Source organism: Pipistrellus kuhlii, unplaced genomic scaffold, assembly GCF_014108245.1.
Source record: "Pipistrellus kuhlii isolate mPipKuh1 unplaced genomic scaffold, mPipKuh1.p scaffold_m20_p_12, whole genome shotgun sequence".
In the NCBI taxonomy this organism is placed as follows: domain Eukaryota; kingdom Metazoa; phylum Chordata; class Mammalia; order Chiroptera; family Vespertilionidae; genus Pipistrellus; species Pipistrellus kuhlii.
In genome coordinates, this window is record NW_023425427.1 from 22,665,588 (window position 1) to 22,809,766 (window position 144,179).

Genomic DNA, 144,179 nt, shown 5'->3' on the forward strand with positions numbered 1-144,179 from the left:
CTGCCCCCATGCCCATCCTGTGCTTTTCTTTGGTAAAGAGGTGGGAAGGGAAGGCTATAAAGCAATTCTAGGGGAAAAAACATTTCTGTACCCTACATTCTTAGGTTTAAGAAACTACCAGCTTAAAAAAAAAAAAGTCAAATGAAGAAATGTATACACAATAACTCACAGTTAAAAGATGGAGAATAGAGAAAATGTCAAAACATCCTTTAAAATTTGATAATTATTCTTTATTTCAAAAAAAACATAATAAATTTAAAAGAAGATGCATCATTTCTATAACCAGCAGCCATAATTTTTTCCTATTGCTACTATGTGTAGCATCTAGTTTTTGTAATTACACCATTGCTGAGTCAAGCATTTGATAATCAGCAACAAATGAATGTAAATATATACATATATGGGGATAAAATAAACAATCTGATGATCTTGTTTCTTTTTCAGGAACAAAAAAAAGACAACTTTTTTCAGAGACATTTTTTTTTTCCTATGGAATCGGAATGTTTAATATTATTTCATGTAAAACCATCATCAACCCATGAATATGTTAAAGGTAAAGAAGATTATGTTTAACAGACTTTAAATAGAAGATCAAAATTATAGATTTCATGAGTGGGACCATTTTGTTTTAAACAGGCTGTAGGCAATCTGCACATATATTATTTATTTAAATCGTAAGATTAAAGCTACTTGATTATTTAAACACCATCACTTGTAATGCAGTTTGGTGAGAGTTTTACAGTGTAATCATTACATCATAACAATCACAAAGAAAAATATGACCTTGAAAAGAGACCCTTCTCTCAAGGAGAATACGCTGCCCTAAAAGAATCCATCAAAAACACACCATCTTTATGCACACAATTAATGGCCTTCCAATTTAAAAATCATTACTCTTTCTTTTTTCCAATTATTACAGAATAAGGGAATCAGACGGCCCGGTGTTTCATGCTCTACTGGTAACGAAGCATTGGTTAAAAGAGACTTTCAAATTGTGACCCATGGCAAACTGGGAAATACAGTGAGTAGACATGCTTGCTTTGATTAGCTATATTGGAGAACATTTAAAGGCACCGTGTTAGAAATGATTGTGAAGGGGATGGAAAGGTGAGAGTAGAAGAGATGTAGCAACATTTTCATTCCTGTTAAACTTAATCATCAGCCTGTGCCAGGAAATCAAAGTAAAACTTGGGTAAGCCAGGGAGACGTCTCAGTGGCCCCAGTTGTTCCAGCCAAAAACACACAGGCATATTTGTGATAGGTAAGGACTTTCTACAATATCCTGGAGCTGATCATACGTGGCATCTGTGTCCCAATCATTAGATGAAGATTTCAAGGCAGAGAGCTTGCCAAAGGGCAAACTTAATTGCTTATGGATCGTACAACTTTAAGAAGTCCTGTGTGTGGAGCAAGCCTGTTCTGGTCATCACTAAATTTAACCAAGAAAAGAGGGGCAGTGTTCCCTTCCTTCCCATTCTCTATTTTAGCAAAATGAATGATATGACCCCCTTTCTAAACCTCCTTAATAAGAACACTGAAAGCCACAAAGCCAAACTTGTTTAAGAACTTACCATGGTCTTGTAAAGGCTGGGTAAAAATCATTCCTTTAATTTTTTTTTTTACTTATAATTGATATGTGGGATTGATGCAATTATAGACAAATCAATAGCATACATATTTAAAAACAACTCCAACAGTGAAATGTATTATCTACAAGGATGCTTTTAATTCTTTCAAGAAAAAGATCTCTGCAAATTGTACTTGTTTCAATAAATGTCTTTCCATAAGTCTCTTGAAAATAAAATAATAGGACCACGGTGCTGGCTATTAGCACTAAAAAACTTGGTAAGTACAATCCAACATAAGATGAATGCTTGTCAAAGATGTGTCTTTCTAAAGGAAGAATTCACCACCATTAGGCTAAAGCAGCATTATTCACTCACTAATCATGTGGAAATAGCTCCACTGAACTGTTCTTCAAACAAAAGAATAAATGCAGCCACACTCAAGGTTTTCGGCTGTGTGGGATATTTGGGGAAACAGACAAAACTGGAAACTTACACAGTATGTACTTTTATTGAAAATCTCAAAATCCCTTTTAAGTCAATTTCCACTTCATAGTAATTTTAGTCAAGGCATTTACACCAACGCTTCCCATCGAGCTCCTTTAGGACTCAGCCTTGGGGTACCACCCAAAGTAAGGGTGGGAGGTGGGCAGGGCTGGTTTTTCAGGTCTCAATGCACGCTTACCCTATTGTCTCCCTTTGTTTACAGGAATCGCAGACAGACTCAGGATCGGGTTGCTGAGGCCCCTAAAACTCTCAGCAGCCGCTTATCCCCCAACACTGTGAAGTCGGGACTTTTAAGACAAGGACCCTAAATTTCCAGCCGCAGGGCAAAGCATTGCATTTGCGACTGGGACTCCCGTGCCTTACCCTGGCAGCACCTTGGGTATACTTGCTGCCAAACGAAGGCAGACTGACTATATTGCAAAATGGTTTGAAATCGCCAGATAAAAACCAAATCCTGTGATGCTGGGTGCAAAAGGGAGTGTGGGCATGAAAAGCCTAGTCTTAAGCGACAACCAATGCTTTGCCCATTTATGCATTTTCCACGAAGTGCACAGGCCACTCCTTGTGCAATAGCGAAAAGGCAACTCAAGGAAAAACAAACCTCAAATAAATTTTAAAATGTGACCTCACGCCCTAGCAGGTTTGACTCAGTGGATAGAGTGTGAGCCCCTGGACTGTCAAGGGCACATGCCCGGGTTGCAGGCTGTATCTCCATTAGGGGGCGTGCAGGAGGCAGCTAATCAATGATTCTCTGTCATCATTGATGTTTCTCTCTCTCTCGCTCTCGCTCTCCCTCTCTCATTCTCTCTGAAATCAATAAATATATATTCTTTAAAATGTGACATCACTCTCAAAAGAGTAGTGTCAAACAAGAGGCCAGCACCCCAAAAGATGCATTTGGCTTCAACTACAAAAAAGCCTACCTTCCTCTTCCCCTAATCCCCCTCCAATAAACTACGCGGATAGCCTCTGAGTTCCTTTCATCAAACCTCAGGATTTTCATTCCGGGAGTGGGAAAAGTGAACAAGTGGCAGGATTTTTGCAAGCTCGGGCCCCCAGCTTCCGCGGAGACACGCTCGCATGTCCCCCCTGCCCGCGCGCGCCCAGCGCGCTCCCTCGCCGGCCCCACGTTACTTTGATTGACAGCCCGGCTCCGCGGCTCTCCTTCCCACCGACCTTCCCATCCGCGACGCCAATCTCCGCGTCCCGCCGCTTCCCATTGGCTGGCCCCGCGTCCCGCGGTTCCTCCAGGAACAGCTCCTCACCCGGCTCCGCGGGACGCGGCTGGCTGAGGCGGGGTGGGCGGGAGACGGGGGAGACGGCGGAGATGGAAGCCAGTGGGATGGAAGAGGAGGGGGAGTGGGAGCGGGGCGGCCAGTCCAGGGCTGCGCCTCCATTGGCTCCTGGAAGGAATGACGTCTGCACCCCACGTTGGGCACGACGCACGCGATTGGCTGACGCTGGCTGAGCCCGCCCCCTCCCAACCGCCCCGGCCTCTGTCGCCAGCCCGCTCGCCGCTCGCGTCCCCCGCCTGCGCGGAGCTGGGCGGGGCCCGCGTGGGGCTGGGCGGGGTTCGCGCTGGTTAGCTCCGGAGTGTGAAACCGCGTGTTAATGTAACCGGCGCGAGATAGGCGGGAGGCGGCGGCGGCGGCGGCGGCTGGAGCGGCGGCTGCAGGAGCAGCGGCAGCAGCGGCGGTGTCGGCGGGTTCCTTGTGCCCCGCGTCCCCGAGGCAGCCGGCTGCACCCCCTCTTCGTCCCCCCCCCCCAACCCCTAACCCCCACACACTGACTCCAGGCCGGGCGGGCCCCGCGCCGCCAGTCCGGACCACACCGGCCCGCGGGACTTAACCCCCGCGCGCTGCCCCGGTCGCCACTACTCCGGAGTTTGCCGGCCGGGAGGGAGGCCGAGCCGCAGCGCTCACTCCCGCCCTCCTCCTCGCCACCGTCTCCTCGTAGATGGCGTACCCCGGGTCCTAAGAGAACTTTGCCGCGGGCTGGAGCGCCTTGTACGCGGAGGCAGACGAAGGGAAGGAGAGAAGACCGAGGAAGGGGCTCGGAGGAGGAAAGGTCCGGAGCCGGCCGTGCGGGGAGAGCGCTCATCGGGTGCCGCGTCCGGATGCACCCCGGCCCCCAGGAGCGGCGGGCGGCCGGGGGACTGCCTTCCGCGGAGTAGCCCCCATCGGGCCCGGAGCGTGTGTTCGTGCCGCCGGAGGGAACACCCGGTGCCGGGCGCACGGGGTGTGCCGAGCAGCCTCCCGGCGCGTCCCCCGCACTTTCCCCGCCTCGGTGCTCCTCTGCCGGGACTGAGGCTCCGCCTCGGCCCCTGCCTCGCTCCCCTCGGTCTCCCGGGGGCCTGCGATCGCTCGCCCGCCCGCCCGAAGGCGCCGCCTTGGACCCGCGGGGGGAGTCGGCTCCGAACGTCACCTGGTTGGTTTGTTTGTGTGGGTTGAGCCGGGGGCACCGAACCACCTGCACCTCGCCCGCCCGTCGGCGCCACGGGGAGACCCCGGAGAGGAGACGAGCCGGGAGCCCAGCGGAGGGAAGCCACCCGCCTGGATCTGTGTGTCCGGGACGTTCGCCGCGCACGCGGATAGCCTGCGGGAGCGGGCCGAAACCGCCGCGCCCCCACCTCCCCGCCCGGGCGATCGAGGCCCACGGGGTTGGAAAACAGTGAGTCGCCGCGGAGGTTCTGGGTGCAGCCGGGCCCGGGGTGCCCCCCGCGATGATGTGGCCCTGAACGCGGGAGCCCGCGCCGGCGGCGGGAGCAGGAGTCGCGGGGCGCCGAGTGGCCGGTGCGCCCCGGGCGCGGGGTCCCGCTCCTGCCTGAAGCTTCCTCGGCGGCCGGATTAAAGTTGGAAATTGAGCGGAGGATTGAGTTGCCCGGGAACAGAGCCGCGGCCACCGCCAGAGCGATGTTCCCGCAGAGCCGGCACCCGGTGAGGCGCGGCGGGATAGGGATGGGGGGTGGGGGGTGGGGAACAGGGCTGTGGTGGGAGGTGGGGGGTTGCTCTTCCGAGCCGCCTTGGGGAGGTGGGTGACTGCTGCTACATGTTGGCGGAACCTCCGGGCTCTGGAAGTTGCAAGGCTGGGAGGTCCCGGCTTCTGGCCTCTCCTGGAGTGCGTTATGGGCTGAAACTCCCTCCAATTTCCCTCAATTCCTTCGGGCCCACTCCTACTTGACGTCTAGACAGGGAGGGCGGGGGCGCCCGGAGAGGCTGGCTGGGGTTTGGCTCCCGCAGCCACATCCTCTCTCCCCACCCCCCTCCCCCGGGGCGGTAGGGCGCCCCCCTTTGTTTCTGGTCTCGCCTATTTGCATATCAATGAGGCCCCCGTTCTGGCGCGCCCGGAGGTGGCCCCGGCGACTCTGGGAACCGGGAGCGATCGGGAGTTGTTTTTCTCCTTCAGTCCCCCTGGGCCATTTTTCCGCCCCCGTCGGGGACGGGGCGGCGGTCTCCACACTCAGGCCCGGTTCTCAGAGGCGGCTGGGGAACCCCTTTCCGTCCAGCCGGGCGACCCGCCCCGCCCTGGAGGTTGAAAGAGGCTCCGAGCCTTTCCAGAAGCTCTGGGTTGGAGGAGGGTTCGTTTTCTTCCTCCCCAAAGGAAAGCGCAAACTCGAATTCAAGACTCCCGTCTTCTACCACTTCTAACTTAATTTTTGTTTGTTTGTTTGTATCCCACCCACTTTCCTATCCTCTGACTGACTGCTTTATCCATCCGCCCACATCCCCGACCTGGGTCGCCCCAGACGCCGCACCAGGCTGCAGGCCAGCCCTTCAAGTTCACTATTCCAGAGTCCCTGGACCGCATTAAGGAGGAATTCCAGTTCCTGCAGGCGCAGTATCACAGGTGCGTGTCCGGCCGGGCCGGGCCAATAGTCTCCAGGACAGCCCGGCGCTCCTGGTCGCCCGACCGGGTGGAGGGGGTGGCGACGGCTGTACTTAATCCAGGCGTCCAGGCGGTGGCGTGTGGAGTCGCAGTTAAGATCTGTCACTCACGTTACCCTCTTTCCTGGCTCTTCCTGGGCAGCCCCTTCTCTTGTCTCCTCCTACTCCCATTGTTTCCCTTCTACCGGTGTGCTGCTGTTCCAGGGAGTCTATTTTCGCGTATTTAGGAGTTGCATGAGAACCATCAATATTTGCACTACATTTATTTGTTTTGCAACAGACTGAGCTAAAACCTTGGTTCAGCCGATGGCCCAGCCCTGGAGTGCGGGTTGAGGGAGGCAAAGCCAGTGTTGAAATCACTTGTTTGCCATGCTAGAGGATTGGGTGGTCTGAGGCAAAGTCCATTATGGAGAGTTAGATGCTCTTAGCCTGGTCTAGTATTGGTGGTGACGAGGGGTTGATGTGTGTAAGGGAAATTCACCAGCTTTGGTGTCATTCTGGGTTGGTTTGGGAAGGTCAGGGGATTGGAGTTACATTTATATCCATCTCAGCTTTAGTCTCATTTAGTGAGATCTACTTAAAAAGATTTATAAGTGAAAACTGTAAAGCAACCAATTCATAATGGACTTTCAAAAAATGTTAAATTTTTTTTCTCGTTTCTATGAAGTTTTAACTGATCAGAGCTAAGAAATAACGGCAATTGACAATTTTATTTTTAAAAATATTTTTATTGATTTCAGAAAGGAAGAGTGAGGGGGAGAGAGAGAGAAACTTCAATGATGACAGAATCATTGATGCACTGCCTCCTGCGCACCCCTTGCTGGCTGATTGAGTCTACAACCCGGGTGTGTGCCCTTGACCGGAATCAAACCCGGGACTCTTCACTTTGCAGGTTGACATTCTAATCACTGAGTCAAACCAGCTAGCGCTGTAATTGATTTAATTTTTGTCATGGTTGAGAAAAAGCATACATAGGCTTTAGTGTGAATTTTCTTTTTTTTGTTGTTAATCCTCACCTGAGGATGTTTTTTACCATTGATTTTTAGACAGAGAGGAAGGGAAGGGGAGAGAGAGATACATTCTTGTGAGAGAAACCTGTTGATTGGCTGCCTCCTCATGCGCCCTATACCTGGGTGGGGATTGAGCCCGCAATAGAGGTATGTTCCCTTGACCCTGAATCAAGCCCCAGAGTCTGCGGGTCAGGGCTTTAACCACTTAGCAAACCAACTAGGGCTGAATTTTCTTATTTTGTAAGAGGCTTTCTGATTATTGACCTTTTGTCTACTTGAAGATAGTAATCTCTAGAGCTTGAGGCATACCTGCCCACACCGTGTTTACCAATCAGGAAGGACTTCAACCCACTATCACAATAGCTGCTTGACATATTTTGGCAGGGATTTAAAAACCAAAGTTTTTAAAAGGGTCCAACAGTTGTAGAAGTAACTTGACAACCTAGAGACTGAGTTGGCAAAGATAGTACAACCTATGCCTGAGATTGAAGATTAAGCCAAGGTCTGATTTTGGTGGAGTCCCTCTAGAGAAGCAAACCTTGATGCAGGGAAGTAGGAACGAACAGATGACAACCAGGAGACAACAGTTTTAAGGGTAGCTCAGAGGTTTTGACAGATTTTTTTCTTCTTGGTGCATCTGACCAGCTGTTGAGTGGGTACACTGTAATGCTCACTTAATTTCTTTTCTTTGTTAAATGAAGGGACAAAGTTTTTGGGTGTTTACCTAGATAGTTTATGGCTTTTCCCAATTGGTCTGTGTTTTTACTTGAAGTGCAAATATGTGAGGCAGATGTTAAAACAAGTGACATAATGTTTACATTAAGTTGCCTGTTTTGTTTTCGTAGCCTTAAATTGGAATGTGAGAAACTGGCAAGTGAAAAGACAGAAATGCAGAGGCACTATGTGATGGTAGGTATCCAAGATTAGATTTTTTTTCCTTTTCACTTAATATGAGCAAATATGTGTTTTTAGCGTTATAAAAATGTGAGTTAATGAAATGCTTGATTCCTTTTTTTTTTTACAGTATTATGAAATGTCATATGGATTAAACATAGAAATGCATAAACAGGTAAGCTTTAGTTCAATCTCAAGCTAAAACAACAAATGAGTCATGGTTTTTTAATAATAGCTTTATCCTGTAGTAGGGGGGTTGTATGCCGTTTTTCTGCCTTGGTTTCCCTGCTAACTGGTGGTAGTATTCTGCAGCAAGGGTTGCTTCTTGACAGTTACACAAGTTTTAAATGACTGAGTGAGAGGTTCTTGGAAATGTAAACCAGCTTGTTCATATAAGCAGATGGGAATTGAGATTCCGAGTTTCCTTTTCTACCTGGATAGATATATTCTCCCTGAAAGATTTTGGCATTCTGTAGAGTTGCCAAAGTTGCTGATGTTTTTGTTCTGGTTTGGAAAGAAGTGTGGACCTGTGAGACACTCCCATCTTTAAGATTAAACAAGATATAAGACTAACTATGGAATTTTCTTTATGCTTTGGGACTGCATAAAATGATACTCAGAATTAGTGGCTTATTTGCATACATCTTTTTGGAAAATATTTCTCAGTTGGGGCAGGTTTGGAGGTGAAAAAAAAGAAAAGAAAAAAAGCATTCCTTTATGGCCACAGCATATGTTGGGAGTTGCTTCAGTCCTAGTGGTTTTAAAAGCATGAAAAGATTAGTGACTGGAAAGCTCTAGCTATGACTATGAGTTTGCAAGTTCCCATAAAATTCACACTTATGGCTACTATAATGGTGTATAAAAAGAGTATTGAGCTGGAACAAGGCACTAAGGACCTCATAAGAGAAGAAAAGCTAAATGATTGCTCAGCCCAAAGGACCCTCGATTGAGTAGTCATTGTCTGCCAAAGAAAGCATTAATGGCAAGGCGTAAGTATTCTGGAGATATGCTGACATTCACTTTTTCATCAAGATGCTGGTACAATAAGTCTTTTAGAAATCGATTGCCTCTTAAAAAATTATCATCAGATGAAGTTGCACAGTTGGACACATTTCAAAGTGCAACAATACAATTCTTACTTGATGTATATGTGCTATTTCATCTCAAACCCTTGTTTCATTAAATTAAAGAGCATGGCTGACCGGCTGGGGCACAGTGGAGAAATTGATTAGTTCAGGCTTCAGATCTTCCTTATATTCAAAGACTTTCATTAAGCAAGTGTGTTTCGGAGTTGAATTCTGCTTTTGTAACTCTGCACTCTTTTGATTTTTAATTCATCATAGGTTTCATAATGTTAAGTTATCATCCTGTACATTAGATCTGTTCTCAGATATGTGTTTGGAAAGAGATAGTGACATTCAGGGCCTTTCATTAATAATACCATTGGGACTTTCACAGTGCTGATTTTATTCTGATTTACAGAGATGGTAGCTTCGTTTATGTTGGGTTTGTGCCTTTGTTTTTGTGTGTTTAAATGGCTAGTGCCTGATTGGAACACTTGTAACTTGTTGATCATAATTGGACTAAAAGATCTATGGTCATTTAAGTAAGTTTTGCAAATAAACTTGGTCAAGAAGTTCTATCCTGTCATTGTTTAGAATAAGTTAACCCTAAAGCTTCCTATTCCCATCTTCTGAACCCCCCCCCCCCCAACAAATATTCTGGAAGATTAAGAGAAGATCAAATTTTTTTTCTTAAACTCATAAATTCAAAGAATTTAATAACCTCCCTGACTCTTTTACAAGGAAATGCCATTTTTGTGTGATGTATGCTGGTGCTGGATTTATTGGGGGGGAGTTAAGGAGGTGTGTAATTCTTCTGGGTTCCTACAGGTTATGTGGCAGAGTGACCTCTTCTTTATCACATAGGAAAAAGGAAGAAGGGGAGAAGAGGGTCAGGAACCTCCATGGTGTGAAAATAGTTTTCTAATAACCTGTGCTCCATGAGGCATTTGTCCACCTAGGAGCCACTATGCCTTAATAATATGCTGCATGTAATTGGCTCAGTAATTTGAAAAATATGAAAAGCTCAGAGATGCCATATTCTTGATAGTAGGGAATCCAGCTTTCTGAAATTTAGTTTATATTGTAAATGCTGACAGACCTTACCCAGAGTGGTATGCAAAGCAGTGCTATAATTCAGTTTAAAGTGGCCTTACATTTGAAAAACATCCTCCTGAATGTCACACATTAATAATAAGTTCTGAGGAGACATTCGATGCAGCTAGTAATCATAATTCTTATTAAAACTGGTGACGTCTGGCCCCCAGGGTGTAGCCAGGCTCAAATTGATGCTTTTTGCCGCCTGATCACCAGCATGGCCTAAGTGCTCATTATATTGTAGAGAGGGCCTTTGGAGCTCTCATTAGATTTGACAGGAATTCTCTCTAGGGGGAAACTGGGCATTAGCGAGACTCCTGACAGGCTGAAATTAGTCCTGCTTTATGGCTTATAACCAAATGCTAGCAAGGCATCATCTGGGGACACAAAAAAATTGTCATTTCTGACAACATCTTTGTTACTGAAAAAAAAAAAAAAAATGCAGTAATGGGGAAACTTTCCATGGAGAGAGCTTTAATGTTAAGATTTATCTCCAGTGTGACTGCGGCTCTCCCTGCCCACCTTTCAGCGGGTTTGTTGAAGGAGTGAGCTTTAGAGATTTCACTGTCAAGTCACACCAGACTTTTCCGTCTGGGGAAAAAAAAAAAAAAAAAAAGTGGAAGTGCGTCCAAATCAAGAGTGGTATAATTGTGGTTTCCTTACTTGGTTTGCTGCCCACAGTCCATGTTTATGTTGTGTCAACACTTCCTGATAAGCCTTCCCCTTACTTTCTCTGCTCCCATTTGTGGCTGGTTACTGAGAAGTCAACGGCTTAGTGGTGGTAATGGATACTTAAATCTTTTATCACAGCATTAGACAAATGTTTTTTCTTTTGAGTCTTTTCCTGGTATTATAGATCTCTGCCTCTCCATTTCTCTCTAGGTAGATTTTAAACTCTAGCTATCTCTTTACAAGAAAGGTGGAGACTTCTCATTAAAAATTAAAGCAATTCTGTTACCACCAAAGTGTTAGGGTACAATAAAAACCAGCAGGTTACTGTGAGTCTAGTTACTTTGAGGTTTCTGCCCAGTGTGTTGAGCTGTGTAAATTTAAAAAATACATATATATATAATTTTTTATTGATTTCAGAGAGGCTAGGAGAGGGAGAGGGAGATAGAAACATCAGTGATGAGAGAATTACTGATTGCCTGCTCCTGCACACTTCCCCACTGGGGATCCAGCCCACAACCCAGGCATGTGCTCCTGATGGGGAATCAAACTGTGAGGTCAGTGCTCAACCATTGAGCCACACTGGCCCAGCTAGCCATGTGAAATTTAAAGGCTTTTTTTTCCTTTGTCATGTGGTATGGTATTACCTCATTTGATATTTTTTGGGAACAATGTGTTCTGTAAATTGATAGGTAAGCCTTATTTGTTCCACTTGTGTATCTTTTCAGCAGGCTGGTAAAGCCATGCCATGAGTTGTCATTAGTGGCTGGAATTTATACAGCACTTCCCAGTTGTCAAAAGTGATTTGCTGCCTCGTGCTGTGAAGTAGATTGGGGGTAGGTGCTTTGCTCTGGCAGCTGTGAGCCAAGTGTTCAGAGTCTGGGCCTTGTCAAGGTCGAGCACCTGTTGATGCTTGAGTTTGTGTCACCTGGTCCTCAATTCGGTGTTTCTTCCCTGAGGATGAGGCCAGTGGGGGAAACACCCTTGGGCCTCTGTGTAGTGACTCAGGTCTTCCTAGCTGCCTGTTTCTCTCCTCTTCTCACTCTTGGTCTGTGCTGACCAACTTCACAATTTACAAGATACTTTGGGGCTTGGCTTGTGTCCTAAAAGTTACGAAAATTAGCAATGCTGATTGCACTTGAAACCAACCAAGCAACACTGTGTGCAGGTTAAAATAACTTGTAAGAATCAAAGGAAATTTGAAACATGGCCAGGACTCCTGGTTGAGGCCTAGTGGTTCTGTGAGCTTGGTCAGTCACTTTGTCTCACTGCTTAGGGGCTGGGGAACGAGAGGAGCAAAAGGAAAAACCAGATGAGAGCTTAACATTTCCAAGCTCCACGCAATATTCCAGCAAGCACGGTCTCTCAGACCATGCCAATATTGGATTAGACCTGCTTTCACAGTTTTGATGTGTGCTTTTAAAGACTCTCTTAAAAAATAAGTTGTTCTTAAGTAGTTTTAAAAAAGTGTTTAAGTGGAACGGTTAGGGATTTACCTGTTGGTTGATTCCATTGATGTGACTGTCTTGCTATTTGTCTGCAAGTTTTACCTTCCTCCCTATTTTTAACCAATTTCGTTCTCTGTCTACACTTTTTCACTTAGATTTTTTTTAATTCTTAGTCAGTGTCTCCGAATGGGAAATGACTAGCTGGAGTGCAGCCCCACCAGGTGTTAATCTTGTAATACAAAGAGGGTAGCTGTCATCAGGACTGGAGTGGCCCCCAACTTTATTTTCATTAGTCAGGCCTGTCCATTACAAGCATAAGTTAAAAGAGATAAAGCTCCCTGTGTTTTGAGAGCCAGATTCTGAGGTGCAAGATTAGCTTTGTGGGTTTTGTTTTTGTTTTTTTGTTTGTTTGTTTGTTTTTTATCAGCCTGCAGGGCTGAGTCCTTACTATGAAACCTGCACCTACCCAACCCCTTCCTGGGCTTGTTGCTGGTTTCTGTCCGGGCTGACTGACTAAGGTGAGGGGATTGAGGCACTTGTCTTGGGAGAAGTTAAGGGAGGTGTCAAAAAACTTGGTACTCAGGATAAACGAGGTTGCTTTTAAAATTCAAAATTGATATAAAAAAACTCCAATAGGAACAAAATATATAAAGGCAGCACCAGCCAGGGTTGGAGTTAAGTCAAAGACAGCAGAGAAAAGGTGGCATGGATGGCCCATTGGGAGCTGTTGTGATCTGCCTTGGTGTAAATATCAATACTTCAGTGAGGTCTCTCATTTTGGGACTTTTAAGTTGTTAACAAGTTGTCTGGGCCTCAGTTTTCCTCTCTGAAAAATAAAGGTTTAGATTAGGCAGGTTCTAAGATTTGGTTCATCTCTCTGTGGGGGAGTCATATTGCATCCCTACTGGAACCTGCCACCTCACCTCCCGTGTGTCAGTTGAGTGTTTTTGGTCAGAGGGTTTAAGATGTTCCTCCAAACAGTGTTTATTAAGAAACACAGAGGCGGGGGAAATAAGTTCCCTTAGCAAATATTTAAATAAATCATCTTGTGTGGTGGTTAAGCTAAAGATATATTTAGTTACTATTAGGTCTAGTAATAATTAATGTCGTTTTCTAATACCTTTTTAAAATGGAATTTATTTAAACAATACAACAAAATTTAATCAACAATATAGTTGCCGTTGTTTTCTACTACTTGTGCCCAATGCTCAGGAAGCATTTTAATCCCTCTGTTGTAAAATTCTTGTGATTTTGATGCAAAAAATTTGGTCAATGCATTTTTGAGGCATTCTTCATTATTAAATTTTTTTCCAAGAAGAAAGTTTTGCAAAGAACGAAACAAATGGTAATCGGAAGGGGCAATATCAGGAGAATATGCAGGTTGAGGGAGAACTTCCCATTCCAACTGGCGCAGTTTTTCAGCAGTGATTCTTGCAGTATGCGGTCGTGCGTTATCGTGGTGAAGAATTACGCCCTTCCAATTAATCAGCGCAGGTTCTTGGGCTAACCTTTCCAATTGGGCACTATACTTTGCAGTTGTAATGGTTTGGTTAGATGGTCAAAGTTCATAATGAAGAATTCCTTTAAAATTCCACCAAACACACAACATCACTTTTTTCGCATGCAAGTCAGGTTTTGGCGTGGGCTGCGGAGCCTCATTTTTGTCCAACCATTGAGGCCGCCTTTTCAAATTAACATACAGCACCCATTTGTCATCTCCGGTATCAATTTGCTCTAAAAACAGCAAACGGTTTTGACGAGAGAGGAGCGAACTGCAAATTGTGACTCTTTGATTACGGTTGTTGTCGGTCAACTCATGAGGAACCCATTTTCCAAACTTTTGGACTTTCCCAAGTGCACGCAATTGATTGGAAATTGTTTTTTGTGAACAATTTAAAGTTGTCGCAAGCTCTTGTTGGGTAATTTGAGGATTTTGCACCAAAAGAGCTTGAAGAGCTTCTTGATCAAAATTGGACACACGGCCTCGACCACTCTTGTCATCTAACGAAAAATTTCCCTTGCGAAATTTCTCAAACCAACGCTGGCATTTTCTGGCGCTAACTGCATCTTGACCAAGAGCACTACAGATGTTTTTTGCAGCCTCACTTGCTTTTCTTCCTAATTGGAACTCGTAAAGCATGCAGTGCCGAATATGCTCTTTATCCGCCATCTTCTTAGCCCTAGTTTTGCAACAAAAACCAAACCAAACACAAACTTTTTCAAGCAAAACTTGTTAATTGCACTTCACACGTTCTGTAGATACCACGTGTTTGAGGGTTATGACAATACAAGTCAACGCCAAGCAAGATTTTAAACGAATGTTTAAAAACGACATTAATTATTACTAGACCCGATAGCTTATGGAACCACTTTAAGTTTCCATAGATCTGAGTCTTTGCTCTTCAGTTATTAAACTTTTGATTGACTCAGTCATCTCATCCCCTCCATCCCTGTTGCTTACTGTTGGCTTCAGATTATCTTAAAATTGAAATGCTCAGAACTATAAGATGTCATGAGGGTCAAACCCCCTTTAATGTGGAATGTTAGATATATGGTTTTTAATTAAATTGTAGATAGCTATTTTGGTCTGTCAGTTTATATGACAAGATTGGACATTTATACCTTCAAAATAGTCCTCACTAAGGGTGGGTGAGTTCCACAGTAAAAATGTGCCCTAAGATTGTTCCATGTGGTGTATGTGGTGTTTTACATGAGTAGAGAGAGAGTAGGTGTAGGCACTTATGTGTGGGAGAGATTTTCTAATTTTCCAAGGATGGTTTGATCTAAAAAAGTGAAGAAGATTTATATTGAAATTTTAAAATAAATTAAGATATTCATGTATTGCTGTTCACTTTTTTAAAGAAAAATTAGTTCCTAAAATTGTTTGCAAAACTGATGATTATAGAATTGCTCAATTGATAGACTATCCAATCACCATAACACTTTTTATGACACTCCAAGAAATATTGACACAAATAACTAGTTTATCACATAACTTGTGATTTTGCACAAAATCTTTATGTCATTATTTTACAATTCAGATTTTTAAAAATATATTTTATTGATTTTTTACAGAGAGGAAAGGAGAGAGATAGCTAGAAACGTCGATGAGAGAGAAACATCGACCAGCTGCCTCCTGCACACCCCCAACTGGGGATGTGCCCGCAACCAAAGTACATGCCCTTGACCAGAATCGAACCTGGGACCTTTCAGTCCGCAGACTGACACTCTACCACTGAGCCAAACCGATTTCGGCCAATTCAGATTTTTAATTATTTTTAAGTTTGATTAATTTGCCTGCCTTAAAACAACGTCAAGTCATAATTGTGAACACATAGTTCACACCCTTTTCCCACATGTTCTTATACTAGGTATAAAAAGCATTTTTTTTTTTTTTTTAGTTGTTGTAGTAGTATTTCCTTCTTGACAACAAAATATGTTAGCTGAAAAGGATAAAATAAGGTTCATTTTGAATAGAAGGAAAAAAACAATGAAAATTCTATCCATCAGATATATATATTTTTAAATCTGCCATATAGAGAAAAACTATTAAAGGTGGTGAGTTATATCACTGTGCCTACTGGAGGGAGTAGAGTTGTGTACATAACAATTTTCAGTGTGTTAGTAGATATTCTTTATTCACTTGATAAAGTGGAATCGGTTGTTTCTGGCAATGTAGTAGGTGTATTTTAACTTGTGTGTCCAAATCATGCGATTTGTTAAACTACTGAAATATGTGGAACTAGGTTGGGTTTGTTACTAGTACCATACTTATCTAACCAGATTATTTGTCTGGTGTTTTGTGCAACCTGTCAGTAAAAAGTTTGAAAACATATCTTCAGACGGTTTACTTATAAATTTATAAGCTATGTAAATACATTCTCATGTTAATATATTGTATATTTTTATTATACATAAATGAAAAATTTCAAAGGAGGGGTTGAAATAAAAGTCCCCCTATTCTCAGTACACCACAATGGTGTGTTCTGTGTGGCCCAAGGGCTTGCTGTCTCTACAGACCACTGGCCCTACATTTCAAACACTCTTGGAACTCTAGCCCTGGAAAGGTGGTCATTACTGCAAAACACCTTTAGGAACTTGCTTGTGTTTTTTTTTTTTTTTACTTACTCGGTTATGTCCGTTCTTTCTAATTTTGACTTCCTACATGAATAATTGCCTTTGCCCATCACTCACAATCTTTGTGTCTGCTCGTTAGTGTCCTGGCCATCTTAACTTGGCCACCTCCTTTCCTTCCTCCAGGTCCTTCAATCCAGCCCAATGGGCCTCTTCTTCATGCCTAAAATGTGTTTTGTGTTTTTCTTTTCTCTGTATAAAAAGTCCAAGCCTTTTTGTCAAACTTCAAATGGCCTTCCTTGATATCCTTCAAGGTCCAGTTCCAGAAACAACACTGCCTGTTTGTCAAGGCTTTCATGAACGACTGCTCCAACAGGAGCTATCATACCACTGCTTCTGCTCTGATTTCTGTAATTATGTTTTCTCATGTGCCTCTTGTTACTCCAGCTAGCTTGCAGGCTGCTTGAAGCTTGAGTTTGAGACTTACATCTATCTACCCTTGTCAACGAGTCCGGCAGAGTAGGCACTTGTTTAGTAGCATCTAAAATGCTATGTAGAGTTGTAGTTGGATCCTTGAATCTATACGAGAATGAGTTGAAAGCTGTCTGTACAAAAAAATTGTAAACAATAGCTTTGCCTAGCAATTTTGGCTCTTTGTGGACATGTCAGGATTCTTCAGCAAGTCTATGGAACCCAGATTAAAAACTTGAATTGAGAGTATGGGTCCTTATGCTAAAATTCAGAATGAACTGTTTTATAGGACTTTAATTCTAGTAACCTTATCTAACCATGGTTGCTCAAGTTGTATTTTTCTTTTGGAAAAGTGATTTATAGTCAATATCCACTGAGGCTTCTTAATGGGGAGTTTAGTTATAGTAATAGATTTGGGTTTGTAAAAAAAAAAAAAAAAAAAAAAAAAAAAAGAAAGAAAGAAAACAGAAGTAGCATGCTGCTAGGGTCTGGGCTTCCATGTAAATTGAGTGTGGGTATCAGTTACTATCCCTGGAACCACTGTTTATCTCCTAAGGTTGACAACAGGCCTGATAGAATTGTAGTTTAGATAAATTGAATGATAAGTTTTGTCCAAGGCATTAAACTTGATTTAGTTGCCAGGTTTCTTAATAGTAATGATTATACCCATTAGTTATTTACTTTCAGTCTTTACATAGTCCCTTCGCCCTCCAAACATTTTCTTAAGAATTTAAAATCTATAGAAAAGAAGAAAGACATACTATACCGTGAACATTCATATGTACCCATCTATATGATACCAAGTCAATAAGTAAACATTTTGTACTATCTGTTTGTCAGATATCTTACATAGAGCTTTTGCACCCCCACTCCAGCCCTCCCCTATATGGATGAGTAATTTTAGAAAACTTTAACTGTGGAAAACTTTAAAATGGTTTGTTAGAGGGCTGAGCATTCCTCTAGTTATCAACTCTGTTTTAAACTGATAACATGGAGGAGGAATTTTCTCCCAAGTACATTTTAAGAATTCCATTTTAATAGTTGTTTATAATATTTTATAACATTTTCCTCCTAGACTTGCCCTTTGTGCGTTTGGCATGGTTGTATTAGGTGTTCCACAATTTTGTATGGTGTTACAGTACTTCCTTTTTCAGCTGCTGCCTGAAAGTGAGATTTGTACTTAAGACAGGAAAGGCAATTTCCCTCCCCAAGCCTTCCTGCCTTTTGGCCCTGTGTAATGCACCTTTGAGATGCAATCATTATATTTGTTGGGGGAAATAGCTTTAGTGTTAATAGAAAACTGGGAAATAATTGTGCAAAAGGACTCTGACCTTGGACTGTGTGGCTGGAAACTGTCCTAATAAAGAAGTTAAGTTGGCCTCAGAAGCCGTGGGTGGTAGAGGAGTGTGAAATACCAGAAAACAAAACCTCTTTGAGTACCCCTCTCTGTGGAGGAGCCTCTCCAAGGCAGGGGGCCTCCTGGAGTGCAGCCTCAGTCCCCTCTTGATGTCTTGAGCAAACAGCCTGTCAGAGCCTCTTACAAGTAAGGTGACCAGCCAGTGTATTGACACGCACGGACACAATAGAAAACTGCATTAGGAGGCGAGCCTTTGGGATTTGCAGTAAATATATTACAGAACACAAGTGACTTGCCAATACTGCTTGTTTAGCAGTTTGCAAGGGCAATGACAGTATGGATTTTTGAATTAGAAGGGAAGGGCTGTTCTTTCTCTGTGCGGGAACATCTACTTGATGGCTGGGGAGAAAATTGATTTTAGAGAACAAAATGCAGCCGCCTCTATATGTGTCATTTGAAAGGCTTCTATGGTTTAGTGAGTGAAAATAAAAAAGGTTGCTTTAGGCTTAGGAAACGGGGTCTTAATGGTGATCTGCATCTAGGTCTAGTATGCAGAGAATAAAGAATGGATGGGCCACCAGGATGGAGAAAGGGCAGCTGGTCCTGTGCAGCCTGCAGCTACAGGTATCCATTTGGGTCTCTAGCATTGTCTTTTTCAGCTTTGGCTTTCAAAAGTCAGCTTTGGGGGTTTATGATTGACGAGTAAGCTTATTTGGTGCATTAGAGTGAGTATTCATAGTCCTCATCCATTGAGTTCCCACATGCCCTAGGAATTGTGCTGGAGGAGTACTCTGTAAAATCCTTCTAGCCCCCTGTTCCCTCCTGTGTAGATATTAAGTATTCCTCCTTACAAAAGAGTTAATAGGCTATTAGGTTAGGAATGAAGACAGCATCTACCCTACAGGATTGAATGTGTTTCTTTACGCAGACACCAGGGTGCCTGGCACTTGAGCATTCTGAGGATAGCACTTCTGGAAATCTGTTATTGATCCATTTAAAACTCTATCCTGCTGTTGAATTCCAGGCCACACCCCCATCCTGCCTTTTCTTTCCTCCCTCCATCTAAATTATTCACTGTTTATTATTTTCCCTCAATGACTAAATGTTTTATTTGTTTCCTTCTAGGATCAGAAGTATTTATCTTAAGGCTCAAAAGGAACCTTTTTTTTTTTTTTTTAATGCAGATCCCATTGACAACCTGTTGTCTAAGGAATCTAGAGGAATAAAATGCCCTACTTAGGCCAAACAGTAAAATAAGCCCTTGGAAGGCAGCAGCCTTAAGCAGTTAATTCAGCTACCAGTGAAAATAGAGTTGTGTTGAGTTTTTTCATTTACAGGAATAGACGAACAACAAAGAGGATTTGGTTCATTTTACTGAAGTGAATTTTGGCAGAATAAAGGATGGGAAGTGCATTTCTGATTTTTTTTTTCTTTTTAATGTAATGTAGAAAATCCAACTCTTAATTTGTCACCCTGAAAAAAAAAAGGGGGGGGTGGGGAAGGGTATGTGTGTAGGAGGATGCGAATGAATTACAAGGCCAAGTTGTTGCTTGGTTAGAGTAAGATGTTTTTCAGCCTTGATGATGTCTACCTTTTGCTGAGGTGTATCTTTTGCTATGAAAACTTGTAAGGTGCTTTGCAAAAATTTGAGCGGTTATGTTCTTCATGTATATCATGGGCTTGAGATTTTTGTGTCCTGTCACATTCACAGCTTCTGCTCTGTGCTAATTATTTGGGAAAGCGGGTGTGTGTGGGGGGGTGGAGGTGGGGGATATGCACAGGGGAGGAAAGCAGGGCCATTGGAATTGGACATACTGGAATTTTGTGCCAGTACCTATTCTCACACTGCCTGACACCTGTGTGCTGAGAAGCTCCAGGTTTCTGCCTCTCTGTGTTTAGCCTGAGGAGGTCCTGAAGTCCCCAGTGTCTGTAGGGAAAGCTCGAGGTTCTTGACAACCCCTTCAGCCTGGGTTCCGGAGCCTTTTTTGCTTGTAAGCTGACTGGCTCTTTTAGTGTTTGGACTGTCTCCTTGCACAGCTTCCAAGAGATTGGACTTGGACCACTGAAGTGTATGCAACATCTGTACTTTTTAAAGACCAAAATCATACCAGCAACTCGGGAGGGGATCTGCTGCTGACTTTTGAATTTTATAGGAAATCTGTAATTGACTATCCTGAATGCTGTGATGTTTGTGAGTTAAATTAAGTATAAAGAGGTGTCATATTTTGGCTACTTGGATTCCTCTAAGGGTATAGAGATTTTTTGAACTGATTGCTAAATCTGTATTTTTATTTCTTGACTAATGGATCCAATATGACTTATCTCTCTAACGAACCTTAGAAACATCAATGTCAGCATACACTATAATCTTCTGCAGCCATTGTTTTGGTCATTATTTTATCACAAGGTCAAATTTCCCTGCAAAACTGTGATTTCTTTTTTATTTTATTTTTTTCTGATTAGCTACTGGAATTACTCTGGTCAGTTTCCCTCAAAATACTGAAAATGCTCAAGGTTTATATGGAATGAGTAACAATTGTTGCTTCTCAAAACAATACAAAAGGGAAGAGGCTTTTGAGTAGACTTTGCACTGTGAGAATATTGGTATTGACACCATTTATAATTTGGAGTATAGTTTGAAGACCAGATTCTACTGTTTGTCGAATACTGGTTAATATGGCTGTAAAGAGGAGATGAATGTGGCTACTTTTCCAAGTCTATTACTCAGGAGGACTGTAAATTTGATTGGCTGTTACAATTCTAGCAGAATCATTCGATTTGAGAGCAATAGAAAGATAAGATATCCAATTACCCAAATGATTTGCAGGGTTAGCCAACGTTGTCATGGAGACACGAGTTGGAACAAATTAAATTTTAAGCAATAAAATAATCTTAAAGCCCGTCTGGGAACAAGAAAATTTGGCAGTGGCACTTACCTGAATTGAATCGTAGCTTGACACGATGTTGTTTGACATTGATATACTGTGGGGGCCTAAACTTATATATGGCACAACATTCCCTTAAAAAAGTAACTCGGCCAGACCAGTAAAGGGGAGTGGGGAGTATTAGTATAAAATTGGGATATTAACATTGATTCCATGGCTTAAATGATAATTAGGCTCTGGGTTCCCATTTTGTATTTAAGGATTGAAGTGCCTTAATAATGATTAAATAGCATTAATTGGGCACTTGAAAAAGATTGATTTCTCAGCAGCATGCAGTGTTTGGAACTACTGCTCCCTTTGTGAGTGTGTTAGCAGACATAATAGAATGTGGAGGTGTAAGTATACATGCATTTGCATGTACGAATAAGGAGATTTTGACATGTTCCTGCTCTGCAGATGATTCTCTGTATTCGTTACAATTTTGAGCAAGCTGCAGGACTGCTTGCAGATTAGAGAAATTGCCTTCCAAACTTTAGCCAATGACCCCAAACCTGAGTAAGCGCCACTCTGGACTTAGAAGGTTATTTCCCCCTATTAATGCATTGTTTAACTGGCTCCTGGCTTGTGCCGCAGATCTGAAAACAGCCCAGCAGCCCAGAAGGAGGGAGGGCTCTTTATCCACATGTCTATTAGACAGATGGAGACGAAAATTGGTCTGAGGTCAAGCCATTTGCAGTGTTCTCACAGCCTTCGATTTTCCTCTCATCCTCACCACAGATCATCTCAAATGATTCAGTAATGACCAAAAGTGCAACCTTGACCTTTATTCCCTGGTGAATTACTGTGTTTCACAGTCCAAATGGCAGGAAGTCTATGCTGTTCTTCCAGAAGGAGCTCCGCATTATTGAACCAAGCCAGCCCTGTGGGAACCCTGTGAGGGCAGACCAGCGTAACACAATCTGTGGGTTAAATTTGATTTCTGGTGCTCTGGGAAACGAGAATTGACATGTCCTGAACCCACATAATTAATGGAAGGATATCTAGGATGCTTTCTAAAAACACGAGCACAGAAATTGATTTGTCTACTTGTAAAATAACTGGTGCATTACAGGAATGGTAACTTTGGGTGGCCCCTCCTTTATAAATCATTCTCACTTTCATGATTTAGTTGTTCTCCCTTCTCACTTAATATCTCCCCAGTATATCTTAGACTCACACTACAATAATTTAAAATTGTAAATTGTCATGACCGGGCATACGACGACACAGGGCTTTTCTTTGGCATTCTTTTAATTATATATATTTTTGGACAATCCATGCAACCCTGAATAAATTCTTATTCATACAATACACATCCCCCTGAAAAGTAGCGTGGCTGTTATCTTGGAGAAATGATAAATATTTTTCTCTTGCTTAGATTCCTCTATGGATTGTATTATGATGTGTTGATTAGTTTTTTAAAAATAATAATTTAACTTGTATTTAAAATGATATTCCTATTTGCCTCCACCTGCATAGTTGAGTTAGTATTCTGTGAATCTTTAATATACTAGTGAAGTTTGTCATGTAGGATCCTTGTACTTAGCATCTCCTTAAATACTTAAAAGCTTTTCCAAAAGGTTATGCTTTGAAAATTTTCACCAGCATTTCAGATTTCATTTTAATCATGAGCTAAGATGCTTTGAGAAAACAGTTTTTTCTTTGCTACTGACTTCATTGTGCACAAGTTTTTTTCTACCTCAGTGGCTCCCAACCTGTGATGCCCATGCTTTCTGGGCCCAGCTGTGCACACTTTTCCTAAAGCCGAGGCAGGCTCCCAACTTGTAATGGAGTCCCCTCCCTTAAACAGTCTTCTGGCCACTCGGAAAGTAAATTGCATTCTGGAGCTTTTCAGGTGTCTTGGTGCATGATGTTGATTGAAAAGTAAATTACAGGTTCCAATTGTTAAGGCCCAAGAACCTTGTCTTCCTTCTCAAGATGCCACCTCTCCAGTGACTCAGATTGTGGGGGAGTGATGGTTGGGGTGGGGCTTCCAGACTGAGACTGAGTTGGGGGCTCAATGGCTTTGCCCAGGAGCCTCATCATTACTAATGTCTCTAACCTGTGGCCATTCTGCTCTTTGCTACATGGCATGGATGGCTCAGTGGCTTTGCCCTGGGGCTTCACCATCGCTGATGTCTCTGACTTGTGGCCATTCTGCTTTGTGCCACATGGTGTCCTGGTGGAATAGTTGCTTTTCCTAAGAAGTCGCTCTGGGAGTAGAGTGGCCGTGTCATTCATGTGTAGCAAAAAAATTACGGAGCACTGTCCACGGTCACCTCAGGCAGGAAATTTCTTTCCCAATATCTGGATTGGCTAGAGATTCCAACCTACCAACCTGCTAGGGAACTATTCATGCCAAACCTCTGAGCCAGTTTTCTCCAAAGAAGATGTGGGGAGCCGGGAAATGGAAATGCTCAAGCCAGTGATCAATAGTGCGCTAGTGGCCTGCTTTGTCTTGCTGGAAGGTATGGAGATAGTGATCGCAGAACGTTGGAAGTCAGTACCAACTAAAGACAGGCCTACGAGGTAGTTACAGCGAAGAAGCATTTTTAATTTTATTGCAAAGAAAATAGTATCACAAAATTTGAGGAAAGAACCTTCTCAGAAACCCAGTTTTCAGAGGTAACTTGATTTTTGTGCACTCCTGGGCAGCCTTTGTCTCTACATATTTTATTTTCGTAATTGTAATTTTAGCCTTCCTGCAATGATGATGAGGTAGTCAGCTTTTTCCTCCCACTGATTCTGCTATTGTATGATATTATCTAATTTCTTAAGAACTCCCTCCTGACTAAGACCTGTGAAGAGGGTGAAAGGTGTGTGTTTGAGGGGAGGCTTGTTCCGCTTTCCCTTCTGAGAACAATAGGTGATGACTTCACAGAGCTGCTCTGTGATTCACCCTAAGGAGTTTGTCTTAAAAACCTTCTGAGGCGTTACAGAGTGCATTTTCCTTTGAGGCTGCCAAATGCTGTCTTTTTCTATCATGGGACAAGTCAATATGATTTCATGTGAACAACACTGTCTGAACCCCGTAACAAGGGCTTCTGAATAATGGAAATGTGCTGTTTAGGCACCAAAACAGCTGCCATGCTTTTGTCAAGGATGCATCTTTACCAAAGTGACAAATTAAACCCCAAATGCTCTGCTTGGCAACAGTTGGGTCAAAACATTTAAGTCATTAATTAGAAGGAACTGAAGGGGGGAGGTGGAATTTACACAAATACACAGTGTTGCCGACTCAACTTCATCTTGGAAATGCAACTGAATTCTTTAAAAAAAAAAAAAAAAAAAAAAAGCGCAGCCCTCAAGTGGGGCCAGCCAAGCTTGTCATTTGCAAATAAATCAAAAGACCATCATTGCTGGAAGGGAGAACCAATGAATAGAGTTGCTTTATCATTCTTTGATAGTCCCCATATTCAAGCCTGCTATTAAAAATGAATGCATTCAAGAGACTCTGCATTAAGAACATAAACAATTAAGGGCACTTGAGTTGCTCTGCTGAGAGCTGCCACGAAGGAGATACAAGAGCAAGAGCTTTCTCTGGAGATGCAGGCCCTGCAATCTGTCTCAGGAGGAGCCAGAGAATGGGAGCAATTAGTGTTGCTATCTGCGCCCCGGCAGCCTTCAGCAGGTTTCCCCCCTTTCTCTCAACCCCCTCCTTGTTTCCAAAGAAGCCACGGTGAAGGATGAGCAGTGAAAGGATAGAGCTCGCGCCCAGTTGGAAAAAGCTCAGATTTAGAGTGCAGTAGGAGCTGCCAAGTGAGGGGGAGATGGAACACAAAAGTTATTATCTGCCAGTAATTGGTGACTTATGTTCTGATTAATTGAGCCACTAAAGGGTTTCTGTCATCTGGTACCCTTTGTTTTGTTTTAATCATAGGGTTTAAGGAGGGGGCGAGATTACATTGCCATGGGTGGAATCATTTAAATGAATATTGTTTGAGGTTGTTTCCCACAGTAGGCAAATGTGTTCCGACACCCACGGTTTGTGTTCTTGCCTTGGCCTTGTTTTGTAAAAAATGCGAAGGCTGCCATGGCATTGTGGCAGGGCTCTGGGGAGAGGCAGGCCTGGCTTCCCGGCCCACTTGTTTAAACCCCAGTTTCAGGGCACCTGCACAGATGGAGGATTTGAGAGTAGGTGTAAGAGGACCTGCAGTGTGCAAAGCAATAGGCTCGGCCGCTGTGGTGATGAAGGGATGACAGCGGTTCTCGGGCTGTGTGGTCTTAGTCCAATAATCACACATCACCTGGAAACTTGAGAGCAGTGCTGATGCTGGGGCCCCAGACCTTCTGACTCAGAATCTGGGAGTGTGACCCAGCTGCTCATGTTTTAGCAAGTCTCTCGGGTGATTCCAAAGCATTCTTAAGTTTGAGAATGCCTCATAACCTCATTACAACCTCAACTTGATGACACCACAGTTCTTTTCATTTGGATTTCCCCAAAATGTGATTAGTCGGTTTACTGACACAATTGTATTTTAAAAGAAAGCTACTCTGATGCATTAAATTTAAGGTAAAATTAGCCCTTTCATGAGGGATTTAAAAGGGTATGGTGGGAGATAGTAGTAAATCCGGTGAATATTGGGTACTCTAAAGCAGGTCTCTAGGCAAAGGTTCCCCTATCCCACCCCATCTAAAGTAGACCGGGGTGTTTTAGGAGATTATTTGCAGTGTTTTGCATCTGTCATTTTGGGTATGTGGTTTTTATTCAAACATCTTGACTTTTCTCCAGGTATATAAATGTCATCTGCAGGAAATAGAGATGTATTTGTAGATGTGATTTTGTGGATTTTGCTCTATTGGTGGGCCAGATTGCTGTTAGTGCTGACACACTAACACTCTCTGCCTGAGGAGAGAACTGAAGTGCAGTTTGGCCGTGACTTGCTTATCTAAGGTTCACAATTGATAGCTGAGGTCCCTTGTAAAATGCCTACTTAGCTTTGCAGGGTACTTATATCAGGGCAGTAAGGAAGCAGTGCCCCTATTGTTGACAGATAGGGACTGCTTCTTGTGATACCATTGTTGGTTGGCTGAGAGAGGGCATGGCCTTGGCCTTGTGCTGTTGCAGTCCAGTCTGGGTAGTATTGCTTTGCAAAACAAAGTTGAATTTATCAGCTATATCTCTGATCTTGAGTTTGTCCCAATTTTCTATTTCCGCTTCCTGGAGTAAGGACTAGGCAAAGAATGTGGCCTCTGATGTTGCTTTATGATCCTGTGCAAGTCATTTCCTTTAGACGTTGGTTTCTCCATCTGTGACGTGAGGATTGTCAGAGGGCCTAGCACCCACATGGTGTCATGGTTTGCCAGCATTGTTGTGACTCTGTGCTACTGTCAATCACAGAGGTGGTGGGCCCGACCATCCTTTTCTCTCTCTCCAGTTTAATAATAGAGTTGGACAGTAAATCAAAGGTGGTGTTCACAAGGTCACTGGAAGAAAATAAAAAGTCACCTGTAACCCTACCCCACAGCATAATCACCGTTTTTATTTTGGATATCAACAGTCCTTGGCCACATGCATATGTTGTAAAAAACACAGAGGCACACTAACATCACGTCTTTGTTCTCGTCCTGCTTCATCTGGTAATGTGTTGGCTATTTAAACATCATTATCATACATGTGACGTTAATGGTTAGTTGCCTTGCCTTTGGGTCTAATACTGTTCTCCTAGTATTAGACAACTGATTTCTCAGGAGGGCAAATGTTAAGATTTTCAGAAATTCTGCAAATGTTTGTGATGTGTTGAACTGCTGTTACATCTTTACCTGTTTTTTCTCTTTTGCTTTGAAACCAGTGCTGCAGTGAACAGCTTCATGCATGGCATGCTTTTCATTTGAACTGTTTCCTTAAGATAAATGCTTAGCAGTGGGAAGTCTTACCAAAGAGTTTGAATAATTTCATGCTGTTAGAACACATTGCCCAGTTGCTTTCTAAGACGACTACCAATTTACTCTGTCATCAGTAATGTCATGATGGTTTTTGTTTCCCAGAGGACTCATCAATGTTGGATTTCATTAATTTTTTTTGATAAACTAACTTAACTGGTGCAGAATGACCCACCTTCCAACAAAGTTTACATTTTGTTTGGTTGCTGGTGAGGTGGAACATTTTTCTGTATTTAACATTGTCCTTTCACAGATTCAGAAACTTCTAGTCAGAAGGTATTTAGACGTTATCTATTTTCCTTTGTGTGCGTTATTTTCATATTCTTTTTAAAAAATTCATTTCAGGGAGAAAGAGATAGAAACATCAACGATGAGAGAGAATCATCTATCAGCTGCCTTCTGCATGCCCCCTACTGGATTGAGGTCAAACTCCAAACCTGAAACCCAGGCATATTCCCTGACTGGGAATTGAACCTGTGAGTTGATACTCAACCATTGACCCACACTGGCTGGGCTTGTTTTCATATTCTAGTTCGTCTATCTGTTGCCAGACACAGGAGGAGGAGACAGGTAGGATAAAGGTCCTCCTCTGTTCTTGTTTCCATTTCTTCTACAGGTCATTTATTTAGAATTCCCAGGAAAGATGGTATGGCTTTTGATGTTTCTTTGGGCTTCCTGCTTGATTCAAACCAAAAAATCAGTTTGCCAGCCCTCAGCATAAACAGCCTTTTTAATGATCCATCAATTTGCAATTTAATGGTGATGGAGTTTCTCCTCCCATAGCTGACTTTGGGAAAGGTGCCATTGGATTGCTTTGAAACCATGGACAATTACTCTTAAGCAGTCCTCACCTTGTTTTGAGCTTCAAATAACATTCATTATACATGACTCTGTAGTGGAGAAGTGAGCAGACATTGGGGAGCGGCCTCTTCTGTTTGTAATTAGAGTATAAGGAGGCGGAGAGTCTAGCTTTTAGGAATCATAAAATCCTAAAATGCACATAACATGTCTTCAGTTTAAGAGTCCTGCAAAATACACCGGGTTTGGTTCAAAAGCTAGCCTTCGAGGTATTTGATCATATTTAGTTTAGTTAAAATATGTTAATCTAAGTGTTAATAAGAAACAACAGGCTCAAAATGGAGTCACTTGTGTTAAGGCTCACATTGGCAAACCAAGACTTAATAGGTTTTATCCTCTCCCAGGATCATAGCCATTAACCAGTCAATAGCAAAAATGAGGTAATCCAACTGATAGGCCCCCTCCATTCCCCTTGGGTGGGCGACCTTGCCTGAGAACAGTACATTCTTCCCTAATAATTTTCTTTTTCCACCCCCTTTCTCTGCCTTTAAAAACCTTTCCTTTTGGTTAGCTCTTTGGAGCTTCCTTCTGTTTGCTAGATCAGATGCTGTCTGCTTTATGACTCATTGAGTAAAGCCAATTAGATCTTCAAATTTATTCAGTTGAATTTTGCTTTTTAACATAAGATGTGATTTGTTACTGTAAACAGAACCTTATTCGAACACTGTTTAGTAATAGTTTGTCTGGTTGCCTCTTGATCATTGGGTGCAAGGGGACTCCGTTTTAGACAGTGAACCATTCCTTAAAAATGCATGGACTGTGCCCTTTGGGCAGTGTTCCTGGCAGAGAAGTGCAGAGGGGAGCTGTGCCAAATATTTAGTGGGAGTCTTGTTCTCATGCCTCCTACCTTGTCGTGTGGAGAAGACATGGGTGCTGAAAGCTATTAAGAATCTGTATGGTAGCTTTATGTTAGATGTGATTTTAAATGTATGGACTTACTGGTAGTGTATCAAAGGGCAGCAAAAGCTGTGGAGGATCTTGAAGAGCCAAGAGAAGAAGAGTTTGTTTTCTGGTATTACTGGGGGGAAAGGTAGCTTTCAGGTTGATGTGAGCTTGGCCTTGAATGATTGGGTTAATGCTCTTTGCTGTAGTTCAGCTGTAGTTCACATGTTAACTTACTTGACTTCGATGAACACTGAAGTAGATTGGTGATAAGAACTGTGGCCAAGCGGTTGAAGTGATTTAAGGACATCTACTAGTAGTATTGGTTTACTGAGATGCAAATCCAAGTTTTTAGATTATGAGGGCCAACTCGATTATAAGCAAGTCATTAGGGGAGCTGGAGCTGGCTTTGGCAAGGGAGAATAAAAGATAGTTCTGAACAGATAATTTGGATACCTGCTTCCTGTTGTCTCAGTGGATGGAGGCTAGCCATGATGATAAGGCTTGATGTTGTGGGGCCTTTACCCAGCTGGTTAAGTTTCTGGGCACAAAGCTTTCATGCATATCTGGTTTGGGCATAGCTCTGGAACCTGACCTAATGTTGTTGCCTTATATGATGTCAGAAATACAGGCACAAGAAAAATTTATAAGTATTTATAAGTGTTAGTAGGAACCAAATATAGCTTCAGCTTTCATCAGGAAAATGATTTCCAGGTGGAAAATACAGGTAGCCTACAGTGTTGTTTTTTGTTGTTGTTGTTGTTGTTGGTTTTTGTTGGAGTTGTCTAACCTTTTCAAGAGGTAGAAAGCTGTCTGAAAAGCTTACAGAACTTTCTTGAAACCTGCTTTAGCAGGGCCAGATACACAGTTAGTCTGCTTGCAAACTCTGTGGTCAGGAATGGAAGCATGGGTGGAAAACACTACTTGTTAATTTGTGTTCAGTTATAGGTTTTTCATTGAAACAGATAATATTATTGACAGTTTTTATGCTGCTTTTCAGACTTTTTTAAGGGCTGGGAAAAACATTTATGAAATCCTCCAGGGGTGGTGGTAATGGTTTAGAACTCACAAAGAAAGCACTATCAGGGAAACAAGTGGATCCACCCGTCCTCATACTGCCCGGAGGTGAGAACTTTCCTTATGGAGAAGCCACTGCAGCTTCAGAGAATTGTTCCTTCCGAGAATTTCTGGGTGAGCCAGAGGTGACTTGAATTTAGGCTTCTTTGCTCAAAATGAAGCTCACTTGTCAGAGGACAGTTTAAGATTAGGGTTTACAGACCTGGCAGGAGGAGGAGATAGGTGGGATAAAGGTCCTCCTCTGTTCTTGTTTCCATCTCTTCTCCAGGCCATTTATTTATTAGGTGTATTGGTTAATAATGGCGGATTTTGTAATCAAAGAAAACATGATAATTTCAAGAGAAGCAGCAAAAGTGCTTTATACAAAGTAATGTCCATTGCTGGCTACACATTTCCCCGTCTTTCAGGTAATTTGTGGGTGCCGTCCCAACAGAACTTTCCTTGTTTTGAGTCAAATTATTCAGAGACCCAATTTTCCACTTCTTTGTATGTTTTGAAGTGCTGGTTAGAAAGTGTGTGTGCCATTGATCGGAACAAGTGGTAATCTGATAATCTGAAGGAGCAAAGTCTGGTGAATACGGAGGGTGGGTTAATACTTCCCAGGCAAAATCTTTTAAATGTGTTTTGTCTTTAACTGGTTTTGAAGTGTGTGATGGTGCGTCATCATAAAGCAAAATTACTTTTCTGTGTCTTCTGGAATATTCTGGTGGTTTCACGATCAAAGCGTGGTTCAAATTGATTTGTTGTTGGTAGCAATCAGTATTAACGGTTTTACTGGTTTTAGAAGTTCATAATACACCACACCTTCTTGATCCCACCAATGCAGTTGATGTTGATGGTTGACCTGGATCAACCCATGATTTTGTGCATTTGGGATTCTCAAAGTAAGTCCTCTTTTCATCGCCAGTCACAATTCAATGCAAAAAAGACTTTCGTGCTGTTGAAGCAACATTTTACTGACGACTTTTTGGTTTTCCTTTTGTCTTTTGTTCAGTTGATGTGGCACCCATTTTCCTTCCTTTAAATCTTTCCCATTGCTTAAACAATCAGAAATTATTTGCTGAGCAACATTTAATCTTTCTCCAAGTTGTTTTTGAGTTTGACATGCATCTTCATCCAATAATCCTTGTAATTGTTGGTCTTCAAACTTTTTCGATTGACCTGAACATTCTTTGTCTTTCACATTGAAATAATCACTTTTAAAGCTTTTAAACCAGCATTCACAGGTATCTTGAGAATGGAGCATGTTCAACCATAAGCTGCCTGAAGTATTCAGTAGCACTTCGAAATAATGAATTAAAATTTCCCACAAATGCTCTTTTTTTTGGCATGAAATTTGACATTTTAAAGTGTAAAAATATCTATGATCTTAACACCTCTAGAAACTTTGACAGATGAAGTTTTGAAGCTTGTCAATATAACAAAATGGCATACATATCAAATCACATATAAATATATGTGTAACTCCATCTATTGAAAAAAAATCCAGATTATTAACTGGTACAGCTAGTAGAACTAATGGCCTGGTGCACAGATTCATGCGCATTGAAAGGAAATTAATTAGAAGAACGATTCATGTGGTAATTACGTTACTGGAAAAATTTACATGTCAAAATAGTATATATAATTAATATAGTATTATAAAATTAAAACACAACGTGCAATTGGTGTCAGCAAGAGCTTTATATGTATTGTGCTTGTGTGAGTCATTGTTTATTTTTAAATTGCCAGTGCATGTCATATGTCCCAGCCTGTTGGATGGATGGACAGTCAGTCACTTAGCCTTTTATATATATAAATTCCCAGGAAAGATGGTGTGGCTTTTGATGTTTCTTCATCAATTTGATCTTCAACCTTCCTCCTGTTTCTGTCTTACCTACTCTAACTCAATTTATATGACCTATGCTTTAATCTGTACTTCTTTTTTTAATAACTAATATTATTAAAGGTTTACAAGTTCATTTCATTCAGACCAGGTTTTAAGTGGCCCCTGACAGTTAAAATGAGTTCTATCTTAAAGCCACCCCCATGTAATAGCACATATTATTAATTAAAGATATTATTTTTTTCTTACACCAAAATAAATTCCATCAAGGTCAAGTACTTAAGTATAGAAAGTACAACCATAGCAGCACTAGAAGAAAATTAGAAAACGGCTTCTATAATTTTTGAATGTTATAATTCTAATCCAAAAGCCAGAACATAAAAACAGTATTCTTTAGCTTGACCATATAAAATCTTAGTTATGCACAGCAAACAGCTATAGCAAATAAGGTTGAAAGACAAATGGCAAGCTGGGAAAACGAAGAAAAAAGGTCAATATTTGTCATATGGGAAGAACTACTACAAAAAGACAGTGATGAATAAATACCAAAGGAAAAACAGCCAAGTCCGGTTTGGCTCAATGGATAGAGCGTCGGCTTGGGGACTGAGAGGTCCCGGGTTCGATTCCGGTCAGGGGCATGTACCTTGGTTGCGGGCATATCCCCAGCGTGGGGTGTGCAAGAGGCAGCTGATCGATGACTCTCTCTCATCGATGTTTATAGCTCTCTATCTCTCTCCCTTCCTCTCTGTACAAAAACAATAAAATATATTTTAAAAAAAAAAATACCAAAGGAAAAACAGAGAAAGGAAAAAAAAAATTCAATGGGTCAATAGATAAGTGAAAATATGTTTAATTTCAGGAAGAATCTGAGTGATGCAAATAAAAGTGAGGTCACTTTTTACTCTATTAGATGAATAAATATTTTTAAAAAGGTTAACAAAACCCAGTATTGACATTGTGAGAGAGCATATGCCCTTATAGACTGGCGATAATATAAATTGGTAAGCTTTTCTATTGGGCAGTTTATCAGCATGCCTTCCAATTTAAAATATGCATACACTTGGACTTAACAGGTTCATTTCTAGGGGTTTCTTTTAGAGATATATGTAGAGGGTTATCTGACACAATTTATTAATATAAATGTGGCAAATTAGATGAAATATAAGTATCCACTATATTGGGTGCTTAAACACAGTATTTATTGAGTGGGAGAGTGCCCATGAGACAAATTTTTGTAGAAATAACCAATTAGAGAAAAGCAGTGTACATAGTGGGGGCCCTTGATATAAAAGTCTCTCCACTCTGGGCTTGTGAGTGCCTTGAATGATGCTTCCCAGAATCACCACAGTGTTACCTCAAGGTTATTCCTGAATGAGAGACCTAACATTATTTTATTTTTCTACATACACATACACATCTGTGTGTACTTCAAGTGAGCATTAAGCATTTTTTTTTTTTTTTTTTTTAAAGATTGGGAAACCTTAAGTGTGAATTTTGGAGAAGGGGAAAGTATGAAATGCTGTTTGGATATATTGTAGCTAGGGAATAGGGGGCAAGGACTAAGAGTCCACCAAGGGCATTCAGCCTCCTTTACACACACATACACACACACACACCCTAACCCTGTGGTACTGGTGCTTTCCAGGAGAGCTATGACCTTGAGTTAGCTTAATCGGGTGAATTGGGTGTGGCTGCCCTGTCCTATTTTTACACCTGGTGCAGCTGCACCCTTTTCCCATATATCTGTTTGCCCTGCTGGTTAAAGCAAGGTCTACACCAGTCATTTCCTCTTCTAGTGCCACCTTTCTAACAAGGCCCCGGCTGGAACCCTATCTCATTGGTAGTCAGGGAGAATGGAGTTGGGTTGACCCCAATCCATTCCCATCCAACTGAAGGCCTTGTTACTCAGTATTAACTAGAATCATCTTAGAGGACAAAAGGCAGCTCTTGTTTGATATACTTCATTATACGGTTTCTGCTTTATCTTTATCTTATTCCATTCTCTGTTTCTCAAGGGCATGACTATGTGCTTCATAATTTGTCTGCTCATGATCCTTTTCATTACCTAATTCACTATCGGGCGGCATTAGTAAGTAAGCATTGATGAAAAGTGATGGAATAAATAAGGTCAAATCTGGGACTTATTTTAGATGCTTTTTTTTTTTTTTTTCTCCCCCCCTTTTAAAGGCAGAACTGGATCTTTAAAGTTAGAGGAAAGGAAGGCAGGGTTGCTTTGCGTTTTGCTGGAGGGTGTTGGCGGTGAGGCAGGCAGGTGGATCCTTCCCTATGCTGGAAGCGGAAGCACCCTTTGTTCCCTCTCTTGTCAGTCTGTCCCTATAGCAGAAGGATCCTGTGGATTTGGAGCTGGGCAGAGACTTTTCCTCCTTTCTTTACAGCAGCCTGGGCCACAGACACTCAGGACATGCTTCGTTGTGAACTGTGGGCCCTGTACTGAGGTCTTCACATTTGGTACTGAATTGTGTTGAAACTTTATAGATACTGATGTGACTATCCTTCTGGACTTGAGTTCTGTTTTAATATTCTTGGCTTGTTTGCAATTTTGAGACTTAATGAAGGCTACTAACATTCAAATACTGTTCCAATTGTACAAGAGTTGGGATGAGTGGAAAGGGGCTGCTCTCACTCTAGACTTGTATTGAAAGCTAGATTGCGTTGATGGTGCTTCTGCTTGCCTGTTTCTGACGCTAGTTTGAATGAACTTGCTGTAACTACATAAATGTGCCCAGTACACCATAATTGAATAAGTATTCGAAGAGTTTGCAATCACCAGGTTAAATGATTATATAGCCTTAAACCACGTAGATTTTCCAATTCAATTACAGTGCTCATTATCTCTTATTTAAGTGACCAATAAAGCATGCAGTTAGTCTTACTTTGCAAGTGGGATTAATATCTACTGTTTATCTCAAGATAAATATTGGTAAAGTAACTGGGAAAAGCAATTTTATGTCCTCAAGAGTGAGGTAGTGCAGGGCTAAAGTGTTGGGTGTGAAGTTTTATCTTTCTGAACTGATTATGAAGTATACTAAACATTTATGTGGTTTTGTCTTTATAGACTGAAATCGCCAAGAGATTGAATACGATTTGTGCACAAGTCATCCCATTTCTGTCTCAGGAAGTAAGTAAAACTGTTCAGCTGTTAAAGTGCAATTATGTTGCTTCTCTGTTTGCAAATTAGCTAGTTTTAAGATGTTAATTTTATCACAAGGAACAAGTGTGAAGAACATCTGTTACAGCTGTGGTGTGTGTACCCCTGCTATTCCATCTAACAGATCCGAGGGCACACTACAAGTAATGGCAATAGCTCAACCTCAAATTAAATTTTTTCCTTTGGAAGACTGCAAAATGACTATCAAACATAAAGCTTTTCTAATTTTAAATTAAGTTAATTTATAAGCTTAAATGCTACTGATGATTCCAAGTGTCCTTTTTCTAGAGAGCTTTTCTTATTCTAAATTTTAAAAATGAGCCCATCAGACTTGACCATGGGAGCAGGTATTTCATTTGTACTTGCATAATGGTTGACTTAATGCTGTCCATGGAGGGAGAGGGTGCCAGTACTTTTAAGGATGAAAGAAGTGTTCATGTTACCTTAACTTACGGAGTTGTGCGTGCGTGTGTGTGTTTGTGTGTGTGTGTGTGTGTGTATGCCATTTTTATTAAGATTCAAAGCCACAGAGGTTTAACTGTAATATTTTGAGAGGGAAAAACTCTGTATATGACTAATCTATGAGATTGACTCAAAACCAGTATGTTTTAGTTTGACCTTAAGTTTACCTTACTTTTTGGATACAAACTTACAAATGCTAAACAAGGACTCATATATCTTGAGATAAAGCTTGTTGGGCTGGGAGCTGAAATACGGGCTGTTCGTTTAGTTGTCATCAGCTGCTTCATATCGCAGCCATCTCTGCTCTTCCAGCAGCCTCTTCCAGCGTAACGTGTACTCCCTGCTCAGTAATCCTGGTCTCTGTGTGGTCTGTCCCATGCCTCTCGAAGCACAGGTGTGGCTTTGCTTTTACTTGTGGGCAGAAGCCGGGAGGTCGTAGAGTGTTTCCGGACCGTGAACTAAGAGTGGGGTCTTCCCTTTCCTTGTGTAAGGTGAACTGTCTAAAGGAGAGGAATTACCAGAGTTTCCAAAAACTACCTGAGGGTTGAGATGTGTTGACCAGAGAACTAATAGAAGATTTGATGTTAACCCTTTGCACTCCGCTGTCCCCTCTCAGGGGCATCGGAATTCTAGCATATCACTCGGATGTCCCTTCTCAGGGGATATTGCAGTTTATTAGTGATTACGGGGAATTGAGTTAATTCAACGCACGTTTCCGCCGTTAGCATCGAGTAACTGGTAGCCAATGTCCAGAATGATTTGGAGTGCAAAGGGTTAAATGATCCCATACAATTTATTTTCTGAAGCCCCAGGTTAACCATTTTTGGTGTCCTTTTTGACTTTGTACCATTCGGAGCCTTAGCTTTCCACCTTAAGTGGTGTTAAGTGGTGACTGGAGTGAGTTAGAAACAAGGAAAGCACTGCTCTGTTTTCTTTCCCCTTTTCTACATATGTTCTGTGAAATAACGGGTGCTGACAAACTTTTCATATACTAGCAAATCCAAACTTTGCCTTGTACTTCAGTCTGCATCCCATGTGGTATTTGCCTTTTTGTTGTTATCGTTGGAAGGTACGTGAAGTTCTTGGCTGCCTTGCTTACCCTTTCTTCTCGTTGTTTTCAAAGCATCAACAACAGGTGGCGCAGGCTGTCGAACGTGCCAAACAGGTGACCATGGCAGAGTTGAATGCCATCATCGGGGTACGTGGCCTACCAGGTCTACCTCCTACAGTGTGTATAACCAGCTTTCATTCTTATTAATTTGATGGCTTAATATCTCTATACATAAAATATTTGTGTAGCTAAACATTGACCTATTTGATAAGGGTGGGAGGGGGGATTCAGCTGAGCTCTGCTGGGGAAAAGAGATTAGCATAAGGGAGATGATAAGAGAAACCGTTTTAGGGGGAGAAGAAAAATCAGTCTACCTTTTAATGGGAAAATAAATATCCTTGAGCCTGTGACACTTAAGCTACTTTTGATTCAGTAGCCAGGTAAAAAAAAACCTTTAGGTTAGAGTTTTAAACTATTCCTTTCTCTGTCCTATAACTTTAGATCACAGTGAAGTCAAGACATATCTCATAATGACCATTTCATTTAGTTTCTTTGCTTTTGCCTTTGTTTTCCTAGGGTATTGGGACCTTTCTTACTGCTTGGTCTTCCTCTTTCTTGTACCTCTTCCATGAAGTTTTAAGTGGCACCCCAATGAAAAGAACTGTTTCTTGCTGTTGAAGAAGTGATAATTGTCTGCCCTTCTGCCCTCTAGCCTTTCACCAGGTTTCTACTTTCCTGTTTTGAGTTCAGTTAGTGCTCGCTGGCAACTGGTTGTCAATCACAAGTTATTTGCTCTGCATTAATGAGCCTGGGGGACCCTGCGGTCCATCCCCTGCGTGAGTTTATCTGCCCCCAACTCCCTTCAGGGTCCAGGATGGCTCTCAGATTTTCTGCCCTGCTAGACCAAGTGAAAGAAGTAGCTGAAACAAGGGACCATCCTTTCTGGTTTTATTCATAAGTGAGTGCCTTGAGCAGATTCAAATCACTCATTTATCAATTTATGTTAATTGCTTGTGAGAAGATGCCCTGCTGGTCTTTATAGTTCCCTGAGACACTTTGTAATGATAATTAGACATGCTGCTGTACGGATTAAGAGTGCCATAGTCCAATGACGGCCACAGACAATGGAACCAGTTAATCCATCAGGGTTTAAAATTACATCCCAACTGGAGATGGGAAAAAAACATAAGAGCCAAGGAGGATTAAAGAATGAGCCTCAGCTTGAAAACTCTCCTTTCATCAGTTTCTCAATTGCAGATCTGCAGTCGGGTTGCCTGTGGTAAGCTATTGGCAGTCAATTAGGTGAAATAAACTGGGAGGGTGACCTTCATTTCCTTTTAATAGCTTTTTCCTCCCTGAAATGGGGAGCTTCAGTGGATTTTCAGCTTAAATTTTATTCAAGCTGCTTTATTACACTTGACAGCTTAGCTCTGCATAAACAATTCTTCCCTTCTCTTCCCCCCAAGTCCAGGCTCTGCATTTCTCTCCCTCTAGTATCACATTTTTGACTGTTACTTAGTGGGCTCTCTAATCACATTCAACAAAAAACACAATTACATCTGCATTTGTCTGCTGCCTTCTGTACCCTTTTCTTGTGTAATGAATTGCTTTATTTCAGAGATCAAATCAAATATTCACCGGTACTTTTGCATGTACCGTGTTTGATTAGCAAAGACTAATAGCAAATTGTACTTGTAGCTTAAGCACAGAATTTTTTAACCCTAATGAATGAGGATGGAAAAGCCTGTTTTGATTAAAAGAAAACATATGCAAAGCAGGTCTCAAGTACCCAGTTAAACTTTGTGGAACACATTTGTTTTCTGATAGGCTCTAAATTTTTACATATCATTTCTTGATGGTAAAACTTGCATTTCTGAATTCTCAAAGGCACTGCCCAGTACAACACCCAGAAAGGGGAAAATTGTATCAGCCAGATGTTTATAGGTAATACTCATTTTGAGCCGAATCAGAAAATAAAAATAGGTTGTATTAGAAGGGCAGATGATTCGCTAATTTTATGAATGGCTTTCGTCCAGGAAACATGTTGTTGAGATTAGAAAGGCAGATGAGCTCTGCTAGCTAGCAACAATAACGCAAATCAGCGCTTTGGGCCCAGCTCAGGACTAAACGCCAATTGCATGTCTTCGGCCTGTGTGGTTTTATCATTGTAATTTTTGAATCAGTGTATTATAATTGTAATTTTTGAATCAGTATATTAATTTATGTCAGCAGGCTCTTTTAAAGTTTGTAGTGATCAATAATTACCTCCGAACCATAAGTTTCATGCTCTGGCATATGCTTGATTTTTGCTTGAAAGGAATTGCGTGCGTCCTGGAAAATCGAAGTAGCATAAAATTGGGTTGACAATTCAGCGGACCTTTGACCCCCTTCATTGAACATGCAGTGTGTCAACCTGTCTCCCCGGAGGGGAGGAGGCTCCAGGAGGCTGTCTGTTCCTACAAGCAGCAGCTGCGCACAGAGTAAATGCAGCCCAGTTTGATAGCAGCTGTCAGTATTGTTCAGGGACCGACTTAGGGGAAAGAACAATGGGAGAGGCCACGCTCTTCGTCTGCATCGACTTTCAGGCTAAGAAAAGAAATAGTAATTTAACGGTTTAGACATCTATTACAAGTGTGAAAGATCATGAAAGAGTACCCTTTAAAATGCAAATGAGCCGAAACATTCTCATTCCCTTTAAGGTACAATCAAGGAGCTCCCTGCTTGCTTGACAGGGCTAACGATATTTCTCTTTAGCAAACCAGGAGAACGTTAAATATTCTCAAGGACACCACACTTCTAGGCAAACTCAGCTTGTGTCCCAGGACTATGGATGCTCTTTTAGGAGAGGGAGGATATATTTTTTTCCATTCTTGTTGAGTGAACTAATGGTGCCCATTTCTCACCAGCATAGAAAACGTGTTTCTGCTATCTGATAGAAAAATTGAATTTTAAACACGGCATCTACCTTCAACTTTAAATTACTGGCATGTAAGATTCTTGGATAGTTTAAATTTGGAGAAATTATTGAAATGGTTTTGTTAAACATCTTTAATAGTTTTCACTGATAGCAAAATTGATAATTGGCAGAATAATAATTGCTGATTTACTTTTTGAATTTTGCTTTTCATAAGCTCTTTTGCTATTAAACATGTTACATTCTTACAACAATAGGAAGATTATTTAATAATATAGAGCTCTTAAAAGGTACAGGGCTTATTTGTTTTGACACACAGCTCACTTGTGCTTTAGAAACAGGTTCATTGTGCAAAAGAAACTTAACTCGTTTGAGACCTTGATTTTTTTTTTTTACTTTTTTATTTTTTACATCAGGATTGTCTATACAATTTCAGCAGCATCCCTCAAAGATTTTCTTTAAAACTTTGGAATTGTGTTAAAAATGCATAAAAAAACATACCAGATTTGTAAAATGCTGAAACACTTATTTGTGGGATAGTTAATGGCTACCTGAAGGCAGAGAAAAACCAAGGACTCTTCAAGATTATTCCCCACTGTATTGGGGAGTTTGGAACAAAGAGCTCTCTTCTTCCTGCTCTGACACTAAATAATTAATTTTAGTTTTATTTGGGATTCCAAATAACTAGAGTTACTTTTAAGCTAGGTTATATGACATAAATCAATATCATATAGATTTTGGTGAGTACATATCTGCTCATATAATTCTTTTTAACTGAGGTGTAACTTACATGCAGTGAAATGCAGAGATCTTGCATGTATTCTTTAATCTCTTGGGGGCACACACACAGCTCTGTAACCACTCTTCTCACGGTGCAGCGTGTTTCCATCCCCTCTGGAGGTTCCTTGTCCTTCTCGGCCGTTCCACCCATCCTTTCAAAGAAGATTAGGTTTTGATTAGAAAGTAAGCAGTAGTGGAGTGAAGTGTGGTTTTCTTTTTTTAAAGACATTGAGTAGGACACTTGGTGCTTCCACTTCTTAGCTTTGTGACCTCATACGATCCATTCGCCTCGATCAATGTTCCAACTGTAGATAGTGCCATCTTGCTTGCATGGCTTTTGTGGGGATAAGACCCTGGCTGGCACTCCTCACCCAGTATTGGTCCTGGCTCCTTGAACTGCACTTTCGTCTGCCTGGTTTCTCTAAGTGTCTGGAGCAGATTTGTGGTCCAGTTGGCCAAGCCCCCTGTGAGGGGTGGCTGTTCTTTGTCTTTTCTAGTGGTTACCTGGATGTTGGTGTCTTGAGCTTAGACCCAGCCAGATGCTCTGCTCATCACACACACACACACACACACACATTGTCATGCATGCATGACTTTTAATGAAGACACAACAGTGCAAAAGTGCTGCCATTTAACATATATATATATATATATATATATATATATATATATATATATGTTGATTTCAGAGGAATCGAGTAGGAGAGATAGAACCATCAGTGATAAGAAAGAATCATTGATTGGCTGCTTCCTGCACACCTCCTACTAGGGATCCAGTCTGCAATCTGGGCATGTGCCCTGTCTGGGAATTGAACCCTGACCTCCAGGTTCATAGGCCTATGCTCAACCATTGAGCCACACTGGCTGAGTTGCCATTTTAACTTTTGATGAACAAACTTAAAGTTCAAAACCAAGGGGTTAAAGTCAAGTTTTGGGAACAGATATAAAGAGAATTGAGAAGCAAAAATGTGAGTAAGGGAACTGTTGGCACTGGGAGGTGCCAAGGATCACTGTGAAAGAGTTGGAAGGTGAGATGTCCAGGTGACCCGTGAGGGTTTTCCTTCCCATACCACTATATGCCAGATTTCTGATAACTGCTTCCGTGCTAACTGTAGATAAAGACAATTTGAGCAGTTTCTTATAGCAATTGCTCGTGAACTTCAGGAACTCAAGAAATTTGGGGTTAATGTAGGCAACTTTGTTTTTTCTTTCTCATCCATTTGGACACAGTCTGACTTATTTTCCATGAATAAGTGGAACTTATTTTCCATGAATAAGTGGAACTTCTGTCAAAGCCTATGGGAGCCTCAGGTTTGGGGCTCCATTTATTGGTTAGATTTGTATATTTCTCCTTCATAGGCAAATGTGTAATGCTCTTCACTTTAAAACAACTTAGTATGAACTAAGTGTAGGGTATTTCGTGATGCCGGCTGGGTTTGTTTGTGTAGGGGATGCTATGAGTACTAACTCCTGATGTGTCTGGAGCTGGAGCCTTTCTGTCCTTAAGAGATTGAGTTGTAGACCTAAAGGGCTCCCTTTGTTGCAAGAGATGATTGGTTTAAGGATTAGCAAAATGTTGGATTATTTTTCTCCTAGGGCTGTAGCTGTTAGCTATCTATAGGATTGTAGTGTGTGATATTTAAGAGGATGAGGTTAGCCTCTTATTCTTAGGAGTATGCAGTTAATCCCTGGAAAGCCCGTCAATAACACAGCTGTAAGTTTCTTTATAAAACAAACTCGCCCTAGGACACATGTGTCAAACACAAGGCCCGCGGGCCAAATCCGTCCCGCCAGGCCCTGCAATGTGGCCCGCACCGCGCTGTCATCACTGCACTCCGCTGCGTTTCCATCACAATGACAGTTTATGACTGTTCAGTAAACCATTCGGCCCGCGATTTAGGCTGGATTTTAGATTTTGGCCCCTTCTCTGATTGAGTTCGACACCCCTACCCTAGGAGGATAATGCCTAGCCTGCTACCAATAAGAGGAAATGAAATGGCCACAACAAGCATGGGTCTTCCAGCTCTGCAAACTTGTATTTGGTGACATACCCTCCACTTAAAATCCTGCAGTTTAGTTCTTTTTCTTGTTTGTTAATCCTCACCTGAGGATTATTTTTCCATTGGTTTTTAGAGAGAGAAGAAGGGAGAGGGAGAGACACACAGAGAGAAACATCAAGGTGTGGGAGACACATCAATTGGTTGCCGCACACACCTGCCCTGACCAGGGCCGGGGATTGAGCCTGCAACCGAGATACGTGCCCTTGACTGTAATTGAACCCAGAACCCTTCAGTCTACAGACCGACGCTTTATCCACTGAGCAAAAACAGTCAGTTCTTTTATTAATTTTCCAAAGGGAGCGAAGCGAGCAGTATTGCAAAGAAGACTTTTATGCACCTTCTCTTTTGGTTCAAGTTAGTTTTTTACTGAGCACAGCTAGGTCTCTCTGACAAACTTGGCTTCAATGTCTGGGTTCCCGAGCAGTCAGAGTGCTTTTCAGTTATTAGGAAACTTGTTGAAGCTTTACTTACTTTTTAATGTCCCCATGTGTGGTTTGTTTTTGTCTCTCCCCCCACTCCCCCCCATGTGACTTGTACCTGATTCCTTGGAAAAAAAGCCTCCCATTTTATGAGTTATATCTATGTGTTAAAAAAAAAAAATCACATATAATTTACATACCATAAAATTTACCCATTTAAAGCATGTAATTCTGTGGATTTTAGTATATTCACAGACTTGTGCAAACCATCACCACTACCTAATTCTAGAACAGCTGTAACACTCCAAAAAGAAATCCCATTCCCCATTAGCAGTCAGTCCTCTTGCCCTGCCTCCCGTCTCTGAATTTGTCTATTCTGAACATTTTATATAAATGCAGTTATATAGTATGTAGTCTTTTGTGGATGGCTTCTTTCACATGCTATAATGTTCTCAGAGTTTATTCATGTTGTGGCATGTACTTCAGTACTTTTATAGAGGAATGATATTTCATTGCATCAGTAAACCACTTTTAAAAATACATATTTTTATTGATTTTAGAGAAAGAGGCAGGGAGATAGAGAGAGAGAAACATCAATGATAAGAATCATTGATTGGCTGCCTTCTGTAAGCCCCCTACTGGGAACTGAGCCCAAAACCTGGGCATGTGCCCTGACCGGGAACTAAAACCTGACCTCCTGGTTCATAGGTCGACCATATTTTTTGATCCACTCATCAGTCGATAGACATTTAAGTTGTTCCACCTTTTGACTATCATATATATATATATGAAAGACTAATATGCAAAGTGTCCTCTTGGGAGTTTGATAGCTCGCTGTTATGTGCGTTGACTACCAGGGAGCAGCGTGGAACGAAGGGAGGTCCCAGCCGGCAGCTGCTAGAGACACTATCCAGGCACGAATTTTGTGCACTGGTCCTCTGGTTATTTATGAATAATGCTGCTTATGAGCATTTGTATATAAGTTTTTGAGTGAAATCACTGGGTCATATGGTAATGTAGTTTAACTTTTTGAACAATGGCCAGACTGTTTTCCAAAAGTAGTGGATGAGAATTCCAATTTCTCTACATCTTCATCAACACTTGTTATTGTCCATCTTTTGATTTCTAGTCATCCTAGTGGGTATGAAGTGGTGTATTTCATTTGTGGTTTTGGTTGGTGTGTCCCTAGTGGCTAATGATGGTGAGCATTCCCCCCACACCCCACTCCCATTAAAACCTTATGTGGTTTTAGGAGTGAATCTTCCTAAATAAACATGACTTTTAAAAATTTACTGTAATTCAGGCCTCTAAGTCCCAGGGTCTTGGTCCCTGTCACAACTGTAACAGTCATGTAGGGCAGGTTGGACAAGCAAGTCGGTGATGTTGCAGACTGAGTTTGCCTGTGGATTAGCTGAAATGTAGAAAGGATGAGTTCAGATCCTTCAGAATTTTAGGCCTGCATCCTGGTGTCTGTCTGCATACAGGCCATCATTCTTTCCCTCTCTCTGTCATTCTCTGTGTGCTGCTGCATTGAGATCAGGTTTTTGGATTGTTGTTGATGCTTTATTTTCATTTTCTTCCAGTGTCTTGAGCATTCTTGGCCCCAGAAAGCAGTTTTTTTTGTCTGTTTATCATCTTTACCCCTTTTTATGCAAGAAGCCGTTCACGTAATGGGAGGTTTTCAGATAACTTCTGTAGTGCTGTCTTTTATTTTCGCACTTGTTTGCTGTAGCATACCACTGTTCTTTTTCTACCCATTAGATGCCAGTGCAGAAAAAGAAGTGAGTGTTTTAAAGAACAGGGAAATAGCAGAAATCAAGTAAGAGTGATTGGAGAGAACTGTCAATAAATGCTACTTTCCACATCATTTTCACTTTAAAAACGTTTAAATACCAAGCGCTATAAATGCCACTTACTGTCATGCTTTCAGCATTAGAGATGCTATTTTAAAACCATGCGGCGTGGTTTTAGTTTGGGTTGGGTTCATTTTGTGATCTATGTGACATCGTTTTTCCTGAGGTTATACCGGGTTAAATTCAAGTTGATTTTGTGGTTGGTGATGAAGAATTTAGCATCTAGTGAGGGTGAGGTGAGCAGCGGCCTTCCCGTGTGTTCTGGTTGTCTTTCCTGTTGTATAGGCAGCTCTGTGGTGATAAAGCACCACGCTGCACCTGGCTGAGAAACAAAAATGTGGAAACACGGGACCGATACGTTGAAGCTCTGAATGTAAACAGCTAAGTCAGGTTCATTATAGTAGCGGGAATTACAAGTCAGAATGTGTGGCTGTTGTTTGACATGGATGAGGTTACTTTATTCCTTGTGGGTTTTTAGTATCATTAACTCAGGGTTTGGTGTTTGTTTTACATGGCTCACTCTCCGCCTATTCAGATTGTTTGGGAGAGAGCAAGTGCATTCATTGCCTTACCACATTACCCTTTTGTAATCGCCTTTGAGCAGCAGAACACTGATATGTAAAAGTTACCTGTGTAGCCCTTTTCCAAGTTGTTTTGTAGAACAGAAAGTTTTTGTTTGTTTTTATTTGTAATTGTTGGTTGCGCCAAGTCAAGGAAGTAGGTGCTCTTTTTTTTTTTTTTTTTTTTTTTTTTGAATTGTGACAAGGTAGTGATGACAGGAAAATGAAAAGTTGAATGTTGAGAGGTATTTTTATTTTTTTAAAACAACAATTTGGATGTTTTAAGAACCTGAATCCTAATGTAATGGGACAGAATTCCAGCTTACATCTAGACCAGAATTTCTTAACCTCAGCTCTATTGACATTTTGGGCTTTATAATCAATCCTTTGTGGTGGGGACGGTCCTGTGGATTGTGGGATGTTTAACTGTATCCTTGGCCTCTACCCATTAAATGCCAGTAACATTTTATCCCCAGTGTGACAACCATAAATGTCTTTAGACTTTGCCAAGTGTCCCTGGGTTGGAGCAAAGGAATGTCAAAATTGCTCCTTGTGGGAGCCCACCTGTCTAGCTTGATAACTTAAACAACCAGCTGTATTGCTAAAAACCACCATTGTTCATCATCCAGAATGCCTTTTCTGATAGCTTGTTAACTGTTTTGTGTTCTGTGCTGTATAGATCTATAAGCATTAATTTAGGACAAAAGTTTACTTATTAGTATAAACTAATAAATGGATAGATGGTTGCATTTTTTCCACTCTAGCTGTCATGGTGAGAAACATTTTATAGTCTACAGAGGACTGATGCATATAAATTCCCCCAATTGGGAGAGCCATTAGTTGGTGGTGGTTGCTTTTTTTGTTTTGTTTTGTTTTTTGAGGTTTTTCTGGCTGGATAGCAATGTCAGTAGTTCCTTTATTTTAAAACATATGTTTAAGTAGCATAAATGGTTTTTCTTTTAGTGAAGGTGATGGGTGCTAGATTGCCAGTCTCAGGTAAGCCTTGTTGAGAAAAAATGTTTTTCCAAAGACACATGGGGCAGGTGGGCTGCCTTTTTCGAGTTAATTGTTTCACTCTCTAGGATGAGGGCCCTCTATTCCTTTCAATAAATGTTTTATCTTACAAAACACTTCTTATCTGTTAAGCATCTTGTTCTGAGAGAAGCCAGAGCACTCTGTGTTTAGGCTTGATTCTTCTTTATAAACTTCCTTACAAGAGAGCTGGAGCCAAACAGAGCCTCCTTTTTCAAATGTAGGGACAGGGTGTTAGAGAATGGGGACAGGGGAGTGGACACTCTAGAGCCACAAACCTCAGATCAAATGCCCATCCATCTCTGCTAGTCTCCATGGTGCGGGTGGGTCTGTCTCCAGGTAAAGGTCCATTGGTAAGTTTGCAGTATTGCGTGCCCTTGAGCCTCTCAGTACCTGGGAAAGGAGAGAAATGTGAGGGCTTTTGTGAATGTGATCATGCTGCTGTGGTCCCAGGAGAAATGCTGTTCTGGGGAACAAAAGCTTTGCAGTCATCCTTCTGCCTATGAGCCCCAAGTCAAGCAACCATTTGTCGTCTGCTAAATGGGAGCCATGATGCCCACCCTCCCTGCCCCCGGTGTGTTCTGAGCACAGGCCAGATACTGAAGATGAAAATATTATCTGGGAGCTCTTCTGGCCGGATAAAGAAGTAAACATGAGACAGTGATATCCCTGTTTCCTGGGTCTGCCGTATCTTCAATAGCTGCTCCTTCCTGTTGCTTCCTAGTAAGCCTTCCATTTTGATAGGATTTGCTTAAAAAACAGCAGCACACAAAACAAACTCTAAAGATGGCCACGTTAAGGATGGAAAAACCTAATTGCCTCTAATAATGGACAGAGAGCTGTTCTTCAAGGGGGAAGCTCAAAGCAGAGGTGGGTAGAGGTACAGTTGCCTATGGCCAGTTAGGCTCTAGGATATCCCCACTGAGTTATTAGCCTAAATGTTGGGTTTAACCACGGGATCTACTTCACAGCTGTGGCAAAGCCCCTTTATCGTATAAGCTAACCTTTCTTTTCAACGGCCTATCAGAGAATACTTTCCAGATCATTTTTCTGAAAACTGACTTAGATTTGGCAGAAAATAGGCTTCCCCCAAATGCGGCCTTTGCTCTGACATCAAATCCCTTCTCTGAAGTTGACTTTTGGTGACTGGATTCTGGAGTTTTTGGGGAGGAGGGTTGTTCAGGGGGTGGTGGTAGGGTGACGTCCTCAACCCTGTACTTAACTGCCTTCCCTCTGCTTAGCCTCTCTCATCTTCTTTTGATCGGTGCTGTGCTTAATTACCCTGCCGCTCTTGCTTCTTGTGTATGCATCACTGCATTTCCCTCCCAGAAGCCGGACATAGCTCTTATTCTCCAAGTAATGATAGTAATTGCTGGTAGGGCAGACCTGGTCCTCATCCTTCTGCAAGCCCATTTCTTATGGCAGGTGTCTAGTTCCTAATTAAGTGCTAATGAGCATGCCTAGTGGACCATGACGCACTGCCAGCTTCTTCAGTTTTATGTCTTGCTATTGCCAAGCTCTTAAAAGGTGACAGAGCAAGAATTAGTGTCTCTGGGATGACAGGAAGGTGATTTTATGCATAAAGAAATTGTTATTATGATCTCAAATGTCGAATGAGTAGTTTATAAATACTTTTCAAGAATACTGTTAAAGCTATCCTCTTGGAATCCTCTCTCCCTTTTCCAACTTCCCTCTAATTAGAATTGTGCTCTCTTTGGGAGGAATAGAAGTTGAAAGGGAACTAAAGATTTTTTTAAAAGATGCTGGTAGGAGTTGAAGATTTACTGTGAAATGATTGTAAGACACTGATTTCTGCTTTTCAGATGCTGTTTTCTCCCGCTCTTGGAGGGGGAACATGCTCAGAATTCAATTAAAGATCAGTAGTCTGGGTGGGAATTACTGAAGGTCTGGTGTGAGGTTTAATATATTCAGTACACGCCAGAGCATAATAAATAAAACGAGTAATTGAGTCCCAGGGAAGTGCGCACAAATCAGAATCTTAAGAATTTCCCAACATTACACCTTAGAAATTGAGCTTTAATCGTTTTTACTGTCTCATCAAAAACGAGTTTTTGGTTGGACAGCTGAAATGTGGCCAGATTTATGGTACAAGGGCCATTTCTACATACTTTTTCATTTCTATAACATGCTTTTAAATATAATATATGAGAGCAGTGATACTTTTTAATGTGAGAAGATTTATGGCCTCTGGAATGGGTTAAGCTATAGAGGCAGTGGCATTTGGGACTGGGGACTTGGGTGTCTGTGGTTGGTGTCCCATAGGACAGTGCGAGTGATTTCCCGGCAAGGTCTTTGGACTCTTTGTTTTCCTTGTGATGTTGAAGGACTGGGTTCGTGGCATGGAGCTCAGAGGAAGTACGGGACAAACAACACTTCACCTCACAAGCTTCTTCCACCTGTCACATGCCTGGCTCCCTGAGACCTCCCTCTGCATGTGGAGTCTCAGTGATTAGTGAGTCCTAAGGGTCATTCCTACATGGACTCCACTCCCCTCCCACCTGCCAGGAGAGCCTCTGCAATTCTCTCAGTGCTCTGGGTGTGGCCCCTTCTGGGGAATGGGAACATCGAAACCTACTCACAGTGAGGGCTTAGTGAAATAAGGTCACATGCCTGTAGGATGCATAAGAGACGCACAGCTTCTCCTGCTCTCTGAGTTCTGTTACAGGTAATAGGTTGGTTTTCTTTCATAATACCATTGTGGTGAGTTAATGCAAGAAGGCGGGGTGAAATGGAGTCACTTAATACTGATGACTATTCAGTTACTATATTGTAGGGTGCATATCTGCACTTCCCCAGCTTTAGCCTTTCTGAAATCAGAATGAGTCTTGAATGTGTGGCATCTTAGATTCAATGACATACTGGATCTCATCCCTCCAGGCACTTAGAGATTGAACTAGCAAACATGTGAGGGGCTACTAATTTAGGATTGCTGATGATAATAAACAGCTACATTCTCAGGGGGTAACTTAATGTCAGAAAGTGACAGTGTAGATCAGAGGATTATATTTTGGGAAGATTGTATCTTATCAGGTAAAAGCTTTTAATGAACTGAAAGTACTAATCACCTTTTTCCCCTCTTTTCCTCCCTCTGTCTCTCTCTTTGACCCCTTTATGTGTATGTTACCCTCCTGTTCTGTTCTCCATCCTCATGTCACGTCTACTTTCCCCTGGATGTTGCTACCGCCATCGCCAACTCCAACAACAACTCCTTCTCTTCTTCCTCCTCCACCTTCTCCTCCTCCTCCTCCTCCTCCTCCTCCTCCCCTTCCCTCACCACCACCAACAGCAGCAGCAATTGCAAGCTCAGCATCTCTCTCATGGCCACGGACCCCCAGTGCCCCTTACGCCTCACCCTTCAGGACTCCCGCCGCCTGGGATCCCGCCCCTGGGCGGCAGTGCCGGCCTTCTGGCGCTGTCTAGTGCCCTTAGTGGGCAGTCTCACTTGGCAATAAAAGATGACAAGAAGCACCATGATGCAGACCACCACAGAGGTGAGCGGCCGGGCAAGCCAGATTAGGACTTTGTCCTCACCCCCATACAGTGCTGCAGAGTTGTGTGCACCGCTAAAGAAAGCCCCACCCCATTCAGAGAGCAAACCATGAGCTAAGAGGAACTGCCGCAAAGCTTGGCCACTGACATACAGCTCACCCGGGAAATTCTCAGGGTTTAGTGTGGGCATCTGTAGATTTCCCGATCTCTTTAGATTGCAGGCATCTTGACATCTTGGCAACTGCCTAGTTAATGCCAGTGGCCTGTACCATATTATGGAAAACTGTTAACTGCTCAATTGGGTAATTTGCAAAGAAAGTAATGTTGTTAAATGGGGCGAAATAAGAAGTTAAATCTGAAAGTGAATGTGTTCAAATGAGAGGTTTGATAATTGCATCTGTTACTACTTAGCTTCATAGGCTTTAATTCTAGTATGCGTTAAATATGGGCAAAATTGCACTTGACTAATTTTTTGAAGAAAAGTAATTTATTCTGTCAAGAAATAAAAAAAATAGGCTTTGTGTATGGTTAAACTGTAAATCTTATGTTTACAAAATACTGTAATTTTCAGGAAATCACTGTATTAGGAATGTGCAATGACTTATATAAATAAAAGCCATTTTTGAAACTGTTTGGGGCTTGTGTTCTAATTATTCCCCCCTTTTTTTTATTTCTGTTCTTGCCTCTGTGTCTGAACGGGCATGTCTGTGCGTTTCTTGGTAACCTCGGGAGCAGACAGAGAACCTGGCACAGTAAGTACTCTAACGCCTGCTGTACACAAACATACCCCCTTCCCGTAGTGCACCCCACGCTGCCTTTCCTTAGACAGCAAGCACAGACGTGCACATCTTCCCTGCCTCCCTCATGACCAGGTTTTTGCTTTAAAAAAAAAAATAAGACTATTCCCCACCCCAGCCCTGTATTTTTATAAAACTTGCGTAAGATGAGAGCAATATGATTTTGGAGCAGAGCTATTTGCTATTATCTGTATGTGCCCCAGGCCCACTTAAAAATATATTTCCCATTGCATTTTGAGGTTAGGTTGCCTATAGTTTAAGAGTATTCATTTTTTATCTTAAATCAGTTTTGCAGGCAAGAGATCACAATCCACATGTGAAATTGGTTAGTAATGTGTTATTTCTTTTTTTTTTTTTTTTTTTAAATATATTTTATTGATTTTGTACAGAGAGGAAGGGAGAGAGATAGAGAGTTAGAAACATCAATGAGAGAGAGTCATCGATCAGCTGCCTCTTGCACTCCCCCTACTGGGGATGTGCCCGCAACCAAGGTACATGCCCTTGTCCAGAATCGAATCCGGGACCCTTCAGTCCCCAAGCTGACGCTCCATCCACTGAGCCAAACCGGTCTCGGCAGTAATGTGTTATTTCTACCTGAACCATTTATTATCCTCTACAAATGCCTCTTAGTTGCTAGGTTTCCATATCTAGTTTTCTTTTTTCATAATTGTCCTTGGAGTGTGAACTTGAAGTTAAATTTATTTTAGACCAAAGAATCGAGCATCTTAAGTTCTTAAAAACAAAGAAATTCAGCTGCCGGGGATTCTGTGCTTGGAGAGCTCATCTTTCCACCCGCCTGCCTCTCACGCATTTCACACAACGCATGTCAGGCCTGCACACGTATCCGCCAGTAGCTGTGGGGAGATCTGTATCTAAAATGTATTTTGCAAATGTCATGATGAGATAGAGTGAGAATTGGTCTCTTTTCAGCAATGATAATCTACAGTTTTTGCCTCCTTCCCTCCCTCCTTTATTTTTGAACATAGCAGTATTTTGACCATCTTAAATCTAACTGGTTAAAAAAAAAAGGGGGGGGGAGGAAATACTGAACTTATAAGTCATTCTAATAACTTTTTTGTTATGAGTTTGGGAGAAAGATAGGCAGTTCTTTTCATTCTGAAAAATTTGTTCTCCCCCCCCTTTCCTGTGTGTGTATGTGAACGTGTGATTTATCTTTTTTTTTTTTTTTTTTTTTTTAATTAAGGTTTTTAGTTGATTTTTAGAGAGAGGGGAAGAGAGAGAAATATTTATGTGAGAGTGAAACATGGGTGGGCAGCTCCCACACACCCCTACTGGGATTGAGCCTACAAGCCAGGCATGTGCCCTGACTAATAATCAAACAGGCATCCATCCTTTTGGTGGGCGGGACAACACCCAGCCAACTGAGCCACATCCACAAACCAGAAGGAATTAGTAGGGACTTTAAAAATTCTCTTTGAGATAGATCTTGGAATATTTTATGTATCGGGATGTGTTGGGGGCAGTGGATAATGGTGAAAGTATGGAGTAGCTAGTTTTTAAATTCTGGTTCTGTAAATTTTCTCTAGAAAATATTGGGGAGAGAAAAAAATTACAGCTAAGGAATAAAGTATCCTCACAAAGTACACACCTAAGTAAACTGACTGATTTGTGGAGGTGACCTGTTTTGCAGTTTTGCTGTCTCTAGATTATCATTTTTTCTGTCATGTTCATCCTATAGTGTGTCAAATTAAAATACCTAATCCTGGACTAGAGAACAGAAGGCAAAAGATGCTGAGAGAGCCATGTCCTTTAGCGTGCTGCATGTTGTCATTTATTTAACTTCTAGGGTTGGGACTTTAACTTTTTATTCTCAGTATTATGGTTTCGCCTTTAAATCACTGTATATTTCTTGTTTACTGTATATAAGGTAATAGGAAACACATCTGTAGTTTGGGATACATAGGCACATACATCACAAGGCCTTTCGCCACTTGATCTTAGCCAAAAGGTCAAGAAGCAATACACACAAGGCCTTTTTCAAGGAACCAAGGAAAGGAGACCAAAACCCTAAAATATAGTCTAGAAAGTTTCAGCAGAAATTCTAGGCAGTTGTAGAAGAGATACTATGATATGTACCTCTGGGAAATGCCAGTGTGGGACAGGAATGAGGAGAGATTTGCATGCTGAAGGTAGTAGGGGCATTTTTCAGACCTCTTTGTTTATTTCTGAATGTGTCTGATAACCTTCTACATGTATTTTTGGCTGAAAAATGTAAGCAAGAACCTCATTCATTGTGGAAGTGATGGTGAGATGGAGGACGGATGATAAATTATGTCCTTAAAGAAGGACAAAGTGGTTCTTGAATTTTATGCAGCTGTGGCTTGTTTTTAAGTCCACATGTTGCGTTAGCAATCAGTGGGCAGCATACAAGTCAAAATGTTGGATACATTGCATAAAGCTAAGGTGACCAGACGTCCCGCTTTTGAACAATGTGTCCCGCATCTCGAGGTGTTTTAAAAAAGTCCTGATTTTTCAAAAATTGTTAAAAATCGGGACGTCTGGTCACCTTACATAAAGCAGTCTTTAAGAATATAAAATAATGTGTTATTTGTATGTTTCCTTTTTCACATTAAATTTTTGACAAGTAGTAATAATTTCAAAATATTTTCAGAATACATACTGTGTTTCCTGCTTGCTAAGTTAACAAAAAACTGTAGGTGATGGTATAAAATGTGAAACCACTAATTTGTAGCATACACATTTACTTAAACTTCATTCTCTAGAGAGGAATTAAACTGTTCACTGTCCACATAAGAGGGATTTTGCTGCAGCTATATAAAATTAAGTAGCTCTTCAAACTTTGTGTAAAATTGAGTTTGAGAAGCAATGAGTAATAGGATGATGTGTACCATTAGTGCCTAAAATATTGTAGTACTTATTTCTTTAATAAAGTGGTTTGAATTATCAAGTTGAATTTCACTTGATTGCCCTATAATGCCCTTGTATTTTTTCACCCAATAAAGGGTCAAGGGTAGTTGCTGCAGGGCAGAAGTTTTCAAACCTTATGGTCTCGGAATCTTTTTATACCCTTAAGTTAGAATTGTTGATAATGCCAAAGAACTTTTGTTTCTGTGGGTTTTATATTTTGAAATGGATTAGAAAGAAAATAAATTTTAAAATCACTTAAGCAGATAAAGAGGAACATAATTTGTGGTAACATTATTAATGAAAAAGAACTATTTTCAAAAAACATGTTGTAGTAGGTACAGTGGCTTTGCCTTACACATTTGCAAATGTCTTTCATGCCTGGTTTTAAAAGGATAGCTGGATTTTCATCAACTTCTGCATTTTTTCTGTTGTGAAACACTGTTTGGAAGAATAGGAAGAAAGTCTGCCCTCAAAGAGGTAGGTAAGGGTCCCTGGGAGCATCAGGGGTTCTTGGACCAAACCCTGAGGACTTCGGCCATGAGACTAAGGAGTTCTGAAAAATTTCAGACCCGTCTATAGGCTTATGTCTTCCTGCTCTTCTTCTTCTTACATTGAGTACACATTATTTATATTAAATGCAAAACCCAGGAACTTAAATAGATCCAGAGGGGATGTGAGTATGTATAAATTTGTATCTGTAAATCTAAAACTGTTTTAAAGGTCATGTTTGCTTATTTTTTAGTGACAAAATTAATCCATTTGCTAGTTTAAGGTTTTATGGTAGGAAAACACACGAGCCTTAATTCAACCCAATGTAAAACTTAGGAAATGAAAGCATTAAGAACGGTGAAAACATGGACACTATGTGTAAGTGGCTTGTTTCTGAAAGGGATGAATGATAAAACCAGTTACTTTTAAGAGGTTTATGTTGCTGTCTGGCTGTTTATAAATTAAGATTTGACTAGAGCTTTCCTAATTTGCAAAACTTGGTGGTGGTTTTTAATATGAGGGTACTATCAGAAGGCTACTTAGTATTGAACAAAGAAATATTAAATGACCTAACAAAGGCCTTTATTTCTTCAGTAGTAACAAAAATGTTAGATATTTCAATTAGAGATAAATTATATTAAATTTTGGCAGAAGGGAATATCATTTAAATAAATCTTGAAAGACTTGGAATAAGAGAGTTGACTAAGAGTCATATGGCTTTTAAGAAAATAGCATAGGCCTGGCCAGTGTGGCTCAGTGGTTGAGCATTGACCTATGAACCAGGAGGTGATGGTTCAATTTCTGATCAGGGCACATGCTCAGGTTGCAGCTCTATCCCCAGGGTGGGGTGTGCAGGAGGCAGTCGATCAATTATTCTCTCTCATCATTGATGTTTCTATTACTCTTCCTTTCTAAAATTGATGAAATATATTTTTTAAAAGAAAGTAGCATAAGTATTTGCTTAAATTCTCATTACTTTAGCAAATATTTATTGAGTAGCTACTATGTGCCCAGTACTGTTTGAGGCACTGCATATATTTGTTGCCATTTTGCAGTGGTGCCTTTTAATGTCATAGACAGATGTTTTTTTAAATGAAAATACTGAAATTCCTGACACCAGTAATCACTCTTTGGAACATTTGGAAAAAGGAGGAACCTTGGGGGTGGGGATTTGGGAGAGACTCCAGAGAATAGAGGGTCTGTGGACATAAGCAGGTTTCATAGATGGGTCTCAGAAGGTTCTTGAACCTTCTAAAAACTAAGCAGAGTGTTCTGAGGAGAGAACTTGCATCAACTTCTCAAAAGGGGTTCCTGGTCCATAGAAGTCTGAAGTAGTGTTCATCCACATTAGAGATCATAACGGTAATTTTATCAGTAGGATACCATCCTCAGGGAGGTTGGGTGCCGCTGGTCAAACATTTATTGGGTCGGCAGCTAAGTAATTGCGGATTTTTTAAAGAAAATCAAAGACAATTTTTTCATGGAAATAAATAACTTTATTCTGTAATGTATTGCCCATTTTGATCAATGACCTTTTGCCATCTTTCAGGCAGCATCATAATCCCACGTTCAAAAAACTTCTGGTTTTTATTAGCAAAAAACTGAATCAGGTACGATTTGACATCATCATCATTATTGAAATTTTTACCATTCAAGGAGTTTTGTAAAGATCGAAACAAAAAGTAATCAGATGGTGCAAGGTCAGGACTATATGGTGGATGTGGCAAAACATCCCCACCAAGCTCCATTAATTTTTGCCGAGTGACCAAAGATGTGTGTGGCCTTGCATTGTCATGATGGAATACAACACCTTTTCGATTTGTCAATTCGGGCCGCTTTTCTTCAACTGCATTGTTTAATTTCGTTAGTTGTTCAATGTAGACATCAGAATTGATCGTTCGGTTGGGTGGTAAGAGTTCAAAGTAGACAATTCCTTTGTAATCCCACCAAACTGATAACAAAACCTTCTTTTGATGAATATCAGCTTTTGATGTTGTTTGAGTTGGTTCACCTGGCCTGCTCCACGATCTTTTCCGCTTGATATTGTTGTAAACAACCCATTTTTCATCAACAGTTATCAGTCGTTTTAAAAATGGATCATTTTCATTACGTTTCTTTAGCAAATCGCAGCTGCTAATGCGTTGCGTTAACTGTGATTCTTTCAGTTCGTGAGGAACCCATGTATCGAGTTTTTGAACATAGCCAAGTTGTTTTAAGTGATTTTCAATGCATGTATGTGATACATGAAGCTTCTCTGCATTCTCACGTGTTGTACTGTGACAGTCCGAATTGATTATTGCTTTGATTAGGGCGTCATCAACTTCAACTGGACGACCAGAGCGTTTTTCATCTTTGAGTGAAAAATCACCAGAACGAAATTTGGCAAACCAATTTTGACACTGCCGTTCTTTTAAGGCTTCGTCACCATAAACAGCACATAACTTTTTATGAGCTTGCGATGCATTTTTCCCTTTGCGGAAATAAAAAAGCAAAATATGACGAAAATGTTCCTTTTGATTTTCCATTTTTCAACGAATGCCAAACGAAAACTACAAAACAGATCAAAAAACTTTTTTCACTGATTAACAGCTGAATAGCCAACTATCAAATAACAAAATGTGTTTTACATTTGTACTACGTCTGCAAACCTAAAAATTCAACTGAAGCCATATATGTGTGAAACCCGCAATTACTTAATTGCCGACCCAATAGTTAATTAATGGCCATTGAGAATTAGATCATATCTCTCAAAGAGACTGTTTGTCACTCCCATAACTGGCTTCTAAAATTTTGGGTTCATACTTAGGACTTCCTTAATATTGGGTAGTAGTTATGACAGCCATCACTGTATTTACTATAAGGTGGTGTCTTTATCTTGTTTTTTTTCCTCTAGTTATCTTGCTTGCTAGTTAATTGGCCAAGGTAGGGCAGGACCAGTTCCTAGTTCACTTCACTTTTTCTCAAAATGACAGCACTGGGGAGCACAGGGGGTAGTAGGACGTGAGGCTTTCTCTGGAAAAACGGCATTGTTGGTCTTTCTCTGAAATTTAAATTTTGAGTTTCACGTCATCTCCATGGCTCCTCCGGACCCTGGCATTATGGGGGTGGTGGGATAGAAGGAACCCTTGTGGTGAACAAAGGGAGTCTGGCTGCACAGGCAGGTCATCTGAAACATGGTGATGGGGCTGCCTCGCAGGTGAGGACTCAGGAGGAACCAGAACAGCAAGGCCTCAGACACAGCAGAACGAGCCTTTAGGCATGACTCCCCTCAGTACCTGCTAGCAAGACAGTAAATGCATTGTTAGTCATGCCCAACCAGGTTACTGTGGTGCCCTTTCCTTTTTAAAATACAGTGGGTGAGACAGTTGTGGAGATTAGGCCCATGTGACAGGGTGGCAGCTAATGGTGTTTCTTAGGATGTTGGGACCATGAACTGATCTCAGCTTTTTGTGACCTTGATCCATCTCATGATACTCAAATTCACCAAACATAGGGGGCACTTGGAGAAGGTATTTTCATCTAAATGTTCATGACTTTATCTTGACCTGGTGCATGTCAAGGAATTACCAGAAATGAAGGATAGAACCGAGATGCGTCACCTACAATTGCAGTATTTAGGCACAGTGAAGGATAGTGACGTTTTCTCAGGCAGTTAGTTGTCTCAGCAGATTTTCTCTTTTGACAGAATTTAAAACCACGTGCTTAAAAAATGGATCTTCTGGGAAAATTGGCATCACTGTCGTGAGAAGGGTGAGCCCCTGAAGAAAGGAAAGCCCAGGCTGTTTCCAGGTTGTTAGGAGTGGGCAGGCAGAGGGGGCAGAGTAGTGGTGGTGTCTGTTTATTGTGGATGCCGTATCTCATCGGGTGGGTATCGGGGCCTGTGTATGACCCAGGACAAATATTCAGATGGTTGTGGTAGCCTGTGTGTGACTAGAGAAATGTTTAGGTTTTATCTCACTGTGGTCACAGTGAATATAGGGCATCTCGACTCCTCCTCTTCCCCCAAAACAACAAAGAATAGGTAGAGAGTATTTTCTCCTTCCAAAACCTTTTTAAAGACAATTTGTGTTCTGTAATTAGATAACTTGTTGCCTACCATTTGGAGCAGGTTTTCCTAAATGTTGGCCCCATAATCTTTTCATTCCCTCTGGAATGTAGTAGGCAGCAAGCTCTGCATCTGCTGACTTTCAGATAAGGAAGGGTGGATGGAAGCTGTCAGATACCCAAATAACTCACAGCCAGGTCCTGACCCACTGCTTTCTAGTTTCAGGGCCTTGTCTTGCAATAGAAGGTATCTCCTCAGGGGCTGGAAAAAGAAGAGGAACAGTAACCCCTATGTAGTTCCCGAAAACATGTTTTTTTTTTTTGTTTGTTTGTTTTTTTAATATATTTTATTGATTTTTAACAGAGAGAAAGGGAGAGAGATAGAGAGCTAGAAATGTCGATGAGAGAGAAACATCGACCAGCTGCCTCTTGCACACCCCCTACCCGGGGGATGTGCCCACAACCAAGGTACATGCCCTTGACCGGAATCGAACCTGGGACCTTTCAATCCACAGACCGACGCTCTACCACTGAGCCAAACCGTCTTCGGCCCGAAAACATGCTTTTAAAAAAGATTTGAAATAAGCCGAGACCGGTTTGGCTCAATGGATAGAGCGTCGGCTTGGGGACTGAAGGGCCCCGGGTTCGATTCCGGTCAAGGGCATGTACCTTGGTTGCAGGCATATCCCCAGTAGGGGGTGTGCAAGAGGCAGCTGATCGATGACTCTCTCTCATCGATGTTTCTAACTCTATCTCTCTCCCTTCCTCTCTGTACAAAATCAATAAAATATATTTAAAAAAAAAAAAAAGGTTTGAAATAACTGATTTGATTTTTTTTTTCTTCTTTTTTTTCTGTGACCAAGGTCCTGATTAGGGCAATGGAGGTATCCTGAGTTCATTTAAAAATTATTTTTAAGTGATTATATTTATTGTCAGCTCAAGAGTTTTTTATTTTATTTTGCTTTACTAGGAGAAGGTGGGTGGAAGAGCAAGCTGGGGGGTGGAGCGTGGAGGATGATGCCTAAGACATTGTGTGGTTTAATACCTCTTCTAGCCCAAATATCGACAGGGTTTGTATGCCTCCTACCTGGCTGTGTTCTCTCCTGGGAGTCCTGACTGAGTCCCCTTTTCTGCATCCGACAGTGCTGAGTCCCCAGATCAAGATGCAAGAACACACTAGTTCTTTCTGTATTTTGCATTTTAACTATGAAAAATAGATGTGTACCCTTCAGCAGACCCGCTTCACCACCAGGGCTTCCGAGGTGGGACGTGGTTGCCAAGTGGACACGTTTCCACACTTCTCTACTCTCCCACTTTCCACCATTGATAAGTGGGGATCTTATTAGTTCTATGAGCAAAAAAATATATTTGTTGAAATGTCAGGTGCAGAAGATGAGACTGACCAATTGGACTGGAGCAAAAAGTACAGCGTGGAGTGATGACTTAATTGGTATCAGGTGTCGGTGAAGAAAGCACACAGATGTGATGGGGTGTGTCGTCACCTAATTGTTTTAATGTTCACCGAGAAGTTAATTGTCAGTGTAGAGCGTGCTAGCAAATTAGGTTCCCACTGCCTCAGTGTAACTGAGGATAAATGAGGTGTCATGCGTTTCCAATCTGTACCTCTGACACAAACACGTTTCCTGCGGGGAGGAGAAAGTTCCCTAGGGGAATCAGCATGGCAGCTAAAGAAATCCATTTGAATAATATACATTATTTTCACATTAGGGAAACCTGTCTAGCTCTTGCTGTATCCATGAGAGGTTTTTCCTTTCAGATTTGCTGCTGGTGGCTTCCAGGTTGATATTGGAGAGTTGCTTTGAGATCTTACATTAGATGAGGGTTTCGGAACAAGTGTTCCGGTAGCACTGTCAGCGTAACGTTTCATTAAACTTGCCTTCTTTCATATCTTCTGGAGTTTGCCTTCCAAAATATCTCCACATACATGAACAACTATTATTGTTAAATTGCTAAAAGAAAAGTAAAATTTATTGGAATCAGACTCTAAAGACTGGTTTTATGCATCCCGAAGTAGCTGGGTCTCTCCCTCAGTCTTGAGTGGGTAATCAGAGCGTGAAATAGAGACAACATTGTCCGGAACAGTCAGAATAAAGGAAACAAACACAAAGTCTGAATCTTGATGTTTTCTTTTGATTCAACCCCATGCTCTCTGAGGTTCAACAGACTCTTCTACTTATGTGCTAAGTTCTTCCATGAACAAATGGTTTAATAATTTCATTAAATATGTTCTCTTAAAATAAACCTTTGCTTTATTTTAAGAGAACACATTGTCTGCTTCCACCCATTTAGATTCAAACCCTCTACCAACTGTCTAGTCAACATGACTCCACTGTGCTATAGCAGAGAATGTTCCTGGTGTTGCTTTTACAAAACATGGTTCACCCCGTTAGGAAGCTCCTCTGGATTTGACCACTAAAGGAGTGCACACTGGTGTAATATTGGAAGATCTGCTACTCTTGCTTTTCTCTCTGAGGAGCTCCTAACCATCATATCACTGTTAGTTCAAGAAATGGCCCTCAGGTTGCATATTATTGGTCATAGCGAACAATTTCCCTATTGTCAAGGAAGAGGCCCATTATGATTTTATATTCTAGAGATTTACCTTAAGAGGGACAGGTCATAACTGCTTGTGGAGCATGTTTTCTCTGAATTGCACTTCATCAAGTCATTTCATATGTGGTTTCCATGTGAAAAGGAGAGGAAGTCATGCCAGTTGGGTGAATAGGTCTTCTGGACCTACTTTCATATAGAAGACATAAGGAAAATAAGGTGCTTTTGTTTTGTTCTTAACAAAATTTTAAAACAAAACAGCCGAGACCGGTTTGGCTCAGTGGTAGAGCGTTGGCCTGCGGACTGAAAGGTCTCAGGTTCGATTCTGGTCAGGGGCATGTACCTTGGTTGCAGGCACATCCCCAGTAGGGGATGTGCAAGAAGCAGCTGGTCGATGATTCTCTCTCATCGATGTTTCTAACTCTCTATCCCTCTCTCTTCCTCTCTGTAAAAAATCAATATATTTAAAAACAAAACAAAAAAACAAACAAACAAAAAACACAAAAGAAAATGTATACTGTCTGGAGATCCCAGCCGGGACATTTGTAGCCAAAGTTTGCCCCGTAATTACAGTTTGAAAAATTCTGGCAGGTATTTAAGCTTTGCTAACTGCAAAGTGAAATAAAACATTGAGTTTCTTGGCTAGAATTAGAGTGTATCAGTCAATGTGGCAACTAGTTCTCGTGCTGATAAAAAAAAATCCCTGATTCACAATTGAATTTTTATTTGACAAGTAAATATTGGACAAATGAATTGTACTTGATAAGTGCTGTTTGGTAGATTAAAATCTTTAGAAGTAGGGACTCTGGGAAGGGAGGTCTGTGGTGGTAAACAGGTCTGTGGGATCACTCTTTACCACGATTGCCATCCCATCGAACTGGTGCTGTGAGTCCCGCGACTACTTTGTTCTCTGCTGAGCTCTTTTCTTGTGTGAATCTTGGTTATAAATGGCAGGACTCATGAATATAAATGTTGGAATTCGGGACTACTTTTAGGCTGCTTTAAAGTAGGCTGTGAAATGTTCATTTTTTAATTTTATATTCACATTTTTTGTTTTGTGAATAAACAACCAAGTGAATCAGGGTGTGTGTGTGTGTGTGTGTGTGTGTGTGAGAGTGTGTGAGAGAGAGAGAGAGAGAGAGAGAGAGAGAGAGAGAGAGAGAGAGAGAGAGAGAGAGAGAGAGACAGTCAGTCTGTGGTTAGGAAGGGGAAACAAAGTACACAACATATATTAGGCATTATTCTGACCATTAGAAAGTCATGAAGCTAAAGAGCCAGTGTGACTTATAAGTGATAACTATTGGGGGCCAAGTAATGCAGGAACATAAATTGAGTTTAGAAATCCCTTTTCTGGGTGTGGTGGTACTTTGACTTAGTGGGAAGAGCTCCTTGCCTTCAGGCACATTGCCTCCCCTTGCTGGGCATCCTCCAGGTAAAATGAGGGGGTGAGGGGGATGAACAGTATGTCTTTAAGGTTGCTCTAGCCTCTTTAAAGGTTGGATTCTAATTTTCCTCTGTGTTTAGAATGCATGAGTTTTTAAATAATAAAGCCAAGTAGCCTCAGTTTCATTCTTGTGCCACGGCCTCTTAAATGTTGATAAATCCTAGTATGAAAGGTGATTCTGACTTGTCCTAGTCAAACTCTAACAGATCAAGATAGAACCCTAAATTTTGAAGGATCCAAAGGATATTAAGTTAGTACCCAGGTATAATCTCTTCATTCTAAAAATATATATGAAACTGCTCATAATGACCATCAAAATGGCTGTGTTCCACCTCTGAGCCATTGGATGGTGCATGGGGGAAACACAGCGTGAGAGGAAGACTCATGGTCTCATGAGACATCCGGAAATACCTGTGAAATCTTTTGGTTGGGCTCCTGGGGAGCAAAATCAAGGAACCATGAAGCTTGGGGTCTCTCAGGCAGTAGTTAACCAAGAAGTTATTGTTGCTGACGTGAAGTTCATTAGACGGGAACTATTTGCCTACATGGGGAACAACAATGAAGGCAGCGCCAGAGCAGGGAGGTTGTCAGGGCCAATTACACACAGAAAGCTGGGTTCCTAGGGACGAGGGTATAAGGAGGTGGTCTGTTTTTGGTGGGGCTACAGCGGGAGCCAGGGACCCGCTGGCTCCTTTCCGTGGCTCTCGGCCTTTCCAGCCCACACTCCTCGCCACCTGTTTCGAATCAGTTTTACAGCCTCAGAGGTACGAAGAGATGTTTTGTTTCATAACTCGTCTAAGCCTGCCATTTGAATGGGGCCAATTTTCAGATAAGCAGGGGTGCTAATTACTAGCCCTGTCCAAGTGTAGAGGAACTTCTGAGAGCTTTTTCAAAACCGCATTCAGGGTATAGGCCTCATGTAAGCTGCTCAAGCGGGGAATTCCAGCAGTAACTTCTAAGACTTAGTCGGGAGGCCTCAACACTTGACATGCTTATAGGTCCAGCTGTAGGAGTGCTATTATTTCTAACAAAAATCCTCTTGATCCTAATAAGTGTTGTTTACTTTTGTGCTCGCAATACCACTTAACATCGTTAAAAAAAAATAAGACATTCAGAGCTGTCTCTGAATGACTGAATGGTTTGGATGCCCAGTGCTAGATTCAGCAGAAGGGCTACAAAGGTGACATTGATCAGAGACTTTAAAATTACCAGTGGGCACCAACTCTAGGGTTCTGGGCACATGGGCAGAAGTTAAGTAGTTCAGCCCTGCCCTTCCACTGTACTTTTCAGAGTCTGGAGAGGAGACTTTGGGCTGCTGTATAATTCTATTTGGATACTGTTTATACTGAAGTGCAAGGTGCTGTTCCCCTCGGAGGCTCAGCTTTTCTGAGTGCATGTTTACTCTTTGCACTTTTAGGCTCTGCATTTTGTCACGCATCTTGTGTGGCTCTGTGTTGGAGGGGTTAATTTTTAGCAGACATTTACCAAGGTAATGAGTTCAGGGATCCAGCCAGCTCACCTTTCAGTCCCCCACCCTGTGCTAAAGACATTACTCTGAGCTTCTTTATATTGAATTGCAGTGGTCCCTCCCCTGTTTTTCTATAAGCCTCGTGGCTTTTGTGTAGCTTGAACAGACATGAATGAAAAGCTCAGCTCAAGGGAGAACAGAATCAGCCCTGGAAGTAAGCAGAGAGGCATCAGACTGCCTTCTGGTTCCTAGTTTTTATTTTTTCCTGCATGTGGTTAAGCTGTTGAGGCCCCTGTGGTGGGGTCCACAGTTGTCATGGGAGAGCTCTGAGAGCCAGCCACATGGCTGATTACTGCAGGCTAGTCAGGTAGCCTCGGTGGTTAAAAATATATGTAAATGATTTGCTTCCTGGTACATGCAGTGGTGTTAGAGGGTTCTAACACAGAGGTTCTCAGCAGACCCTTCTCTTCTGAATTGTGGCAGAGGAAGGTAACATAATTGTCTGTTGGCCCTGGACACCCTCCTCTTAGTTCGCCAGCATCTTTCAGAAATTGGGGTTATCTAGCTTTGTGAAAGGAGGTTTTTGCACAGCTCACTGAGCATTGTTCCAGGCTGTGACACATCACTGAACAAATTGCCCCCTTGCATATGCTAATCCCACCCTTAAAATAACTCATTGTAACATGTTCTGATACATTAGCCCAGAGGAGATGGGAATTGACCAGCTGTCAGATCATGTCATGTGACCCCCAAATATCTAAAATGCCTCTTTTCTTTGGGTCAACAGTTTGTACTCAGCACATGCAAATGAAAGTATCCTGTGTGGTTTGTGGAAAAGATTAGTCCTTGTTCTGCTTTTATGTGTGGGAACTGGCCTGGCCCTTGAAGATTCACTGGCTGAAATTCCCTCTGTGGGACTTAAATTTAGTGCTTTTTTTTTTGAGGCGCATCAAATCTTATGTATTAAAAAAACTTAAAGAAGTTTCTTCATTGTTGCTTCAGGAAGTGCTGATTTGTCTTAGTAAACTGTGCTGTTAACCTCACCTATTCTCCTTGCATTTTTTTAGGAGTGACACATTCTGACTTGTAGTCACAGAATAAGTCGAATAGAATAACCTTAGGATTTACTCAAAGGCCATTAATGTTCTTGACCAGGAAGTTGCAGTGGGAAAGAATACAAAAACATCCCCATATAAACAGCAAGTTCCCATTTCTCTAACAGTTAACAGAACATTTTAAGTGAGTAGTAGGGCCTGGAAAGTGGTTTGATTGCATAGTCAGGCTCTCCCTTTTAAGTACTTGAAGTTGTATAAGTGTTTGCCATCCAGTCATCAGATGAGACGAATTAAATGGAATGAAAGGCGATGTAGGTATCACCTTTCTAAAATATCTATCACGTTCAGGTTGGGTTTTCATGTGTACAAAGAGACCTGGGAAGAAATCCTTGATTAATTTTTTTTTTTTTTGTCTTGCAGAGTAATTCCCTCTTGGTCCCAGACAGTATACGGGGCACCGATAAACGCAGAAATGGACCTGACTTTTCCAATGACATCAAAAAAAGAAAGGTGGATGATAAGGATTCCAGCCACTATGTAAGTAAATAAAGGACTTGAAATAATATTTGTTGCTTACTTGCTTATTTTCCAAGTGAGTATACAAAGGCACTCTAAAGATTTTAGTGATAATCCACAGCCCTTAAAATAATACCATAAAGAGGATAGAGTCTTGCACTGCAGGATTTTATTTCCTCCTAGAACTGTAAATTATCCTTCTGCCAGGCTTAGTATTAAATTTTAGGCTTTCTGCTTTAGTTACCCTTAAGCGAGGACACAGGAATGCAGGGCTGGCCTCATGGGCATACAGGTGCACAGGGCCCTGCTTGTGAAAGGACCCTGCCTCACCCTTGGTTCTAATGCTCTGCTCTCAGCCATCTTCACATTCTCAATTTTTGAACAAGGACTTGCATTTTCATTTTGTTCTGGACCTATGCTGCTAAAGTGATCAGGGTAAGATCTGTGGTGCCACAAAAATACCTTTTTGAATGTTATTCTGATCACTTCTGTCTTATTAAGAGACTGAAGTACAGACCTAGCAAGTGGTTTGCCCAAGGTCAAAACTAGTGGATGAGCCTGGAGGCCATCTGACTCCAGAATCCATCTCTTAACAACTGTGTTAGGATTTCCAAACCGAGGTCTTAGAGTGGATATTTTGTCAGAGGACCTTTGAATTAGTCTACACTTTGCATAATAATAATAATAATAATAATAATAATAATAAAGAACCCAGGTTTTTGGTTCTTTCCAGCCTAAGCCTTTCAGTACATAATGTTTGCGCCTATCTTTTGCCCAGAGCCAGTGTTCCATGCAGGTATTTTTATATATATGGCATCAACTATTAATTAGCTAGTGAGAAGGTCCATGATATGCAGAAATTTGGAAATTAGCTGATACAATTTCAAGTTGTTCTACTCATGTATGCTGAGTTATTTAATAGTGAGTGAACTACAATCCATAGCTCTGCATGACTGTTTTGTAACATTCGTGTTTGACTAATTGTATAGGTGGTTGAGGGTGTATTGAAGCAATTGGGTCAAAGGCCTCAGGACCCATTACAGGAATATTGTACTGTGAAGGTTTATATTGGCAGAAGGGTTGATACAAAGCTAAGATTTAAAATACAGAAAACTTAAGGACTCACTTCAAAGATCCGTTATAATAAGTTAATTATTGGCTATTTTGCCAGTTCAGTTATATTAACCATTTCTATAAGTTTTTGTTTTTTTTGTTTTTTTCTAAAAGGGAAATACTTCCAGCTTCTATTTTATCACCACTCTAGCTTTGGGTTCGGTACACCTGGAAATATTTAAACTTTTCTGTGGGCTTTACTAAGTAAATGCTAGTTTTCTTTAGTATTAATTTTTTTCTTTTATTACATGAAAGTATTTCTTTCAGTGGACCATTTTGAATTGTCTAGGTAATTTTATGTTTTGGTGGTAATTTTACGTTGTTATTGGTGAATTTCATGGTGCTTTTATAACAGTGTCTCAAGTAACACATTATTGAAGAAAGTAAACGAGGTCTCCCTCACGTAATGCTCTAGGTAAGGTTAGAGAAAACATTTAAGACCTGACTTTAAAGCTGAGGGTAACTTTCCAGCCTGGACTTGTGTTTCACAGAGGGCTAATGTGGGTAGTATTTGTACTGTACTGATATTTCCCAAACATTATTTGTGAATTCTCAATTGACAGTGACTTCAGGAAAAGGACTGTTTAGGTCATAAACTATGGATCTACTTCTTTTTGGGAATTAGGGCCTCTTGTGATAGCCCGCTTTCTCTGTATGCTCGCTGTATTACTTTGTACCAAAGGACGTCAAGCCTTTTGGCTAGGAAAATAAGCTGCCTTTTTCAGCCTGCCTCAGACTTGAAGAGTGATCATGTCCTTACATTGAACAGCTTTTCTGAAGCCTTTTCAAACTCAGTGCAACCTTGGAGTTTCCTCTGATTATCAGACTATGGCTTTACGAAGAGACGATGAAAGCCCTACTACAGGATGCTGGTGCCCTCCACTATTGCCATCCTGCCTGCCTTCTATCTCTCCAAAAATATTTTATGCTGGTTGCTAAAGAGGATTATTCTTCACATGAGGTCATTTCATGTTCATATTCTTAAGATTAGTATGTTATTCCAGCCAATAACAACCTTTACTGTTTTTAGTTTTTTGTTTGCTGTATATTTTTTGTAGTAATGAGTCACCCCATGGGAACATGGTTTAAGTTTGTCTTTATGATCAATTATTTGTGAACTTTAGATTGGTTGGCTGTCTTCAAGGTGATGCACATTAAAGCAGTGACATGAATTGTGTTCATAATTTAAAATTCAATGAGAAAAGACCTGATATAATGCGGATTTCAGATTATAAGGGCAGTTCAGGTTGAAAACATTTATCGAGCCCATACCTGTGCCACACCTCGTATGCAGGCTGTGATTATATAACTGGCAGCTACTGCAACAGAAATCCCGCCTGGGGCTTGGTGTAGCCTCAGGTCAGGTAAGAAGGGGAGAAGGCGGATTCATTACTAGGGCTGGCGATGGCTAAGGGAGCACATAGGCACATTCCCGGTGGTTTTTTGTTTTTGTTTTTGTTTTTTGTTTTTCTTTAGTCTGCCTGATATCAGGGCTTCAAACCTTTAATAAATGGAATTAAAACTTTTTTTTTTTTCCAGGACAGTGATGGTGACAAAAGCGATGACAATTTAGTTGTGGATGTGTCTAATGAGGTAACTACACTCTTTATCAAACTTTATGTTCAGAGTGACTTGTGAGGAAAAGAAGTGGAGCCACAGTGTTTTGGTTTCTTGCACCTTTATCCATTGTTCATGGATGGAGCAGTCAGGCTCGATCTGACCCCAACTTCTGTTTCCTTTAAAATAAACATTTCCCTAATCATTCTGAATCCCTAAGCTGGGTCCCTGGTGCTCATTTTCTTCCTGTGCCTTCTGGGCAAAGTATTTGAGCATGAGGAGGAATATGGTTGTTCCCAGGTTTTTTTCTTCTTTATGGTGTCTAATTGGGTATACTTGCAAACACCATCCTTTTAAGGAGAACGTGTTGATGCGCATATCCTCAAGTCCCCTAAATCTAGACTTTCAGCATTTCCTTTACTTTAGAGGAATCGTGTGGGAATAAGAGTGTGTAAGGGAAAGATCTGTCCATTGTAAGCAAAATCATGGAAGCTTTGCTTATGCTTGTTAAGGACCCTGCTTCTCCGAGAGCAAGCCCCACCCACTCACCCCGGGAAAACGGGATCGACAAAAACCGCCTGCTAAAGAAAGATGCGTCCAGCAGCCCAGCATCCACGGCCTCTTCGGGAAGTTCTACTTCTTTGAAATCCAAAGAAATGAGCTTGGTAGGTAATAAGAACTCTCACTTGCCTCTTTAGCAGTTTCCTTTTCTTTGTGAACCGGGGGACCCTAAAGTATTTGAAATGCGAGGGTTTTACTGATTGAGAATTGTATTTTTAAGTGTTTAAAAGTGACACTCCCTCTTCTGTTTTTTGTTCCCATACAGTGTGGCTCTTGCCCTCTCAGTTGTCTCTTTTGGGCCATAATTAGAGAGAAATACAAGTCTATGTTCCTTGCCTTCTTACTTGGGGGATATGCTCCTCGCACAGACTCTGAAACTTCCCAGTTAGCAAATAATTCAGACCTCCTAGGTCCTGAGAAGCCCTCATTTTCTTCAGCTGTCCATTTTTACCTGGTTTCAGACGGAACCATGCGGTTGGGCATGCTGTGATTGGGCTGCTGGTCAGTTTGGTGGTTCACACAGGGGGAAGCTGGCCCTGGCGGGGGAGGGGACTGCAGCAGAGCCCATTCTTGCTTCCAGTCGACAGCAAACACTGTAGAGTGTGTCATCTCTTTAACTCACCCTAGCTGAGCCATAATCAACTACAGTAAATCCTTACAGCGTCATTTCTCATGCCATTTCTCTGATGAGGAGAGAAGCCTGAGGCACTTGCCAATTTACAAAGCCCCTCAGATCCAAAGCCAGACAGAGCTGGGGTCTCTCTCTAGCACATGTTCTTTGCTATTGTGCCACATAGATGCTCAGATGAATTTAAAGGACATGAAAGATTGAGAAGCAAAAGAAGACCCTCTGTCACCCTGTAACTGCCTTGGTCCACAGGGGTACATAGGCAAGCAGGCCACGATCCTTAACTCCAGAGTCCATCTCTTCATTTTAGGCACATCTCTCAAACACGGCAATGGGACTAGTTTGGGGCTTTTGCCTCTGATATGCTGGTTTGCACCTCATAAAATCAATGGCCCTGCTGTGTCTCACCATTAGTTTCACTCCCACTGCCACGAAAGGCAAGATTAGAAGGGGGGTCTTCCCGCTGGCATTCTTGGTGACCTGGCATTTTTTTATTTTTATTTTATTTTTTCTGAGTGACCAGAAGCTTTCCTCTGAATGGTCATCCTTCTGACTTGGCCTCGATCCAAAGTCCACAAGCCTGCTGGAAAAATACTTTGTAAGATAAAAAACCTGCGGAGGAAGAAGTGTGATCATGCTCTGTGTCTCTCGCTAGGGTTTTAATTCTGGCAGGAAGAGGAAAGGTCAACATTTCTCGCTCACAAGTTAATGCTGTCAACATTGTGTGGATTTATGAAAATTGGCTGAGGGAATAGCTAGAAGGTGCCCAGAGTTCCAGCTGCTGTTGTGATAAATTGTGTAATAGGGCTTGGATTAAAAATAATACTCATTTAATTTGTTTAATGATACTAGCATGAAAAAGCCAGCACGCCCGTTCTGAAATCCAGCACACCGACGCCTCGGAGCGACATGCCCACGCCGGGCACCAGCGCCACTCCAGGCCTCCGTCCCGGCCTCGGCAAGCCTCCAGCCATGGACCCCCTCGTTAACCAGGCGGGTAGGGCATCACCTCTTCTCGTGCTTTGTTTGGTTTGTCCTCCCCCAGCTTGATTCGTCATCTGTTCCTGTTGTGACGCAGTTTCCCCAGGAACAAAATGTAGCTGCTGCCTACATCCCTCCTTCCTATCTCAGAAAAGCCATGATAAGAAGCAGATGTTCATCCTTGGGTTTCAGCAGCTTCATCCTTCCTATTTCTAGCTGTTTACGTTGGACTTTTATTTCCAAATAGTCCAAGTCCTAGGGACTTCAGTAAAGTTTCTGATAATTGTTCCAAATGTAAGCTCCTTCCCGAACTATCATTGTGTGTCTTGAGTTTGCTAATATTGACCAAAATGGCCCGTTGGGCCAGCCTGAGTGTACTCCTTGCTTGCTTCAATTGGCCGGTGGGTCCATCAGGAATCCGGTATCTCTCTGTCAGTAGAAATCTGGAGGATTTCAGTGAGACTCCAGCCTATGAATAAACTAATAATCTTCAAGTTGATCTTCCTCCCTGGGAAAGGCTCAAAGGACAAGAGGCCCCAGAATATTTCTTATAAATCCCTGCTTTGGTTTACATGAATCCAGGACCAGGTTTTCATTTGCCTCAGTTTGCCTTGTGTGAATTGGGTGCGGGGATGCTGGTTTCCCAGTGCTGCTCAGGAGGAAATGTGTGGGCAGTGCTTCCCTTGGGGACTGTTCTTTCCCGATGAATTCAGCTCTGGGGAGGAAGGGGGCCTGTGTACGAATTGGAGTTGATTCACCATCCCACAGTCCACCTTCTTTACCTCCCCCCTAATGAATAACACTAAAAACTCTCCCTGAATGGCCAGCCAGACTGGACCTGAGCTGCCAGTTGAGTCACGTGTGGCTTGTGCTTCCTTGCAGCGGCTGGCCTGAGGACGCCCTTGGCAGTGCCCGGCCCATACCCCGGTCCCTTCGGGATGGTGCCCCACGCGGGCATGAACGGCGAGCTGACCAGCCCCGGTGCCGCCTACGCCAGCCTCCACAACATGTCTCCGCAGATGAGTGCGGCCGCCGCTGCCGCCGCTGTGGTGGCCTATGGGCGCTCTCCCATGGTAGGTGACCTGGGGAGCATGGTGGGTCCAGGTGGCAGCTCCCACCAAGCAGAACAAAGACCCAGTGTCCTCGCCGTGCCTGTCTTTGCCTTGTTTGCTTTCATCCACATGCTGCCCCATTTAGTGACGGCCAGACGTCTTTTGCTTTCCTTACTCTCTTTGTGGATGAAAAAGGCAGTGTGTAGGAGCTCCTTTAGCGGTTCAGGGGACATCTGGTTTTCTCCCATCTAAGTGGTTTTTTTTTGTGTGTGTTTTTTTTTTTTTTTGGAAGGCGATGAAATGACTTAAGTAGCTCACAGAAGCCTTTTCATTCATTTTCTTGAGTATTTTTTTTCCCCCTCTTTAATTCTTAGGAAAAAATATTTGAGAAGCCATAACTTTCTCTTTCCATGCCTATATTATTCTTTAAACCAAATAGAATGGCTTCGGTGTAAGGAGTGACCCCAGTGCAACAGGCAGAAATAACACAAACCGGGATGGATGGAAACCACGGGGTGCTGTGTCTCTGGCCTCATTTTTGACCAGGGAGATACAAAACTGCACAGGAAGGGAAAATCGAATGTGGAGCCCTTGACTGCTTCAGGACACGGGGATAGTTTATAATCCATAGCAAATAGAAAATATTTCTTCTTGGTTGTTTGCAGTATGTCACGTGCATTTCTCATTTGTTGGTTCTTCCCTTAGCAGGAAGAGTAGTACAGTGGAGGACAGGATAGTTTAAAGCCAAATGGGCAGCTGAAGGACTAGGCACTGCGATTAAGATGCACAAAATCATGTATGCGTCCTTAAGGATTCACTTAGACCAGTGGTATGAAACTGGAGGCGATTTTGCCTCCCAGGGCCATTCGGTAATGTCTGAAGATACTCTTGATTATCATAACTGGGGTGTGTGACTGACACTTAGAGGATAGCATCCAGCGATGCTGCTAAACACCCTGCCTTCTCCCGGACAGCCCCCAACAAAGAACTGTCTGGCCCAAAACATTGATAGTGTCAAGGCTGAGAAATGGTGACTGAGACAACATGCTGTGCTGTGTACATGCCAGGACCAGGCAGACACCCGTATTGGCCATGGGAGGCTGGCTCAGTGCATAAGAGATCCCTCTCCATTCCACCTCCTAAAAAGGAAGCGTGTCTTGTAGTATTCAGAGTTTGTTGTATTACTTCTCCTGTCATGTATTTCCTCTGGGTATTGCTACCCTGAGCCACTGTTCCTGGTTAAGCTGCTTAGGGGACCTGAGTTTCCAGCGAGACATCTGTAGTGATGCTCACCAAGCACCTGCCCTGTAGAAACTGAGTCTGCGATGCCTTCTTTTGTTTCCAGGTTGGGTTTGATCCTCCCCCTCACATGCGAGTACCTACGATCCCTCCCAACCTGGCAGGAATCCCCGGGGGGAAACCGTAAGTACCTCCAACTTCTCAGTTTTATTTTCAAGGCGGTTACTTAGTCATGGGTATTATCAGACCAGAATTCCAAAGGGGGCACAGGCCTGGGTGTTTCCAAGGAGATTGCTAGTGTCTTTTCCTGAGGAGTGTTAGCACTTTCTATAAATAGGCACCCTGTAGGTGTCATGCCTCTGTCTTCTCACGGGGTGGGGGTGAGCTCATGCATTCCTTTATTTCTGGAGAGAAACTGTTGGAGTCAGAGTGAGGAGCGCTGCAAGGACTAGGGGTGGATGGCCCTCCTCCTTTGACCTTTCTGCAGAAAACTGCTCTGCTTTGCCATGTGGTTAGAGGGTAGCTGCGGGGGACTTTCAACAGGACTGTGGGGTAGGCAGTAACCTATAATGAACTCTTGAAATCTCAGAAATTTGAAACATGTTGTCTCTTTACCCAGCTCAGTGCTACCTGCTCCCTATTTTGTTAGAAACAAGAGTTTGAAAAGGATATGTTCTGTTGGATGCCAACATCCGAGGTTGACCCCCAAGTAAAGTTTTGCTGAGTGCCAAACTCTGAGAGGTTCAGAAGTATTCTAAGAGCAAAATGCCTGTGTGGGGAAGCAAGACAGATAGGTTAAAGGGCAAAGAGCATTCAGAATTTGAAAAACCCTGGTGGTTATTCCTCCAGCGTCACATGAAATCATGTGAGTAAAATGGAGTTAATATCAGAGAGCAAAATGAACTCCCTTATTGTCCAGAGGATCTGGGCTGTACAGCTTATTCCCATATCAACCCATGATTTTAGTAACTTCTTACAGGTTAGTGAAGTAATGCTGCCCGAGACTGCTTCTCTATTGACTGTGATCACAGACCAGTCTTTTCCTGGTTTGGCACATTGACGCTCTTATTAACATATGACAGACGAATGGGGGAATGACACACAAGATCCCAGTATTGTAGTATAAGAGTCAGGAACTGACTTTGTTGTATCAACGTTTCTCAGTGAGTTGACAATAGCAAAGGTCTGCAGACCACACTTAGACCAGCACTGGGCTGAGACTCTTAAGAGAAAGGGAGGCAAACCAATAAGTCCAGAGTTGGGTGAACATGGTAGTAAAAGCTTTGCAATGGTCTCTTCTGAGAAACACCAGTCGAAATATTTGGGTGGTTATTCATGGATGTTTGAGCAGGAACTGTATGGCAGGCTTTGTGCTGGACTGTGGGCATGCTTCAGGCAAGAGAATGTTTGCTTTCCCCGCCTGGGGGCCTGTTGATGTAGTGGAGACATTGAAGGAACAACGCATGCTTTAGCTATGTGTGTGGTCGGAGATAAGTGCTGTGAGGACAGCAGTGGGTTATAGGCAGACATTTGAAGAATGACCAGTTAGGAAGGGCAGGGCTTCCTGGGGTGAGGTGGACACACTGAAGGCTGACGCATGTGCCGAAGGAGTAGCCCCCTGGAAAAGGGACAGAGGGGGGCTGTTGAGGAAAGAGTGAGATAAGCTCTCAGCACAGGGAGCAAATGGATGACTGCCTCTAGGAGAGTCCAGTGGGGACTGCAGGGACCTTGAGATGCCTCTGGTGTGAATGCTCATCTGTGGCTCGCCTTTAGCGATAGCCTCGCCAAGTGGCTCTGCACCTCTGACCAAGCGTATCTGGTGAAGGGGACTCGCTGCTGCTAGGAGCAATCCGTTTTCTCCAGCTGTGTGAAAACTCTTCCAGCCCTTGAGCTGAGATCTGTCTCCCTGGAACCTTTAGCCATCAATCCTGGTTCTCTCCTTCCCCCTGAGACCACATAGTGTGCCGCTCATCCATCATCCTCACGACAGCTCTTCAGATCTGTTTGGAGACCACCATCTGCCATGAGGCATCTCTTCTGGCTGAACGTGTCCCTGCACCAGCCCTGTCTTGTAGGATGTGATTCAGGTCCCTGTACCATCTGCTCACTGAGATCTAGACAGTTACCTCCCTCCTGTCCTCTCTCCCACAGATTTCCTCGAGACCTGCTGCATAGGCATAGGGGACCCTATTGGGAGCTCACAGCCTTTTGATGGAGAGACAACATTAATCAAATCATTGCAAGAAATGAATGTCTAATTATAATTGAGATAAGAGCTGTGACCGAGGAACTCTTCTGTGAAAGCATGTGATGGGCTGATCCTATCTGCAGAGAGGGTCAAAGAAGGATTCTCAGAAGTGTTTTCTGAGCTGCATTATCCTCCTAGGGGCAGGGCATGACCTCTAGCTGGAGGAACTAGCATATGCAAAAGGTCCCGTGGCCTTACATTCTTTTTAACAAATTGGACGAGCTCCAGATGACTCATGTCGCCACTATCCTGTACTTGTTTTTGGTACTAAAGTCATCTAAGATCTCGATAGGGTTTTACAATTAACATGGTTATTTTCCCTCTCCCACACTGGTCTCTTCTAACTTCTATACCTTTGTTAAAGGCATATTCTCCCTTCTCCGATATCTGGGCCCAAACTTACCCTTTGGTTCTTCCTTATTTAACTCTCATTTTACTCAATCTTTTATTTGTTAAAAATTCTTACTTATTTTATGCTCACTTTTGTCAATAGGATCCTGAATGAGTTTTCCCCTTTTTAAAGTATTTACCTGATCTGACCCATTTCTTGCTCAAAGGTCTTCAAAAGTGCTATATAAGCTCCCCATGCAGCATTCAAGGGCCATCACTCCAGCCTCATGTCTTTTTGCATCTTGTGCTCAGGCCAGATGGGATATCCAGCTTTTTCCTGAAGGTTCCTCCTAATATCCCGGGCAGCTTACTTTCTCATCAGTCTTCTCTTCCTGTGGAAGTATTTTCTGTTCGAAGACCGCTTCCATTGCTGCCTTCTTCATAAAGCCTTGCTGATGACTTCCCACGTAAGATCTCTCTCCACTGGCACCTTGTAACATCTCGTGCCTCTTTTTCACATTTTGGCACCGAGTAAACTGATGTCCAATGTCATTTGTATCTTACGCTTCCCCATGAAAAGCTGATGAAGTCCCCTTGTCTCTGGAGCATCCCAGTAAACAGCTGTTTGCTGAATTGATTGGTGGGAGATGAGCCCAGGACTGTGGAAGACCATGAGATTTAGCCTTTCAGAAGGAGGTTCACATTTTGCATTTTAGCGTTTAGTGGTGCTGGTTTTTATTATAATTATTTTTTACTTTAAAATATATTTTCCTAGATTTCAGAGAAGGGAGAGGGAGAGGGAGACAGAAACATCAGTGATGAGAGGATCATTGATTGGCCGCCTCCTGCATTTCCCCCACTGGGGATCCAGCCAACAACCCAGGCGTGTGCCCTGACTGGGAATCTAACACAGATCTCCTGGTTCATGGGTCGATGCTCACCCACTGAGCCAGGCTGGCAGGGAAGTGGTGCTGACTTATAAGTGGTAGCCCTGGCAGTTTCCAAACCCTCCAGGTAAGATTTATTTGGCATTGAGTAGTCAGCTTTACTGGAACTCATTTTTTAGTTGTAGGCAGTGCATTCTCTAAGCTGTGTGTAGATCACTGGCGAGAGGTTTGAAAATTCAGTCAGGTTGACATCGCTTTGTTGTGGAGACGTTTTTCCTGGCCCTGGAGCATTGCTGTCCTCCATAAACACCGGGGGCTGTGCTCCACCTGCCTCCCTCGTAGCGGCTAAAAGTCACTAATAATAGTTTGGCTAAAGATTCCATCTCAGTTCCAGGTTTCTTCACCCTGTGTTTTAATGCTAGACATGTAATTGAGAAATCTTCCACCCACTTGTTTACTATTTAAATTAATCGTTAAAGTACCTTTTAGGAGCCAGAGCCTAGAGAGAAAAGAAAATGTTAGCTACATTTAGGGGAAAATGTCCTCTAAGGAAACATGTTGTGAAGAGACGCCACCCTGGCTTCTGGCCAAAGGACACTTCAGTGGCCGTGTCCTCCCACCCCCTTTCCCATTACTGAGTTTACTTCTGGTTCCTCTGATGTCTAGATTTCACAGCCGGTTTATTTATTGGGTTTGGAAAATTACCCGTTATGACGTCTGGGTGTTTTGTCTATTAATCACCAAAGGTAACATACCTGTTTTGTCCCTTATTATCACCATGTGGGGTTAGTTTTAACTTCTGTTTATCTACCCTTTGATGATCTGGGAATGTGTCGCTAATTTCTTGAGATTATATTGACATATGAGGCCCTTTCTTTTGATGTGAGGCACATTAATCTGCTAGACAGTTAAGTCTCTCTTTACTTCTCTACCTCTTCCCTTCTTCAGAAATTACTTTCTGCTTATCATATATTAAGTAGTTTATACAGTTTTTGTGTAGATCATGCTGTTTGTCTTTAGTGGTTGGATTCGTGGCTAGAATTTTTGAATTGAGCTTTGAAATGGCTGCATTTTAAACTTCTTTTTGTCTCACTTGTTGTCCATGAAATCTTTTGGTTTGTATCGTTTTCCTGCATTGATGCCTCATTGCTGCCTCAGCACATCAACAATTTTGAAAATATTTAATTGATGGAGGAAGAGGGGCCTAGGACACAGTCATAAATGCCTACTTGGCCAGAGATCCTCCCAGTGTATTAATCAGGCCATCTCTTCTTGTTTTTTCTTTCTAGTAATTTACTTTTTCATATCCATTTTTTTTTTTGCATTTGCTTTTTTAATAACAGGAATAGCAATATAGTCAACTACATAAGGAAACAAACAAAAAGTTTTCTATTGTAATGCTTTGAAGTCCTCAACTTGTAGTAATTTGTTACCAAACCTCTATTCTGTCGGGACGCCAAAATGGAAAAGTCCTGGGAAAGAATAAAGGATTTTATAGGTGTTATGGGTTAGATGTGCAGACCCTAAGAAATGTTAAATGTCATATTGACAAAGAGAGAAAATTTTTTTTAATTTTTATTTTTAAATATATTTTATTGATTTTACACAGAGAGGAATTGAGAGGGATAGAGAGTTAGAAACGTCGATGAGAGAGAAACATCAACCAGCTGCCTCTTGCACACCCCCCACTGAGGATGTGCCTGCAACCAAGGTACGTGCCCTTGACAGGAATCGAACCCGGGACCTTTCAGTCCGCAGGCCGACGCTCTATCCACTGAGCCAAACCGGTTTCGGCGACAAAGAGAGAAATTTTATCATCATAGATGAGTTACAGTCCCGAGGACCTGTTTTCTTTTGCTGAAATCTTAAAAAGTAATATGACTCTGATTTTCTTAAGACCCCATGTCACACCCTCCTACCCCCAGCCACCACCTTCACTCTCCTGGTTCTTGAAGCTAAGAGTACACTCCAGAATCCCAACTACACTGTTCTCATCTTAGAGTGAGCCCAGACACTCAGCCCTCCAAGCCTCCCGTGCCCAGGGCTCTGTAAAGAAGTGCACGGATATGTTGACATACCTGATGTCTCTTGAAGTGCAGGGTAGGTGTCTCCTTCCTGCTGGGCCCACATTATCTCTTTTGAGGTGAAAATGTCAGAGGTAGTACTGATAGGGAAGCTAGAGTAAAGGTTAGAGCTCCACGTTTATAACCAACCTGCCTTGGACCGGGATCTTGGTTCTCCCACTCATTAGTCAGGGGGTGTGGGTGGGGGTGCAGTCACCCTCTCCGGTGCTACTTCCCTCCTCTCTAAATACTAAGGGATAGTATGCTGCCTCCTGGGACATGGGAACAAAGGTTGAATCTGCAGTGTACTTCATAACTTTGCTGTAAGTACTGTCCCACATCACTTCATATACTCCACACCTTGGCATTCGGGTGTACAGGGTCAGCCTTGTCATGGCGTATTGTAAAAGTAGGAAAATGATGCCCAAATGAGCTAGATAAGATCCCCACATCTTATTGGCAGCTAAACTGAGACTCCAGCCTATCTCCTCACTAGTTACTGCATTCTTTTCAGCCACCAGCCACAAGATTGAGCATGCAGCCTGCGACCTGAGGCTGCACCTGCCTCAGCTTGCTTTGCAGGGTTCTTGCATCCCCTGGGTTCTGCTGGCTTGGATTTCATTCCTTTATTATACAGTTGCTTTTGTCGCCTTTCTGTTCATATCAGCTATTGAGGGACTGCTCTCTTCCCCCCATTGGGAAAATTGATACCATCTTTTATAAATATTTGGAGCAACCTCTAGCAGTTCCTTGGGAAAAGTTGCCTGGTGTAACCCAGGGGGTCAGAGGACTCTACATTCTCATTAGTAGCTGACTTTCCTTGTCAGAGCAACCTTTCGCGCCTTCATTTATAAATGATTAGGTAGCAGTAAGCAGCTTGGAGCACTGGGGTTCACTGAGTGCCAGCTGTGCACTAGCTGGTGAAGTCACCCACCTGTCCCCGAAGAATGCTGGAATGAGAAAGGTAGACATGTGAACACGTGCATCAAATAGTCCGCAGGGTGAGACATGCCGAAGCCGAGATAGAGAGGAGGATACAGGATGAGCCGGGCCCTGGGAAAGAATCATCCCGCCTGGGGCGATGTGCCAGGCGCGGGAGGGAGGGAGGACGTGCGTGCACGTCCGAGGGAGGCGGTGCTGGCCTAGGCGGCAGGGCACAGCCCATGTGCCACATGGAGAGCGACAGCCCAGCCCGCAGTGTTTTAGGGGACTGGCCTGCTCTACTTGGCTGGGAGTTTAGGATACTGGACGGTCCCATGAAAGAGGCTCAGGTGTGAAGGACTTGATTCCAAAGAACTTGATGAGCAAGCAAAGGTTTTGGACATAATCAGATTTTTGATACCTGTAAACACAGCAAGAAATCCTATGTCAGGCGCGCCAAGTCCACAGCCCGAGGGGGTCTTAGCCACAGCCTTTATCTCTGGGGCCCGTGGTTCCTCATTACTGTTTACTGGCTGCTGCTGCTGCTGCTGTTGCTGTCTATTTATAGGGAACCAATAACTCTGTAAACACCTGTTTTCCTTTGGTCACAGAGCACAGCGCAGTTTTATTAACAGGAGCCAGCCTGCCAGGAAAAAACAACCTGCTTCCCCGGCCGCAGTCTTGTTTTCCAGTTTTCCACGGCCGCTGCCCGGCCTCCCTGTGGAGACTCTTGAGTTCCTCCCTCTCTGCTGTGCGCCCAGTAAATGAAGAGTCTCATGCTCTGACCATGTGTGATTTCATTCAGTTTTAAGTCTGTGATGTCCAGTGGGCTTTATTCTTTTCAGTTCTACAACCAGCTTTCCCATTAGGATCCTGACCTGTAGGTGCTTGGTTCAGAAAACTGGCTGGGGTGAGGCGGGGCTCCATTCTCTTTCTTGGATCAGGTGGGTGGCCCTAGCCATTTCGACCTAATGAGGGCTATGGGGACTGTTCTCTCCGCCCCACAGGTTGCCACAATCCTATCCATCCGTCCTCTTCTTTGTGCCGCCTCCCCACCCTCCCGTGCCTTTGAGTTTCCTGGTATCTGTGCCTGTGCGTTGCCCTGTGCTTTCCTGGCTCCCACCCACACCGCCCTCCCTTTCCGCCACTGGCCCCGATCAGAGCCCTCGTTTCAGCACATCCTCTTCCTCTTCCAAAGCCACAGGTGTTTGACACTGATGCTGCCATTGCCCGAAGGCCCCTGCAGGTGTCAGGCACTGAGGTTGTGCCCTGCAGTTTTGCAGCTGTCATCTCTTAGTCCTTACCATGGCCCTTCAACCTTTGTGTTGTATTATTATTTCTACCTGGTGGGTCAGCAAACAGACATGTGACAGGCCCCAGATGTGTAGGCCAGTAGGAAGGCCACGGGTAGCGAGCCGGGGCTTCACGACTCAGGTCCGTTTAAACCAAAGCCTGGCTCTCGACTTGACTGTGGGCCTCGTCTAACATGCTTATTGGTCAGGAACACACACACCCTTCCCCCCCCTCGACTTTTTTTTGAATAAACAAATAAATCTAAGATTGTAATTACTGAGATAGGAAAGTGCGTGAATCACCTGTGAATAGCTCAGTGACTTTTTACCAAAAGCTCTCTAGAACCCTCCTTTGTCGCTGGGTCCCCCAGGGTGACCAGCACTCAGATTTTGAATTTTGTCTATGATTGAACTGTAAAGGCAATCACACCGTATTCTTTCAGAATTCAGTCTTGAGATATATGCACAAATATTCTGTTTGTAAATCCCCCTTCCTGGTTGGTCTGACCCTTTCCCAGCTCCTCCATCAGAAACATTAAGTTTTCTCCTGCGTCTCTTGAACATCCTCATGGTGAACCATCAGCGTGGCCTTTTCTCGGAGACTGTCTTGTTTTTCTTGTGGCTAAAAAGCAAATTCCAAACCATCTCGCTTGCTCCCCTGATCACTGCTTCCAGTCCATTCCTCTCTGAGACCCTCCACCCTCCGTTGTTCTGGTTTGTTCATTTGATTAGGCTCCCAGCACTGCGGCCAATGTCTGCTCCCTCTGAGGCCCCTGGGACTGAGGTATTAACATCCATACAGGTTTCCCCTGGGACGGACAAGCGTTCGCAGCTTCTGGCAGCAGTTCACTACCCTGCAAATCAGTTTTAAATCGCTCAGCATGATCGCAGTGTGAAGCAGAGGATGCCTGGGGCAGAGGTGGCGTCTTCAGAGAGGACAGGACAGCTCTTTGCCTGGACATGGCGCCTCTGCTTTGATCTGGAACATTGAACTCTGTAATAAGCAGAGTTCCAGTGGAAGTTAGAAAAAATGTCCTTCCCTTAAAAACCCAGAATTACCGAAAGGGCCACTGATGGAAACTTTGCCCACGTGGAAGTAACTTACGGCAGAGAAGCTGACCTTCCCTCCTGCCACTGCCATCACAGCACAGAAAGCCTGGAGAGGCAAGTTCTCTCCCTGTGCCAACACTGTTCTCCCTAAACACATTAAATTCCACTGTATTTTTTTTTTTAACTCATAGTTTATAGTCAATATTATTTTGTATTAGTTTTCTCCCAGGGCAATAAAGTGAGATTTGATTTCAAATATAATAAATGGCCTAGGTTCGATTAACTATATAATGTGCACATATTGAACTATCATGTGGATTGATACATTACTAAGGGCAGCAAAGAATACTGTTGGATTAAAAAATATGAGGTTTAGTGTTTTGGTAACATAAGGGCTTTGAGCTGTGTGTTTACTGCCTAAGGCAGTCTGTGTGGTTCCCATTTTGTGTGCTCAATTATTCAGATGAAGAGTAATATTAAGGATTTGGGCCACTGAACCATTTAATAGTATTTATTGTAACCAATTTGTCAGGAGAGAACAGATATGTAAGATTGTATCCTTTGATTAGGGGCAGGAGGGATTCTTTTAAAAGTCTGATATTTTTGATATTTATAAGGAAAATAATAGCATATATTTTATTTTTAAGCTAAGCATGTATGTGGATTTTACGTGCAGGCCAGTAGAGACCTGATATCTTGTTTGAATTTTCAATTTTGCGCTTGCTAAGTTATTTTACAAATTTTGAGTTGGCATAAAAATAAAAACTTAAATTCTATATTAATACTCATGGTCTTTAGAGAATGCAAGGTGACAATGACAAGTTTCAGAAAGTGCTCATATTTAACCCACAGGGTTATGGAAAGGAGGAAACTTTACATACTTCATTTACTGTTTATGTATATGGACATATAGAAAAGGTTTAATGTGGACCTTCCAATGAGAGAAAGTAAGAGTAGTCTTTAGTGCCATGTGCCGAATTCCATCAGTTTGGATGTGGGGTGAACATTCTCTAAAGTACCTTATTAACTTTATGTATCTTTTATAACTCTGTGATATATTAATGCTGGGAGTTTAAGCACTTTTACATGAGAGAGAACATACGTGTTGAGATTTTGGTTTGGAAACAAGTGTGCACGGTGATTAGTTTGTTTGTATTTAATAGGAGAAGAAGACAAAGCTTAAATAGCAGAGTTTATTTCTCTCTCCCAGAGTGTCACCAAGGCCTCTGCACCCTGTCTTCCTGTTCTGCTTCCTTCAGCAATTGATTTCCATCTTCAGGCACCTTTTGGCCCCAAAAGGCTGCTGAGGCTCCAGTCATTTTGCTCATCTTGCAGGCAGACAGCAGAAAGGAAGAAGAGAAGAGGGCAGGCACACCTCCCCTTTTATAATTCTTTTCTTTCTTTAATTAATAAGTTTATTTCTTAGAGCAGTTTTAGGTTCACAGCAAAATTGAGAGGAAAGTACAGATTGCGCTCATGCTCCCACCGAGTCCCCTTAGTTTTAGATTAAAAATTTTACCTACGTCTCTGTGGTCAGAACAGGGACTCGGCTGGCTATAAGGAAGCTAGGAGCTTTGCTGGAGTTCATGTACAGGGAGATTGTTGCAGGAGAAACGTGAAATTTGCGTCACAAAGCCATTGACCCAGGAGAATCTCTCTTCTGTTGTCTTGGTTATGCAAAACAAGAGCTTAAAATTGGTGCTTTAGAAAGTTGTATTTGTGTTGAGAGGCACTGTTTATTGTTTATAATTATTATGAGTTCATAAGTGCTTGACATAAGCATCAAAAGTAATCATTTAACATTTTGTAAAGAAATGATACAGTTATAAGGTACACGGAAGGAGGCATATTATGTCCATTTGGAGGTACATTTAGTGTTTTATAATTGGATTTGAAGGAATGCTTTATGGAATGGGTACACACAATTTAAACATTTAAATACAGTTCAATATATGTGTCTTTTGTTCTGCTACTCTTTTAAATTTGTTCCATCAGTGAATACTTCAACTTACATTGATTTTAAAAGGAAAATCGTAACAAGCGAATCTTTCCTTTGTCTTTCTCACAGAAGTGCGTGGAGGTTGTGACTTATTGCTTTATGATAGATGGTTTTTTTGTTTTTTTTTTTCTGTTTTCCTCTCCTGCCCTTCTCTCTTCTCCTTCCCAAAGTGCCTACTCCTTCCATGTGACGGCAGACGGGCAGATGCAGCCTGTCCCTTTCCCCCCCGACGCCCTCATCGGACCCGGCATCCCCCGACACGCTCGCCAGATCAACACCCTGAACCACGGGGAGGTGGTGTGTGCAGTGACCATCAGCAACCCCACCAGACACGTGTACACGGGTGGGAAGGGCTGCGTCAAGGTCTGGGACATCAGCCACCCCGGCAATAAGAGCCCTGTCTCTCAGCTTGACTGTCTGGTGAGTGAGCAGAACCCTGCGCACGAGGGTAATGTCTCCCTGGAGACTCAGTAAGGAAATATCTGTCCAGGCCTGGGTTTTAATTCCCATTAGAAGGAAATGGAAGCCCATTCCATTTCCTGTGTTAGCGATTTAGCTCCCTGCCATCCCTTTGCCGTAGATGTGAAGTTTTCATTTGCTGCTCTTTCGGTGGTTGAATCCCATGATGGATTTCTTTTAGAAAAATATTTAAGAGTCATTTACAGAAGCTGTCCTTGTTCAAATGTGTATTCAAAAGGGGGTTTCCCATTTAATGGCTGAAAGCTCAGCTAGCCCTGGACTCCGAGCCCTGCAACCCACTCAACTTTTAATTTCCCTGCAGCCTTTGGATAAATATTGAATAGTAAACATTTGATAACGTGGCATTACAACCAGTCTGAACGGGGGTCTGTATTTCCAGGGAGGCATGGGGAGCTGGCTGGGCTTTAGTACCTTCACTTCAAGAAAGGGTTAATGGATCACGCTGCAAGAAATCAGGGCCCCTGTCAGCAAAACGGGGGTGGTGAGAAGGCTTTTCCCAGGTGCCCTGTCCACCCATCGGCATCCGAGAATACTGCTGTGCATTTTCCAGGACCACAGGACATGCTGGGCATGCTCCAGTCGCTAAGCTGTAACCCTGGGACCTACCAACCACATATGGTTGGCCTGAGACAGGCAGAGGCCACCCTGCCCCTGGGCGGAGTCTGCCTGCACTCGGCTCAGGTGGTGCCCTTCCCTCACTGCCTGCCTGGACCCCGGAGAGCGCCTCCAAAAAGGAGAGTGGCAGGTTTCCAGTCTTTGAGTGAGACCATGGTGGAAGAATAGTAAAAATAACTCAACCATGTCAGTTTGGGTTGGAGGGTAGCAGTTATTTCTTTTGGGAATAGGGCTGTCATTTTAGGTTCCCACTTCTCTTTTTAAGATGTGTTGATTTTGATGGAGAGATGCCCTTTTTTTTAAATTAATTTTATTAATTTCTTCTGTCTTTGGATTGAGAGGCATAAATAACAACAGCAACCAGGTTACAGGAAAACAACTCTGTTAGATTCCTAGACAGGGAGGCACCTGGCTAATGAGGACACGGTGCAGGCCTATGTACGGATAGGAGTAATGGACACCAAAGCACAGGCAGGGGTCTGCAGTCCCCAGATACTAGTAAATAACAGAGAATGATGAGATCAAATATTTATAAACTAGCTTTGAAAAGAGGTTTCTTCGTAGAGAATTCTGTGTCTGTATCTACCTCACATCTACTGATAACTTCAGTTCTATCTGCTCGGTGATAACTGAGCGTGAGGGACAGTCCCGTCTGAGCATGCGATCCTTTGAGTTCGTATCATTTACTCTTTACAGCTGCAATTGGATCCTGATTTTTACCACAGAATTCTTGCTCGTTAGTGTCCGTGAAATAACACTTTTCAGGCCAAAAAAACAAGATAGCAGTTAGAGAACATGGCATTGTTATGGCTTAGTGTATAGTAGATGCAGCGACTGAATGTGTTTATTTCACAGAACAGGGATAACTACATCCGTTCCTGCAAATTGCTCCCCGATGGCTGCACTCTGATAGTGGGAGGGGAGGCCAGCACTCTGTCCATCTGGGACCTGGCCGCGCCGACCCCTCGCATCAAGGCGGAGCTGACGTCCTCGGCCCCCGCCTGCTACGCCCTGGCCATCAGCCCCGACTCCAAGGTCTGCTTCTCCTGCTGCAGCGACGGCAACATCGCCGTGTGGGACCTGCACAACCAGACGCTGGTGAGGTGAGCACGGGTGGTTTTCTATTGGTGGGAAGATCAGAAGGCCTCCTGTCTCCGCTGCTTCTCCAGCTGCTCCCAGGCACTCAGCACACACCTTCAGATCTTATTGAGTGCCAGGCTGGGAGCCGGGTATTGGGAATGTAAAGAGGAATTGTGCTGTTCCCTTGGGGGACTCACCATCTTGATGCTGAGCTCCAGTGTCCCCTAGATTTTATATTTAACTCCCTAATGTTCCCATTTCCATTTTTCAGGCACATATAGATGCCAGGCTTGTTTAAAAAGTATTCCTGGCTTTCGCCACATGGCAGCACATTATGGATTCCATGGCGGTATGAAGGGTCCTCAGTTGTAGATGGTTTTGGCTTTTTTGTTGTTGTTGTTGTTGTTAATCCTGACCTGAGGTTATTTTCCTATTGATTTTTAGAGAGAATGGAAGGGAGGGGGAGAGATGGAAAGAGAGAGAGAAGCATCGATGTGAGAGAGACACCATTGATTGGTTGCCTCCTGCACACCTGCAGCTGAGGTACATGCCTTTGACTAGACTTGAACCCGGGACCCTTCAGTCTTCAGGCTGACGCTCTATCACTGAGCCAAACTAGCTAGAGCAGATAGTTTTGGCTTGGCTAGAACCTTGTTTGTGCAGACAGGAGCCAACTAATAAAGGATAACAAAATGAACATGTGAAGAGGAGATTGCATGAATTTCACACACACTGTTTTTCAAATATCTGTGTTTGTTTCTATTTATTTATTTATTTTTAGAGAGTTAGGGAGAAGAAGAAAGAGAAAGAAACATCAATGATGAGAGAGAATCATTGATTGGCTGTCTCTCCTGCACACCCCCAACTGGGGATCGAGCCCACAACCTGGGCATGTGCCCATGATCAGAATCAAACCTGGGACCCTTCAGTCCGACACTGTCCATTGAGCCAAACCGGCATATCTGTGTTTCTTGATAACTAGCTAACTAAGCCCTGTCCAGGGCCGCTCACCAGGAATGAGCCTGACTTCCTGGAACCTGTGCTCCTAACCGGGGTGAGATTTGCAGTCACCACCTTTGTGACTCTTCTTGGCTCTGGCAGCTCACTCCCTCCACCTAAATCACTGCTCACCCCAGAGATTTTACAGAAAAACCTTTGAAAATGTAAGCACTAAGACATCCAGGCAAAACTAGCATCTTTCGCCCTTCCATTTCACAGTTCATCTTCACTCTGAAACGCTCGTTTATGGTGTGATTTTTAGGCTCATGAATTGCTTAGCAGGCCTCCTCCCAATGCTTTGGGCCTGTGTGCTGGAGGAAGGGCTGGACAGACCGTGGAGGTCATCAGAGCAGCTCCCTCTTGTTCCAGAGAAAATCTCTGAGCCAGGCTCTGTCCCTGTGTGCACTTGACGGGTGGTGGTTATTTCTCTCTTGCCACTCACTGGGAAGAATGAGCAAGTTAATGGAGCTAGAGCTGACAACTGCTTCAGACTTTTAACCTAGCGAGTGTTCAGTTTCTTCTGCGTGTGTGTTTGTTTGTTTGTTTAACTTAGGAAATAGCACTTTCAAAATACCAGTTCTCAGTGCTTTCAACTCTTAACCCATTTAGTCCTCATAATGTCAGCACTCCTGTTATTCTGATTTTATAGAATAGGAGCTGGAGGCCCAGAGCTTGAGTTTACCTGCTCAGGATCACACTGCCCGGCATGATAGAGCTGTGGTTGGGTCAGGGCATTCTGTTCTCATTTCTGTGTCTGAACCCCTTCTCTGTGCCAGCCCCTTGGATATCAATACCTGCTTCATATAATGGGATGGTGCTTCACAAACCTCTCTCTCAGTTTGGACCGGCCACCTATGATTACCAGCTGCTCTGAGCGACCAAGCAGTGTAGAGTCTATGAATATCTTCGTATCTACTGCGAACTGCACTTTCTGAACAGTCCTGGGGTCTGCCTTGTCGGAGCCTGAGAGTAGTGCAGAGATGTGTGGACAGAGGGATGGAGGGACACTACCAACCGCTATAAGTCAGCAAAGACATTTGTAGTCAAAGGGTGAGAGTATTTCATGAGTTCTGGAAGTAAGACGAAGTGAGAGGATGAAATGGAGGGGAGTCACTGGGTTCCCTGAGTGCTTGGAGGGAAGAGAAGCTGCACTGGCAGCACGTGGAGCAGGGTCTGCCCTCGGCCTGTGTGACTGGTGGGAAGTCTGGAGCCCTCTGGGGTGCACGTGCTCTGTGAGAGTTTGGGAGAACAGGAATGTCTGGGAAGAGGAGGACAGAGACGGAAATTCAGAGTGGCTCACAGAGGAAAGATTTTTGAAGGGATAGTTCTCATGTTGTCTCAGAATTCAGGGCAACAGTGGTGCTGTTTTCTTCCCTTACACACTTACTAAATTCCAAGCTCAGATTAAAAGTGTGGAGACCTGTGGGAATAATAAGTGAGTGGAAAGAGTAATGGAAAATCCCCTCTTGGCATTGAATTTCCCAAGCAGCTCTGTTCTGGGTCCTGTTACCATCACAATTGGGCCCCTGAGCATCTCTCACCTGTTCCCTCTGAGCATGTAGAACCGGGTCCCGGACCCACAGCCAGCCCCGCAGCGACTTCCATTGATCCCCTCCCCCAGCGGCCTCACCTGCTGCCTAGCAGAGCATCTGTGCTCAGCAGATCCTGTTGGCTGACGGTTCTTGGTGTCGCTTTGTGATTGAAGCTCGAGGGCTCCCTTTAAGAGACCCACCTTGTGCTCAGTCTTGCTTTGGTGGCCAGGGGTCAGCTTCAGCCATTAGCTTTATCTCTGCTCAGCACCTTCGAGTCCGGAGGTGGGCACGACCCTTTGTCTCTGCGAGTCCAGATTTGGAATGAAGGGTTCCTTCTAACACAGAGCAAGGATGAATCGCTGTGAGCTTGGCCTCTGTTGGCCAGAAGGGCACTGCCGTGTTGACTAACCTCTGTGTTGTGAGCGCTCCTAGGCCCCGAGCCAGTAATGTGGCCACGCGGGCCTGCAGGATTAAAGCTGGGCCTTCATCTTCCTCTGAGGAACACGGCTGGGATTCTGTGTGGTTGTCTCTTTTTTCCTTCTTCTAACACATAAAACATTTTTCCAGACCTGGGAGAGGCTTCACCTTCCAGGCGGGTTTGTCAGAACAGCTCTAGTAGCATGTTTGACTTCTGTGCAGTGACCTAAGGTGGCATTCCGTTTCTCTCGCACTTGGATCGTGAAGAAAGCAAAAGAAAACCTGCAGGTGCACCGTCTTCCTCCTGGGGGTGGGTGGGGGAGGCTGGTTTGATCTTGTACATCAGCAGACACTGAAGAGATGACACACACACCCCGAGTCCAAAACCAACAACACAACAGTGTTTACCTTGAGCTCTGGCAGGAAATCATTATTCAATCTGGTTTGTTTTATCAGGCAATTCCAGGGCCACACAGACGGGGCCAGCTGTATTGACATTTCTAACGATGGCACCAAGCTCTGGACGGGCGGCCTGGACAACACGGTCAGATCCTGGGACCTGCGCGAAGGGCGGCAGCTGCAGCAGCACGACTTCACCTCACAGGTGCCCGGCTCCTCCTACCCGGGATCTGGGAGGTGGTGTGTGTGTGTGTGCGCGCGCGCGCGCGCGCGCGCACGCGTGCTTTCCCTCCTTTCATGCCCCATGACAGCAGTAGCTGTACAAACAGACCGGGCTTAAATTTGAGATACTGATTTTTTTTCTTTTAAACACCAATAAACAAAAAGCCCTTGAAACAGCTGCCTGCCCCTACCTCACCCAATTTTAACAGCGACACGTGGCCCGTCTTGTCTCATCTATCACTCCTGCTCCAGACACACTGAGAGTGGAGTCTAAACTCCTGTAGGTTCAGCCCTGATAGCTGTTACAGACATGTATGAGTTCGTTTAAGGAGTCGGTGCAATCAGGAATATCCAGCTTTCCCGCAGCGGGTTGTGTCTGCTTCTCCCGCCTCACGTGAGGGCGAGAGCTGATAATTTGATTCACATATAAACGGCTTGAAAAGCACGCAGGCACATCACAAGAAGTAGAGGAAAGTCACAACAGCTCTGAAAGTTAATTCATTTTTCTTGCATCGGGGAACATAAAAAAATGCTGCAGCCTCTCCATGGGTGCCTGTTTTATTACTCACCCTTTAGAAAATGGACTCATGGCTGACTAAATTTATAGAGTTTTGAAATGACATAAAACTCAACTTTGATTGTGAGGATTATTTAGATGACAAGCTTCTGAATGTAGGTGTGTTTGAGGAAAGACTGCCATTTTAAGTGCTTTCTGATGGTAGAAGTGTTCTTGTCAACATTAGACCTGTGTTGTTGTTTTTTGTAATGAAATAATTCCACTCAGAAAAAAATAGGATAAAAATGGTAAATAATTATATATACTACTAAATTTCCTGACCCTGTTAAAATTTTGTGAAATTTCCTCCCTGTTTTAGCCCCTTTCCCAGGATGAGAAGGATTCTGTTTGGTCTGCCCTCCTTTATTTTTAAACTTCTTGTGGAAAATTTCAAATACATAAGGGAGTACATGGAATGTGAAAGCATATATGAGAGGACAGAGGATTGTCCAGTAAACCCCACCTGCCCCTCACCCAGCTTTCAGTTAGTGAACGTGGCCCGTCTTGTCTCATCTATCACTCCTGCCCCAAACACTAGCTCACGTTATAGTAAATGCCAGACATTCTGTCATTCCAGACATTCTGTATTTCAATTAGTATCTGTAAAGACGAGGATCCCTTAAAACAACACACACAAAAATACCATTAATATTGAGAATAACTTCTTAGTCTCATCACATACAAGTGCTCCCATTTTTCCCGTTGTCTCCTATAAAGACGTTTAACACTTGGCTCATCTGGGTTGAGTTGCTTGTTGTCGACTTGACCACATTCTGGAGTTTGCTGATTCCATCCTCCTGTTCTTGCTATTTTTTCCCTTTTCCCTGCTGCCTTTTTCCATCGTACGTTTACTAGGCAAACTCATCAGTGCGCTGCTCTGTTCTTGCAGATCTTCTCCCTGGGGTACTGCCCCACCGGGGAGTGGCTGGCCGTGGGCATGGAGAGCAGCAACGTGGAGGTCCTGCACGTGAACAAGCCCGACAAGTACCAGCTGCACCTCCACGAGAGCTGCGTGCTGTCCCTGAAGTTTGCTTATTGTGGTGAGTGCAGCTGAAGGGACCTCCGAGGACTGCGATGGCCTCTGTGGAAAAGACTTTTAGAAACATAGAGTGGAGATTGTATCTGGAAAAAAATATTGTTCTCTGAGCAGCTGGAAGTAATAATTCCACTGTCTTAATATGTCCCTCAGAGCACAATGATGTCTGTTTTCCTAATTCGAGAGAAGTCAGCAGGCAATGAAATTGCCTCATACAAGGTTTTGACACATTTGTTTTTGGTGGGGAGAGTCTGGGGTCAGGGTAGGGCACGGTTAGTTGCAGCTCTGAAGAGGGCTGGGCGGGGATTTATTGAAGAGGCAGGCAGGAGTGCAGGGAGTCATGGGGGAGTGACCAGGGTGCGGAGCCCACAGTCAGGATGTAATGTGTAGCTGAGCCTGCAGGCTGCTCCCTGCAGTGAGGATACAGAGGGAAGAAGCCCACACAGGATCAAACACTTTTTCGCGAGATCGATGCTAGATGAGTTGCTATCACCACTGACCGCACTCTGTGCGCCATGCGTCGTGTCTGGCATTTTACTTAGGTCAGTCATTTAATCGTTCTTAGCCCCATATTGTCATGGGAAGACTAACAAGGACAGCAAAGTCACTGATTCCCTGTTTGAGGACCCATGGTGTGCTGGGTGTGGTGCTACCCATCGTGGCTAAGGAGGCTGACATGGTCCTTGCCGCTTTTTTCATTAAACCAAGTTCACAGGTGATTCACAGCAGAGCCTGGATTTAAAACTGCTGTCTCTGCTCATAGCATAGCCCAGCCCTTGGACAAGATAGTTCATGATTAAAAATGCTCTGAGTTTGATTAAGTCCATGGAGCTATAGTATAGTAGGGATTTTTTTAATCTTGTTAAACCACATCTTCCTTTGCTAATTTTAGGTAAGTGGTTTGTGAGTACTGGGAAAGATAACCTCCTCAACGCTTGGCGGACGCCCTACGGAGCTAGTATATTCCAGGTGAGTCAGGGTTCCTTACCGAGAAGGACAGTTTGGCTTTGGCGGCCCAGAGACACCCCAAGTGGAAGGTGCCTTGGAGGGAGCGGGGCCCCTGAGCATCTCTGTTCTACAGTAAACATGCCCCCGCTGTCCTCTCTTCCAGTCCAAAGAGTCCTCCTCTGTGCTCAGCTGCGACATCTCCGTGGATGACAAGTACATAGTCACTGGCTCAGGGGACAAGAAGGCTACAGTCTACGAAGTCATCTACTGAAGACATTACATGGTTTAATGTTTATAGTTGAATTGGGCCAAAATGTTTTGAATTTGTAGAAATAGAAGAGTTGTAACTTTAAAAACAAGAAAACCTGTTTTCAAACCTTGACACAAAACGACTTTGAGTCTACAAAGAAGAGGCGACGCGTCCATCAACAGAAGGTCACCTATCTGCCTAGACCAAATGGAGCACCAAGGCCAGTGGACAGAGGGGCCGGGGCTGCGGGCTTGAGGGACAGAGCCTGTGGCCCGGGTGGAGCCGGTCCTTTTCCTTCTGTGTGGTCTGCACAGATTACCTTTCTGTTCCCTGCGGTTCCCCTCACCTTCCGTCCTTGGTAGCGCAGTGGTGTCTCCAATGAACTTGTTTCCTGGTTTTGCATCTTGTGAAACGTTTTTTTGTATTTTTGTTGAAGGTTAAACATTTGTATAAATTGTAAATATATTTGGTTTATTACAGTAAAGGCTTTAGTACCAATAAGTGGTTTTCCTTTGCCTTCTTGTTATTATCAATGCTTGGGGTCACTGATGTGGGTTTTTTTAAGCAAAGTCTCAACATTTGTAGAGGACATTTTAAAAGCACTTCTGATTTTGTTCATGTATTTGGCCCTGGGTTTCCGCTGCATGGCATCCCAGTCAGCACTTTGGAGTTACTGGAAACACAACACTAGGTATCACGCGTAAATCGAAGGCGTATAAATAACAGTTTTATTTGGGAAGCTAAGATAACTTGGTCAAAATTTATTATTTTGTTAGGATACTCTTGTCATTCGAGGTCACAGGTGAAAATTCTGCTTCCCTTGGTGATTCATTGGGGAACAGAATGTTCTTTTCTCTGCTACAGAAGGCTCAGCATTTTCAAACCTTTAATCTCTCCTTCACAAGCCTCACGTCTCAAGGTGTGCAGGTAACTGGGGCCTAGTGTTAAGATTGATGATGTTCACGAAGCTGTCGAGGTTATTAACCTGTAAAAGAAAGGTGAGCTGTCAACTGGTTTTGTCTCCATTAATACTTATTTGATCTGTTAGATTAACTTACTGTTCTGAAGCCAACCACACCCAGCGCTTCACCTCACCCTCCTCGTTAAGGCTTCCCCTGCAGCTCAGCCGTTGCTCTCCGCCGCGAGTCTGTTCCTCTTTGTTGTGGGTGAGCTTTTACTGATGAGACTAGATGAAACCTAACCCTGGGCTTTGAATAAGCTGCCATACATGTTTCCTCCTGAAAAGAGTCCAGGGCTCATTCTCTATATACCTATTGTTTACTGATACATTTTAGAAAATAATGAGCAACGATGTTAAGCCACATTTCCTGGGAATTTAAAAATCACATCTAAGGACTTTTTTTAATGTTCTTGCTTTCTTATGATCCCAAGAGCTGTTGGTAAATTTGTCTTAATATTTTTTGTTTGTTTGTTTGCTATCCAGACCTTATTTTTTTTTTACACATTTAACAACATTATTTTGTTTGCTTTTTGCCAATATAATGCTTGTTTATGTACAGAGTTCGTTAAATATTTTCTCTTATTAAGCGAATGGCAAAGCCCTAATCACTAACTTGATTTCTCCTTCTTTCCTTGTGTAACGAAGCAGGTTTCTGTACCACAGACTCTGACCGCTGTTTAAAGGACTGTGTACCTTTCTGTTCTCTCTTTTCACTTCCCCATTTTCTGGAATAGAAGGACAGAGGCTAAGTTACTGGAACAGAGACCCCACTATACAGTGGCTTAGAGACCACAAAGGTTTGCGTCTCCCCCGCGTAAGACCCAGAGACTTAGGCCGGCAGTGCCGCTCTGCCTCCGGGGTGGCTTCATCGTCCCCGCTTCCAGCTGGCAGTGGACAGAGTGGAAGTCCAGGGGCAGGGATGTGCGCACAAGGAGGTGACTAGGCATTGGTTCATCCCTCCCATCCTGTTGGTTAACAAGGATGTAGTCACTCCCTAGACTGGGAAATGTGGGTGTCCATGAAGCGGGGGTGGGGGTTGGGGGAGGGCACATTCAAAAGAATTCTGAGTTAAAGAAATAGTCTTTTTTTTGTTCTGCATTTTCTCCCCTCATGCTCTGTAGGTTATCCAGCTTCTGATATTCTCTCTCTAATTGGGTTTTCTCTAATAAGGTCTAGACCTTATCAACTTAAGGATTTGCTTTTGTATGAGGCACTCATTTGGTCTTGGAAGAGGCATTCTAGAGCTAGTCCCTCTGCTCAGGGGGCTTGGAATCGTAACGAATTGCCTGGATAAACTGTCTCCCTGCTCATAAAAATGGAAATAATAAAATTGTCATGCCCAGTTTTTAGGTTTTGAGGATCAGAAATGGGCATGTGAAATAGGATTGTGAGTGGAGGGGGCAGGCATGGGAGATTTTTTCCCTAAGCTGTGAATTTAGGAAGTAACTGAATTAACACTCCTCTCCAAGTGGTGGGGATCATGGTTATTGAAACTCAGGTGAGCCAAACCTCTTGTAAGTTAGGGTTCAATAAATTTCAGATTCAGCTAGACATTGATAACCAGTATGTGCCAAGAGTCATGCTCATCAAATCAATAAAATATATTTAAGAAAAAAAAATTGAGGTGACCATCATCATTCTTAAGTAAGCAAGACTCAGGAAAACTATGGCTTCATAGGAGGCAGAACCAGATTCAGGTTTATCGTGGGTCCTGTCTATGTTCCTTCAAATCTGGGTGGGTTGTGATTTTTCCAAGCGATTCAAAGTGCCTCTTACCTTCAATTCTCTAGGTACCAATCTGGTGCAATAGTATGAGTAGGTAGGTTTGCCCTAGCCGGTTTGGTTTGGTGGATAGAGCATCGGCCTGCGGACTTAAGGGTCTCAGGTTCGATTCTGGTCAAGGGCACATGCCTGGATTGTGGTCTCGTTCCTCGGTGGGGCGGCATGCAGGAGGCAGCCAATAAATGATTCTCATCATTAATGTTTCTATCTCTCCCCTTTTCTCTCTGAAATCAATAAAAATATCTATACTAAGCCTTGGTGGTATCTCGCCCTTGTGTCATCACAAGATGGCTGTCAGGGAGGGCCGTGGGGTGTGATTGGGCTGGCAGTGGAGCAGTTAGGTGTCGATTGGGCCGGCAGGGGAGTGGTTAGGGGGTAATCAGGCTGACAGGCAGAAGTGGTTAGGGGCTGATTGGGCAAGCAGGCAGGCGAGTGGTTAAGAGCCAGCATTTTCAGATTGTGAGGGTGCAGACTGGGCTGAGGGATACCTCCCTTCCGCGCCCCCCCCCCCCCAAGTGTATGAATTTCGTGCACTGGGCCTCTACTATATGTATAAAAAAAGAGTAGGTAGGCTTGTGTTCACTAACATAACTTATGCATATAATTGTTTTCTTCATTCTTTGTAATAGGTTTACATTACATATATTTACCTTTTTTTTGATCACTCAGTCTTTACAGATATATTGCATGTAAGTTTTTGCCATGTAACTTCCATGGAATTGACGTTTACTGTGTAAAAACTGAAGTTCTAATATGATAGGTTTGTAGTACCTTTTTCATAACTAGATGTTTTTATCACTTACAATAAGGACAACATATTTCGTCAATAGACTCATTCACCTTTATTAAGTTTCTGTTATTTACCAGGCAACAGGGAAGTGATTGACAAATTATAATAATTCTCAGTGTTTGAGAGATGTTTATTTTTGAAAATATATATTTTATTGATTTTTTTACAGAGAAGGAGAGAGGTAGAGAGAAATGTCAATGAGAGAGAAACATCCATCAGCTTCCTCCTGCACACCCCCTATTAGGGATGTGCCCACAACCAAGGTACATACCCTTGACCGGAATTGAACCTAGGACACCCTTGAGTCTACAGGTTGATGCTCTATCCGCTGAGCCCAACCGGTCGGTAAACCGTGGCTCACGAGCCACATGAGGCACTTTGACCCCTTGAGTGTAGCTCTTTCTCAAAATACCACGTGCAGGCCCACAAGTACAGTGCAATTGAAACTTCTTAGCCCATTTGCAGAAGTCGGTTTTCGGCCTGGGCAAGTCTATTTTGAAGAAGTGGCCAAAGAGTGCATGTGGCTGGCAAGCCGCAGTTTGCCGACCACTGGGTTAGGGCAGAGATGGGATTTTTAATGGGTTATTTAAGACTTCGTGACTGAGAAGCAGCAGCTGGTTCCAAACCTGTGGAGCCTTTATACAGGGCTTTTAAAAATTTCACTTTTGGCCGAAACCGGTTTGGCTCAGTGGCAGAGCGTTGGTCTGCGGACTGAAAGGTCCAGGGTTTGATTCCGGTCAAGGGCATGTACCTTGGTTGCGGGCACATCCCCAGTGGGGGATGTGCAAGAAGCAGTTGGTCGATGTTTCTCTCTCATCGATGTTTCTAGCTCTCTCTCTCCCTTCCTCTCTGTAAAAAAATCAATAAAATATATTTTTTTATAAATTGCACTTTTGCTAATGGCTCACTGAGGTGGTGACTTTCCCCAAAGTTTTCCAACAAATCAGAGCCAGGGATCCAGTTCTTAATTTCAGCATCCTGTTTAGCTCCATCAAGAGACGGCTGCCCCTCATCAGCTTGAGCCAGAGTGATGACATTTCAAGTCCCCTCCCCTGCAGATTCATGGATTGTTTGCTTCGTAAGGATGTCTTCTCTTCACTCTCGCTTGGCAATGAAGTCAGCAGGTCACCAGTTTCAAGCTCCCCTGAGCTAGAGGACACTTGTCTTTAAGGATAATGGCCAGGGGAACTTACTCCCCGGACTTCTTGCACTTAAACAGTTCAGTGGTTTTATTTATTTATTTTTTTAAATATATTTTATTGATTTTGTACAGAGAGGAAGGGAGAGAGATAGAGAGTTAGAAACATCGATGAGAGAAAGTCATTGATCAGCTGCCTCTTGCACACCCCCTACTGGGGATATGCTCGCAACCAAGGTACATGCCCCTGACTGGAATCGAACCCGGGTCCCTTCAGTCCTCAAACCAACGCTCTATCCATTGAGCCAAACCGGTTTCGGCCAGTTCAGTGGTTTTAATTGGGTTCATTTTTCTAGAGAAGCTTTCCCCAAATTTTTTGTCTGCATCCAAATCACCAGGAGGACTAGTTAAAATTCAATTTCTGTGCCCCCATCTCAGAGTTTTGGTTCAGTGGGTCCATGTGGGGGCCGAGAATTTGCATTTCTCAAACTAAGTTGCTCGGTGATCCTGAGGGTGCTGGTCTGGAGCAGCATTATAACAATAGAACTATTAGTATATTCAGGAAATGTTCAAATATATTCATATTCTCTTAAGATTGGGACCATACCACAGTTTAGGCTTTGGGGCTGGAGGGTTAAAAGAAAAATGACAATAAGATACAAGGTATACTGTTTGTGTGTATGTGTATGCGTATTTTATTGATGTCAGAGAATAAGGGAGAAGGAGAGGAAGAAACAGCAATGATGAGAGAGAATCATTGATCAGCTGCCTCCCACACCCCGCCTTCTGGGCAGCGAGCCCACAACCTGGGCTTGTACCCTGACCTGGAATTGAACAATGACCTCCTAGTTCATAGGTTGGTGCTCAACCATTGAGCCACACCGGTTGGGCAAGGCATACTGTTTCGAAGTTGCTGTTCTTGCAATAGTCCCTGTTCCCAAAACTGTTTTTTTCTTGTTAACTAAAGCTTTTTTGGGGATAACATTGGTTAATGCTATAGAAGTTTCAGTTGTAAAGTTTTATTATACATCATCTGTACATTGCATTGTGTGCTTACAACATATATTTGACCCCCTTTACCCTCTACTTCTTCCTCCCCCTTCCCCTCTAGTAATAACCATTCTGTTTTCTGTCTATGAGTTTGTTTTGTTTTGTCTATTGCTTTTTGTTTTATGTCCCACATATGAGTGAAATCATATGGTTCTTGTCCCCAAAACTAACATTTGAAGCTGAATGTTATAATAGGTTTAAACCAAAGTCAAGTTTTTAAAAATGTTGCTTTTTAACTTAGCCATAACTTAATGTGAGTCTTCTACAGCTTGGAAAACCTACTGAGATGACCTAATGGACAGTGTAAGCCTCAAGAATGTACATGTGTTTAATTAGAGAGATGCTGCATAATTAAGGTTAGAAATTGTTCTCTGAAAGAGTGGAATACTTAACTGTATGTTGAACAATAAGCTGCTGACTGTTATAAAATGTTTTCATTCAAATTATCATTAGATTCAGCCGGCCAGCATTTATGGAGGATGTGATCTCAGTTAGCACGTGGCGAGGTGGCCTCTGGGCAGAGGACGAAGGTGGAATTGTTCCACGGGGCCTGGGGAAGGACCTGCTGATAGCAGGGGGAGGATGTGGGTGAGGCACTGCCCTGAGGAAAACCGCAGCAAGGGAAGGGCAGTAGCTCTCGGCATCTTGGATGTGAATTCCTACGTTGACAGTAGTTGGCTAGGACCACCAGTGATGCCATTCCAACAAGTGGCTGGCAGAACGGTGTGCCAGGCACTGAGCCAGGGGCTTCCAGATGTTCTCTCCTGATATATATGTTTTTTTATCCTATACAAGTATCGTACAACTCTCATTCTCCATTTGGAAAACGTAGCAAGGTACAAAGAAGGAAATTAAAATCCCCAATTGCACCACCAAGGAAAAATAAACCTTGTATGCCAATTATGTCAACTATAACACAGGTTGAGTGTTACCATGTGACAAGGATAGGTGAGCTCTTCATGTTATCTCACTGAATCTTCACAAGAGCTCAGTGAAGTGGTTACTGGTTTCATATCATTTAACAGATGAGGAAACTGAGGCACATGGATTCAGTATACAGCCTGAGATCAGACGACTAATTGTTGATGGAGTTCGCTTTACCCTGTTGGTCACCGTCCAAAGCCCCATTGTCTTAATTGTACTGTTCTACCTCCTTGTCCACATGGTTTTAGAACCTGCTTCTCACTTTCATTTTCTGTCTTTTTTTCTGCTTGAGGTGTAACTGACACATAAAATTCTAAACTATTTAAAGTATATACAACATGATGATTTGATACATGTATACACTGTGAAAGGATTCCCTCCATAGAATTAACACATTCACCACCTCACACATTTACTTTTTTTGGTGACATTACAAGTTCTACTGTAAGCAAATTTCAGTTAAACAAATAGTATTGGCCTTAGACCTTATTCACCTTATAGGTAAGTTTATAATTTTTTTTTACTTGCTCACCCAAACCTTTATTAAGTACCTATGATATGCACAAGCCTGTGCAAAATATTAAAGGAATACAAAGATAAATTTTAAAGTGATGCCAACTATCAAGGAGTTTGCAGTCTAATGGTAGTGACAAATAGTTTAACACAAACTATAAAAAAGAAATAGCAAATAAACCTTTGCCCTTAATTAGAAAAAATCACCCTATCTCTTCATTAAAAGCATAAATTTCCAATAAGTAAATACTGCTATTATATACCTTTATTAGTTAATCCTCTTTATGAGTTGATTATTTTTATAAAAGAAAATGTCTCTATTACATCTTTATATTTAATTCTTATAACAAAAAATTTGCTTACAGAGGAAAAATGATAAAAGTCATATAACATCATTCTCAGAAAGACAAAGTGTGTCTGAAATAATATATAAAAAAATTGAACACCCTGGTTCTAGTATTAAAGAGGTAAGCCTGAATTATTTGGAGACTTGCCTTCGACAAGTTATTATGCACAATTTCATCTCATTTAAAACTAGCTTGTTATTTATTATGATTATAATTCAGAATTCTATGATTATTTCTATCTGCCATAATACACAAGGTTAAAAAGTAAGTATAAAAACTTTTCTAATAATTTATATGTCAAAAATAATTTAGACTAAAGCCAGAGATAAAAAGAAAAACTGATAATAGGGTGGATAATTTAATAATAAACTTTCAGTGCAAAAATAAATATAGGTTAGCAAGTACCTATTTTTTCCTATATTTTATTACTTTTAAAAAATGGTCCAGATTTTTAAAAATTAAATAAAAATAAAAATGGTTCAGATAAGCAAGTTTACTAAAACAACTGTGAGGGTTCATTTTGTGAGATGTATTGCTAAGAAAAAGAATGGCTAAACAGTACGATTTTAAGATATGTATTGATTTATGCTTTCCAGAAAATTTTTTTTCAAACAAATCACCAAAAGACAATACTTTTCTCTGCTTTCAATGCTAAGCCAGTTTTTTTTCTACCAAAAATAATGAGATAATAATCAGTTTGTGACAGCTGTGATTATCAACCGCTTTTTAAAAATGCAAGTAAGAGCAAAGTTGCAAACAGAGCACATGTAGCAATTTAAAAAACTCAATAGGCAAAGCCTTACCAGGACTAAATGACTAATCAGCTGGATTTGCCATTTTGGCTACAGATAACTTGGCTAAAGAGCCCTGCACACATCAGAAGGGTTTCTTCCTATCCACATTCCTAACACAACAAGCAAAGCTGCTAACACTGGATGCTGCAAAAAACAGCAATGGCACAGAGAGGAGGCCCTGCTGATTCTGGTTTATTCTGCAACAGATTTCTCTTCTCCACTTTCTTCTTCGGCTTCTCTTTCCTTTCGAGAATCCTGGCTGTTGGTTTCAGTGAAATAATTTTCTTCCCCATTCTCTCCTCCCATATTTTCTTCTTCATTAAAGCTTTCTTTATCCTCAGTGAAACTTTTCATCTCTTGATTGCTGAAGAACTCAAATATTTTTCCACTTTGGCCTTTCTTTGAAACAAACTCATCAGATACTCCTAGTGCTTGTAGGGTGTTATGAGTAATGCTTTTCTGCTGCCATTCTTGCATTTTTCTGAGCAGCTCTTTGAAATAGCAGTGGCCTGTATTTTAATTTTTTCTCTAGTTCTCATTGGTATTATCTCATCCTTTCCTTTCCACTCTTTCTGAAAGATTTTATTCTGGATTTAGACATTTGAGCTAAACTTTGATGTGAGTCATAAGCCTTAGTCTGGGTTGTCAGGAGTTTCTGCAATTTCTTCATTCTTTGTTTCTGCTTAGTTAGGATCCGAGTTCTCTCTTCCAACATTTTCTTTTCCTCAAGTAATCTGCTGGCTTGTTCTCTTCCTCTGGAAGATACTGTGGGCATTGGAGGATTGCCGTTATGAAGCACATGCTTTGTATTGGGACTTCTTACTGGTGACTTGTGCCTTAGAGACTGATAAGCCCAATGTGTTTCTTCCAAAGTTCCTTCATCTGCTTTATTATCTGCCAAAATTTTCTCTCTTTTAGTGGATGCATGTGAGGCCACATGAAGATCAGACAGTTTGTAAACTAACAGGATTTCTGGACTTTTCTGTTCTGAGAGGTGCTTCTGATATCTCTCAGGAGGTTCTCCAAAATCAGCAAACTGGCTCTTAGACTTGCATTTATACTTCAATTTTTCAGCCCGTTCGGGATTCCTGGGCTTCCTTGTAGCAAAACTTCTGTGAGGTGGACTCTAAGGCGGAGGGGATGAATTCGGTAGAAGTTCTTGAGCCCTCCTCTGTGTCTTAATGTTTCTAAAGAGCTCTTCTTCTTCTAATGTATTATTGGTAGTTGAACTGTAAGTAGATCGAGGTATAGGTCTGGCTTTAAATTGATTTGTTTTCTTTTTAGACTTAATAAAACCTCTCAGCTGCTTTTCCAGGATTGCTCGCTTTTGTTCCTCCTTTGCTTTTGTGAGCAAAATGGCTTTTGTGAGGCCAAAAGTGCTTCTTTGTTTTCCTCCTTCATAATTCTCCGATCTTCATTTTGCTTGACTATATTATGATAAAGGAGGGAAAAGACAAATTCTGGAACTGGGTTGGCTCGGAATATTTTCTTACACTCTGAATCTTGTTTTTTGAGCAGTTTGTGTACCATTTCCACATCTGATTTATATTTCATGGTCTCTTCTTTTTTTCTTCTGTTCTCTAATCATTTGAAAAGGCTCAGGTACTGTAGTCTTTGGCACCCATTCTTTTTATTTCTTCCTTGTTTTTTTAATTGCTGGGAAGTCAGCGTCTTCACACGGAATGTAATCTTTAACAGAAACGTTGGTCCACGTGTTGTTGATGAGCTCCTTAGCACAGGTCATCATTCTGCTTTCTTCAGGATGGTCTTTTTCCAAATTGGGCAGCTCACCTTCAGAGGAAGACACAATCAAGGAGGAAGGATGACCTAAATCAGGTTCTGAAAGTGATGTGATTAACAGGATAGGTTGATAGTTCTTTTCTGATACACACATGGAAGAGATGCTAGAAGCTTCATCCCTGATGATCACTGGCTGCAGTTTCTTTAAATTTAATTTATTCTGGTACATTTCCTCTAAATTTGCCATAGTTACCATGTGGGCAGTCTTTAGCTCTTTTAGTTTCCTGAAATATTCATCATTAGAGCGGTAAAATCAGAAATGTTCACAGGGCCCTCCTAGTTCATATATGTTAGGTTATTCACCCTGGACATGATGTTAAAGTCAGTCATCGCCCGCGCCTGTTGCACTGCCTTCTCATCTTCCTGTTCCTCCTCCTCTTCTTCCTCTTCGTCCTCCTCTTCCTCCCAGGCTGCCACCAAGGCCACCAGATTCTCTAAAGGGTTCTGGACCTGGGCGGCCTGCGCAAGGGTGTTGGGCTTTGCCGGGGCATAGACACTGGAGGCCGCCAGTTCTGCTTGTCCTCTTTTCTAACGTCTCCCTCTCTCCCATAGCCCTGATGATCACCATTCTACTGTTTCTAAGTTTGACTTTTTAATGTGTGATAGTCTTGTCTGGCTTATATCACTTAGCATAATGCCCTCCTCCAAGTTTTTCCATATTGTCCCAAATGGCAGGATTTCCTTCTTTTAAAGACTGAATAATATTCTTGGTGTGTGTGTGTGTGTGTGTGTGTGTGTGTGTGTGTGTGTGAGACATTTTTTTTAATTCATCTGTTGAGGGGCATTTAGGTTGTTCCCAAACCTTGGCTATTGTAAATAATGCTGCAATGAACGTGGGAGCGCAGGTATTTCTTTGAGGTTATGATTTTGTTTCCTTGGAATATATATACCCAGAATTGAGAATCTTGGGTCATAATGGTAATTCTATTTTTCATTTCCTGAGAAACCTTGGTAGTGTTTTCCAGGGTGGCTGCAGCAATTTACATACCCATCAGCAGTGTAAAGGTTTTTCTGCTCTTCACATTAAGCTATCACAAGTCCCCCTTCCCCCATCCCAATATTTCTGCAGTGTTCAGTTCTTTTTTTTTTTTTTTTTTTCAACATTGAATGATACACCACCATTTATTAGACTACTTCTGCAATGTTGCATGGTTATTTTTACCACATTTTAACTCTGATAACTAATAGTGCACTAATAATCTTCAAATATAGAACTGTTTCTTCTTTTGAAATATTTCCTTAAAATAATGTCAAGAATGGAATTACTAGATCATAGGGTGGGAATGAATTATAAGCCTGTGTTTCATTTCTATAGTTAGCTTTCTTGTTTGCATAAAAGTAAAATCCTTTCCCTTCACCCAACACTAACATCTCAGTCAAGAGTTTCATTTTTATCACGGATCTCAGGTGTAATATTTTTTGGGGGATGATGGCAAAATCAAAGGAAGGAAATACACTGTTCCCCTTTCCATAATACAACGCATCAGAACTCAAGCGAGGTCTATGTGCCGAAACCTCTGCCCTTCTAGTTTTCTCTCTGATATTGCATGCAGTGACCCATATCCTACTTCTGCATAAAAGACACTTGATGAGAAAGACAAAGCTTTTGTTCTTTGGGTGAGTGATTGGTTGATTGCCTAGCGTTTTCCACTTGGGAGCAAATTCCTTCTGTGATTTCCAGAGCTTGAAGAGACATTAGTTTGCTTTTCAATTTACATGGCCATTCTACTGAATCCAGCGCTCTGCGATTGGAATAGCCCCGATACATAACTTCCCATTCGGAATGTAAAGCGCAACCATTCTTAATAGTTTGGTTTATTGGCCACTCTTTTCTTTCCCCTAAGGTTTTCCTTCCCCTGGAGGTACATATATTAGTATTTTTTTAAAGAAGACTGCCATTTTAGTGCTACCTCATGCATATCCTCTGCAATGAAAAGCCTTTTAAAAACAACTATAGTCCTTTGGAAAGCAAGTCACTCAGGATGAGGAAACATTGATCTTGGGGGAGTGGGAGGGGCAGGGAGGAGGATCCAGTGAGCCCTTGTCTATACTGTTCCTTTTTCTCTTTTAACCCTCTAAGAAAAGTAAGCATGATGTATAGGAAAATGCATGAGCAGGGAATCTGAGCCTCAGGGACGGTGCTGGGTAGAGCAGCGGGATTAGGCAGTTAAGGGTGACCGTTTTTAAGGTCTTTGGCAGATAGTAACCACCTGTATATTTGTTTTACTTGAATGACTAGATTTTTAATTAAAGAAAAACTTGAATTAAAAAAAAAAAACACAACAACTCAGCAACCTTATGAAGTTTTAGGTCACTTCCAATTTCTTCCTTTCACCCTTACAGCTAATCCAAGACCCTTGGCCTTGCTGACTCTCCCCTTCAGTGCTGTGTTCTGAGATCAGCAGAGGAAGAGTATCTGCTCTCAGCAACTGGGGGGCCACATCCCGGATTCCGTTACCAGGGAAACCGGTTTCAGATGGGTGCAAAGCAGGTAAAAGGTTCAAACATCTTATTTGAAATAATGAAATAAGAACACAACCCATAGCTCCCTTCTCCCCACCACCTATCTTAATGTCAATTTCCATGGAAACAGGATCAGAAAGGCCGCTGACAGCCAGCAACTGACAGTAAATGCAACCTGCTCTCTAGGTGGCAGGCATCCTTTTGATATCTGCAAATGCCAATTTGTACAATCCTGTGACATATCATCGGGCTGGAAAGACTCTCTTATTTGAAGAGTGAATAAAATAGAATCTACCCAGCCAAGATGTCTGTCCTTCTGTGTTTTATTAAACAATCATTCAGGAATGTGGTCCAGTCTGTTATTATTGCTTTCCATGACACACATTTTGTCAATACACAAACCTCCGTGTCAGTCATGTTTGCCTCTCCAATATTGGGGCTAATACTTAACAGCGCGATACAATCTCTTCTGGGCTGTAATTTATTATATTTTGACGGAATATGCAGACTTTCCATACCTTCGACACAGAGAGTGTAAATGTGAGTGCTGCTTTTAATCTCTGCATCAGAGTCTTAATAGGTGTCACATTGTCTTCTAATTTATATCCATTTTAAATGTTTTGCCTTTTAGAAGACATAGACTCTCAGGATGAAATAGTTAGAAATCTTAACATTCACATCTAAATCATTGAAAAGCCCCAGCATCTGCAGAGCCAATGCCCCTCAAGATACTGTTGATAAAAATATTAGCCCAAACACTAGATTTAGATACATCAGCTGTATAACAAGCTTATTACTTCATTTAACATGCATTTACTATAATAAGTACTCTACTTGCCACATTTCATTTAAAAAAAATAATAAGACCTAGTTTATGCCCTAAAAAAAAAAATCTGAGTCACACCCAAATAGCAGGGACCTGATGTTGCATGGTGCCTGGCCAGGGCGAGGGACCTCAGGCCGTGGCCCCCCCCCCCCCCCCCCCCCTGCTCCCCAGGGCTTGACAGGAGGCCTCAGTACACGTCCCCACCCTGCAGGACTTGACAGGGGACCTCAGGCTGTCCCCTTCGCCTGATTGCGCTTGATGGGGGACCTCAGACCGCACCCCCCCTCCCCCGCCCCAGTGCCACACACACACACACACACACATACACACACACACACACACACACACACACACACACAATATTGCATTATCTATTTGTCCATCTGTCTATATCTAAGCTATTAGTTCTTTTTCCTCAGAGAGCCCATATTAGTACAATAGATAAATAAGCTGTGATACATCAAGACAAAGAAGTATTATTCAGCACTAAAAAGAAATGAGCTATCAAACCATGAAAAGAATGGATGAACTTTAAATATATATTACTAAGTTAAAAAAAAAAAAAGCTAATCTGAAAAGGCTGAATGATTTCAACCATATAGCATATGAACCAAGTAGGGGTTATATTGTTAACTCTGCTTTTAAATATCAGTAAGCCTTATTTTATTAATTTAGGTTGTAAATAAATGTAAATGTGCATACATAAATATGAATTAAAATGTTACTGTTTCGTCCCATGCCTCAGTGGAGCATCTTTCACACAAGGTTATAATGGACCATTTGGTTCACAAGATGCCTCAAAGGAGGGTAGCCACAGTGGAGGGAGCTGACAGTGGTGTCCTAAAAGCAAATTGTAGTGTGTTGCAGATTCTGTGTACAGGTGAAGTGGATTTCTGTACTAAGAATTACCAGCAGTGGGATTGGAGGTTTACAATGATACAAGCATAAGAAACTCAAAATGTCAGTGCTGGCACTTCTACTTGGTGTATTGGGAATTCTTCATCAAATTATTAGATTTAAAAAAAAAGATGAGGTTTTCTTTAGATCTAATAAGAAATTTGTACCGAAGAAAAATTCAAAATGATAAAGAAGACTGACAAAAGTGGGTAAGGATGCACTTCAGCCTAATGTGTTGTTGGGTTCTTTTGGTAAATGGCCCCTGTGGATTACTCTTCCCTGTGCACCTCTATGCAATGTGAGGTTACTGCTAGTCCCATCAAAAGTCGGGGTGTATTTTTCCTCTAGAATGTGAGCTGGCCTCGTGATTTCCTTTGACCGACAGTGCATGGGGGAAGTGACTTCTGCTCGTTTCTCTAGAGGTCCTTTAGCTTCCACTCTCACACTCTCATGTGTGAAGAAGTCTAGTCTAGTCTCCTGGGGTTGAGTGCTCACGTGGAGGATATCGGGGTGCTGACAGCCAGCAGCAACAGCCAGACAAAACTAAAGTCAGCCCCAGTCAAACCCTCAGAAGACCATACCTGCACAAGGCCAGCAGGACAGTGACCAGACTTCCAACAAACGGAATTGTGAAAATTAATCATTGCTTCAAGCACTAAGTCTTTTTTTTTTTGGGGGGGGGGGGGGTTGGTCACATAGCAACAGTTAAAAATGATAGCTGGTCTCAGAATGTACCAATCTATATAAGAAAACATCGTCCAACCTGTCCTCTAGGTGCGGTGCATGTTCTCCGTCCTCATGAGCGTGCCGAATAGCACCCTGCATGGGAGGCTTAGCAAGTTTTCTGAGTTGGATCAGCAGCAGGTTCATTCAGGACCACATGGACTTCTGGGAAAGCTCTAAGTTGTTGGGCTGCAGGACTCACAGGGCTTATCCCTTTGTTTCTGCAGGATGATGCATAATCATTCTAGCTAACCATACAGCTTGAAAACACTTATTTTTCCAATGAAGAACATACACCTAACATTTCCAAGCTAATTATGGAACCCTCACTGCTAATTTAGATAATGATATTTGAAGCATTTGAAGAATGTGGAGTATGAACTCTAGACTAGAGTCCTTTATTTCCCAATTCACTGCCCCTAGAGCAGGGATCCCTGACTAGTCAAGTGCTCACAACTACCAGGGACATGGACATAACCTACACATCCTGTGGATCCACGACTTTATTGATGTCTCTTTCCTTTTTCCTCTCTCCAGGCTGAAACCTCAGACCTGCATACAGTCCTTCTTTATCTGAAGTTTTTCTTCCCATGGTTTCAGTTACCCTCAGTCAACCACGGTCTGAAAATATTAAATGGAAAATTCCAGAAATAAACAACTCATAAATTTTAAATTGCATGCCATTCTGAGCAGCATGGTGAAATGTGCTATTCTACTCCCTCAGGCCTGAGATGTGAATCATCCTTGTCCAGCGTATCCACACTGTGGACACTCCCTGCCCTTTAGTCACTCAGGAGCCATGTGAGTTATCAGATCAACTGTCTGTATCACAGTGCTTGTGTCCAAGTAACCCTCATTTTACTTAATAATGGCCTCAGGGGCAATGGATATGCCAAAGAGAAGCCATAAAGTGCTCCTTTAAGAGAAGAGGTGAAAGTTCTCAACTTAATAAAGAAAGAAAAAAAATTGTATGTTGAGGAAGCTAAAATATATGGTAAGAATGAATCTTCTATCTGTCAAATTGTGAAGAAGGAAAAAAACATTTGTTCTACTTTTGACCCTCCTTCTGACAACAATGCCCACGTCATTCACCTCACTTCACCCATCATGTAAATGTTTTATCATCTCACATCATCACAAAAAGAAGGGTGAGTATAGATAGTACAGTAGGTTATTTGAGAAACCACATTCACATAACTTTTAATTCAGTATAATTGTTCTACATTATTATTAGTTATTGTTGTCAATCTCGTATTGTGTCTAGTTTAAATTACATTTTATTATAGGCATGCATGTATATATAGAAAACAAACAAACAACAGTATACATAGTGTTTGGTATTATGCATACTTTCAGGCACCGGGATGATCTAGCCCCTGTGGATAAGGGGGCAGGATGGGGCAAAAGTAGGTTTACAATTGATCGTGTGGAAAACAATGCAATAATTAAGTAATAATAAAAGAATAAGCTCTGTGTTTCATTCACTCACGATTGCAAACCTACTTTTGTAACTCCCCTCCTATATATACAAGGCCACTGAGCTGCAAGTGAGCAACTTCCCAAGGGAGCAGGACAGGACTGAGTGGAGGCTGGGAAGACTCTCAGGGGCCCATCTAGGAGGAATCAGGAAAATAAGGCATGGTCTGACTTTTGACTACCACTCAGTGTTTTTAAATCATTATTTCTCCACTTTTTCAGGTAAGGACACACACACACACACACACACACACACACACACACAAATACTGAAAAGATAAAATGGCGGGGTAGAGAGCAAGGAGACATAGAAGCTGCTGGTGCTGACTGTCCCAGACCCTCAGGGCAACAATGGGAAGTTCTGGCTATTTGTTTAAAAACACACACAAAAGCCTTCTATCATATCACACATATGAAAATTAAGTAAATAAAAGACTATTTCTACAATCAGTAGGAAAATTTTCACTACCCTGTGATATCACTGTGAGTCTCTGTACCTGGTCACCTGCAGTCACAAAACTCAGTAGGCAAGTTAAATTACTGGGAGCTTAAAACTATATTGTAGAAAAAACCGTCACGATATTACTTTCATAAACTCTATAAATTAAACACTAACGTCTAAATATCTACTCATGAGTTAAACCAGAAGAGCTAATAAAAGAACTATAATTCCCAATTAAATAAAGAACAAAAATGTTCCAAGTTTCTAAATTAGCTGTCTAGAATTAGTTGGGCCTAAATAAAACTCAGTCACAAGGGTAAAGATGAAAACGACATATTTAATAAGAGATTGCTATCTATGTTTCAGAGACCTGTATCTTACCTTATTCCTTTCAGCATACCTCAGCCCATGTAGGCTGTCCTATCTCCCATCTCAAAACCAAAAATCAAAGACAAACATCAAAATAAAAAAATTTCCTTAACTCCATGCCCTGGAGGTACTACTCCATTTGTCTTCTCTTTATCACATCAGTTCTTTTCAGAAGAATTCCATTCCCCAGCCTCCATTCCTTCACCCTCTGCCTCCATTCAACCACCCATCAGGCTTTCGATCCCATCCACACAATGGACACGGCCCCCAACAAGGTCTCCAGCGCTCTCTTGCCAAACCCACTGGCAAGGTCTTCATGTTTTCCTTGTTCCAACTCTGAGCAGCTTTTAAAAGTTGACTATTCTGTCCTTCCAGAAACACCTTCTTTGCTTTGGAGATGCCAAACTGCCAGGTTGCTTCCCACCTCTCTGGAAGCTGCCTTCCCTCATGGCACCCCCTATCTACCCTAATAAAAGAAAAAGATGCAAATTGACCGTACCTCCATGATGCCCACCAGCCAATCAGGAGGGAATATGCAAATTAGAAGGGCAAAGATGGTGGCGGCCCTGCCCCCCAGCCACTCCAGGCACAGAACAGCCAGGCAGGGCAGGAGACCTGCTATTAGAGGGAGGGTGGGGGGCAAAGGGATCTACAGGAGTGGCACTCTGGCTGCAGCGAAGACAAAGATGGCAGACTCTGGCCAGAGTGAAGGTGGAAGGCAGTGGCCAGAGCAAAGGCCTGGGTCCACAGTGCCGGAGGAAAACCAGAGCTGGAAACCAGGGGAAAGAAGGCCTATTGCATGAATCTTCATGCAACGGGCCTCTAGTTCCTTTATAACCTTCCAGCCACCCTTGCTTTCCATCTCTAAAACATGCCAAGCAAGTTTGTCCAGTGCCTTTGCACAAACTGTTTTTTCTGCCTATTTTTTCACATGGAGGGTCCTCCTCATCATTCAGCTCAAATATCATTACCTTAAAGGCTAACATGGGCAAAATAAACAAGGCATATGACCCGTGGGCCATGAGTTTGACATGCTTGCTTTAGAGAGTCGCTGACATCATTATCTAAAGTTACCACCCTTCCCACCTTGTCCCCTTCTTACTGTTTTATTTTTCCATGCTTGTATTTCTATCTTAAATCATGATGTGTGAACTTGTTCACTATTTTTCTTCCTCCCCAAGACTGTTAATTCCCTGAAAGCAAACTCAATGTCTGTGGCAACCTGAAGATACTCATTATGATAGCCAGGTGCCAACATGGCTTCCAGGCCCCGTGGAGTCCCTTCATACACTGAATCAGGGTTAATCTATGTGACCAATAGAATAATGATAATAAAAAAAATGACAGCATGGGAGTCTTGCCTTGTTTGCTTGGATTGCTTCTTTTGGGAGAAGCCAGCTGCCATGTTGTGAGGTCATTCAAGTAGCCCCACGGAGAGAAGTGAGGCCTCTTCTAACAACCAGCGCCTATTTGCCAGCTAAATGAGTCCTTTCAGTGACTCTAGCCTGCCAATATCTGACTGCACCCTCATCAGAGACCCCCAAACCAAGCCAGACTCACATTCCTGATCCACAGAGACCATGAGTGATAAAAAAATAAAGAGCGTTGTGATAAAAAAAAAAATTAAAAACAACAACAACAACAAAATGGACATTGTTGTTTTAAATCTTTTTTTTTTTTTGTGGTTTGTTATGTGGCATTAGATAATTAATGCAGATATCTATACTTTATTCACTTGAAAAGAATGCCAAACTGGCAATTGAATTCCTGCCCTTCCCTTAACCATATTTGGCTTCACTGTGAATCCAAATACTATCACCAGCCTATCCACAAGTGTTTAATGATTGCATGCTTTATGGCAAACACTGCTAAACTAGAGATACAGAGATGAACAAGGTACGGCCCAGGCTCTCAAGTGGCTCCTGATAGAATTTAAAAGCCAAGAGAATCTCCCTTGATGGAATGTTGGAGACAAAAGAGAGCATTTAAAAAGTTAACATATACTAGAAATTAAAGGATGATGATTTTAAAGGGAGGCAAGAGATCTTCAAGTTTGTTTACCAGCAGAAGTTTTCATGGTAGAGATGGCCATGGACCTACATGAAAAAACATGGTTTAAATCTAGAATATTTACGGTTCTCAAACTTTGGCGTGCATCAGAATCACCTGGAGAGCTTGTTAAAACTCAGATTCCTAGACCCTATCCCCAGAGTTTCTGCTTCAGTCAGTGAGGAGTGGGGGCTCAAGAATTTGCATTTCTAACAAGTTCCCAGATGATGCTGATGATGCTGGTCCAGAGACTACACATCTTGCTGCCTCCTCCTCAAAGTGTGGTCCAGACACTAGCAACATCAGTACCTCCTGGAAGCTTGTTTGAAGTGTAGATTCTCGAGCCGCACCCCACACCTACTGGACCAGAATCTTCATGTTAACAAGATCCCCAGGTAACTCGCGCACATTAAAGTTTGAGAACCTCTGCTTCAGGGGGAAAGGCAGGTTATGCTCTCTTCAGCGAGCTGACAAGTGCTGGATTAGCTGAGCACATCTGAGGTCAGGCCTAGCCTGTGTGTATGAGAGAATTCTTCTCTATGGGCAGCCCATTTGGTTTCATTGATTTTTCTTAGGCAGGTCATTTTTTTTTTATTCATTGATTTTTCCTGCAGCATGAGTCTTCCTCATCAGCTCTCGGCAGATTAATTTCAATTCATTTTGATTCATTTCCTCACCAGCTTGGCATGTCTCCCCTGGCATCAGGCAGTGCAAATAATTGTGCTTGCCTGCAAGTGACCAGTTATGGCACGACTGTGGAACACTGCAAAAGGTCAAGGGGATACTGTCTGTATCCAAGCATTGGGGCTTGGATGCCTTCTGGAAAGCCAGGGAATTTGAGCCAGGGCCAGGCTTGGGGCCCAGAGGGGTCTGTGCTGTTTGCCGAGAAGCAGGTGACAAAGTGAGCACATCTGTGGCAATGCTCTGGACACAGCTGAAAAATTCTATGCTAACTCAAGGAGGAATGGGCGGTTTTCCACCAGCGATGGCGCGATAGGCGTGGTGACATCAGCTGCTCTCATGTTCAGCCCAAAGAATTTTATCTCGTGCCGTTTGTTGCTCTCACAAAGGCCATGCTGCTCCCATAACAGAGGGAGCCAGTGTGTCTGTATTGCCATTTTAAGACTCAGGGAAAGAAAATCCTGTTCTTCAAATCTCCTGATCCCAAATTTTCCTTCTTTCCTTCTCTTATTTGTAGGTTTTCCTATTTTATTCCATCGACTGAAATCACAGATGAGCTACACTCTTCGAAGAGTAGCGAGCTTCCTTTTTAAAAAGGGTTTTTCTTCCCCTCATTGTGGGAGGGGTGGTTTCACAGACACACACTTATCTCGAAACTCATCAAGTTGTGTGTGTTAAAAATACCTAGCTTTTTTAAAAAAAATATATATATTTGTATTTATTTCATAGAGGAAGGAAGGGAGGGGGGGGGAGGGAGGGAGGGAGGGAGAAAGAGAAACATCAATAATGAGAGAAAATCATTGATCAGCTGCCTCCTGCATGCTCCACACTGGGGATTGAGTTGTAATCAAACCGTGACCTCCTTGCTCATAGGTTGACACTCATCCACTGAGCCATACCAGGTGAGCAATATTCAGCTTTTTGTATGACAATCATATCTTAATAAAAGTGGTTTTAAAAATAAATAAGTAAATAAATAAATAGACATTCTCTTTTACCCTTCATTCAAAAGGCACGTAGCAAACATTCATTGTCTTTGGGCAAAGATGAAAAAGACAATCTCTTTCCTTAAGGAGGAAAGACACACATTTTCAAAAACTGCAACATAGTGCGATATGTATCTATATGAACGCACACAATCATTCCATTCTCTTAAGCAAAGGTACCCAAACTTTTGTGCAAATGCGTTCTTTGGAGGGCATTTGCACAATGTCAAAACCACTTAAGGACCATTTCTCAAAAATGTTTCCCTGTGTTGTCCCTTCTTTATTTTACTATTTTCCCGCCCCCCACCTCCCACCAGCACTCATTTCCCTTCCACCCTCCTCCACCTCCACCTGCCCGAGTCCCGTTAAGTAGCCAGGACTGCCCTTCCAGCAAAGCACGCCCCACCGAGGGCCACGCCCCTTCTCGTGAGCCCCACGGCCCCGCCTCCCACGAGCTCTTCAAACCCTCGTGCAAGCTCTCTCTCGGTGGAACGGCCTCGAAGCGTCCCCCTTGTTCGAGCGGAAGAGTCTCAGAGAGGAAATGCATGTCCCTTTCGGTGTGTCTCCCCCCCTCCCCCAACTGCCCGCTCCCAGTGCCCTCGGTCCGGCCCCTCCCCACGGGGGAGGCGGCGAGGCGGACAGGCCCCTCCTGCACCCCGGACCTTGGCTCCGTCGGGACCTGCTGGTCGTCCTCTGGATTCTGCACCCCCAAAACCCAACAGCAGCTGACGAGCAGAGGGCTTGTGGGAGCCCATGTGGGAGATGCTGGGCCTGTCCCTGCTGTCTCGCTGGAAACCTGGCAGCTTCTGACGACCTCGGCCCACCTGGGTCCTTCCCCGCGCAGCTCACCGGGGACCGCGACCAGTGACGAGGCCCCCTACTTTCTACCGCACACTCGTGTTTTTGACGTTTATTTACACACTGGATGGGCTTGCTTTTCTGTGCTTCATCCGAAAGTGCACGGCGGTCGCATTTCAGAGCCGAATTACCGGACACAGTGGACCCCTTGGCATGGGCAGGAACCAGGCGGCTGCTGCCCAGAGTCGCCGCAGTGAACCAGGTAAGACTTCGACGCCAACCCAGGAGCCCGACCCTGGCTGGGTGGGTGTGAGCCGGGGGTGTTTCCCCATACAATGGTGCCTGAACTCTAAGATTGCCAACACGGATCTCGCTGAACTCTTGAGACAGAGGACGTGTGTTCTGAGTGCGCTAAGGGGGTTCAGAACGTCAGTGTCAACCTGTGACAGGGAGAGGGAGGAGCAGTGGTTAGGTTCTGGGCAGAGTGGGTGGGTATTTGGGTGGGTGGGGGGGGGTGAACTCGCAGATGGTGTGAGAGTGGGGGCTGCAATGTTTTCTTTAGGTCACACACCACCCCTAGATGCGCTGTGAAGGTGGCCTAGAGGGAAGGATCAGTTAGGGGACTTATCATTTAGGTCAGAGGGACCAGTCAGTCATTCACCTGTAAGTATGAATTTATAGAGACCCATTGTTTCCCTTCAAAGCTCTAGTTCCGTGGTCGGCAAACCGTGGCTCTTTGGCCCCTTGAGTGTGGCTCTTCCACAAAATACCACGGCCTGGGCGAGTCTATTTGAAGAAGTGGCGTTAGAAGAAGTTTAAGTTTAAAAAATTTGGCTCTCAAAAGAAATTTCAATCGTTGTACTGTTGATATTTGGCTCTGTTGGCTAAAGAGTTTGTCCGACCACTGGTCTCGTTGATATTGGCAGTAAGGAGGTGTGAGTTTTCCTGAGGTAGTGAGACCACGGCAGGACATTTGAGGCCGTAGATGCAGCTGAAAGTTCAGGTTTGGTGGAGGGGTATGTGCCTCAGTGCACAGGGGCCACCTCTGGCAGCTTTCAGCCACCAAACCCATAAAATGGGGGCAGGGAGGCAGGGATGGGATTTTAAGAAACCGTGGAAAGGGCAAGGATGATTCATGTCAATGAACCAGCGGGGGTTGACGTTAGCCACATTGGTGGGAATGCCAGTGTGGGATTGTGGAATACTTTCAGAGAGTCCGGAGTTTCCAAGGTGTGATATCTCCTGACATTTGTTCCTGTATTTATGAGCGTGTCCAGGAATGAGTCTGAGATTGAGAGAACAAATAGTTTGAAGATTAACTAATCAAGGCATTCTGTTGCTTCAGTCCCTCTGGTGCCTCGTTTGATCAGTTTCGTAGAAGCAGGAGACCTCAGTTTACAATCACAGAGCCCAAAGCAGAACGGCCTGCGTTCCCAGAAGGGGAAAAATGAGCTAGCAGGCTGGAAAGGGCACAGGGGAGTTCACCCAGAGCATGGAAAACTGAAAAATGACTTGTTACATCCCTTGTCATGGGTCTAATTTGTTTAAAATCAAATCCATCTGTTCATTTCACACTCTTTGTTCCACTTCCTCGCTGCAGTCCACAGTGGATTACCCCAGGACTTGGAGAACTGGCTGCATTTACAAAAAGCTAATTATTTATGTTGGGGTTAACTGCATCAAGATATTCTGGGACACAACCAACATTTATTATCTATCTACCAACCTGCCTACCTGCCTATCCTCTATCTGTATCTCAAAAACAAACTTTTTAGTGTGGCACACTGAGATGGAAAAAACCCTTTAAATTTCCTTCTCAAGAAATACTGTTTTCAGGTGGGGGGAAAAGTTTCTGTCTTTCCATGAGGCCTTCCTCTCCTCATGTTCTCTGTAAATGAGCCTTGCCTCCCAGGTGTGGTACATCACAAAAGACTTCTTGGCTCAGTTGATTCCGTTTATGATCTTCAAATCTTAATTTCAAATGAAGCTTGCTCCTTTTCAGGAAAGAATTATCTTCTGTGCAATAAACCAGCATCCCCTGAGGCATTCATTTAAGATGCATCAATTCCCTTAAGGTCTCCTAACCCATTAAACTCTGTACAGTATTTCTGGTTAACTAATGGATCACTAGAAAAATGGGATTGCATGCAAGATATAATTCAAAGAAATGTTCCTGGGGTTGCTGGCCAATCCATTCATAGGAACATTTGCTGATTGGGAAAATATTTTATTTTTTTGGCTTAATCCTTTGCCAGACCACACAAACAAGTGAAGGTCGTTATTTTTTTATTTCTTGGACCTAATTCTGAAGACACAGCAGCAATGAAATTTGTGATTTTTGTCACTGCTCCTGATTAAGAAATGACTGGTTGGCATTTAAACTCAGTTGGATCTGTACACCCTGTGGATATTAGATTCTCTTCCCCCTCCCCCCTCCCCCCTTGTTGAGTGCTAGTTATTGCTAGATCTTATCTTGCATTCATTCCTGTCTTGTGAAGGGCCAAACATTTTGGAAATAAAATATTTATGAAGTTGGATATTAAAATGGCAAATGGTTTAAAGCTGAGGAATGGGTGTTGAAAGATCCCAGCACTTGCACTCACAGTAATTTTACATTTTTCATTACTGAGGTAATTAAAAAATTCCTTAGGGCTGAATTATAGTAAAATTTTATGTATCCTTCTACTAAGCATAAACTAATTTTCTTTCCCACTGGACAGTGTTAATTTAAGTAGGAAACATATTTAATTCTATCTCATTTATTCATATTATAAAAAATTGCAAACTTTACTAATTTTATTCAACATCATTTATTTCTAAATATTCTTAGGTTCAGTAACTGGTATACATTTAGTATTAAAGGTTAAGCAGAAATGAAAGGTGAAATTTTTTTCCTCACCAGTGACCTTTCCTAGTTCATTCTGAATTCTTGCGTGTCCCCAGAAAAGCCATGGGGTCTGAACCCTTGTTCACGAAGGCCATAAAATTTGTCTATAAGTGCTTTGTGTATTTTGTTTTAGTTTTGAAATTGAAGACTATATGAAATGCTGTGTGATCTTGGACAAGTCCTTAACTTCTCTTTGTCTGTGAAAGAAATTTAAGGAATTATATTTCTCTCCCTTACCTAATTCTTGAAGTAGCAATTGAAATGCTCAGTGAAGCCCTTTGGATCTTTCCAGCCACAGGGTATCATTTTGTGTCTTACAGGGTTCTAGTGGCATTAACTTTAGGGTTCTCATATGGACACAGAGAAGTGAATATAGCATGCAAGAAGCGTACAGATTGGATTAAAAGCCAACATGCTTAAGCAGGAACTGAGGACAGCCAGTCGTGGCGCTGTAATGGTTCACCCATTGGGGAGTTATGCCCAAGAGAAACGCAATAACAGGGAAGAGGGAGGACGGGAGAGAACACTATGCCCACTGCTTGAGCTGAATCCATGTGGAACCTTGAAGCCTGGGAGAGGCTTTGTACTTACTTCATGAGTCAGAAAGTAGCTTGGGCAGGGGAGAAGATCCATTGCTAACCTAGGAGGAGGAGGGAAGAGGGGGAGGCGAAAAGGGTGAGAGAGGGAGGGGGGGGGGAAAGGGAGGGAAGAAGAAGCTGCCATTTTGGGTTTTTTTTATAAGCCTCCCCTGTGCAAGGTGCCCTGCCAGTGCTGATCATGATGGGGAGAGGTTAACAAGCATTGCCTCTTGTGACCCTCACAACCACGGTGCTGCAACAGGTTAAGGACACAAAAAGTTCTGATGAGGTCACTTGGCTGAGTTCCCATAGCTCCCAAGATTTAAAGGGCAGCTTTGACCTGAGGGGCCATTCCCATGCTTTTCCCACAATGTGACACTGCTGTTCTTAGGGGTATACATTTCCTGTCCACCCCACTCCTCTCAGCCCACATCTAGACAGGGGTTTCCAAAACTGGCTCTGCAGGGGAACTGTGCAGATGCTGAGGCCTTTGCCCAGACCCATTTACTGGGAACCTGCTTGGGTGAGGCCCATAGATAATGACTAGTGTCAGTCAGAGGATATTAGCATTTTCATTAGGGGACTCTTGATTCTATTCAATTCAGTCAATTAATATATAAGGAGGATTATTGTAGGCCTACCTCTGAACGCCTTTAGATTCAAAACACACTCTGCCTTTAAGGCTCAGGGTCACCTAAAATGGGCCTTATGGGTAGGGAAAATATGGATGATGAAGTTTCAGATTTCATAGCTAGCAAGTGGAGGGGATCAGTGAGAGCAGGCATCTTGCTGCACCCTTCCCATTTCCACTGCTTGAGTGGACCTGCCCTCAAGACGAGCAAGCCAGGGTGATCTGCTCACAGCAACGTGACCATCCCCTCCAAACAAGTTCCGCTCCAAACCTTGTTCCTTTTGCTTTTGAGGAGATCCTTTTTGCTTACCTGTAGGCATACTGGTATGATAATAAGTGGAAAAAGAAAAACATAATACTACTATGTTTAAAATATATACTTTTTTATTATTGATTTCAGAAAGGAAGGGAGGGAGAGAGAAATTAGAAACTTCAATGATGAAAAAGAATAATTGGCTGCCTCTCGCACAACCCCGCAACCTGGGCCTGTGCCCTGGTTTGGAATGGAATTGTGACCTTCTGGTTCTTACGTTGGTGCTCAACCACTGAGCCACGCTAGCTGAGCCGTAACACTGCTCTTTATGAAGGTGTTGGCAAATAACAGCAGAGATGATATGATCCTTCCAGTGGCCTCCTGATCTGGTGAAATGGGGATATTTCTGCTTTAGGTTTTACTTATCTGTCAAGGTCAGGTGCTTCCTAACATTTAATTAGCCTTCCTGAAGTTTTTTTTTTAAATAGGAAAATTTTTTTTTTTTAAAAAACATTTTAGTTTTCTCTAAGTTCTAGAGATAGGTATCACTTAGGAATGAGGTTCTTAAGATTACGAGGATGTCTGCATTTTTCTCTAGCTCAGTCTCAGCTCAACACCTTTCCTGGGGCAGGCCTCAGTAAGCCCAAGGTTCACTCTATCCCTTTTATACCTTAATGTTACTGTAATGTTAGTACAGTCATTATTACTGCATAGAGCATGTTGTCCAAGGCATATTGTTTATATGCTTGTCAAGTGATGGTCTCTAGATACAAATAAGGAGAGTGCAACGGTTACTTATTTTCATTTTGATCCTCTCAGCTAGCATCACTTCAGGAAAGCAAAGCTGACTCAAATCTCTGCTGTTAATTTACCTGCCCCAGTAACTCCACCTGACCTGTTCTACTCACCTCAGGTTAGTGGAGCAGGCAGTCTGTTCCCCCTTTCTTCAAGAGTGGCCTTCAAACTGGGACATAGCATCTTACAGTGTATCTGTTCATTTGCCTATCTCCTCCACTCGACTAAATTCCCAGCAGTAGGAGCCTAGCTTGTTCATTTTTGTGCATTTTTAATTCAGGCAATTAAAAAATGCTTGAGTGGAACAATGAGTAGGTGTTTCTTTAATCAGTCTTTCTTTTCTTCCCTTTTCTTATCCTTATTAAATCTTTTAGTCTGAACATGTATTACTTATGTAATGAGAAACAAAAAATAAATGAAAATAAGGGTGTTTCCTTTGAATTCTATGAAAACATTTCCACTGTTCCATAAACTGTTAGCTTTTCAAACACAATCTAGGCAAAGCATAAAGCAGCGTTGCAAGCATGTTTTGCAAATGTTTATTTATGAAATGCATTTGACTATTCATAAACGCCTCCCAAATAGAAGACTCAGTCTCTAGGTGCTGGCCGAAGGCTGCAGCCTGCTGTCCAGCACTTCTTCGTTCCTTTCTGGCTTGTCTTTTCAACCTTCCCACCCCATCACTTAAAAAGTACCAGCTCAGCCCCAGCCCTGCAAACAGAAATTACTGAAAGCTAATCATTTCTCCTAAACAATTTAGGAGACATTTAAGTCACTAATATATGTGCGACCCCCCTTTTTACCGCCATTTCCAGGGAAAGCGCTACAAAGTGATATGTGGTAATAACGAATTCAGAAGGAAGGGAATATGAAATTCTGCGAGCAGCGTGAATGATTTGCTGTTAGCATGGGGCCCAATAACACTACAAAGCTATAAACTCTGTCGATCTAGATTGCCCAGTTAGGTGGCAGAGATGCAATTTGTCTTTTCTGAAGATGCCTGCTAGTTGCTAGCTCCATCTCCTGTCACAGCCTATTAGCTCCCCAAGAAAATTGGTGGGAAATTGCCTGCAGATTGGAGGAAATTGCATCTCCAGGCCTTGGAAAAAAATGTAGGATAGCACAACACTGACCCTCCCAGAGCAGCTATTAATTCAGCAAAAAGTGACCTTTGACTTTCAGGGAAACAACTTTGCTATTTGCTGCATAAAGACTGTATTATGTGTGGTTGAAGGAGGGTGCAAATTATTATCCTAGCCAGGCTCGGAGCCGACCAGCTTTTGAAAGCCTAAATATTAGTTAGGAGATTTTGTTTGTTTACTTGTTTTAGGAACAGAGAGTTTGTGTGTTGTAGCTTTGCAGGGAGAGGATGGTTCAGTTGGCTTGTTTTTGAAAACACCTTTTTGCCTCAAGTGAAAAAGAAAAGTAAATTATCTCCAGGAAATGCTATGACTCTCTCAGACAAAAATCCAGGAAATACATCTTGCAAAGATGAGATTAAAGAACAAAGATGACCACATTGGAGCACTGTTTTGTTTTCCCTTTGTTCTGCTACATATTCTTCTGGGGCTTCCCCACCCCTCCTCCCTAATTGTGTTTTTACAATTCTGTCTATTTCTGCTCACCTCTGAATTATTTTTTTTTATAGACCATCCCCAGAAGTTCAGACATCAAGATAATTGAGTGTTCCACAGGGGTACATATTGTGCATATTTTTAAGCATCATTAACTTTATGTTACAAAAAAAATAAAATAAAGATCCTGACACGATATTTACAGACCTACATTTCTACCTAGAAGGATCTGAGCTCCCATTTACCAAGGATATCTTTGGAGAGGGAGAACAGTTAGCTGCTCCTGAGTGCTCTCACTGCCTTTGCATCCTAAACACTGTCCCCTACCCCCCACCTCCTTCCCTGTTGCTGGGTCATTCATTTTCAGTGCCCCCCGGCAGCAAATCTGAAATGAGATGGAAGGATGTAGATCATCATTGCTATAATAATATAAGACTAAGCCATATTGACAAGGAGAACTCCCCTCCTCCTGCCAAGAGAAAAATAACTCCAATGGTCACTCCAAATTTATACATGACAGAAAGCATTGCCCACCCATTGATATGCTCATAATTTAAGATCAAAATTGGTCTTTAAAAAAATTGGTTTCAGTTTTGATATACCAGCTTTTCTTCCCCTGTGAACTGCAGTGTTACCCCCAACTCCCCTATTATTTGCAGATTCCTAAATAGTGAAATGAGACTCCTCTTGGTTTTTCCAGTTTTCTTTAGATCTGCTGTCGTCTTGCATTTTGTTCTTGCTTCTAGAGGCAACCATATCATATCAGAGAGTGCTGAATGTAGCCTGAGAATTTCTGAGCTTTTATATGGGCTCTTGGGTAATTTTTTAAAGCTTTTAGGGCCTCAGTTTTATTATCTAAAGCACATGTGTCAAACACAAGGCCCGTGGGCCAAATCCGTCCCGCCAGGCCTTGCAATGTGGCCCGCACCTCGCTGTCATCACTGCACTCCGCTGCGTTTCCATCACAATGACAGTTTATGACTGTTCAGTAAACCATTCGGCCCGCAATTTAGGCTGGATTTTAGATTTTGGCCCCTTCTCTGATTGAGTTCAACACCCCTAATCTAAAGAATAGATTAAAAAATTGATGTCATCTAAGAATCCTTCCAGATTTCAAATCCCAGGATAAATGGAGTTCTGTTGGTCAAACAATTTATTTTGGAGTCCACAAGCACCCAGTATGCAACCAGCTCATTTGTTATTATATACCAAGTGAGCACTTGTTTATGAGTCCAGAAGGGCCCAAAGGAGTTCTTATGACATGATCCCTGGATTCATACCGACTACCAGGTAGAAAGCCTGTCGTAGGAGTGCTGCTAGGCTCACTGCACATAGCCCCATGTTATGGAATTTTGGAAGGAGTATCAGAAGAGGTCCAGTTAACTTTGGAAAATATGATAAGTAACAAAAGCCAGGCACAAAAAGTCACATATTACAATATATGATTCCATTTATATGAAATATCTAGAATAGATAAATTCATAGGGACAGAAAGCAGATTAATGGTTGCCAGGGGCTGGGAGAAACAGGGAATGGGGTAATGGAGGGAGTGATTGCCTAATGGGTTCAGATTCCCCTTTTGGGGAGATTGAGAATGCTTTGGAACTAGACTTAGGTGATGATGAAACATCATGGTGAATGTACTAAATGCCATTGAATTGTATACTTAAAAATGACTGATTTTATGTTATGCAACTATTACCTCAATTAAAAAAAAAAGTCTAGTTAAATTGATGCATAAAAGAACAAACGTGAAAAGATATAATTACTTAAAATTTCAGCCCAGGCAGCATTACTTTTGCCACATTACTGTGACCTTTCTTATCTGCCTTTGTTTCTAATCTCTGCTCGTGATAATAGTTTGAGAAATGACTGGATATTCTCATGTATCAGCACTGTAACTCCTCAACTCTAAAGCCAATGCAGGGGTTCTTCTCAAGGGGGTGGGGACATGGGGCTGATATTTTAATTTTCAGATGATTTATAACCATTTTTCCTACAGTCCCCTTCAAAATCCAATTACAGTGCCTTGTCTGCTGAAAAGTTTATAATCCTTCAAGTTGAAAGAGATCTCTGCCTTCTCTGAGCAAGTGACATTTAACCAACCTTTTTAGGGCTTTGCTCTGTCCCGTCTCAGATTATGGTTGTTTATTCTTCAGACATGCTTCACCTCCCTACTCAAGGCCAGAATTACATCCTCCTCACCTTTGTGTGCTCCCAGACAACAGGGAAGCATATACTCAGCAAACATTTGCACTTTTGCTCTTGTTTTCTTCTTTACCTGAAATGTGCTTTGTAGGTGAATTCCACAGCAGTCCTTTCCCTCCTCCTACTTAGCTGCTGGATATTTTTAGGAAGCAAACCCTTCTTATTCTCAATCCCTGAAGTAACTCCCCATTTGTATACCACCCCAGCAACCACCTTGATACATATTCCAAATCTGAGACCCCACAGGTATTGCAGATTTGGGCCATGTAGACCTGGAGCTGAGGGTGACTATTTGCTATGGTGCAGGGAGAGTTTACCTGAGAACAAAGCGAACATGAGAAAAAGCAAGGAGGAACACTGGAGAGAGACTTGTTCTGGGAATATTGTTTGGATACCAGGGTTCTCCTGGACTTCTCAGTTTCACAGACCAACTGTTCTTCTTTCTTGCTGAAGCCAGTTTGAGTTGGGTTTCTGCCATTTGTCATTCCAAGACTACTGCCCAAGACATTCTTGATAGCTTTTTAAGACCTGGGTAAAAAAATATGTTTTTTGGAAAGCCCTCACTATCTCTTCTTATATTTTTACTAGTGACGCGGTGCATGAAATTCATGCACTGAAGGGGCGGTTCCCTCAGCCCAGCCTGCTCCTTCTTACAGACTGGGAGTGGAAGTGAGGGACCTGGATCTGTAGCTATATTTGCTTCATGGTAAATCTGCTTCTGAGAATGTTTATCAAAGTCATTGTACTAGAGGCCCAGTGCACAAATCTGTGCATGGGTGGGGTCCAGCCTGCCTGGCCCAGATAAGGGCAGATTGGGGCAAGGCCTGTTGGGAGAAGGAGATGGCAGGAGGTTGGCCAGTCGGCCCACCCCAGTCAGGGCCCTGTCAGGGCCAGGTCGGTTGGGGGGAGGGACTGTGGGTAATTGGCCGGCGGGCCCTGACCCTGATTGGGGTGGGAGGGGCAATTGGGGGCAGGGCCAGCCATGGGGAGTGACTGTGAGTGGTGGGCCAGCTGGCCCTGCCACCAATTGGTGTGTGTGGGGTGATCAGGAATGGGGCCAGCCAGGGGGAGGGGCTTCAGGAGGTTGGCTGGCTGGCCCAGCCCCCTATTGGAGTAAGGGGGGGTAATCAGGGGCAGGGCAGGCCAGAGGGTAGGGGCCTTTGGGAGGGAGGTGGTTGGCTGACCAACCCCACCCCCAATCAGGCCAGTTTGCTGGCTCATTGGGCACCATAGTGATTGGTCGTTCTGGTCATTACAGCTGTTCTGGTTGTTACAGTGTTCTGGTCGCTGGCTTTTTATATATAGAGATGGGCTCTGGTGGGTAGCTCAGTTGGTTAGAGCATCATTCCAATAGGCCAAGATTGTGGGTTCGATCGCCTGCCAATGAGTGCATGGATGAATGGAAAATAAGTCAATATTTCTCTCTCCCTTCTCTCTCTAAAAATCAATGAATTAAAAAAAAATTGTCTGAAGAGATCATTAAGGATGTAGACAAAAAATGAAAAGAACAAATTATACAGGTGTGTCAGATAGTTCCAATTGTCAGTATTTTTACATATTTTCATGACTTTGTGATATTTTCCATTAATTTTTTTTTATAATTGTGACTTTTTCATGCTAAGGAAACATTCACTAAGTATTTTTTTTTTTTTCACTAAAAAGTACTTCCCTCTCCCTGAAAAAAAAAAAAAAAAATAAATAAAAGCTCAAAGTCTCAAAAGATTTGCATTTGCCTCTGCTGAAAGTAACTATCAAATGACTTTGGCTCATTTCCCTAACATTTGTGAAATTCAGCTCACTGTGCTTCCTGTCCTTCTGAAGAAGCCTTCACTTTCGGTTTTCTGCAGGGCCATGGCACCTTTGTGATTCTGAGTTTGCAAATTTCACAGTGATCAGATTCCTCTTGCTGTCATTGGGCTCTCGAGCTTCAGGGACTGGGAGAACATCCCTTTTTGCCAGTGAGCAGTATACAAGGAAACACTCTTTAGCTTAGCATTAAATATTGAAATTTTGCATTATAGTGGAGTAGCATTAACTACATTTTATGCACAAATAGGCCAAGGCCTAGAGAAAATAAATGGTTTTACCCACGTTCATGGGATAATCAGAGCTGCAATTACAACTTTCCAACTCCCCAACTGTACATTCAATTGGCGGGTTTACAATTATGTACAAAAGATAGACAGAGAACACAGATGGGCTTCTAACCCCTGCTAATGAGAGCATCACTCTTCACTGCTGAGATAATTAAGCAAATATTTAGTGGTCAAAACCCACTCAGATTTTAAATAAAATCAATCAAACCTCAGCCCCTTGGGAGATGCTGATTTTGGAGTTTTTTTAAACTCTGAAATGTAATTTCTTGTGTGAATGTTCTTAAATGTATGATTTAAGGTAGAGGAGAAGAGAGTTAACCAGTTGCACTATGCCTATTGAGAAGCACATTCCCTAGGAAAGCCAGGCTTCTGACAGTTAAGAGGCACCAGGTCAGGAGAGCATTTTCTCTTTGTTAATTGCTCCTTTTTTTCCCTTGGAATTTTCATTCTTCCTCATGGAACCAGACCCTTTAAATAAATTGCAAACAGTTTGCACTGTGTGAAGCAATGTCTAGTCTACCACACTACCTGACACAATCATTGACATTTCTTGTATAAATAACAGCAGTTGAATTCATCACTTTTAAGAATGGGAGTTGAAAAGAATACTGACCTATATTTTAAAAATTATTTTTAAAGATAAAACATACAATACGTTCCAGAAATCAGAAGAGACTGAGATATAAAAAGGAAAACAAATTAGTACATAACCTTGTTTATTTTTGTTACAACTTCTTCCATGGATTGAAATGCTAGAATTTTAGCATGAAATATTTCTACCACTCTTTCTTTCTTTTTCTTTTTCTTTCTTTCTTTCTTTCTTTCTTTCTTTCTTTCTTTCTTTCTTTCTTTCTTTTTTTTTTTTTTTTTAACATATTTTATTGATTTTTCACAGAGAGGAAAGAAGAGGGACAGAGAGCTAGAAACATCGACAAGAGAGAAACATCAACCAGCTGCCTCCTGCCCACCCCCCACCAGGGATGTGCCCACAAATGCACATGCACTTGACAGGAATTGAACATGGGTCCTTTCAGTCCGCAGACTGACGCTCTATCCACTGAGCCAAACTGGTTTGGCTATACCATTCTTTCTTATTCTGTCCTCTGTGCCTAACTCTCCTTACCCAGCTGTGTTTTTTTCCATATAATTTATCACCTTTGAATAAACTATTGACTTTGTTGTGACTAGTTACTAGATGTCTCTGCCTGCTAGAATGAGCTAAGGGGACAAGAATTTTTATCTGAGTGTATCCCCAACATTTAAAATGGTACCTGACATACAACAGGAGCTGAAGAAATAGTTGTTGAATGACTATGAACTATATGTCAGCACTTGGAGAACAGAAAATAAATACGGTATTATACTTTCCTCTGAGAAGCTTAATAACTTCCTTCATGGATTGAAATGCTAGAATTTTGGCATTAAATATTTATATCATTCTTTTTTATTCCTATTAGAACCTCAATTTGAGATGGCAATATGTCTGATAAAATTAGCCCATTGTCTAGACTTTCTTTCAATTCTGGCCAACAAGAAATAAGATTCTATTGGGGTCATCTAGGAAAGTTTTGCTTTTCTGGTGTAGACATTTCCTGTTCCTCTTTATCACTTGTTTCTTTTTCCTGTCTGGAATGTGGATGTGATACCTGGAGGTAGAGCTGCCATTTGAGACCATGAGGATGAAAGCAAAATGCTAAATGTGGCAGAGTGAAAATATAGAAACAGAAGAGGATGGCCTATTCCTGTACTTGTTATAAGAGAAAAATAAAACCTTACTTGGTTAAGCTTTTTATTTTTTATTTTAATGACTTCAGAGAAGAAGGGAAAGGGGGAGAGAAATAGAAACATCAATGATGAGAGAGAATTATTGATTGGCTGCCTCCTGCAAGCCCTCTATTGGGGATTGAACTGGAAACCCAGGCATGTGCCCTGACCAGCAATGAAATGGGTGACCTCTTGGTTCATGAGTTGATGCTCAACCACTGAGCAACACCAGCTAGGCTGGAGATTTTTGTGCTAATACGTGGTTGCTGTGACTCATATACAAGTATACATACATAGGTGTATGTTTGTGTGTGAGTGTGTGAGAACCTGTGGCAGTAGAAATTTTCTATTTGCATCTCCAGATTAACCCAGAATTAGAGAGAGACTAATTTAGCCAGTGTTAAGTATTGTCATAAGTCAGAGTTATTTTGATATTTGCACAACAGTACATTTCATTTTTTTTCTTGTAAAATAGCTGGAAACATGGCACAGAAAAAGAAAATACCTCCCTTATTTTCAGGAAATTGCACATACCTCTATTGTAGATTTTCAGATATAGTGCTGTAATTTTAAAGAATATATAAAGAGAAAATTACAATTCTCTTCTTCCAAGAATAATTAATAGCACTAACTGAGGATTTTTTTTAAATGCTATCTTATTACAGAACATGTCTTTTTTAAACCTTTTATAAAATTTAAAATGACTATTTCCTATGGTTTAGTCAGAAACCAAAAAAACCAAACCAAAGCAAAAACAAATAAGCAAACAAAAAGTCCTAAGCAAGGCATTCCATCAAAAGAAAATGTTCAGTGATTTCCTTGTTTTTCTAGCTCTGCAGGAGGGCTTAGCCACTATACTCTTTTGAGGAAATTTGTAAGATGAGCAAAATAAAAGGAAACAATAAGGTTGTTTCAGTTCTAATCAGTTTCATGTGTCTTAGTGACTTCAAATATCCTAGGAAAAGAACTTTAGTTACAATTTATATGATTTTTTTTAATCTTGGATTCTTCTTTCATCTTTCTTTTTATTTAAGCATTGATTACCAATTTCATCTATATATATATATTTTTTACCAAGCTATCTTTCTTAATGAAAAGTTGAAGACCAGCAAAATGGGTTTATTCCACAATAAGACTCAAAAATCCTGTCCATGGCTAACCAGAAAGATGTCTAAGGAACAAGTATTACCTTACTTCTCAATATTTGGAGATAAAGGCAGAACTTACTCCCACACAACAACGTACAATATTCATTCTTGCATTTTTCGTCAATACATTCTGGAACCCAGAATAAAGACAACCTATACACAGCTAGGATTGTTATATGCACAAGTTGGGGGCCAGAATCGGTGTGTACGACTTCTGGAAAATGGAGGTGGCTTGCTTTTCTTCTCATTCTATCATTCCAGCATATGGATGTGATGGCTGGAGCACTTAAGAAAAAAAATATTTTCTCAGTATGTATTTTCTTGGGAGTCACACAAAGGGAATTCTGAGATTACACTAACATAAACAGGGCTTGTGGTTAGACATTCTCAAGGCTTATCCCCACCCTCTTTTCACCTAAACCCAATGTCAGAGCTTTCTCCCCCTTTTTCATCTAAACCCGAGGTCTTGTTAGGCATTTATGCCCAACATTTCCCTCTGTAAAGTGTGTGGAATGATTTTTCTTTTCCTCTCCCTTCTGAGAGTGTATATATGACAGGTTGGAGAGGAGAGGGTAGGCTGCTTTATGCTTTTCAATTTGACCTATACCCTTGCTGGAGCCCCAAGTTCTAGGGGTGCAGCCCAGTAAAAAATGAGTTACGAGTCTTGAGGACTTTTAGATAGTCCTAGGACAAGGGCTTTTTCTATTGCTTACTTATATTTCTAGATTCACACTTTTCATCTTTGGTCTCCAATCCATCCTTAGTTTCCTGCCAGCCAAGCCATGTATTCAAGTGACAGTTTAAATATTTTATTCAGTCGGGACTGGTTTGGCTCAATGGATAGAGCATTGGCTTGGGGACTGAAGGGCCCCGGGTTCGATTCTGGTCAAGGGCATGTACCTTGGTTGCGGGCATATCCCCAGTAGGGGGTGTGCAAGAGGCAGCTGTTCGATGACTCTCTCTCATTGATGTTTCTAACTCTCTATCTCTCTTCCTTCCTCTCTGTACAAAAATCAATAAAATATATTTAAAAAATATTTTATTCAGCATGTTAGTTATGCCTGGAGGGATTAGTTTACCATGTTATTGAAAATAGAATTCTAAATTCTGTTTTGTTTCATCTTTGAAAAATAATACTTGATCACTTTAGTTCATCAACATTACTCCTTTTATTACTCTATCATCCCTTATGTTAGGCACAGAGTTATGGGTTTCCCTTCAGTCCCTTCTTTTCTTTCTTTTTTTAATCTTTTATTTTATCATCCCCCTCTTTATATCTTTCCTCTCCTCCATCACCACCTCCTTCCTTCACTTTCTCCTCCTCCTCCTCCTTCTTATCCCCCTCCCTCTCAATTATTTTTAAGGAATCAGGGACCCAGAACCCAAAATAACAGTGGGTTTTAAGGAAGAAGCAAAAAAGTCAGTGTCTACTCCTCCATTCAAGAATATATTGTGAACTTTCAATTTATAGGCATTTGTATTACAAGGCATATCATGTTTCAAAACTTTTTTACAGATTAAAAGATCAGGCCTATTCAATACAAATAAATATAATGAGTACCTGCTATAAACCAGTGACTGAGGACCCAAGAGAAATTAGTCCTGGTCCCTGCCCTGAAACCCTTACAATTCAGAGATGCTTACACATTGGTTCAGTTACTAAGCATATGCTTTCTACTATGCATGCCTCTCATTTAGTGTCAGAACAGCACATAATGGTTGGAGAAAGGAAGAACAGAGAGGCCTGATAATGAAGGACATGAGTTTATTATCATTGAGGACTCTCATGACTTTATTGAGGGCCTGCTGTACATCAGGCAGTGTGCTAGGCACAGGCTCTATGGGTGAATAAAACCCTGATCTCAAAGAGCTAATTTGTGTGGGGTTATTGTGCAATATCAAGTGCTGGATATGGGGGGAGGGAAATACAAGGTGCTAAATGTACACAGGTTAGTGGCATATGTGGAAAGTTTCCTAGGGAAGTAATCATTACTGGTAATCTGCATATGGAAGTTCATCTTTAAGAGATCCACACAGGAATGAGTGACTGAAGTAGTCCAGTCCCTGGAATTGTAGTTTTATCTGGGAAACAATACTATATTATTATTGCTTATATTACACATGCATAAGACTGTTTTTAGCTTAAGAAATTGCAAAACATTTTCTTGTGGCAGTATAATTGAGTTCTCACATCCAGGAAAAACAGGAGGAATCTTCTGCTATTGAACAGATGGATAAAATGATCAGGGAGCTCCAAATAACAGACTTCCAGTAAGTTTGAACATAAATATCAACTTGAAAGGCTAACAGAACTGCCCATGGTTTTTTTTATGATCACAGCTTGACCTCAAGTAATCCTTTGCAAAAGAGTTGGCACAGACCATTGCAAAAGTACTAGACTGCTCTTCAGTATTTGAACATATCCTAATTGAGATGAGTGAACAAATGACCTAAAGATAGGATTGTTTCCAGAGGCTCATTTTCCAATTACCGTAATGTAAAGTGAAAATAATTGCTTTATTAAAACCCAGTCCATTGGGATCATGGTTTATACTAGTAACCCAACATGTAACTTTTTATTAATACAAAAGTGCAAAGTGAGAAAACAGACAACGTAAAGAACTATCGTCAGATGGGCATTTCCTTCTATGTACTGCATCTTTCCCGGGGTATGCCAGGAGGTTAGAGCAAGGCTCATCGGATGAAATACTGCATGTACTCTTGATTGTAGATCACAGCTGAACAAACTGCTCTGGAGTGTGAAAGGTCAGCGCAGTATAAACAGAAATCAGCAGTGACCTATGGAGTCATCTCAAGACATAATAAATATCATCTTCACACTTCCTCCCACCTTCTGCTGATTCAGGTATTCCACAACGTGGGGCTTGTCTCTGGAGGAATATTTCAAATCCAGCAGACCATTGTATTTGGAGCAGGTTTTCTAACCATGCTTTGAATTTTGGCAAAATAGCTTTCAGCTCCTTCTGAAAATGTCATCATACACATGGAGCTTCATTGAGAAAGAATAAAACGCATTTTAGAACACACCATTAGCTTTGGCTACCATTAGTTTTGCTATTCTAGAAGAATTTTTTCCTATATTTAGGGGGATAAAAACAGTTCTTTTTTTCAATCCAGAACAGAATTCTGTAGCAGAATCATTAACCTTCCTCTCCTTGAAAGACCACAAGGACCACTTTATACTTCTTTATTGAGGGGCATCCAGGATAGTATTACCTTTTGCCAAACTAGGGTTGGATCTGCATAATTATGTTCTCTTCATTGGGATAGCCACAAATCAACCCGGAGAATCTGTACTAGTTCCTGCCCATTTGGGTGAAAAGACTCTCTCAGATTATGCTTTGCTATTCTAGCTCATACTCGTGTGTGTGTGTGTGTGTGTGTGTGTGTGTGTGTGTGTGTGTAATTTATTAAATTTTTTAGAGAAAGAGGAAGGGAGAAGGGTAGAGATTTTAAGACAGAGTTGTTTACCTGAACCTAAGGTGGTTGGATTTGGTGAAAGTGGACCAAACACACTATTTCCTGTGCATTCCAGGGCAGAGAGAAATAACTTTAGGAAGTTGTATGAATATACGTGAGACTACTTTCCAATTTCTGTCATGTGCAAGATTCACATAGCTTTGGTTGTCCAATGGGATAGCCTTGCAGGAGGCTAAAGCCCTGTAATGTCTGACATTGTACTGTTAGACATAAGTGAAAAGGGTGATAGGCAAACCCCACCCCCATCCCAAGCCAAACCAAACAAAAAGCTCAATCCATAATCTTCAATAACTTAACACAGATGGTCATATTTTCTTTAGACTGCAAACAATTTCCATTGAATTCATTAGTACTGTTTCTTTTCTATTCTTGTAGTTAACATTTTGGCTTGCCAAGTTCTAAGCCATCCAAAAAGAAGAGAAATCAGATGCTTACGATTAAATAGTTCAAAGTCAATGATTCTTGGTTAAAATAAACAAATGGAATAAAATGGACTGTAGACTCACTGGTCTAAAATTTAAACTTTGTGCCCGAGACTTATCCTGTTGGTTTTACTTGGAAGGCAAGGGGTCATGAAAAATAAAATGAGTAATAGTGGCACCAAGAAAAAGATGGGGGTGTTAATGTTAAAGGAATGGTCCAAACTCATGTGCTGTGTGGCCTCATTTTAAATCCTAGCAAAATTTCACAGTGAAATAAAATAACAAGAAACCAAAACATCGGGCTAGCATATTGGTCATTAACCTCTTCAACTTGGAGGCCTGTGATGATAGGAAATCTCATAAGAAGAAACAAAATTAAAAGCTATAAAGAACTAGAAATCACAAAATTTATATCTTAGCAATTCTTCCTCTTGCACTAGATGCATTTACAATAAAAAATGAAAAACAGAGATTATGATTGGCTACAAACAGTTTCAAGACCTTTCATCAGCCAGTTTTACCCAACACCCTCTTGATTTCCAAACTCATTGCTTTGCTTGGCAAATAAAGATATTCTTTGAACACTGTTTCTTCTTGAGCTCCGTACTGACCCTGTATGTGAGAAACTGCGTGCTCATCTCCCTTTACTTCTTCATGGCACTGCTTCAATCTAGCACCTGCCTATTTTTTTTTTTTTTTCCAATTTAGAAGATTCAACTTATTCTTTAATAGAAAATAAAGAATACCTTTTCCTGGACATCCAAGTACCATTCTACACATGTCCACATGGTCTTTGTTGGCATATGAGCTTTGCAAGGGTAAGAGCCAGATCTTTTATAAACTTATGTGCTTCCTACTCCTGTGTCATGACCCATATGGGCACTCAATAAATGTTGAATCAAAGTGAATTGCTTTCTAGTGCATTTATTGGCACATGTACTTTGGTAGGTCAAGATCCCTCTTTTTTTTGCAATGCTCAGTGGTTTTCTTTTTGAATGCATTCCCAACCAGGCCAGAGATGTTGGCTGTCTCTGAAAAGTGTTCACAGCTTGCTAAATAAGGAAGCAGCATGATTGCATTATTGTATTGTAGTTATTTCCCCAATTTATAAATCAAGGAAATTCCACTTAGGTTTTACAAATGGTTATTCATTCTCTCTTGTTCTTTCATCCTCTTTATTTCCTCCTCTCTCCCTCCACCCTCCCTTCTCTCTCTTTTTGGCAATGCTTTCTTGTGAAGCTCAAGCACTTAGAACAGAATGAACAACAGTGAAGGGGTCTGGCTTTTTCAGCCCAGCAAAGCTGAACTCCAGAAACCTGCCCTCAGACCTCAGTTGAGGAAGATTTCAACATGTATGAGCTGGATCAAGGCTGGCCTATTCTCTGGCAGGGGATGGCACTGGCATCACCACTGGGAACACCAAGTTTCTAGATTCAAGCTTTCAGCCCTCTCTATAGCTTAATGGTTCACAGCCCTTTTATGAGCTAGCTGGATAACAATGTGTCTTTATGACAACCTGTCTCTTTCCCCCCTTCTAAATCTCACACTGTACTGTATAAAACATTTTGTCTCCTGTCGTTCCATCAACAAGGACTGAATAGCCAAGGCAAGTGCTCCTGCAATGCTCATTTATTTCCTTCAATTTTCTTTTCTTTTCACAATAAAAGAATAAGGGGAAAAGAAGGTCCAGGATGTGAAATACGGCTGGTAAAGGCCTCTGTGTGAGGTCCTTGGCAAGATAATCTCATTCAAAAGATCTGGGTGACTGGAATTCCCCTTCCTCCCATCCCCCTGCAGACACCCCCTCCCCAACATCCTTCTAATACAAATCCTTAAGCATTAAGTCAGGCGGAAAATGAGTCTACTCTACATTTATCTTCCTGAATGGCAGTCAACTCCTGCTTAATCTTTCAACATATATTTGTTCAATGGATCAACAGATTGTGTAAGCAGCATGACGGTTGGATTTAGAAATGTGTCTGCTCATGTTTGGTTTGTGCTGAACCATTGACCATTTTGTTTGTGAATCCGTCATAAATTATATCTCTGAGTTATCTAGCACTAGGGACAGGGACAGGGACGCCACAGTGCTCACCCAGGCAGAAAGAAGTTTTTAATCACTGTCATTTTCCTACGCTGAGAATGCTGACTAGTTTTATTTTGGAATGCTTTTTAACCTTTTCAAACTAGAAACAAAGTTGATTTCTTCCTCTTTTCCCAGAGATGCCTCTTACCCATTCTTCTGCTATTCTTTCCCCATTTAAATAAAATAGGCTTTGAAGATCCAGGGTAAGCAATAAAACAGTATTTAACATACGAATAAAGTTAAGACTAAAAAAACCTTATGACTTTCCTAATATTCACATGGATATATTGGTTCAAATCAATGCTTCTAAAAAATGAGAAGAGTTTATTGGGGTGTTAGAAGATTGAAGCACTGACCAGTGAATTCATAACACAACTGATTTGACCTTTTTAAACAATAAACTGTCAGTTATTTCACTAATTTTTCAAGTTATTTAACTAATCAACCAGTATTTATTGCACATTTACTGCTTTAAGGACAATAGAGAGAATATAAAAAGACAAAGTTTCTAACCTCAACTTAAATCTTAGTTGTGTGTGTGTGTGTGTGTGTATATATATATATATATATATATATATATATATATATATGGATTCCTAAATAAAAACAAGGAAAAGAGAAAATTTGTGTTGTAGGAGTGTAGTTTGTGCACAAGGAGAAATATCTTTTTAAGGGAAGTTTTAATTCATTTATTTGAAAACTGATCAACAGTATTTATTGAACACCTATTCTTTTGTGGGCAGTGGGCATATATTGTAAAATAAGATAGATTAACTTGACATCCTCATAATGCTTAAGATTGTAATAGGAAGAGTGGAAATGGGAGTGTGGATGAGGAAAAACAATTCATGATAGCCATCACGTCCAAGTCATGCCCAACTCATGCTGACGTCAGGTCTGAGGTCAGGAGATACAAGAAGATTTCACTTGCTGGTTCTCTTAAATAGATTTTGCATGGCATTTTCATCTATTTTGAATGAATGAAAGGTAATAACCCCAATTTGAAAACTCATCTATTGGCTCTTTTTATTTTTTCTATCTGGAAACATTAACTAATAGTTTTCTGTAGGTCTAGATACTAGTATGTTTTAATATTTATAGATGAGTTCATCTGCAGATGCCAAGACAAGTTCTTTGCAAAAGGAGATATCCTGTTATGGTGATTCAATTCAGACTGATATCTCCCACACTTGAATGTGGAGTAACAGTAATAGAATAAGATACACAACATCTAATAAAATACCAACAAAAATCCTTTAGGAACCACTGGAGGGAGAAACATTCAGGCTTTTGAGTGTTTTTCTAGATTTAATAGCAGCAAAGGCACAGAAAGATGTTGTTATAGACCCAAATTTTATGGTTCCCTTAATTGCAGAAAAAGCAATTCACCCAAGCCAGCCCTGCCCCGCACATCCCCAAAAGAAGAAAGGGTTCTTATGAGGATTCAGGGGTCTATCATGAAATAGGCCTAATAAATGCGTCTTACAGGCTTTGTGGCTGGGAAGGCATGGGACCACAGCCTTTCTTTACTAATGTGGGGTTGGGAAACTTTGGATTAGGTTTGCATCATGAGTCCAATCACCTGAGGGTTCCAAGGTGTTGCACATACTATCTCAAATAAGTTGACGTTAATGGGCAGAGCTAGCAGTGGCCTTGTCTTTCATTAAGAGTATTCTATTTATTCTTTTTACCTTAAACCACAGCTAGTGGACTCTAAATATTATTATAATCTGATTAGGGTTGATCTGGTTATTTATAATTGCTGAGAAAGCATAACATAGTTTTGTTTGCCCTGTAGTTTATTATGCAATATTTGATTTCCTCTAAAAATAGAGGGAAATTGTAATATTCAAAATGACCTTATCAGTCAATGGCAGGGATAGGAAATAGAATTCTGCATATTCTGGCCATATGGACAATGGTTATCCCAATGTTTTCTAATATAATAGGAGAATAAAATTATCCATTATTTAGTTATCCCTGATAAATACAGAATCTTTGCTAATGAGGGCAAGAAGAAAACATATGAACTAAGTTTCCTTTTTCTTCTTCACAAAGATGTTCCTGAAACAATGCTGCCTTGATTTGGCTTTCTTATCTCTCACCTTAACCCCTACACCACCACCCCTTCTCCCCCCCCATTTTTTAAATTTTTTATATTATATATTTTTACATCAGGGCTGTTTTCTTCATGAAGTGTAAAAACTCTGGGAATCTTTAGAATCTTTTAAGGTAGGTGTTATAGGGGACTGAATTGTGCTTTTCCCAAATCCATAGATGGAAGCTCTAACACCCAATGTGACTGTGTTTGGGGACTGGGCCCTTAAGAAGATAATTAAAGTTAAATTAGGTCATAAGGCTGAGGCCTAATCTGATAGGACTGGTGTCTTTATAAGAAGAGAGAGGGACACCAGAAAACTTTCTCTTCATCTGCACTTAGGGGAAAGGCCATGTGAGGACATGGTGAGAAGGCAGTGTCTATAGGCCAAAAAGAGAGGTCTCACGAGAAACCAACCTTGCCAAACCTTGATTTCCAGCCTCCAAATTTTGAGAAAATAAAAACCGATCAGTGATATTTTATTACAGCAGCCCGAGGAGGCTAGTACAGATATTTTTATATATGAGGAAGCTGAAATGCAAGAGATGAAGTAACAAGGTATTAGGTGGAGAAATCAGAATTTGAAAACAGGCTCTCTGAATTCCATGATGATATGATGGTCTTTTTCCTACCTGGTCTGCCCTTTTAATTCTCCAAAAGTTTTAGTGTTGAAAACTCTTACTGGTGTCAAATTTATAGGCAGGTAAAGGGTCTGGTAAGTTGTGAAATGCTGGGTGAAACTAGGGGCAGAACCTGGATAGTCCCCTCTAGTACTTGTGGGTTGGCCATAATGAGGGAGCAAAGCAAACACCCTTCAAGCTGTGCTCCAGGCAGACACAGTGCTGAGTCACACTGAGGAAGTGGGTTTTTGCAAGGGAAGCAGAGAAATGGAATTGGAGGCAATGAAAGGAAGCTAGTGAATCTCCTCCTTGTATCCAAGCTGGGCAGAATCAAGCAACCTTGGAAGAGTCCAGGAAAGTAGGCCTGATGTAGAGGGGGTGAAAACTTGAGTAGAACTGGCAGCATTCACTGTTTAGGAGATTTAAAAATGCTGCCAGTTAATTTAACAGCAATCAATTAAAAAAAAATTGACATAGTTTACATAACCTTCATTTGTATTTGCCAAGGAAAGCATTTCATCACACCTTTTTCCTTAATTTTTTTTTTTATCTTCCTTGTACAATGTTCAGTGTTGAATTTCTTCAGTATTTTCTTTTTATCCTTGGATGATGGAAACCTCTGATTCCCTCCCCCTCCGTTACCCCCCCTCCCCCTTGCCCCCTTTGTCTTTTCTTTAGAGAGAAGGAGGAACACTTAGAATTTGCCCTGGAGATACAATGTCTTCCAAATATTAGCTCAGGGAGTAGAAAGGCTCTGAGTTGCCATGTGCTGTTGTTTGCTGGAATAAATAATCATACAAAGGCCTTGCTCTTTCTGCTCCTCTCTCTTTCAGCAGAGTTCAAACCAGGGTTACTTACAGGTATCCTCTTGAATCCAATTGAAAGACTCTGAATATCTTGGCTTTTCAATCTTGCTTTTGCCTTTTCTTTTCTGTCACCACATGTCTTTTTATTTCTTTCTGGGTTCTTGACCTTATTTCTTTATATCTCTCAAACAATAGAAGCTCTTCTCTCTCTCGCTCTCTCTGTGTAATTGTGTTTATGTGTGTAGGTGTGTGTATCTGTATGTATGTGGTATGGGTATTAGTGCTTCTTTCCTTTAGAAGCAATGCTGATTGTACTGTTGTTAAATTCTTAAGACTGCCATCCAGAATCATAATTGCTAAGTTTTGACAAAGGCAAAGTCAAATAAACAGGTAAACTACCATATTCATATCAAATACAAATATAGATCTTAAATATCCATTCCCCATATCTATTGTCATTTAGAAAGTAAAATATATAAAATGCACTGAGATGCCTTGAGGAATAAGGGTTGTGACACTCAGTTTTCTCCAATATTTACTCATGTACCTGCATTAAAAAACAGGTATTTTCTGTTTTAAAAGAGTAAACACCTTACAAGCTGAAAGTCATCAAAATTCTGCCTTACCCTATTCATCATACATTACTCTTGCCAAGCACAGATTAAGGCAGATTATTAAACTACTCAATTACAATGGAACTCCTATGAAAATGTCTATTACAACCGCATTAATATCTCATTAGTTCATCATGTTAATGTTATTACAATGGTTACCAAAGGAATTGGTACTGATTGGTACCTAATTTTGAAGGGTTATTGCCTGGAGCACCATTGATGAGGGAGGCTCAAGAGTAGATATGGAAATCTGCTTTTTGTCTTCTTCCTTTAAAAAAAAAAAAAGATAAAAGAACAAATATTCCTGGCAAAACATATTGCTGAGGCTGACTGAGACTCGAGATATAAATCTATTTTGACAGGTGTAGTCATTATTATTACTATCTAGGATAGCATTATTCTTTTAACAGCAGAGATAGCAGGGAGATAAAATTTGCCTTCATGATGAATGCATAAAAATGTAATAATTAGCTAAATTAATTAAATTATTACTACTGATGCTAATAGTATGTCTTTTTCTTTACAATGAATGTGTAGTTCCACTTATTTACATCTTTCCCCACAGGAATTCCACTAGATTTGTAGAAGAGTTAAACCACTCCCACTTCTCCACTCATTCGCATACATGAAAAGAAATAAATCATAGAAGCTAATTGTGCCATTTTATAAGAAAAACAATATCTTTGCAGTTTCATGACTTTAATTCAGTTGGTAACACTCACTGTTTGGGCAGGATGGTTTGTGCAGCCATAAAGTTGGTGGAACTCAGACTGGGATGCAGGGCCCCTGGCTGGGGAAAGGATCCTATACAACAAACTTGAGCTAGCCTTTAAGACAGATATAAAGAAAATAAAGTCTGTTGCTGATGTTGTCCTATTTTCTATACTTGACTCACCTGTCTCCTTTTCTCTATGACTGCAGAGCTCTCATGGTCTTTTCAATGAAATTTTGCGATAGGTTGTCACAACAGTTTAATAGTTTGTTTTGTTTTAATTTTCCTAGCCAAAAACAAAAAAATGAATGGGTAAGCTGAAAATGACTAGGGAGGAGTTGGAGGTTTGCGATAAAGGAGAGATTGTGATATGGGCCTCCTGAAGAGTGGGAGAGTAATTTGTATCAGGAAATGTTGAATAAGGCTTGTCTGACAGTGCTGAGGCCCCAGTTAAGGTTTACATGAACACTGAATGTGAGCCATCAGTGTGGTTGGAGGGCTTTCTCTTGTGTTCAGCTGCTTAGATGCAGACACCTGGTCTGACTGGGATCTCGCTGGGTACATAAGACAGAAGGAGAGAGGTACAAAGACATAGCAGGCATATGCAAGGGAAACATCATAATAATGGATTTTGGAATCTAACCAAGGGTGAATGGGCCAATAAGAATGTGTGACAGGAGTGAAATGTGGTAAGAACAGTCAATTCGAGGTCCCAGTGTGTTTGGAGAATTATTGGATCTGGATTTTTAGACAGATGGTCAAGAAAAATAGGAGATGGCGATCTAAGTCAGATGCTTGAAATGGAGATTTTGGAGGCAGAACAGTTGTTGGTAATGACAAGATCTAGGACATTAATATGGGAGCGAGTAGAAGGTAGATCATTACAACAAGGACAGGTTAATGTGGTAATCTGATAACACGTTTTTCCATGGGGGAATTTAGTGATTGGGAGAAACAGTAGTTTGGAAATAGAGTAAGGAATGGAGAGGGGTGGACATAGTCATGTTCAAGCCTTATTGAGTATTGGTTATGAGAATAAAAGCAACCACAGCAAACCTGCTGTTGACATGTGCCTGAAAGCTCCAGCAGAGCAAGGAGATAAAGGCAACTTCTAGGGAGGAGGTTGGAAGCATAGGGGATTTTGAGGTCCAGAGAGGGCAGAGTGCAGGGTGAGAGAAAGTTGTGGAGGATTGGGAGATTGATTCAGATTAGAGGTACAAATCCACATGGGAATCAAGATGAGAGACAAACCTGAGGAATGGATTCCTTGTTATGACTGGAATGGATGTATGCATAGTGCATGGCATTCTAATAATTTTAGGGAGATGTGGGAATCCATGTTGGGAATGGCCTATTAAATAACATTTAATGAAGAAACCAGAGATGTGTGACAGTGGGATGGGAAGATCTTGCCAGAAACACAAAGGGTTCTATGGATCTTTATAAAATTATATTCTGGGCAATTTTGGAGTGAGTAGGCTAGGAAGAATTTCCCAAGAATAAAGAATTTAGTTTAGAAATTTTGAGGTAAATATTCAAAGAAAAATGATAAACAGATAATAGAGTTATTTAAAATCCTATCTAATAGAGGGAATATGCTAATTAACTGTTAAGCCCTCACAAAGAAGGTGGCACCCACAGCCAATAAGGAGGGAATATGCTAATTGACTGTCACGCCCTCAAAGATGGTGGCATCCACAGCCACAAGATGGCGGCGCCTAGTCCCCTCAGCTCCACCAAGGTGGCAAGCGCACTGCATAGCTGGGTCCACCCCTGTCTCCTCATCCCCCCAGCCATTCAGGGCTGGCCCAAGGCACAGGCAAGCTTCTGATGGCGGCTGCCCAGCCTCCCAGGGCCACCTGAGGCTCAGATAACCAGAGCCAGCCGAGGTTTCTGCTGCTGGCAGTGGCAGCAGCAGAGGTATAATGGGGGCATTGCCTTCCCTTGATGGCTGGGTCGCCTCCCACCCTTGAGGGCTCCCAGACCGTGAGAGGGGGCAGGTCGGGCTGAGGGATCCTCCCACCACTACATGAATTTTCATGCACTGGGCCTCTAGTCCTATATAATAAAAAGCTAATATGCAAATCAACTGAACAGTGGAACAACTGTGCACTGACCACCAGGGGGCATGTTCAATGCAGGAGCTGTCTCCTGGCCTCACTGCTGCTGAGCACAGCTGTGGTGGTGGGAGTCTCTTCCACCTCCGTGGCAGTACTAAGGATGTCCAACTGATGATTTAAGCTCACTCCCCAGAGAGATAGGGCCTAAGCCATCAGTTGGATATCCCCCAAAGGCTCCCAGACTGCGAGAGGGCGCAGGCCCGAGCTGAGGGACCCCCCCCCAAGTGCACGAATTTTGTGCACCAAACCTCTAATATTTTATAATAAGCCTTTTAGAAATGTGTATTTATTACTTTGATGAAAAGAGACAAGTTAAATAAAAAAAAAAACTTTGTTTTTTTAAGAACATAATATAATTGTTTTAAGAAAGAAAACTGAATAAAGAGGCTATGAGGCATGTGTGGCAATGTTATTTATCCAAATATCCATTTATCTCTTCCTAATAACAGAACTTTTATTTTTTATTTATTTATTTTTTTTAAAGAGATCATACTTTTTTTTTTTTTAAATATATATTTTATTGATTTTGCACAGAGAGGAAGGGAGATAGAGAGTTAGAAACATCGATGAGAGAGAGTCATCGATTGGCTGCCTCTTGCACACTCCCTACTGGGGATATGCCCGCAACCAAGGTACATGCCCTTGACCGGAATCGAACCTGGGACCTTTCAGTCCCCAAGCCGATGCTCTATCCATTGAGCCAAACCGGTCTCGGCAATAACAGAACTTTTAGCAGGTACATTGCTATATAGAGAGTATTTTCCCAGCTTCCCTTGGAGCTAGATGGAACTAATTATCTAACTCTTTACCAGTGAGATACAGTTAAGTGGAATGTACCAATGGTGGGTAAAAGAAATCCACAAGGATTTTGATACTTCTCCCATTGACATATGTAGTCTGTGTGCCCTTGCCTTGAATCTTGTCAAGTTCTGAGGCTACTTTCTGCCATGCCATAAGAAGCCCACATTACAAGCAGAGACCTTATGTAGATACTCTGGTTAAGAGTTCTAGTTGAGTTCACAGCTAACAGTTAGCATCACCTGCCAGACACCGTGAGTGAACCATTTTGTATGTCTAGCCCAGCTGAATCTTCAGAGAAGACAGCTTCATTGGACTATAGCTGTCTCCAAGTGAGAAATGACCAGTCAATACACAGAACTGTGAGAGAAAAGAAAAACTCTTAGCCACTATGTTTCGGTACAGTTTCTACACAGTAGAGAACCAGCAAAGTATCACTGTGGTAGATGGTATTATTATTTTTATTGTTCACTGTCCATGCTGTGGGAGGATTATAGATCCACTATAAAAGTACTTAGAGATATCTAACACTTGCTTCTATATTTAACTAGTTCCTCTGTTAAGTGAAGCAAAATGCATGAAATTAGTGTGCAGGTATGGTCCCATCTTCCCTGGCTGCCAGCAGCTGGCCCCACCTCCTGATGCCACCCACCCCTGGTTCTCTGTTCACCATTGGGGGATTGGAGCCTGCTGGCCAGGGGGAGGGATTGAGAGGTGGTCAGTATGCCTCATAGCAATTGGTCAAGCAGTTGTTCTCGTTGTTATGCCATTCGGTTGATTTGCATATTACTCTTTTATATGTATAGATTCCCACTGTCATGAGACCTGCAGTGCCTCCGTTTAGGAGGAGTATATTATGTTGAGTTTGGCGAGATAACTAACTTTGGCCAATGGAATGTGAGCAGATGACAAATGTCACATCCAAACGGAAGTTATAAGAGAAATTGCAAGGTTCAACCATTGTTCTCTCTCTGTTCTTCAGCTTGGGTCTCTGTGTTAGTTTTCTAGTACTGCCATAGAAACAGTATACCATAGACCAGGTGACTCAAACAAGAGACATTTATTTTCTCACTGTTCTGAAGGCTAGAAGTCCAACTTCAATATGTTAGAAGGGTTGGTTTCTTTTGAAGTCTGGAATGGAAGGATATATTCCTTGCTTATTGATGGCTATCTCTCCCCTTTCCTCTTCACACCATTTCCTTTCAGTTCTTGTCTGTGTCCAAATTTCTTGTTCTTATAAGAACATAAGTCATACTGGATTAGAGCCCACCCTAATGACTTCATTTTAACTTAATTACCTCTTTAAAGACCCTTTTCCAAATAAAGTCACATTCCAATGAACTGTGTATCAGGATTTAAATATATGGATTTTTTTTTTTGAGGAGGAAATCCACGACAGATCACAACAATCCCCAAATGGGGGGAAATGTAGCATAAAGCTGCAGACACCTGTGAAAAGAGTGAGAAAGAGATGTTGTGAACTCTGATATTTGGAATTTATTGCCATAGCATAATTTATCATAAATTAATTAATATAGTTCTTTATAGCATGGGTATGGAAACCTTTTTTCTGTCAAGGGCCATTTAGATATTTATAATATCATTTCCAAAAGTATCAACTTAAAAATTAGCGTGCTATATTTGGTCAAACACTTAATTGACTCACCCTTAAGGCCTTAGAAGGACCAGACCAAATAATTTCATGGATCTTATATGTCCCGCAGGCTGGATATTCCCAACCCCTGCTATAAAGGAAGGGGCATGTTCTTCTGCCCCACTTTTTCCTTTGTGCTGCTTGGAATAAGGACAAGAAGGTTAACACTCTTAGTAGTTATATGGACCATGGGGTACATGCTAAAGGTTGCTGAGCTGTTGAGAGAAAATAAACTCAAGACTATTGGCTAGTGACCTCTGGTCTGCTTTTGTGTGTGTGTGTGTGTGTGTGTGGGGAGGGGAAATAAAGAAATTTCTATGAAATTTAACACAGGAGAAAAAAAAACAATACTTCCTTAATCAGAATCGTAGTCAAAGGGGAAGTAGAGCTTACTGGACAAAAAAGAGGTCGAAGCAAGCCATTGCTGTAAATGTGTGTTTTTTAAAAGATTACATTTTAACTTATTAAAATAAGAACTTGTAAATGTTGAGTAATCCTCTCAAACATGAGGTATGCTGGCTAGCTTAGATATGGGCAAATGCCATTTTGCCATTACAGTTTTCAAAAAGAGGAAGAGAGATTATGCAGATTATTAAATTATGAGCTTTATTTTATTTCCTGGAGTTTTAAGAAGAGGAAGTGGTTGGGTCATCATTACAGTAACCTCATTTCCTTTTTTGACAGATATATTGGACTATGGTGCCAGGGAAAATGTGGCCAACTATGCTATTGAACTAAAGAAAGGAATTTAAAAAGGCTTTCAAAATTTCTTCATAGATCAATTTTAGGAATATTCGTCAAATAGAGGATTGAAAGAGTGCTTGAAGAGTGCATGGAACAATCTGAGGGTCGTTTTTTTTTTGTTTTGTTTTGTTTTGTTTTTACTCCTGCCATGGTGTCAGCTTCACCATAAGGGTTAGCTCCCCCTTGTGGTTAAAAGATGGTTTTGTTGATAACTTGCCATGAACACAGGGTGCCTCTGAATTTTCCCTCCAAGGAAAGAAGCTGGATTGTGGCAACAAAACTCTTCTGTTTTTATTGGCTCCAATTGAGTCAGAAGTTCATCAATGACTCAATTACTTTGCCCAGGAAAAGGGATAATCTGCTAGGTTAGGGCTGGCCAGCTGGGATGGAGTTGCCTTCCTCCAAAGCACCAGTCACCAACTGGTGGTCCCCGGACCACTGCTCCAAAGAAACCTGGGACAGGAAGGGTAGGATTATGTGTGGATATAAATAGTGAAAGAGAACTGAGTAGCTGACAAAGGAGGGGAGTGAGTTATTTTGTAGATAAACACATTATTTACTGATTTTGAAAGATTATGAGGGCAAGATTCTTCAATTCTATAATATAAAAATTTAAATTTTGATGAGACAGATTCTGATAGAGCTGTTAGGATTACATTAACCACAACATACCCTCCAGTTAATCAGATGAGTGAACCCAAGGGACAGAATTGTTTATCATTATCCATCTTGTGACAGAGATATATTCACCACAAATTATGATTTTGGTTTAACTATAATCACTTCTACCTGATTATAATTGACCAATCTGTTTACCTTCTTTAGAACATTAGGGGAGGATTATGTTCTCAGAATGGATAAGAATGACAACCATTCTATTTTTTTTTAATTGCAAGGAACATGTATATGAATATTTGCATCAAATTGCTTAGGTATAGATTAAAAAGGAATTGGCTGGAATATAGTCATTTTTTAACCGCTGTTTGAAATACTTAAACTTTAGTGTGACTTTAAAGTTGATGTTGCAAAATAAGTCTCTCATAGGATCTTGTATTATTTTATTGAGATCATAGAGACAAATTCCATTAAAAGTACTTAGAGATATCTAACGCTTCTATATTTAACTAGTTCCTCTGTTAAGTGAAGCAAAATGCAATAATGGTCAATAGTTAAAAGCCCTCTTGAAGCTAGGTTATTCCTTATGCTGAATATTTAACTGAGAAGTCAGTGCATATA

The 144,179-nt window shown here is 42.0% G+C and overlaps 1 protein-coding gene and 1 pseudogene across 11 annotated transcripts; one reads left to right on the forward strand and one right to left on the reverse strand.

The window, feature by feature from the left end:
* The first annotated feature begins 3,644 nt into the window (after positions 1–3,644).
* On the forward strand, positions 3,645–91,526 carry TLE1 (TLE family member 1, transcriptional corepressor). Of its 11 annotated transcripts, none has more exons than XR_004987156.2 (20): positions 3,645–5,008; positions 5,818–5,918; positions 7,812–7,875; positions 7,991–8,035; positions 34,564–34,626; positions 36,242–36,346; positions 49,095–49,299; positions 50,033–50,049; positions 64,475–64,591; positions 67,223–67,276; positions 67,753–67,905; positions 69,282–69,426; positions 70,293–70,483; positions 71,808–71,884; positions 82,662–82,911; positions 84,442–84,689; positions 88,071–88,218; positions 89,647–89,831; positions 90,720–90,796; positions 90,939–90,999. XR_004987156.2 is itself a non-coding variant. In XM_036433694.2 (20 exons), exons 1-20 carry the CDS (start codon positions 4,985–4,987, stop codon positions 91,044–91,046), a joined length of 2,310 nt encoding a protein of 769 aa, XP_036289587.1. In that variant the 5' UTR covers positions 3,645–4,984; the 3' UTR covers positions 91,047–91,526. The 11 variants fall into 11 exon arrangements, 10 of the variants coding, with proteins under 10 accessions (XP_036289587.1, XP_036289589.1, XP_045436048.1 ...); XM_036433694.2 differs by having other exon boundaries at positions 36,242–36,316; positions 49,098–49,299; positions 89,681–89,831; positions 90,939–91,526; XM_036433692.2 differs by having other exon boundaries at positions 3,646–5,008; positions 49,098–49,299; positions 89,681–89,831; positions 90,939–91,526.
* A 7,057-nt stretch (positions 91,527–98,583) lies between these two features.
* Positions 98,584–102,116, reverse strand: LOC118716709 (annotated as a pseudogene).
* Positions 102,117–144,179: the final 42,063 nt, after the last annotated feature.

Excerpts from the sequence above, each read along its gene's own strand:
- TLE1 (XM_036433691.2), top strand. The coding sequence starts at position 4,985 with ATGTTCCCGCAGAGCCGGCACCCG. Across the intron at positions 5,919-7,811 it reads CTGCAGGCGCAGTATCACAG|CCTTAAATTGGAATGTGAGA; the intron begins GTGCGTGTCCGG and ends TTGTTTTCGTAG. Across the intron at positions 71,885-82,661 it reads GGAATCCCCGGGGGGAAACC|TGCCTACTCCTTCCATGTGA; the intron begins GTAAGTACCTCC and ends TCCTTCCCAAAG.